The 144,179-nt window shown below is 37.9% G+C and overlaps 3 protein-coding genes across 7 annotated transcripts in view; 2 read left to right on the top strand and 1 right to left on the bottom strand.

Annotated features, from left to right (window-relative positions):
- Nucleotides 1–47,154: 47,154 nt before the first annotated feature.
- On the bottom strand, nucleotides 47,155–57,484 carry LOC128640168 (cytochrome c oxidase assembly protein COX15 homolog). The gene is made up of 9 exons (XM_053692538.1): nucleotides 57,113–57,484; nucleotides 55,683–55,873; nucleotides 55,331–55,453; nucleotides 52,367–52,553; nucleotides 51,641–51,808; nucleotides 51,451–51,532; nucleotides 49,807–49,961; nucleotides 49,120–49,233; nucleotides 47,155–47,458 (listed from the first exon to the last, which is right to left on the bottom strand). Exons 1-9 carry the CDS (start codon nucleotides 57,185–57,187, stop codon nucleotides 47,327–47,329), a joined length of 1,227 nt encoding a protein of 408 aa, XP_053548513.1. The 5' UTR covers nucleotides 57,188–57,484; the 3' UTR covers nucleotides 47,155–47,326.
- Nucleotides 57,485–57,805: 321 nt separating this feature from the next.
- On the top strand, nucleotides 57,806–115,834 carry CUTC (cutC copper transporter). Of its 5 annotated transcripts, none has more exons than XM_053692533.1 (9): nucleotides 57,806–57,908; nucleotides 58,993–59,069; nucleotides 59,145–59,204; nucleotides 77,165–77,374; nucleotides 82,626–82,661; nucleotides 104,347–104,480; nucleotides 107,966–107,993; nucleotides 111,116–111,221; nucleotides 115,104–115,834. In XM_053692533.1, exons 2-9 carry the CDS (start codon nucleotides 58,997–58,999, stop codon nucleotides 115,213–115,215), a joined length of 759 nt encoding a protein of 252 aa, XP_053548508.1. In that variant the 5' UTR covers nucleotides 57,806–57,908; nucleotides 58,993–58,996; the 3' UTR covers nucleotides 115,216–115,834. The 5 variants fall into 5 exon arrangements, with proteins under 5 accessions (XP_053548508.1, XP_053548509.1, XP_053548511.1 ...); XM_053692534.1 differs by having other exon boundaries at nucleotides 57,846–57,917; XM_053692536.1 differs by having other exon boundaries at nucleotides 57,873–57,917; nucleotides 58,997–59,069.
- Nucleotides 115,835–139,824: 23,990 nt separating this feature from the next.
- Nucleotides 139,825–144,179, top strand: part of ABCC2 (ATP binding cassette subfamily C member 2) — a 102,123-nt gene continuing 97,768 nt past the window's right edge. Inside the window, exons 1-2 of the mRNA XM_053692532.1 lie at nucleotides 139,825–140,032; nucleotides 141,814–141,987. Coding sequence (XP_053548507.1) covers nucleotides 139,988–140,032; nucleotides 141,814–141,987 — 219 coding nt within the window. The 5' untranslated portion in view covers nucleotides 139,825–139,987. The remainder of the gene's footprint in view (nucleotides 140,033–141,813; nucleotides 141,988–144,179) is intronic.

The raw sequence follows: 144,179 nt of genomic DNA, 5'->3' as shown, positions 1-144,179 counted from the left end.
ACTAGACAATGCTGCATGGGGGAGGGGCATGTGTACACTCACTTATTCTTCCCACTGACACCTTTCTACAAAGCACTGTTTCCTTACAAACTTCAGTTAGTTGATCTTAGAGCCACAGCAGAAAGAGCAGGGCTAAGGGGACCATCAGACTGGATGCTGTCTGCCCAAGGCTGCATGGATACAGACGAGTCACACAGCCTCAAGACTAAAGAGAGCTGCACAGATGCTCAAATCCTCACGTGCCTGCCACTCCAGCTTTCTGCTGCATGCGCCTATAGTGAGCCCTACCCAGAAACAATCACCACCACCAGAGCAGTTATCTGGTAACAGTGGTAACCCCAGCAGGACCTTTTCTGATGCAGTTGGATTGACTGGATGCCTAGTTAGGGCTTAGCATCCAGTGCTGCACAGTGCACATCTAAAACAGCACATGGAACTAGCTTGGAATGTCACATGATATCGGCACGGTCTGGCACAGTTTCTCACAAATAAATATAAGCAGAGAACTTTTGACTGTGACAATATTAGGACTGACTGTGTGTATGTTCCATGTCACATGATATCAGCAGTCTGGTATGAACTAAAAAAAAAAATTTTTTTTTATTTTTGTTTTAGGACTCTTGGGCCCCTCAACAAAGACTGGGCCCAGGGCAACTGCCCCTTTTGCCCTGTGTTAAAGACGGTCCTGGCTGCCAGGTGAAAAGTATTCAACAGGACAGTCCAGTATTTTAGCAGGCTGTCCAGTAAAATATGTACAACATTCTGGACACTTAAAGGGACAGTCTACCATAGAATTATTATTGTTTTAAAAGATAGATAATCCCTTTATTACCCATTCCCCAGTTTTGCATAACCAACACAGTTATATTAATGTACTTTTTACCTTTGTGATTACCTTGTATCTAAGAACCTTCTTCCAGCCCCCTGATCACATGACTGTGACTGTTTATTATCTATTTTCTTAAATTTAGCATTGTTTTGTGCTAAATCTTAAATAACCCCCTGTGCCTGAACACAGTGTTATCTATATGGCCCACGTGCATTTTCTGTCTCTTTGTGTTGAAAAGAGATTTAAAAAGCATGTGATAAGAGGCAGCCCTCAAAGGCTTAGAAATTAGCATATGAGCCTACCTATGTTTAGTTTAAACTACGAATACCAAGAGAAAAAAGCAAATTTGATGATAAAAGTAAATTGGAAAGTTGATTAAAATTAAAAGTCCTATCTGAATAATGAGAGTTTAATTTATACTTGACTGTCCATTTAAGTATCCCTTTAAATGTCCAGTATTTTTAAAGACCCCAGTCAGCTAAATGTAAAGGGCCTTCTAGGCCTTTATGCATTAGAAATATGGCTCAAAAAGAAGTTACACTTTGCATTTTCTATTATATGTGTTACAGGCAGGGCCAGCCTTAGGCACCTTGTTCCGGCACCTTGTGCGGGCTACTCCTGTGGTGCCCCCCCTAGTATTTAATAAATGTAGTATGCCAACATTTGCGCCAAAGTATAGATAAACAAAATACCATATAACATAGAGCTTAAATTAATATCACATGATAACATAGGGATCAACTGAATCAGGGGTCAAGTTGAGCGAGAACGCATGGGAACAGAGTTCCTGCACTATTTTTGCAGGAGGAACTAAATTCCCTCTGGACAGAGAACAAAAATGCTTCAGTAAACACTGCTGTTGGTGGTAAAAGGAGCTAGAGCACAGTCTGGTTAGAGAGATAGTGAGATCCTCTAGTAATGGGCAGTAACACTTCCTATAATACACTAAATACAAGCCTGTCAGTGGTCCTGCTGTGAGTAACCCATGGTGCTTACATTTATGTGTGGCTTGCTCTGGGGTTATTTAGTTCCCCTCAGCAGAAATAGGACTATTGCACCTTAAGGGGGTGAGACCCTGTGACAGTGTAGGATTCTCAGGCAACGTTTCAACCCTTCATTGGGTTTAATTTATATACAGTATATATATATATATATATATATATATATATATATATATATATATATATATATATATATATATATATATATATATATATATATATATATTAAACATGTAAAATGGGAAAAACCTTTGTCCTTAAGGGGTTAAATACAAAAGATATCTAATTGATTTTTCCTGTTATTTAATTACATAATTTAACATTATATTTTTCTACAATTATAGAACTTTAAAACTAACTTTATGTGAAATATTGGGACAGCACATTTCTTAGAATTTTCATCTTTCAACCTGTTGAATTCAATATTGCAGAGCCCAAGTGACTTCCCAGATTGTGTATCCAAACGGCTAGATTACGAGTTTTGCGTTATGAGGGGTGCGGTAATAACTTGCACGTTATTGTCAACGCTCACTTACCTACAGCGCTGGTATTACAGGTTTTCAGAAACCCGGCATTAAAAGGCAAGAAGTGAGCATAGAGCAAAATTGAGCTCCATACCGCACTCCATTGAAGACCCACATTCAACTACTCCAGTGTCACTACACTTTAAGAAAGAACACCATTCTGATACTTCCTTATTGGCGTTTCAATGTATCCAATTCATTCCCAGACACCCAAGAGGTGGCAATAGAGAAGAAATTCTCAAGAAAAGGGAAGTTTTTTGGATTTTCCAATTGGAAACTGTAGTGCCAAAAGGTTTAAATTCAGAATGGGACATAAAATTATTTGTTAAATAAATTTATTGCTACTTGTTATTTTATGTATATAAAAAATTCTTCTAAAATGTATTTTGCATGTTAGATATATCTTTATTACCTTCATTATCTTGTCATAAATAATGTTTACACTAAGCACATTCCATTCTCCATATATACCTATATAATGAGCAGAACACAGGTGCATGTATATTTCTGCAAAAAGGTTCCTTAACATGATTGGCTGTGAGAAAACAGGGTGTTGATTTTCAGGTGTATTTAAGTTTAGCCATTAAGTCATTATTCAGCAGGCTGTCATTGATGAAGTTGATTAAGTATTCCTATACGAAACATGTTTGACATTTAGCCTGTACATTCATGTTATAAAAGACTATTTTTCTTTTACCTTAACGTCTGGCTGCTGTCCTTGGATACCTTGGATATCTTGTTTGCTGTTTGCCCTTTTCTTGTTGCTGTGGTCCTTTGGAGAGTAGGAGACCGGGTGCCTTCCTGTGCCTGTTGTTTGGTGGTTTGTGTTGTGGAGCGTCGGATGGAGCGCTCGTGAGTGGCACCGGTGGATGACGTCATCAATGGAGGACTGTGTACAGAGAGCAGAGGGATACAAGCGTGCTGCAGCTAATAGCGTGAAGATGGCTGAATAGACGGTGCAAACATCCTGCTGGTGAGCGAGGTATCCTGAGCACTGCCGGTTCTGTGGTTTGATCACCCTAACATGAACCCTGAGTCTAAACACCCCTAATCTTACACTTATTAACCCCTAATCTGCCGCCCCCGACATCGCCTACACCTACATTATACTTATTAACCCCTAATCTGCCGTCCCCAACGTCGCCGCCACTATATTAAATTTATTAACCCCTAAACCTAAGTCTAACCCTAACACACCCTAACTTAAATATAATTAAAATAAATGTAAATAAAACCTACTATTAATAACTAAATAATTCCTATTTAAAACTAAATACTTACCTGTAAAATAAACCATAAGCTAGCTACAATAGCTACAATATAACTAATAGTTACATTGTATCTAGCTTAGGTTTTCTTTTTATTTCACAGGCAAGTCTGTATTTATTTTAACTAGGTAGAATAGTTATTAAATAGTTATTAACTATTTAATAACTACCTAGCTAAAATAAATACAAATTTACCTGTAAAATAAAATCTAACCTAAGTTTCACTAACACATAACACTACATAACAATTAAATAAATTACCTAAATTAAATACAATTAACTAAATTAAATACAATTACCTAAATTACAAAAAATAAAAAACAATAGAATAAGCCATTAGAATGCAAGCTCAATCCTATTGGCTGATTTGATCAGCTAATAGGATTGAAGTTCAATCCTATTGGCTGATTGCATCAGCCAATATGATTTTTTCAAACTTAATTCTGATTGGCTGATAGAATTCTATCAGCCAATCAGAATCTAAGGGACGCAATCTTGGATGACATCATTTAAAGGAACCTTCATTCGCCGTTAGTCGTCGGAAAGAAGAGGATGCTCCGCGTCGGATGTCTTAACCCCTTAACGACTGACGACGTGCAGGGTACGTCCTCTAAAAAATGTCAGTTAACGACCAAGGACGTACCCTGCACGTCCTCAGTCTGGAAAGCAGCTGGAAGCGATCCTGCTCGCTTCCAGCTGCTTTCCGGTTATTGCAGTGATGCCTCGACATCGAGGCATCCTGCAATAACACTTTCTGGCCATCCGATGCAGAGAGAGCCACTCTGTGGCCCTCTCTGCACCGGACATCGATGGCCGGTATCGTTGGTGGGTGGGAGCCGACTTGGGAGGCGGGTGGGCGGCCATCGGTGATCTCTGTAAGGTTGAGGGGGGCGGGATCGGGGGCGGAGCTTTCGGGGGCGCGCACGGGCGCGCGCGTGTGCACGGGGGGTGGCGGGCGGGCGCGTGCACGGGGCGGGAGCGGGTGGGAACCGCTACACTACAGAAAAAGTTAGGAGTAAAAGTGTAATTAAAAATTAAATAAACATTTTTTAAAAAAAGCATCTAAGCGATCTGGAAGGGTGGGGGGTTGGTATTGGGGGGGGAAGCTACACTACAGAAAAGGGACATTTTTTTTTAATAAAAAAACATATTTTCACTAAAATGGGTACTGGCAGACAGCTGCCAGTACCCAAGATGGCGCACATTAAGTCAGAGGGGGAGGGTTAGAGAGCTGTTGGGTGGGGGATCAGTGAGGTTGGGGGCTAAGGGGGATCCTACACAGAAGCATATGTAAATATGCTAAAAAAAATGCACAAAAAAGCCCAAATTTTCCTTTTATTTTAGTACTGGCAGAGTTTCTGCCAGTACTTAAGATGGCGGGGACATTTGTGGGGTAGGGGAGGGAAGAGAGATGTTTGGGAGGGATCAGGGGGTCTGATGTTTCAGGTGGGAGGCTGATCTCTACACTAAAGCTAAAATTAACCCTGCAAGCTCCCTACAAGCTACCTAATTAACCCCTTCACTGCTAGCCATAATACACGTGTGATGCGCAGCGCCATTTAGCAGCATTCTAATTACCAAAAAGCAACGCCAAAGTCATATATGTCTGCTATTTCTAAACAAAGGGGATCCCAGAGAAGCATTTACAACCATTTGTGCCATAATTGCACAAGCTGTTTGTAAATGATTTCAGTGAGAAACCTAAAATTGTGAAAAACTTAACGTTTTTTTTAATTTGATCGCATTTGGCGGTGAAATGGTGGCATGAAATATACCAAAATGGGCCTAGATCAATACTTGGGGTTGTCTACTACACTACACTAAAGCTAAAAATACCCCAAAAAGCTCCTTACATGCTCCCTAATTAACCCCTTCACTGCTGGGCATAATACAGGTGTGGTGCGCAGTGGCATTTAGCGGCCTTCTAATTACCAAAAAGCAATGCCAAAGCCATATATGTCTGCTATTTCTGAACAAAGGGGATCCCAGAGAAGAATTTACAACCATTTATGCCATAATTGCACAAGCAGTTTGTAAATAATTTCAGTGAGAAACTGAAAGTTTGTGAAAAAAATTGTGAAAAAGTGAACGATTTTTTGTATTTGATCGCAGATTCGCATTTGGCGGTGAAATGGTGGCATGAAATATACCAAAATGGGCCTAGATCAATACTTTGGGATGTCTTCTAAAAAAAAAATATATATATGTCAATGGATATTCAGGGATTCCTGAAAGATATCAGTGTCCCAATGTAACTAGCGCTAATTTTGAAAAAAAAATGGTTTGAAAATAGCAAAGTGCTACTTGTATTTATGGCCCTATAAGTTACAAAAAAAGCAAAGAAGATGTAAACATTGGGTATTTCTAAACTCAGGACAAAATCTAGAAACTATTTAGCATGGGTGTTTTTGGTGGTTGTAGATATGTAACAGATTTTGGGGTTCAAAGTTAGAAAAAGTGTGTTTTTTTCCATTTTTCCTCATATTTTATAAATTTTTTTATAGTAAATGATAAGATATGATAAAAATAATGGTATTTTTAGAAAGTCCATTTAATGGCGAGAAAAACGGTATATAATATGTGTGGGTACAGTAAATGAGTAAGAGGAAAATTTCAGCTAAACACAAACACCGCAGAAATGTAAAAATAGCCTTGGTCCCAAACGGACAGAAAATGGAAAAGTGCTCTGGTCACTAAGGGGTTAAAGATGGACCTGCTCTTCGCTGGATGGATGAAGATAGAAGATGCTGTCTGGATGAAGACTTCTGCCCGTCTGGAGGAACACTTGTCCCGGCTTGGATCAAGACTTCTCCCGGCTGCGTTGAGGATGGATGTCCGGTCTTCAAAACTGTAAGTGGATCTTCGGGGGTTAGTGTTAGGTTTTTTTTAAGGGTTTATTGGGTGGGTTTTATTTTTAGGTTAGGGTTTGGGCCGCAATAAAGCTAAATGCCCTTTTAACGGTAATGCCCATGCAAATGCCCTTTTCAGGGCAATGGGGAGCTTAGTTTTTTTAGTTAGGGTTTTATTTGGGGGGTTGGTTGTGTGGGTGGTGGGTTTTACTGTTGGGGGGTTGGTTGTAATTTTTTCTCAGGTAAAAGAGCTGATTTCTTTGGGGCAATGTCCTGCAAAAGGCCCTTTTAAGGGCTATTGGTAGTTTAGTTTAGGCTAGGGTTTTTTTTATTGGGGGGGGGGGCTTTTTTTATTTTGATAGGGCTATTAGATTAGGTGTAATTAGTTTAATTATCTTGTAATTAGTTTTTTATTTTTTGTAATTTAGTGTTTGTTTGTTTTTGTAATTTAGGTAATTGTATTTAATTTAGTTAATTGTATTTAATTTAGGTAATTTATTTAATTGTAGAGTAGTGTTAGGTGTTAGTGTAACTTAGGTTAGGTTTTATTTTACAGGTAAATTTATATTTATTTTAGCTAGGTAGTTATTAAATAGTTAATAACTATTTAATAACTATTCTACCTAGTTAAAATAAATACAAACTTGCCTGTGAAATAAAAATAAAACCTAAGCTAGATACAATGTAACTATTAGTTATATTGTAGCTAGCTTATGGTTTATTTTGCAGGTAAGTATTTCTTTTAAATAGGAATTATTTAGTTATTAATAGTAGGTTTTATTTAGATTTATTTTAATTATATTTAAGTTAGGGGGTGTTAGGGTTAGGGTTAGACTTAGATTTAGGGGTTAATAAATGTAATATAGTGGCGGCGACGTTGGGGGCAGCAGATTAGGGGTTAATAAATGTAGGTAGGTGGTGGCGATGTTAGGGACAGCAGATTAGGGGTTAATAATATTTAACTAATGTTTGCAAGGCGGGATTGCGGCAGTTTAGGGGTTAATATGTTTATTATAGTGACGGCCATGTCGGGAGCGGCAGATTAGGGGTTAATAATTTTATTTTAGTGTTTGCGGTGCGGGAGGACCTCGGTTTAGGGGTTAATAGGTAGTTTATGGGTGTTAGTGTACTTTTTAGCACTTTAGTTATGAGTTTTATGCTACAGCTTTGTAGTGTAAAACTCATAACTACTAACTTAAGAATGCATTACGAATCTTGCGGGATAGGATGTACCGCTCACTTTTTGACCTAAAAAAAAAAAGCTTGTAATACCGGCGCTATGGAAGTCCCATTGAAAATAGACTATATTCAAATTGCGTAAGTTGATTTGCGGTAAGGCCAAAAAAGTATGCGGGACAATTGAACCTACAAGACTTGTAATAGCAGCGGTAGTAAAAATGAGGCTTAACGCTGCTTTTTAACTCATAACGCAAGACTCGTAATCTAGCCGATAGTTTGTTACCAATAAAGTTCTGATTTTGTTTTTACTAGTGCTTTTTGTAACTACGGAAATGTAGCCTTTATATTAAATAGGAGCAGGTGCTCTCAATAAAGAGAATTCTTAACCCCGCTCATATTTCTTTGATTTTCTCTGTGTCTGGGCAGTCAGCCATAGCTCTAGTTTCAAACTTCTTGGCTTTGACGGAGGGAGAGAGGGTTGATGTTTGTGAAAATGTGGAAATAGATTTGAATGTCAGATCTTCAAGCTTTCATGCGATTTGCTGGTAAAGCTCCTGAGATGTTTAGATAACCTCAGTATCTAAACAAATCAGAACATTTTTAAAGCTAATTCAGATGGAAAACGTACACTTTTACAGATGGATATGTTTTTCCACCAATTAACTACAGCTTCCTTCTCCCATACTTCTGTATCACTACAGACATACATTCTGTTAAGAATGACTTCAGGCAAAGTAGATTTAATGTAAGACTGTCAACCAGGGCAAGTCCTGGATGAAAATAAGCTCCATGCCTTAGATTTCTTTTAGGGTACATAATGCATGCGTGTTGTTGAGTAGGTTCCAGACTTTCTATCAACTTTTGCTGGAGCAGCATAGCAACAGCTTATTTCTGCAGTTCTGTATGAGTGACTTGCTTTTTAATTAGTTCATAATCACACCACTATCTTTATTATGTCAACTTTCAGCATTAGTGCCACCCAAGATACATTATAATCCTATTCAACATCAAGTGTAGAAGCAAATCAGTGAGACATCTACAAGAAATATGGCCATTTATCATGAGTAAAAGCAGAATTAATAATACATGTATGTTGCCATATATGTGACATTTCACCAGACATGTAAGTATATTTGTACACCCCAGACAGGTGTATTTTCTCAAATTGCTACTCAAAAACAACACAGACTTGGCTCGGCCATACAAATATTCACCTAATCACACTACAAAAGTTCTCCAGATGTTTACTACAGAATTCCATTTAGCAATATTACAAACAGCCAAGACAGTGGCACAAAAAGAAGAAATATCTACATTGTTTTGTGGCACCGATTCTTTATTCTCACAACCCTAACTATAGAATTAAAGTATACAAAGTCACAATTTTTCTATACTTACATTTTTGTTTTCTCTTAAGAAAAAAACTAAATAAATGAGAAATTACACATAAATACACCAGCATTTGTATGGTTTTCACCCTAATATACATGCTTTTACATGATCTTCAATCGTGGTTAGCATTGCTTTTTCTTATAAAATAGAATAAATTAATTACTTATAATGAGTAAAAACAAATAAAACTCTGCTTCCCTTAACTCTCTGAAAAGTGTGATACATGCAGTGCATATGAGAGCTAAACCAAAATTGAACCTTTAGTCTTACAGACTACAGGGACTGTTCTCCCTTACAATTTAGCCAGATAATATATGCAGCTTTATACTCATATCTGAAACATAGAGTTTTCCCAATGCTTTATATTTACACTAAGCATAGATCTGATTTGTTATGTTGGTCATAGCCCTATTCCATGCTACAGATATTCCAGGAGTGACTTCTATAATTTGCTTCAGATACTACGGACATATTATAGTCATACGACAATAGCTAAAAATTCTCTCATACATCCTGTTTCCTGTAAAAGCAACATACTCCACTCCACTAATCACACACAAGACCATTCTCTTCATACTTAAAGCCTATTTTAACTCTATAGGTAGTAAAACACAATTTTATATGATCCCATTAAGACCATAATCATACTAAAAAAGTATTCCCCGCCATGCTGCCTGGATTAACCACCCCCCTCCAAATTACAGTATCCAAGTACTTTTAGATTTTTCTCAGATGCATAAAGCGTGGTTTCCCTTGAAACAACCACAATTAATCTCATATTTCTCTTAGTTTATATATATAATAATTGACAAATGTCCATTTTACCTTTCTTGTTTTTGTTGGTTGAAACATATTACTCAAGTGATGTTACTGTTGGATAATGTATTCATAGAGATCTATTTTCTTATGATGTAATAATGATGATTGATCTCTGCAATGTTTCTGATCATATGTTCAGTTGTTTCTCATATCAATGTACACATTTGTTTGATTTATACAAAAACCTCCCTTGGGATGCTTAAAAGGACATTCCAGCCACATTTTTTCTTTTATGATTTAGAAAGAGAATGCAATTTTAAACATCTTTCTAATTTACTTATATTATCTAATTTGTTTAATTCTCTTGATATTCTTTGATGAAAAGCATATCTAGATATGCTCACTAGCTGCTGATTGGTTGCTGCACATAGAAGCCTTGTGTGATTGGCTCACCAAGTGCATTGCTTTTTCTTCAACTAAGGATATTTAAAAATTGAAGCAAAATAAATAATGGAAGTAAATTGTAATGTTGTTTAAATTTCTATTCTCTATCTGAATCATGAAAGAAAGATTTTGGGTTTAGTGGCCCTTTAAGCTTGCATAGGTCCACGAGTGGCCTTTTACAGCTATGGAGGTACATATATGTATTTCTTTAAAATGAGGTTTCATTCTTAATGTTCAGTAGTATTATAGATGATGGTGCTACCTGGGTTACATTGTATTTGCATACAACAACAAAACAATTATTGATGTACTCAATGTATAAGTTATTGAACATGTGAATAATGTTGTATTTGTTTTTGTGAATAACCTGCCACGCCGCACCGCTCTAGCCGTTGCTAGGGGTGCGGCGTCTACTACCCTGCTCGTTGCCAGGGGCTGTGTCGGGTCCGGATGCGTGCAGAGCTGACGTCATCGCCGCACGCTCCTCTCTCTCAGTTGCTGGTCTGGATTCCTGTTGCGCAAATCCTGCGCCTATGTAAGTCTCTCAGTAACGATCTATCACTGCCCAAGTATAGATGTTAATTTGTGTGCTCCTGGGTGTGATAGATCGTTACTACAGTATTGCCTTAATGTGTTTGAACCTTGCCTGTCTGACTACTCTGCCTGTTATACCCCTGAATTGCTGGATTGATATACTGCTGCTGAACTCTGCCTGTCTGACTACTCTGCCTGTTTAAGCCCTAAATTGCTGGACTGATATACTGCTGCTGAACCCTGCCTGTCTGACTACTCTGCCTTCTTAACCCCTAAATTGCTTGACTGATATACTGCTGCTGAACCCTGCCTGTCTGACTACTCTGCCTGTTTAACCCCTAATTTTCTGGATTGATATACTGCTGCTGAACCCTGCCTGTCTGACTACTCTGCTTATTAACCCTTGCTGTTCTGGATTGCCTCTTTGTTGCCAAACCCTGCCTACCTGACCATTCTAGTGGTTTGTCCTTGGACTGCTTTACTGTTGCCAAATCCTGCCTGTCTGACCATTCTAGTGATTTGCCTTGGACTGCTCTGCTGTTGCCTCTGGGGACTGTCCTACCTGTGGTGAGTGCCGCCCTCCTCACCTTACTAACTTTCTCTGCTCTGGGATATTCCCTATCATTCCGTCTCAATGCCGGGATAACAAGACTACTGGCAGAGTTCGGTCTGATAGAGTAGTATCCCCTGAGCATTACTTAACCTCAATAAAAACATTAAATAAAAAAACAAAAACGAAAAAAAAACATCTAAATAGCTGATTTCTAAGTATTAATAGAGCTGTTTTTCAAGTTCTCAGTATACTGTATATACTGTAATTAAGCCTTCTTTACTAGGTGTGTAACAGTATGATGAGCTTGTTTTTTATGTCATATATGAAAATGTGAAGATTTTAAAGTTTACATTTATGCAGTCTGGGTTACATTTTCTAAGGGAGGCTTTTCTGTTTATCTGAGTAGTGGTCCTATTATAGATGGCTAGACCATTATGGCACTGACAAATGAGGAAGGAAGGCAACTTGGGAAATGGAGGCCCACACTGAAATAAGCATGGCAATAACTGCTAGGGGTTTTCGGGTGATTCACTTGCTGTTATCATTAACAGATATTCTTTGTGTCCTCATATATAAATATACAAACAGATTTATTGCAGATATGTGCAGAACATCTGATCATTTCATAGTTTTAGGAAGGAACCCTTTTAATATGTCAAGGGCACTTGTAAATCAGGCAAAATCTTGAATCTCATGATATACGGAAGCCTTATTATTCTATAGTAGTTCTGCTTGCATACAAACCCAGTACAAAAAGAGTGGTGTCTTGCATGGGAATAATATATTGTAATACTACAAATGCAAAGTGTTTTTAACTATAGGCAGGTTGTTTCGCCCTCGTTGGGGCTCTTCAGTATGATGTAGGTGCTATGTTATTGGACTCAAGCATTGATTTTAGGTTTACGGCTATATGCCAGTTTTGCTGATGATTACATTAATTTTTGTAACCACACTTTCAAAGTGTGAAATTAATGCTTGAGAAGAACAGCAGCACCAACCATAGACAGCCTGTTTGGCCCATTTGGGGCTCATCCCTCCATTGTATTAATCTTAGCAAAAAAACAAATATACTTATCCGTGCAAAATTGCAACACTTATAATTCAAAATCCATTTCAATATAATGGGCAGCCCTATAGCAAAGGGTGGAATGCTTGAGGACATCAGCATCAACCATAATGACTTGAGTGAGAAAGAGTCCCAAAGTAGCAAAACAGGCTGCCTATGGTTGATGCTGTGTTATTTAAGCCTCATGTATTTCACAGTTTGCTACACTACTGGTTTAAACTGACAGGAACATAAGGGGTACCATATTAACAATGCATTTTGAATTAGAAATACACTCTGTGGGATAATTTGTATATTCTATCCATTGTATATTTATTCCTTGCTGAACTAATTAAATGGAGGGTTTATCTCACTCTATTAACAACAATACATTTATTTGGTGTACAATGGGTCACTGTTCCAAGGAGCTTACAATCTAGTGTTTAAGGAGAACTTACCTCTGGCTACTTACAGTTGAGAGAAATAAAAGAAATCCCTGATGTAAGACTGCACTCAGCATATGACATAACACTAGTCCCTCTGAAACCTTCAATGTTCCAGCCACTGTCATAGAGTATTCCAATCTTCGTTATACTGCTTGCCAGATATGAATCAGTCTATGCACATCTTGTAAGGATTTTTCATCCAATGCAAGAACATAGGTGCATGACACACTGTACCTTATAACGCAGCATTTTTTTTAGTTTCTTATATAAAGTATAAAATAAAGGACTATCCCATGACATATCAAATCTTATGCTTCACTAGGACTCTGCTTCAAAAATCCAACAGGAGTATTTGTCCCACGGTGACTGTAGACATTCAAGTTTAGTGTACACATACACAGACATGGTAGTCCTTGTTACAGGGTGCTGCAGTTCTCAGATAAAATTGTAAACCAGCTGCAAGGTGCTTATAACCTAGTAGTATTAATGGTTTCCCTACGTCAAGGCATTGCATTGAGGATATAAGTGCAAACATATTAATCATATTGTATTCTCTTCGCCAAGATCCTTAACATTATGACATTATACAGATATGTGCAGTAAGAGTAGATTTAAGCCATTCAATTTGATTTAATATCAGTTTATTAAAGTTATAGCAGTGTAAGTGCCATTATGCTTTACTATTTGTGTTATGATTCAAGTTCTAGTGTCACAGAGATTATTTGTATATCATATCAATAAACCTTGAGAAAAGTACATAAAGCTTTAAACATGCAGAACCAAATTAAAGCTAAAGATTTTTATGAAATGGGAAAGTACAGGAAAAGCAACAGAAATCTGAGAAATGATCTGACCTCACTGTACATGTCTCTTGGAGCAGGATCTGTATTTACAATCTAGTGTGGTCATGAGATGTTTTGCTCAAAGAGCTTACAAACTTGTTAATCTTAGAATATCTTACCTTAGTTACTTACAGTTTAGTAATATAAAAATCCTTGAAGGACATTTGACATTAGCTCGTATACTGCTGCCCAGATGCGCATCAGTCTGATCTGAATTTATTTCAGATCGTCAGTTGTCCTTTCTTCATCCGGGTCAAAGTAGAACAAACAGCTGCATCAGATGCTGCACCTTACAGTACAGTGTTAAATGAGGGTCTCAGCACCAGTGAGTTTGCAGTGTGAGGACATCTGTCATCAGTGCATATACTGCTGGCCAGATGCTCATCGCCAGTGAGTTTGCAGTGTATAAATGGCAGACCCATGCTATGGGGTTTATATTCAAGGCCTTTACTAGAAGTCCTTGCTTTAGAGCATTTGCAGACTAATAATGCAGTAATTCTTACCATACCTAAAACTGGTTTAAAGCCTTTACTGCCAGCTGCAAGTCTTATAAAGATATGTAGAGGAAGCACAGAAAGGCATTGGTGTGTTCTACAGTTATGGCTATAATACTTATAATGCTATAATATGTTTAAAATTATTATTTAAAAAAATTAAATATTTATTAAATTATATGTATTTTTAAATAAAGGTGTAAAGATAATATTGATCATTAGTATGTACAGTTTGTATGCTATGTTTTGTCTCAGAGTACTGGTTCCCATAGGAAGCTACAAAGTTTAACCTATTACTTCTGTCATTTATCGGTATTATTTAACAATGTATATAAATGTGATTTAGTATTATTCAGTTACTGAGTTGGGATGATCATGGTAACACTACCTGTGGTAATTGGTGTTCATACCTGCAGCTCCCACCGGATGCCATTTGCATTGTGTTAGAGGCAGTCACTGTTCTTCATACCAGCACATATACAGAGCTGTGGTTGTAAAGCACTGGTACTGTAATGTGCTAACTGTGAAATAAAGATATTAGATAACTAATATTTACATGTCAGTGATTTCTAAAGCTCAGCAGGAACAGTCTGGCAACTCTAGTAAAGTGAGCAGCAGTTATGAGGAAGGTGGCTTTGTGTTGTCAGTTGGTTTTGTGACATAACTGCCGCATCACATAAGCCACTCCCATAAGGCTGTCACTATGACAACCAGGCATCACATTATACCATGTCAGTTTTGCCTTTAGTTATGTTATTAGTGTAGCTTTAACATAAGATGTTTAATTATGCATAATAAAACAACTTTGTAATATACTCACTATTTATTTTGCCTCTTTTCATGTAATTTAGCTTTGAAAATTTTACATTGAGTTGGAACTGCATCCTGCTGACTTTTCAGAGCTAACTCTGCATCAAATCTTTTCCTAATTGGCTTTAATATGTAACAACTGCAAAACAATTAACTTTATTGCTGAAGTTCAATCCGAGCATCTGAATGGGGAAGAAAGGGGATTTAAGTGAACATGGCATGGTTGTTGGTGCCAGACAGGCTGGTCTGAGTATTTATAACAACTGCTGAGGCTAAAATTCACACAGGCTCACCAAAATTGGACAATAGAAGATTGGAAAAACGTTGCCTGGTCTGATGAGTCTCGATTTCTGCTGCAGCATTCAGATGGTAGGGTCAGAATTTAGTGTAAACAACATAAAAGCATAGATCCATCTTGCCTTGTATCAACATTCAGGCTGGTGGTGGTGGTGTAATGGTGTGGGGGATATTTTCTTGGCACACTTTGGGCCCCTTAGCACTAATTGAGCATCGTTTAAATGCCACGGTCTACCTGAGTATTGTTGCTTACCATGTCCATCCCTTTATGACTACAGTGTACGCATCTTCTAATGGCTACTTCCTGCAGGATAATGCACCATGTCACAAAGCTCAAATTATCTCAAACTGGTTTCTTGAACATGACAATAAGTTCACTGTACTCCACTGGCCTCCACAGTCACCAGATCTTAATCCAATAGAGCACCTTTGGATATGGTGGAACAGGAGATTTGCATCATCAACGTGTAGTCAACAAATCTGCAGCAACTGCCTGATGCGATCATGTCAATATGAACTGAAATCGCTAAGGAATGTTTCCAACACCTTGTTGAATTTATGTCACTAAGAATTAAAGCAGTTCTGAAGGCAAAAGGGGTCCAAAACGGTACTAGCAAGGTTTACCTAATAAAGTGGCCGGTGAGTGTATATGTCTATATATCTATGTATAGGTATTTAAGTGTTTATATGTCTGTAAATACGTATATACACATATAAATATATTTATATATATATATACAGTATATAGCCAAAAATATTGGCACCCCTGCATTTCTGTCAGATAATACTCCACTTCACCAAGAATATTGTTGCAATTACAAATGTTTAGGTATTTTCATGTTTATTTATTTTGTTTATATTGGTATGACACAAAAAAGTGAAGAAAATAAAGCCAAATCTGACACATTCCACGCAAAACTCCAAAAATAGACTGGACAAAATTATTGGCACCTTCTCAAAATTGTAAGAAATAAATGCATCCAAGTTTGTGATGCTCCTGTAATTTGTCATTAAACTCACTTGTATCAATTAACAGGTGCTGACAATATATAAATCACACCGGCAATCAGTTAAAATGCCACACTGTGCATGGAGAAGAGAAAGAGCAGCAAAGAATTATCTAAGGATTTGAGAACAAAAATTGTGGAAAAGCATGGACAATCTTAAAGGGGCAGTCAACACCAGAATTTTTGTTGTTTGAAAAGAAATATAATCCCTTTATTACCCATTCCCCAGTTTTGCATAACCAACACTATTATATAAATATACTTTTTACTGCTGTGATTACCTTGTATCTAAGCTGCTGCAAACTGCGCCCTTATTTCTGTTCTTTTGACAGACTTGCATTTTAGCCAATCAGTGCTCACTCCAGGGTAACTTCACGTGCATGATATCTATATGAAACACATGAACTAATGCCTTCTAGTGGTCAAAATGCATTCAGATTAGAGGCAGTCTTTAATGTCTAAGAAATTAGCATATGAACCTCCTAGATTTAGCTTTCAACTAAGAATACCAAGAGAACAAAGCACAATTGGTGATAAAAGTAAATTGGAAAGTTGTTTAAAATTACATTCCCTATTTAAATCATTAAAAAAAATTTGACTTGACTGTCCCTTTAAGGTTACAAGTCAATCTCCAGAGATCTTAATGTTCCTGTGTCCACTGTGCGCAACATTGTCAAGAAGTTTACAGCCCATAGCACTGTAGCTAATCTCCATGGAATGTGGACGAAAGTGAAAATTGATCAAAGATTTCAATAAAGGATTGTTCGAATGGTGGATAAAGAACCTTGATCAACTTCCAGACAAATTCAAGCTGACCTTCATGTGTCAGCTCGCACTATACGTTGCCATCTGAATGAAAAGGCACGCTATGGTAGGAGACCAAGAGAACCTCATTGCTGACACAGAAACATAAAAAAGCCAGATTGCAGTTTGCCAAAACTTACCTGAGGAAGCCAAAATCCTTTTGGGAGAATGTGCTGTAGACAGATGAAACAAAATTACAGCTTTGTGGTAAAGCTTGTCATTCTACTGTTTTCAGAAAAAGAAATGAGGCTTTTAAAGAAAAGAATACAGTCCCTACAATCAAACATGGTGGAGGTTCACTGATGTTTTGGGGTTGCTTTGCTGCTTCAGGCACTGAATGTCTTGACTGTGTGCATGTTATTATGAAATCTGAAGACTACCAAAGAATTCTGTGGTACAATGTAGGGCCCAGTGCAGGGGCGTATTACCACCTAGGCAGACAAGGCACGGGCCTAGGGCGGCACTTTTTGGAGCCTCTGTAGGAGTCTGATATATATATATTTAGCACGCAAAGTTACTGCGGTATTTAGGGACTTCCCTCTCAAGCAGCTGCAAACAGGAGCTTAGATTTATAAATACCGGGCCCTGGTGAGGACTGCAGTTTGATTGGCAGCCGCTCTGTCCACAGACCTTCCTCACAGAACTACCAGAGGTGGGTGGAGTATGACAGCTGGTGCCATATTGTGGGAGATGAAGGAAATGTAATGTAACCTCTTTGCTGCACACTGTTGATAGGCTGGAAGAATTAGCTCTGCATTAGTGTAGTGAGAGAGGTTAAGCTTTAGGGCTTTTTCATATTGGCGTGTAGCTATCACCTTCCATGTGATAAATCAATTATAAGATACAGCTATCACCTGTACTGCTGCTGAACCCTGCCTGTCTGACTACTCTGCCTTTTAACCCCTAATTTGCTGGATTGATATACTGCTGCTGAACCCTGTCTGTCTGACTACTCTGCTTATTAACCCTTGCTGTTCTGGATTGCCTCTTTGTTGTTGAACCCTGCCTGCCTGACCATTCTAGTGGTTTGTCCTTGGACTGCTTTACTGTTGCCAAATACTGCCTGTCTGACCATTCTAGTGATTTGCCTTGGACTGCTCTGCCGTTGCCTCTGGGGACTGTCCTGCCTGTGGTGAGTGCCGCCCTCCTCATCTTACTAACTTTCTCTGCTCTGGGATATTCCCTATCATTCGTTCTCGATGCTGGGATAACAAGACCTACTGGCCGAGTTCAGTCTGATAGAGGAGTATCCCATGAGCATTACTTAACCTCAATAAAAACATTCAATAAAAAAAAAAAAACATCTAAATAGCTGATTTCTAAGTATTAATAGAGCTGTTTTTCAAGTTCTCACTATACTGTAATTAAGCCTTCTTTACTAGGTGTGTAACAGTATGATGAGCTTGTTCTTTATGTCATATATGAAAATGTGAAGATTTTAAAGTTTACATTTATTCAGTGTGGGTTACATTTTCTAAGGGAGGCTTTTCTGTTTATCCGAGTAGTGGTCCTATTATAGATGGCTATACCATTATGGCACTGACAAATGAGGAAGGTAGGCAACTTGGGACATGGAGGCCTGCACTGAAATAAGCATGGCCATAACTGCTAGGGGTTTTTGGGTGATCCACTTGCTGCTATCATTAAAATATATTCTTTGTGTCCTCATATACATTATAAATATGCAAACATATTTATTGCAGATATGTGCAGAACATCTGATCATTTCCTTACATAGCAAACTTTAACTCTTTATATGAATGATGCACTTGCAACTTCTAAATGTAGACTGGCACTTTATTTGATTACATAACAAGGTGGCTCCTGTAGATTTGCACACAGTAATATGGATAGATACACATATGTAGTCCTTTATAATGAATGGTTGCTTCACTCCTTATATTAGCAGTCCTGTACACTGTGTATGCAGCACTATAGTAATCTCAGTATCAAGTAATATGCAAGATGACAAGGGAACTACCTGACCAGCTGTATAAAGTCTGTTCTGTAGCCAGTAATCCAGAGTAATTTATAACTGTATAACTGCAATATACTTATAACTGTAATGTGTAACAGAGTTCTTACTCTTCCTGACTGGCTGATGCTGTATCCTGCTGCAGTGATCTGTAGCTGACATTACACTTATTAGTAGCAGCACTTGTCAGAACCTGAGGTTCAGTCCTTGTTACTTGTACTTTATAACTGCATCACAAACTGTCACAAGATGGCTTCTCTGAACTGTTCTGATTCTAAACACAGCCCACTTGATGACATCATCTTTGTATGGAAACCTCATTGTACCATCTAACCAAACCAGGAAGTAAGCACAACACTACAAAGGGCACTTGGAATTCAAGCAAAATCTCGATTCTTATGATATATGGAAGCCTTATTATACTATAGTAGTTCTGCTTACATACAAACCCAGTACAAAAAAGAGTGGTGTCTTGCATGGGAATAATATATTGTAATACTACAAATGTAAAGTGTTTTTAACTATAGGCAGGTTGTTTCGCCCTTGTTGGGGCTCTTCAGTATGATGTAGGTGCTATGTTATTGGACTCAAGCATTGATTTTAGGTTTACGGCTATATGCCAGTTTTGCTGATGATTACATTCATTTTTGTAACCACACTTACAAATTGTAAAATGAATGCTTGAGCAGAACAGCAGCACCAACCATAGACAGCCTGTTTGGTCCGTTTGGGGCTCATCCCTCCATTGTATTAATCTTAGCAAAAAACAAATATACTTATCTGTGCAAAATTGCAACACTTATAATTCAAAATCCATTTCAATATAATGGGCAGCCCTATAGCAAAGGGTGGAATGCTCGAGGACATCAGCATCAACCATAATGACTTGAGTGAGAAAGAGTCCCAAAGTAGCGAAACAGGCTGCCTATGGTTGATGCTGTGTTATTTAAGCCTCATGTATTTCACAGTTTGCTACACTACTGGTTTAAACTGACAGGAGCATAAGGGGTACCATATTAAAAATGCATTTTGAAATTAGTAATACACTCTGTTGGATAATTTGTATATTCTATCCATTGTATATGTATTCCTTGCTGAACTAATTAAATGGAGGGTTTATCTCACTCTATTAACAACAGTACATTTATTTGGTGTACAATGGGTCACTGTTCCAATGAGCTTACAATCTAGTGTTTCAGTGCTTTGCTCAAAAAGCTTACAATCTTGTATTTAAGGAGAACTTACCTCTGGCTACTTACAGTTGAGAGAAATAAAAGAAATCCGTGATGTAAGACTGCACTCAGCATATGGCATAACACTAGTCCCTCTGAAACCTTCAATCTTCCAGCCACTGCCTTAGAGTATTCCAGTCTTAGTTATACTGCTTGCCAGATATGAATCAGTCTATGCACATCTTGTAAGGATTTTTCATCCAATGCAAGAACATAGGTGCATGACACACTGTACCTTATAACGCAGCATTTTTTTTAGATTCTTATATAAAGTATAAAATAAAGGACTATCCCATGACATATCAAATCTTATGCTTCACTAGGAATCTGCTTCAAAAATCCAACAGGAGTATTTGTCCCACGGTGACTGTAGACATTCAAGTTTAGTGTACACATACACAGACATGGTAGTCCTTGTACCAGGGTGCTGCAGTTCTCAGATAAAATTGTAAACCAGCTGCAAGGTGCTTATAACCTAGTAGTATTTATGGTGTCCCTACGTCAAGGCATTGCATTGAGGATATAAGTGCAAACATATTAATCATATTGTATTCTCTTCACCAAGATCCTTAACATTATTACATTATACAGATATGTGCAGTGAGAGTAGATTTAAGCCATTCAATTTGATTTAATATCAGTTTATATAATTTAAGTTATAGCAGTGTAAGTGTCATTATGCTTTACTATTTGTGTTATGATTCAAGTTCTAGTGTCACAGAGATGATTTGTATATCATATCAATAAACCTTGAGAAAATTACATAAAGCTTTAAACATGCAGAACCAAATAAAGCTAAAGATTTTTATGAAATGGGAAAGTACAGGAAAAGCAACAGAAATCTGAGAAATGATCTGACCTCACTGCACATGTCTCTTGGAGCAGGATCTGTATTTACAATCTTGTGTGGTCATGAGATGTTTTGCTCAAAGAGCTTACAAACTTGTTAATCTTAGAATATCTTACCTTAGTTACTTACAGTTTAGTAATATAAAAATCCTTGAAGGACATTTGACATTAGCTTGTATACTGCAGGCCAGATGCGCATCAGTCTGAACTGAATTTATTGCAGATCGCCAGTTGTCTTTTTTTCATCCGGGTCAAAGTAGAACAAACCGCTGCATCAGATGCTGCACCTTACAGTACAGTGTTAAATGAGGGTCTCAGCACCAGTGAGTTTGCAGTGTGAGGACATCTGTCATCAGCGCATATACTGCTGGCCAGATGCTCATCGCCAGTGAGTTTGCAGCGTATAAATGGCAGACCCATGCTATGGGGTTTACTAGAAGTCCTTGCTTTAGAGCATTTGCAGACTAATAATGCAGTAATTCTTACCATACTTAAAACTGGTTTAAAGCCTTTACTGCCAGCTGCAGGTCTTATAAAAATATGTAGAGGAAGCACAGAAAGGCATTGGTGTGTTCTACAGTTATGGCTATAATACTTTTAATGCTATATTATGTTTAAAAGAATTATTTTAAAAATAAAAATATTTATTAAATTATATGTATTTTTAAATGAAGGTGTGAAGATAATATTGATCATTATTATGTACGGTTTGTATGCTATGTTTTGTCTCAGAGTACTGGTGCCCATAGGAAGCTACAAAGGTTAAAGGGACACTGAACCCACTTTTTTTTTTCTTTCTTGATTCAGATAGAGCATGCAATTTTAAGCTACTTTCTAATTTACTCCTTTTATCAATTTTTCTTCATTCTCTTGCTATCTTTATTTGAAAAAGAAGGCATCTAACCTTTTTTTTTTTGGTTCGGACCTCTGGACAGCATTTTTGATTGGTGGATGAATTTATCCACTAATCAGCAAGGGCAACCCAGGTTGTTCACCAAAAATGGGCCAGCATCTAAACTTACATTCTTGTATTTCAAATAAAGATACCAAAAGAATGAAGAAAATTTGATAATAATAGGAGTAAATTAGAAAGTTGCTTAAAATGTCATGCTCTATCTGAATCACAAAAGAAAAAAATTGGGTTCAGTGTCCCTTTAAGCTATTACTTCTGACATTTTTCTGTATTATTTAACAATGTATATAAATGTGATTTAGTATTATTCAGTTACTAAGTTGGTGTGATCATGGTAACACTACCTGTAGTAATTGGTGTTCATACCTGCAGCTCCCACCGGATGCCATTTGCATTGTGTTGGAGCTAGTCACTGTTCTTCATACTAGCAGATATACAGAGCTGTGGTTGTACTTTACTGTAATGTGCTTTATTAGATAACTAATATAGCCAGTGATTACTCAAGCTCAGCAGGATCAGTCTGGCAACTCTAGTAAAGTGAGCAGCAGTTATGAGGGTGGTGGCTTTGTGTTGTCAGTTGGTTTTGTGACATAACTGCTGCATCACATAAGCCACTCTACTAAGGCTGTCACCGTGACAACCAGGCATCACATTATACATTGACAGTCCATTTAGCCTTTAGTTATGTTACTGTTCTTCATACAAGCACATATACAGAGCTGTGGTTGTAAAGCACTAGTACTGTAATGTGCTGTGAAATAAAGATATTAGATACCTAATATTTACATATCAATGATTACTGAAGCTCAGCGGGATCAGTCTGGCAACTCTAGTAATTTGAGCAGCAGTTATGAGGGTGGTGGCTTTGTGTTGTCAGTTGGTTTTGTGACATAACTGCTGCATCACATTCCCATAAAGCTGTCACTATGACAACCAGGCATCATATTATACCAGGCCAGTTTTGCCTTTAGTTATGTTATTAGTGTAGCTTTAACATAAGATGTTTAATTATGCATAATAAAACAACTTTGTAATATACTCATTATTTATTTTGCCTCTTTTCATGTAATTTAGCTCTGAAAATGTTACATTGAGTTGGAACTGTATCCTGCTGACTTTTCAGAGCTAACTCTGCATCAAATCTTTTCCTAATTGGTTTTAATATGTAACAACTGCAAAACAATTAACTTTATTGCTGAAGTTCAATCCGAGCATCTGAATGGGGAAGAAAGGTGATTTAAGTGACTTTGAACATGACATGGTTGTTGGTGCCAGACGGGCTGGTCTGAGTATTTAAAAAACTTCTGAGGCTACAATTTGCACAGGCTCAACAAAATTGGACAATAGAAGATTGTAAAAAACGTTGCCTGGTCTGATGAGTCTCGATTTCATAGATCCATCATGCCTTGTATCAACGTTCAGGCTGGTGGTGGTTTAATGGTGTGAGGGATATTTTCTTGGCACACTTTGGGCCCCTTAGCACCAATTGAGCATCATTTAAATGCCACGGTCTACCTGAGTATTGTTGCTTACCATGTCCATCCCTTTATGACTACAGTGTACCCATCTTCTGATGGCTACTTCCTGCAGGATAATGCACCATGTCACAAAGCTCAAACTGGTTTCTTGAACATGACAATAAGTTCACTGTACTCCACTGGCCTCCACAGTCACCAGATCTCAATCCAATAGAGCACCTTTGGGATATGGTGGAACGGGAGATTCGCATCATGGACATGCAGTCAACAAATCTGCAGCAACTGCCTGATGCTATCATGTCAATATGGACTGAAATCGCTAAGGAATGTTTCCAACACCTTTTTAAATCTATGCCACTAAGAATTAAGGCAGTTCTGAAGGCAAAAGGGGTCCAACCCGGTACTAGCAAGGTTTACCTAATAAAGTGGCCGGTGAGTGTATATGTCTATATATCTATGTATATGTATTTAAGTGTTTATATGTCTAAATACAGAAGTACCCACATATATATACTGTATATATATATATATATATATATATATATATGTATGAATCTAAAAATTTCAAGTTTTTTCTAAGTGTATTTTTGATAAAAGATATACACCAAATGTGAAGTTGCAAATGTTAGTATGTATTATATTTCAAATATGAAGTCTTTTGCTCTAATTAGTTATATTCAACAATATATTTTTTTGACACAGGTCCCCACTCATAAGGGGTTAATAGAATACAGGTGCCTGCAATTATTTTAATTCTTTACCTTTAAATAGTACTAGTAGGTGTGGACACAAACTATGCCAGTGAACAAGAGCTAAGATTTGGCCCGAAACATGTTTGGCTTTTTTAGTCCTGAACATCTTGTTGCAGGCCTTTGATTGTTGTTTTTTCATGTTTAAACTTTTAACTTTTTTGACAAATAAAATTTGAACTTATTTTTTAATCTATTTTTCAAGTCCTCTTTCTGGAGTAGCGGGATAACAGAGTGTGTTTACTAAATATATATATATATATATATATATATATATATATATATATATATATATATATATGTGTATACAAGAGTAGATACAGCGCCTATATATCCATTTAAAATATGGGTGGTATATGGGAATATGAATGAGAACTAGAGCTAATTATTAGAAAAATAATAGCAATTAAAAGAATATTAAAAAAAAGATAGATTTTTAGAATCAATTATACTTGAAGAATGATGAATAGATTATGAAACAGTGTTCATATGAGTCTTTAGACAATATATAGTCCGTAGTAAATCTTCATAAGCAGTTGATATCAGTAAATAGATGGTATGTAATACCCTTACCAGATATTACCTCAATCTGATGAGGTAAGTATGCCGCACTGGGGGTATATACAGATGGTAGAATCTTCTCCTTGTATTTAGATGTGGTGCCTCTTGGGTTTTCGTAAGCCTCCTGGAGTATGCAGGGATATGTTTCTGGTTGTAGATAAATCCCTTGTACTTCCTTTGTGTTGGTAGTTAGCCTCTTGGAGTACCTTTTCTGTCTTGGTATACAATTGCAAGTCTTTTATCACTGGATCATTCAAGTATATTTCACTCCAGTACTTCACCACAATGACACAAATCTCCTTTGTGTCATTGTGGTGAAGAAAAGTACTGGAGTGAAATATACTTGAATGATCCAGTGATAAAAGACTTGCAATTGTATACCAAGACAGAAAAGGTACTCCAAGAGGCTAACTACCAACACAAAGGAAGTACAAGGGATTTATCTACAACCAGAAACATATCCCTGCATACTCCAGGAGGCTTACGAAAACCCAAGAGGCACCACATCTAAATACAAGGAGAAGATTCTACCATCTGTATATACCCCCAGTGCGGCATACTTACCTCATCAGATTGAGGTAATATCTGGTAAGGGTATTACATACCATCTATTTACTGATATCAACTGCTTATGAAGATTTACTACGGACTATATATTGTCTAAAGACTCATATGAACACTGTTTCATAATCTATTCATCATTCTTCAAGTATAATTGATTCTAAAAATCTATCTTTTTTTTAATATTCTTTTAATTGCTATTATTTTTCTAATAATTAGCTCTAGTTCTCATTCATATTCCCATATACCACCCATATTTTAAATGGATATATAGGCGCTGTATCTACTCTTGTATACACATTTTTCACTTACTGACTGGGACTTCACATCTCAACCAGTACTTGTCTTATATAGCTGCCACTATACCATACACAATACAGACTAGCGCCAACTATAGAGTGCCACTTGTGTCTACCCAGTATACTGAGTGAACACATTTTACTTTCTTCTCTCTCTCTATATATATATATATATATATATATATATATATATATATATATATATATATATATATATATATATATACACACAGTCATAGCCAAAAACACCACTTCACCAAGAATATTGTTTCAATTACAAATGTTTAGGCATTCACGTGTTTATTTATTTTGTTTGCATTGTTATGACACAAAAAAAGTGAAGAAAATAAAGCCAAATCTGGACTGGACAAAATTATTGGAACCTTCCCAAAATTGTAAGAAATAATTGCATTCCAAGTTTGTGATGCTCCTGTAATTTGTCATTAAACTCACTTGTATCAATTAACAGGTGCTGACAATATAGAAATCACACCGGCAACCAGTTAAAATGCCACACTGTGCATGGGGAAGAAAAAGAGCAGCAAAAAAGTTTCTAAGGATTTGAGAACAAAAATTGTGGAAAAGCATGGACAATCTTAAAGGGACAGTCAACACCAGAATTTTTGTTGTTTAAAAATAAAGATAATCCCTTTATTACCCATTCCCCAGTTTTGCATAACCAACACTGTTATAGAAATACACTTTCTCCAACATTGGTGTGTCCGGTCCACGGCGTTATCCATTACTTGTGGGAATATTCTCTTCCCCAACAGGAAATGGCAAAGAGCACAGCAAAAGCTGTCCATATAGCCCCTCCTCAGGGTCCGCCCCCCCCCCAGTCATTCTCTTTGCCGCTCTGAACAAGTAGCATCTCCACGGAGATGGTGAAGAGTATGTGGTGTTTAACTTAAGTTAGCTAATTCCTTTATTTTAGACGCCGCTTTGCAGTTAGCGAGATTAGCGGCGAAAAATTCAGGGTTTGCAATTGTGGCGCGTAGAGCGCTCTGGCTAAAGTCTTGGTCGGCAGATGTTTCTTCCAAGACAAAATTGCTTAATATCCCTTTCAAAGGTAAGACCCTTTTTGGGCCAGAATTGAAAGAAATTATTTCAGACATCACTGGGGGAAAGGGCCATGCCCTCCCACAAGATAGGCCTTTCAAGGCTAAGAATAAGTCCAATTTTCGTTCCTTTCGCAATTTCAGGAACGGACCGGCTTTCAACTCTGCAGCCTCTAGACAAGAGGGTAACGCTTCCCAGACTAAACCAGCTTGGAAACCAATGCAAGGCTGGAACAAGGGTAAACAGGCCAAGAAGCCTGCTGCTGCTACCAAGACAGCATGAAGGGGTAGCCCCCGATCCGGGACCAGATCTAGTAGGGGGCAGACTCTCTCTCTTTGCTCAGGCTTGGGCAAGAGATGTTCAGGATCCCTGGGCACTAGAAATAGTCTCTCAGGGTTATCTTCTAGAATTCAAGGAACTACCCCCAAGGGGAAGGTTCCACATGTCTCACTTATCTTCAAACCAAATAAAGAGACAGGCATTCTTACATTGTGTAGAAGACCTGTTAAAGATGGGAGTGATACACCCAGTTCCAGCTGTGGAACAAGGTCAGGGGTTTTACTCAAACCTGTTTGTAGTTCCCAAAAAAGAGGGAACTTTCAGACCAATTCTGGATTTAAAAATTCTAAACAAATTTCTCAGAGTTCCATCGTTCAAAATGGAAACCATTCGAACAATTTTACCTACAATCCAGGAGGGTCAATATAGGACTACCGTGGATTTAAAGGATGCGTATCTACATATTCCTATCCACAAAGATCATCATCAGTTCCTAAGGTTCGCCTTTCTGGACAAACATTATCAGTTTGTGGCTCTCCCATTTGGGCTAGCCACTGCTCCCAGAATTTTCACAAAGGTGCTTGGGTCCCTTCTGGCGGTTCTAAGACCAAGGGGCATTGCAGTGGCACCTTATCTGGATGACATTCTAATTCAAGCGTCGTCTCTTTCCAAGGCAAAGGCTCATACAGACATTGTTCTAGACTTTCTCAGATCTCACAGGTGGAAGGTGAACGTAGAAAAGAGTTCCCTGTCTCCGTCGACAAGAGTTCCCTTTTTGGGAACAATAATAGATTCTTTAGAAATGAAGATCTTCCTGACAGAAGTCAGAAAGTCAAAGCTTCTAAACGCTTGTCAAGTTCTTCACTCTATTCTGCAGCCTTCCATAGCTCAGTGCATGGAAGTAGTAGGGTTGATGGTTGCAGCAATGGACATAGTTCCTTTTGCTCGAATTCATCTAAGACCATTACAACTGTGCATGCTCAATTAGTGGAATGGGGACTATGCAGACTTGTCTCCAAAGATTCAAGTAGACCAGATGACCAGAGACTCACTCCGTTGGTGGTTGTCCCAGGATCACCTGTCTCAGGGAATGAGTTTCCGCAGACCAGAGTGGGTCATTGTCACGACCGACGCCAGTCTATTAGGCTGGGGCGCGGTCTGGGATTCCCTGAAAGCTCAGGGTCTATGGTCTCGGGAAGAGTCTCTTCTCCCGATAAACATCCTGGAACTGAGAGCGATATTCAATGCTCTCCGGACTTGGCCTCAACTAGCGAAGGCCGGATTCATAAGATTCCAGTCAGACAATATGACGACTGTAGCTTACATCAACCATCAGGGGGGAACAAGGAGTTCCTTGGCGATGATATCCAAAATCATCAAATGGGCGGAGGATCACTCCTGCCACCTATCTGCAATTCACATCCCAGGAGTAGACAACTGGGAGGCGGATTATCTGAGTCGTCAGACTTTCCATCCGGGGGAGTGGGAACTCCACCCGGAGGTTTTTGCCCAGTTAACTCAATTATGGGGCATTCCAGACATGGATCTGATGGCGTCCCCTCAGAACTTCAAGGTTCCTTGCTACGGGACCAGATCCAGGGATCCCAAGGCGACTCTAGTGGATGCATTAGTGGCGCCTTGGTCGTTCAACCTAGCTTATGTGTTTCCACCGTTCCCTCTCCTTCCCAGGCTTGTAGCCAGGATCAAACAGGAGAAGGCCTCGGTGATTCGGATAGCTCCTGCGTGGCCGCGCAGGACTTGGTATGCAGACCTGGTGAATATGTCATCGGCTCCACCATGGAAGCTACCTTTGAGACAGGATTTTCTAGTACAAGGTCCATTCGAACATCCAAATCTAGTTTCTCTGCAGCTGACTGCTTGGAAATTGAACGTTTGATTTTATCCAAGCGTGGGTTTTCAGATTCAGTGATAGATACTCTGGTCCAAGCCAGAAAACCTGTAACTAGAAAGATTTACCATAAAATAGGGAAAAAATATATCTGTTGGTGTGAATCCAAGGGATTCTCCTGGAGTAGGATTAAAATTCCTAAAATCCTCTCCTTTCTCCAAGAAGGTTTGGATAAGGGATTGTCAGCGAGTTCTCTAAAAGGACAGATTTCTGCTTTATCTGTCTTGTTACACAAACGACTGGCAGCTGTGCCAGATGTACAAGCTTTTGTACAGGCTTTGGTCAGAATCAAGCCTGTTTACAGACCTTTGACTCCTCCTTGGAGTCTAAATTTAGTTCTTTCAGTTCTTCAAGGGGTTCCGTTTGAACCCTTACATTCCATAGATATCAAGTTACTATCTTGGAAAGTTCAGTTTTTGGTTGCTATTTCTTCTGCAAGAAGAGTTTCTGAATTATCTGCTTTGCAGTGTAATCCACCCTATCTGGTGTTCCATTCAGATAAGGTCGTTTTGCGTACTAAGCCTGGTTTTCTTCCGAAGGTTGTTTCCAACAGGAATATTAACCAGGAAATAGTTGTTCCTTCTCTCTGTCCGAATCCAGTTTCAAAGAAGGAACGTTTGTTACACAATTTAGATGTAGTTCGTGCTTTAAAGTTCTATTTAGAAGCAACTAAGGATTTTAGACAAACCTCATCTTTGTTTGTCGTTTACTCTGGTAAGAGGAGAGGACAAAAAGCTACGGCTACCTCTCTTTCTTTCTGGCTGAAAAGCATTATCCGATTGGCTTATGAGACTGCCGGACGGCAGCCTCCTGAACGAGTCACAGCTCACTCCACTAGAGCTGTGGCTTCCACATGGGCCTTCAAGAACGAGGCTTCTGTTGATCAGATATGTAAGGCAGTGACTTGGTCTTCTCTGCACACTTTTGCCAAATTTTACAAATTTTATACTTTTGCTTCTTTGGAGGCTGTTTTTGGGAGAAAGGTTTTGCAAGCCGTGGTGCCTTCCGTTTAGGTAACCTGATTTGCTCCCTCCCTTCATCCGTGTCCTAAAGCTTTGGTATTGGTTCCCACAAGTAATGGATGACGCCGTGGACCGGACACACCAATGTTGGAGAAAACAGAATTTATGCTTACCTGATAAATTACTTTCTCCAAAAGGGCGACTTCCGGGGCGGAGCTTAAGGAACACGGCAGCGTGGACGTTGTCGGAGCTACCTGAGCTAACTCTCCAACACCGCGGCGCCCATAGCCCTTGTTTGGCAGCTAACACCAAACTGGGCGTGCAAGCCAGCATCTGTAGTTGGCGGGCGCTGGAAGCCAGATCTTAGGCGTTGGGCCGACTTCGCCAAGGCCAGCTGCTTGGGGCACCAGGAGCCCGGGTGTAAAGAAGGACTGCTGCATCCAAAGGGGGTGCCGTCACTAACTCTACACACTATCGCAAGGAGTGCCAAGACAGGAGCACCGGAGCAGAGCACGAGGGTTCAGAAGTGCACGCTGTGCAGGTCCCTGACAACAAGGAGATGACAGCCTACAACAGCGGAATATCAGAGGCGGCATCATCTGAAAACCCGCCGAGACACCCCCCTTAGCAACCGCAAGTATCTGCTTTATTTGGATCTTATGTGTTATGCTTGATTACATTTTGGGTATAGCCACATTGTCAGCTTTAATAGACTGAGGAGCAAAGAAGTGGAATAAGCAAGGCCAGAATCCACTAACCTTAAATATCCATGATAGTAGTGGTAGCCTTTGCTTAAAAAACGTGGCCCAGCTGTATATATCTCTAAGGGGGGTGCGGGTCTGTTAAAGCCCTCTCAAAAGGATCTGTTGTAGTGGGCAGTTGGTGGATCAACCCATGGACCATTTTATGTGCTAAGCTGTTTTTGGGGAAAAAAAAAAAAATAGTCCCTGTTAGGTGGCGAGTACAGAGCTGGGAAGTCTGCTCACTTTATAGGTGATCCCCACCTAGAATACAGGGTCTGTGTACAAGACAGTACATAAAGTTGTTAAGGAGCCTCAAAAAGCCTAAAATGAAGGAAGTTTGATGTGAAGGAAGAAGAAGATATTCCTACAAAAGGGGGAAAAAGGGAGACTTTGCTGGACATAAATTATTGTGTGGTGATCATAACAGGCTTTGCAGTCCTCTTTTCCCTCTGTTAAACCTTATCTCTCTACTTTTTTGTACCCTTTCAGGGGGTTCTGCGTTTGCTCTCCATGAGGTATTGGAGCATATAAATGTGATGCAAAGTTGAAATATGTGTATAGCAGGTGCAGGTGTAAGTGCCTGAAAACAATATCTAAAGCTGGCTAATTAAGTAAGAGAAAGCTTTATTAGAGCAATCATTACAAATGTCATGTAAGGACTCATGAATATAGCTTAATAGAGAGGCTGCCGATGATAAACAGTGTGTATTTATCTTGAGAGCTGTTAAATAAGTAATAGTTTTTGAGATCAAGCTAATTTACTTGCAGTGGTTTAAAAGGAGGTAGAACATATCAAGTGTTGAGACTATGAGTCAGATAATGGTACAAGCGAGTGAGGGTCTGTAATCTAAGATTTTGGTTAGTAGGGGCAAGGCAAAGTTCTATTAAAGGTCACTTCCCCTTGATCTAGAGATTTCACAGGCACGCGTTTATTAAAAATTAAAAAAAAAAAAAATAATCATTCACCTTTTTTTGTTTTTTTTCCCTTTATTTTTTTCTTTTTTGAGTATTTTTTGCACTAGGAATAATATTTGAGAATTATTTTTTTCACAGAGAACACAATATAAGGTGTGTTGATCCTGTCCACAGGTTACACTCTCGTTAGGAGAGAGGAAATTATTATCCATAGCGGATACTTTTGCACAGATACTACTATTACACGCATCTTTCACTATATATGGAAAAATTTATTAAAACTAGATCACCAGCCATGCCTCCCAAAACCAAAGATAAAAAAATATTAAGTAAAAGTAGCGAACAGGTTGCAGAAATTAACCTAGACGAGTCACATTTGAATATGACAGACTCACACTCACTTATGCAACAAATCTCAGATTTAATATTACCTCAGTTTAACAATATAAAACAAGAAATAGCCATGCTATCTACTGAAATCAGACAATATGCAAACAGACTAAATGAAGCAGAATTAAGGATCTCTAATGTAGAAGACCAGGTATATAATGCAGAGCAAACACTATCTGTTCATAACAAACAATTGCTTGCCATGCAGAATAAAATAGAAGACCTAGAAGACAGAGCCCGAAGGAATAATATCAAGATAGTGGGGCTGCCTGAGTCAAGCGAATTTAAAGATCTGATCACTTTTGGGTCTCAAACTCTACCACAATATTTAGGCATACCTGTGGAAGAACTCCCAATTAAAATAGAGAGAGCACATAGAATAGGTATTAAGAGATCAGAGCAAGATCATATTAAAGGGAGGCCTATCATGATTAAAGTACTAAATTTCCAGGACAAGGTCACCCTACTAAGACAATACCGTAAACACCACGAATTCATGATATCTAATAACCGTATCTATCTTTTCCAAGATTTCTCAGCAGAGACTAGTAGTAAAAGAAGTGAGATGGCTCCCTTTTGTACCAAGTTGATTGAAGCTAAATGGTCAGCGCGAATGATTTATCCAGCTAAAATACTTGTGGAAATCAATGGTACAATGAGGACCCTTCTGACAACTACTGAGGCTAAAGATTTCTGTCTAGAACAGGGCTTGTGATAGGGGCACATACCAGATTAGTGATAGAATCACCAGGGCAAGATGTTGACTAAGCAAGCTATATTTTGTGCTGTTCGTAGTTTCTGTTTTAAGATATTGAAACATTATGTGGATTTTATTTTCGGCAATGTTTTGTGGACTTTTTATCGGAGGGAGGGTCTGGTGTGCCGGGGGGAGGGGGAGGGCGAGCTAAATGAGATGGGTGATGTGAGGTCTTTAATTGAGTTAAGGTCAAAATAGGATTTTGGAAAAAATTAATTTTATATCTTGGAATGTAGGTGGTATTTCATCGCCCATAAAAAGGAAGCTAATATTAAAGCAATTAGGACAGTTTAGGCCGAGTGTGGCGATGGTACAAGAGACGCACTTAAAACCATCCGAAGCGGAGAAATTAAAAAGTAAGTGGGTGGGGCAGGTAGTAGCTACACCGTATTGCGGCAGGAAAAAAGGGGTAGCGATTCTATTTAATAAGAATTGTGAATATAAAATATTAGCACAAGAGATAGACATACAGGCAAGATATATAATCATAGACACCCAAATCAATAACTTAAATGTAGTTCTATGTAACGTATATGGTCCAAATAAGATTGACGATGAGTTTTGGGTGGGGCTGAGCAAGAAATTAATGAAATATATAGGGAAGAACATCATTATAGGGGGGGATTTTAATTTGACACCGGTACCTTTAGTAGATAGACTTAAGTGTAGTCTAACTAGGAACATCAAAAAGGAAGGGAGTCTTCTGAAAAATTCATGAAAGGGCTGAGGGTGCTGGATGTCTGGAGAGATCAAAACCCCGATGCACGTGAATTTACATGTGTATCAAAAACATTTAAGACCCTCTCAAGAATCGATTTTTTTTTAAGCTCTGAAAATATGTTGGGTTTGAATCTGAAAGCGGATATTAAGGATATATGTATTTCAGATCATGCCATTATAACCTTAGAAATTCAGAACGTAATATCAGCAGGGGGTGGTAATGGTAGAATTAGATTCCCTAGTCACCTATCGTACAATATACATTTCAAGAATTATATTTTAGAAAAATGGAAGGAATATAAATTTTTTAACAGTAGTTATACTGGCAAATGGGAGATATATTGGGAAACAGCTAAAGCATATATTAGAGGGAGTGTAAAAGCATACCTGTGTAAATGGAAAAAGAAAAATAGGGAACGAGAATGCCAACTTAATAATCAACTCAAGAACACATATAGAGCCTACATAAGCAATGTTAATCCACAGACTTGGCTGAAGTATCAAAATAGTAAACAAGAAAAAGATATATTCACAAAACAAATGGTTATACAACAAGAGGAAAAAGATAGAGCTAGATACAGAGGAGTCTATGGAAGATCCGCTAAATATATAGCTAGATTAAGTAAAATGCAGAGACAAAGGAACTATATATCAGCTATCAAAGTAGGGACAGCTAAGGCAAATACGACAAAGGAAGTGAAGCAGTTAATGTTTAAATATTATGAAGAGCTTTATACGAAGTCTGTAGTGGATTCTCAGCAGAAAACAGAGTTTTGGGAACAACTAGAAACTAGGAAACTTGAAGAGGCCGACAGAGAGGGGCTAAATCTACCAATAACAGAAGAAGAGGTAATTCAGACTATTAGGCAGATGAAAAGTAACAAAGCACCGGGACCTGATATGCTCCCGGCCGAATTTTACAAAATGCTAAGTAGTGAAATCACACCTACGCTTACTAACTTATATAATAGCTATTTCCTAAAAAGGGAAATGTACTCTAAGTATTTTGCGGCTTCCTCTATTACGTTAATTTTAAAAAAAGGCAGAGCCCCAGAAGATCCAGGATCCTACAGACCGATATCACTGTTAAACAGTGACTATAAGATACTAACCACTATCATAGCGAATAGACTTAAAAAAATACTACATAAAATAATTCACATAGACCAGGTAGGCTTTATGACGGGACGCAACCCAGCCAGAAATATCCGTAAAGTTCTCGTTACACTAGATCAGTGTTGTCAAGACACGAAGCAAAATCTCAATAAAGACTGCCCAGACTTAGCGGTGTTAGCAATAGATGCGGAAAAAGCATTTGATGCTATAACCTGGGACCATCTTTTTACAGTATTGGGGAAGTTTGGAGTGCAAGGGAATATTGAGTCCTTTATAAAACTTTTATATAGAGAACCGACATCTAACTTAATAATTAACGGTGAAACTACTCCAGACATTGTGCTTAAAAAAGGTACAAGACAAGGTTGTCCCTTGTCTCCCATGTTGTTCAATCTATCAATAGAGCCATTAGCTATTAGGCTAAGAAAAGAGTTAGAAGGCATTAAAATTCACCAGCAGAAGATCGTTCTTTCTTTATTTGCGGATGACTTACTACTGTTTCTTTCGAATACTACCAATAGCATTAAAAAACTTCTGGACATCATAAAGCAATTTAGTGCATTTTCGGGCTATAAAGTCAATGTAGATAAATCGGAGATTATGTGGTTATATGGATCAAGCCAGAAGTGTAAAGACTGTCCATTCAGGGTAGTTGAACAGATTAAATATTTAGGCCTAACTATTACTAGGAATCCGAAGCAATGGTATGGCAAAAACATTACACCATGTCTGGATAAATGTATAGCAGATTGCAAAAGATGGTGTAACTTACCTATTAATATCTCTGCCAGAGTTATGTTAATTAAAACAATAATTTTCCCTCGAATATTGTATCTTCTGCAGAATTTACCTATTATAATAACACAGAAAGACTGCATTAGTTTTAATAGGATGTGTAATAGGTTTATATGGGCAGGAGGGAAAGTAAGATGCGCTGCAGAAACAACAACTCTTCCCCTCAAAGCTGGGGGGCTGACACTTCCAAATCTCCAAGCTTATAATATAGCCGCATTGGCAAAATATGCGATAGATTGGATTATTGAGGGAAACTATGTTTCCTATGGTCCGCTAGAAGCAGAGATATGCGCTCCCTATACGCTGAAAGCACTTCTGCATTGTGAACCCAAAAATCTCCCAAAAAAGATTAGGCAGCGGTTAACGTTTAACAACATTATAATAGCCTGACATAAACTGGGTAAAGGAGTAGGAATAAACATGTATAAGTCAAGGTACCTATCGATACTAGGGAATCCGAAATTCCAAGCAGGATGTAGCGAAAGTGGAGTCTTTCATAGATGGCGCAGGAAGGGCATTTTTAATTTGATACAAATTGAGGAGAATACAACACATATAGTTAAATCATTTGATGAATTAAAAGATGAATTTCAGCTAAAGAATACAGATTTCTTTGCATATCTGCAAGTCAGGCACTTTCATAATAAGTTACAGGCTAAATATGGGAATGACTGGTCATTAGGAGGATTAGATAAAATTATTACAGTATTTGCACAAAAGAAATATGCGATCAGCATGATCTATAATTTCCAAATGAACTATAAAATAGAAATACATTTACAGACGTTGAAAGATAAAGGGAGGAAAGTACATGCTATAGTGTCAAGGGAGGAGTTAGCAGATAGTCTCAACACTGTCCTAAGGACAACCAAGGTTACTACTTGGAGAGAGTCACATTTTAAAGTAATCAATCAACTATATGTCACACATAGTAAAATAGCAAGATGGTACAAGAATATGGATAGGGCTTGTTATAAATGCGGCGCTAAAGAAGCTGACTTAGAACATTGTTTGTTTGTCTGCCCAAAAATTCGGCAGTTTTGGTATAAAGTACAATTTTGGTTGAATAGGTGGTTAGACCAGAAACTCCAAATAAATAATAAAATGGTGCTCTTTTTATATCAGGGTACAGATTGGCACGAAAACCCCAGTCTTATTAACACTGCAATCCTCCTAGGCAGATCACTGATTTTGGGTAATTGGAAAACCTTAAAATCACCAAGTATTTCACAGTTGGTAAGAGGGATGAAGAATCAGATGATCTTGGAACAATATGATATCTATCCAGATGTAAATAAAGATATAAAAAGGTTTTTTCCACAAATGGCTAAACATAATAGAAACTGAGTCAGTGGGTGTACAACTTCAAATTATTAAACCTCTAATTAAGTCAAAAATAGTTAGATCCATGATTGCCAGGGAGGAATTGCCAAGCGCCTGGAGTGCTCTGCTGTAGGTGGTAGCATTGAACCTCAGTGAGGGTGCTCGCCCCCCCCCCGCGCACCAGAAACTAGTCTGACCCACTCCTATGGGAGTCCACACTTGTGCTATATGTGGGGTTTTGTTGTGTTTTTTGTTTGTTCGTTTTTGTTTTTTTCTTATTTCTCTCCCCATGCCGCCCTCCCTAACTCTTATTCTTTGATGTATCATAGGTATATGGCGCCTGGGCTTGCTTCTCCTTTTCCTTTTTTCTTTTCTTTTTTTTTTTTTTTTTTTTCTCTCTTTTTTTTATGTTAGGTGTTTGTACCCTTTGAGGTTATGTATGAAACAAAGGGGGACGGCAGAAAATTCTGTACAATTATGTATAATTATGGTTTTGATGTGGGGGGCAAGAAAGTTTATGTTATTGCAAGAAGAACTGTATTTGTGTTGACAAAATGTGATTGACCCTTCAAACATATATATCTGTATAATAATTTATAAAACAATAAAAAGATTTAAAAAAAAATAAAAAATTACTTTCTCCAACGGTGTGTCCGGTCCACGGCCCGCCCTGGTTTTTTAATCAGGTTTGAAAAATTTCTTTCTCTATACACTACAGTCACCACGGCACCCTATAGTTTCTCCTTTTTTTCTCCTAACCGTCAGTCGAATGACTGGGGGGGCGGAGCCTGAGGAGGGGCTATATGGACAGCTTTTGCTGTGCTCTTTGCCATTTCCTGTTGGGGAAGAGAATATTCCCACAAGTAATGGATGACGCCGTGGACCGGACACACCGTTGGAGAAAGTAATTTATCAGGTAAGCTTTTTACTGCTGTGATTACCTTGTATCTAAGCTTCTGCAAACTGCCCCCTTATTTCAGTTTTTTTGACAGACTTGCATTTTAGCCAATCAGTGCTCACTCCGGGGTAACTTCACGTGCATGAGTTCAATGTTATCTATAGGAAACACATGAACTAATGCCCTCTAGTGGTCAAAATGCATTCAGATTAGAGGCAGTCTTCAAGGTCTAAGAAATTAGCATAGGAACCTCCTAGATTTAGCTTTCAACTAAGAATACCAAGAGAACAAAGAAAAATTGGTAATAAAAGTAAATTGGAAAGTTGCTTAAAATTACATTCCCTTTTTAAATCATGAACTTTTTTTGGACTTGACTATCCCTTTAAGGTTACAAGTCTATCTCCAGAGATCTTAATGTTCCTGTGTCCACTGTGTGCAACATTGTCAAGAAGTTTACAGCCCATAGCACTGTAGCTAATCTCCATGGATGTGGACGAAAGAGAAAAATTGATCAAAGATTGCAACAAAGGATTGTTCAACTTCCAGACAAATTCAAGCTGACCTTCAGGCACATGTGTCAGCTCGCACTATACGTCGCCATCTGAATGAAAAGGCACGCTATGGTAGGAGACCAGGAGAACCTTACTGCTGACACAGAAACATAAAAAAGCCAGATTGCAGTTTGCCAAAACTTACCTGAGGAAGTCAAAATCTTTTTGGGATAATGTGCTGTGGACAGATGAAACAAAATTACAGCTTTTTGGTAAAGCCCGTCATTCTACTGTTTTCAGAAAAAGAAATGAGGCTTTTAAAGAAAAGAATACAGTCCCTACAATCAAACATGGTGGAGGTTCACTGATGTTTTGGTGTTGCTTTGCTGCTTCAGGCACTAAATGTTTTGACTGTGTGCAAGGTATTATGAAATCTGAAGACTACCAAAGAATTATGTGATGCAATGTAGGGCCCAGTGTCAAAAAGTTGGGTCTCTGTCAGAGGTCATGGGTCTCAGAGCAGGACAATGACTCAAAGCACACGTCAAAAATTACCCAGAAATGGTTTAATACAAAGCACTTGAGAGTACTGAACTGGCCAGCAATGAGTTCAGATCTCAATCCCATAGAACACCTGTAGTGAGATCTCAAAACAGCAGTCGGGAAAAGGAACCCATCCAATCGGAGAGACCTGGAGCATTTGGCAAAAGAAGAGTGGTCTAAAAAAAGAGAGGAATAAGAAACTCATTGATGGTTACAGGAAGCGATTGATTTCAATTATTTTTTCCAAGGGTTGTGCTTCCAAATATTAACTTGAGGGTGCCAATAATGTTGTCCTGTCCATTTTTGGAGTTCCGGGTGGAATGTGTCAGATTTGGCTTTTTTTTCTCCACTTTTTTGTGTCATACTAATAGAAACAAAAGAAATAACATGAGAATGCCTAAACATTTGTAATTGCAACAATTTTCTGGGTGAAGTGGTGCATTAACTGACAGAAATGCAGGGGTGTCAACATTTTTGGACATGACTGTATATATACATAGATACATATTCATATTTAAGCATGTGTATGTATGTATCTATATGTTAAAGCTCTTTGCTTTACTTTGATCTGACACCAGATATTTGTGATCAAAAGTGCAATATAAAATATCTAAATATCTGATTTCTAAGTATTAATAGGGCTGTTTTTCAAGTTCTCAGTATACTGTAATCAAGCCTCCGTTACTAGGCGTGTTACAGTATGATGAGCTTATTTTTTTTTACGTCATATATGAAAATGTGAAGATTTTGACGTTATTACATTCATGCAGTGTGGGTTACATTTTCTAAGGGAGGCTTGTCTGCTTATAAAAGTAGTGGTCCTATTATAGATGGCTAGACCATTATGGCACTGACAAATGAGGCAAGTAGGCAACTTGGGAAATGGAGGCCTGCACTGAAATAAGCATTGACATAACTGCTAGGGGTTTTCGGGTGATCCAGTTGCTGCTATCATTAACAGATATTCTTTGTGTCCTCATATATAAATATACAAACATATTTATTGCAGATATGTGCAGAACATCTGGCCATTTAATAGTTTTAGGTAGGAACCATTTTAATATGTCAAGGGCACTTGGAAATCAGGCACAATCTTTAATCTTATGATATATGGAAGCCTTATTATTCTTTAGTAGTTCTGCTTGCATACAAACCCAGTACTAAAAGAGTGGTGTCTTGCATGGGAATAATATATTGTAATACTACAAATGTAAAGTGTTTTTTCACTATAGACAGGTTGTTTCACCCTTGTTGGGGCTCTTCAGTATGATGTAGGTGCTATGTTATTGGACTCAAGCATTGATTTTAGGTTTACGGCTATATGCCAGTTTTGCTGATTATTACATTAATTTTCGTAACCACACTTACAAAGTGTGAAGTTAATGCTTGAGCAGAACAGCAGCACCAACCATAGACAGCCTGTTTGACCCATTTGGGGCTCATCCCTCCATTGTATTAATCTTAGCAAAAAACAAATATACTTATCTGTGCAAAATTGCAACACTTATAATTCAAAATCCATTTCAATATAACAGGCAGCCCTATAGCAAAGGGTGGAAAACTTGAGGACATCAGCTTCAACCATAATGACGAGTGAGAAAGAGTCCCAAAGTAGCGAAACAGGCTGCCTATGGTTGATGCTGTGTTATTTAAGCCTCATGTATTTCACAGTTTGCTACACTACTGGTTTAAAATGACAGGAGCATAAAAGGTGTCCTATTAAAAATGCATTTTGAATTAGCAATACACTGTGTGGGATAATTTGTATAGTCTATCTATTGTATATTTATTCCTTGTTGAACTAATTAAATGGAGGGTTTTTCTCACTTTATTAACAACAATACATTTATTTGGTGTACAATGGGAGTCCCTGCTCTAAAGGATTTCCTGCATGTAAGTGCAGACCTTGTTCCAATGAGCTTACAATCTAGTGTTTCAGTGCTTTGCTCAAAGAGCTTGCAATCTTGTATTTTAGGAGCACTTACCTCTGGCTACTTACAGTGTAGAGAAATAAAAGAAATCTCTGATGTAAGACTGCAATCAGCATGTGACATAACATTAGTCCCTCTGAAATATTCACAACCATCCCATGATATATCAAAGCTTGGGCTTCACTATGACTCTGCTTCAAAAATCCTATAGTAGTACGTGTCCCACGGTGACTGTAAACATTGAAGTTTAGTGTCACAGATATGGTAGTCCTTGTTCCAGGGTGCTGCAGTTCTCAGATAAAATTGTAAACCAGCTGCAAGGTGCTTATAACATAGTAGTATTATTGGTGTCCATACGTCAAGGCATTGCATTGAGGATATAAGTGCAAACATATTTATCATATCATTGTATTCTCTTCGCCAAGATCCTTGACATTATACAGATATGTGCAGTGAGAGTGGATTTAAGCCATTTAATTTGATTTATTATCAGTTTATTAAAGTTATAGCAGTGCAAGTGTAATTATGCTTTATTGTTAGTGTTATGATTCAAGTTCTAGTGTCACAAAGATGATTTATATCTTATATCAATAAACCTTGAAAAGTACAGAAAGCTTTAAACATATAAAACCAAATTAAAGCTAAAGATTTTTATGAAATGGAAAAATACAGGAAAAGCGCAGCAGAAATGTGAGAAATTATCTGACCTCACTGCACATGTATATAGGCTATTGGAGCAGGATCTGTATTTACAATCTAGTGTGGTAATGAGATGTCTTACTCAAAGAGCTTACAAATTGTTAATCTCAGAAAATCTTACCTTAGATACTTACAGTTTAGTAATATAAAAATCCTTAAAGGACATCTGCCATCAGCACATATACTGAAGGCCGGATGCACATCAGTCTGATCTGAATTTATTTCAGATTGCCAGTTGTCTTTTCTTCATCTGGGTCAATGCAGAAAAAACATCTGCATCAAATGCTGCACCTTACAGTAAAGTCTTTAATGTGGGTCCCAGCACCAGTGAGTTTGTAGCACGAGGACATCTGCCATCAGTGCGTATACTGCTGGCCAGATGCACATCAGTCTGATCTGAATTTATTTCAAATCGCCAGTTGTCTTTTCTTCATCCGGGTCAAGCAGAACAGCTGCATCAGATGCTGCACCTTACAGTACAGTGTTTAAAGTGGGTCCCAGCACCAGTGAGTTTGTAGCACGCGGACATCTGCCATCAGCGCGTATACTGCTAGCCAAATGCGCATCAGTCTGATCTGAATTATTTTCAGATCGCCAGTTGTCTTTTCTTCATCCGGGTCAAGCAGAACAAACAGCTGCATCAGATGCTGCACCTTACAGTACAGTGTTTAATGAGGGTCCCAGCACCAGTGAGTTTGCAGCGTGGGGACATCTGCCATCAGCGCTTATAATGCTGGCCTGATGCGCATCACTCTGATCTGAATTTATTTCAGATCGCCAGTTGCCTTTTCTTTATCTGGGTCAAGCAGAACAGCTTCATCAGATGCTGCACCTTACAGTAGTGTTTAATGAGGGTCCCAGCGTATAAATTGCAGATCCATGCCGGGGGGTTTATAGTCTAGGCCTTTATTAGAAGTCCTTGATGCAGTAATTCTTACCATCCATAAAGCTGGTTTAAACCTTTACTGCCAGCTGCAAGTCTTATAAAGATATGTAGAAGAAGCACAGAAAGGCATTGATGTGTCCTACAGTTGTGGCTATAATACTTTTAATGCTATAATATGTTTAAAATAATTATTTTAAAAATTAAAATATTTATTAAACTATATGTATTTTTAAATAAAGGTGTGAAGATAATATTGATCATTATTATGTACGGTTTGTGTGCTATGTTTTGTCTCAGAGTACTGGTGCCCATAGGAAGCTACAAAGTTTAAGCTATTACTTCTGTCATTTATCAGTATTATTTTACAATGTATATAAATGTGATTTAGTATTATTCAGTTACTGAGTTGGGATGATCATGGTAACACTACCTGTAGTAATTGGTGTTCATACCTGCAGTTCTGACCAGATGCCATTTGCATTGTGTTGGAGCTAGTCACTGTTCTTCATACCAGCAGATATACAGAGCTGTGGTTGTACTGTACTGTAATGTGCTTTATTAGATAACTAATATAGTCAGTGATTACTCAAGTTCAGCAGGAACATCTGGCAACTCTAGTAAAGTGAGCAGCAGTTATGAGGGTGGTGGCTTTGTGTTGTCAGTTGGTTTTGTGACATAACTGCTGCATCACATAAGCCACTCTACTAAGGCTGTCACCATGACAGCCAGGCATCACATTATACATTGACAGTCCATTTAGCCTTTAGTTATGCTATTAGTGTAGCTTTAAAGGGACAGTCTACACCAGAATTGTTATTGTTTTAAAAGATAGATAATCCCTTGTTTACCCATTCCCTAGTTTTGCATAACCAACACAGTTATATTTATATATTTTTTACCTCTGTGATTATCTTGTATCTAAGCCTTTGCAGACTGCCCCTTTATTTCAGTTCTTTTGACAGATTTGCAGTATTTTTTGCTTAAGACCCAAGTATATGAGAAAATAAAAGTTCTTTTAAACTACTGGTGGCTGGAACAATTCTTTGTTTGTTTGCAGTTTAGCCAATCAGTGATGGCTCCCAGGTAACGTCACGTGCACGAGCACAGTGTTATCTATATGAAAAACATGAACTAACACCCTCTAGTGGTGAAAAACCTGTTAAAATGCATTCTTAAGAGGTGGCCTTCAAGGTCTAAGAAATTAGCATATGAACCTCCTAGGTTAAGTTTTCAACTAAGAATACCAAGAGAACAAAGACAAATTGATGATAAAAAGTAAATTGGAAAATTGTTTAAAATTACATGCCCTATCTGAATCATGAAAGTTTTTTTTGGACTAGACTGTCCCTTTAACATAAGATGTTGAATTATGCATAATAAAACAACTTTGTAATATACGCATTTATTTTGTCCCTTTTCATGAAATTTAGCTCTGAACATTTTACGTTTAGTTGGAACTGCATCCTGTTGACTTTTCAAAGCCAACTCTGCATCAAATATTTTCCTAATTGGCTTTAATAGATAACTGCAATACAATTCACTTTATACTAACTTAAAGGGACAGTCAACACCAGAATTTTTGTTGTTTAAAAAGATAGATAATCCCTTTATTACCCATTCCCCAGTTTTGCAAAACCAACACTGTTACATTAATACATTTTTACTGCTGTGACTATCTTGTATCTAAGCATCTCCTGACCGCCCCTAATCACATGACTTTTAGTCATCTATTGACTTGCAGTTTAGCCAATTAGTGCAGTCTGCCACAACCCACGGGCATGATTACAATGTTATCTATATGGTTTACCTGAACTACTCTCCCCTGTTGTGAAAAGCAAATTCAAAAGCATGTGATTAGAGGCGGCCTTCAAGGGCTTAGAAATTATCATATGAGCCTTCCTAGGTTTGCTCTCAACTAGAATACCAAGAGAACAAAGCAAAATTGTTGATAAAAGTAAATTGGAAAGTTGTTTAAAATTACATGACCTATTTGAAAAATAAAATGGCAATGATTAGCCTTGTTGTCTGCTGACTCAAACTTATTTGGCTTGCAGTTTTTCTTTTGAAAACCAATTGCAGTAAACAGGATTTTATTTTGTTAAACAACTGTTTACACTTGGGGGATATGTTTTTCTGTAGGACAGTAACAGAAATGTCTTGTAATTACAAGGTGTTAACTACTGTCCCTTTAAGTTTGAACAAAACCCATTATAAATCCCGTTTCCACTGCTTTTATGTAGAGAACAGATTATTAAAATGACATGAACTGCTTTAGTCCGGTAATATCTACAGAGCTATGGCTGAGTCTCAGGATCATGTCATGTGATTACCTCTGGGGCTACCAGCCTTACTAATTAGCATACGTAAATGTGCAGTGTAGCTAAGAAACTACAGGTGCTAGGTCTGTCATTATTTAATAGTAGAGTCCCCACATTTAGAAGCCTTTATATCTGTGTCAATTTGATATTAATTATAGTTGATCTGAACCATACAAATAGGGTGTCCCGTATTTTAGCAGGCTGTCCAGTGCAATCTGTACAAAAATACTGGACACTTAAAGACCCCTGTCAGCTAAATGTAAAGGGCCTTCTAGGCCTTTATGCATTAGAAATATGATTCAAAAAAGTTACACTGTGCATTTTCTATTATATGTGTTACAGGCAACCATGGGGGTGTTCAATCATTGCTGGGTGTTTACTTCTGGCAGCCAAGGGGGTCACATCACTACTACGTACATGTGTTACTGGCAACCAAGGGGTGAAAAATATATGCGATGGCATCAAGGGTGGGACCTAAGGTTGAGCTTTAGTGGGGACATTGCGTGAACCCAGTTACATCCCGTGTCCAGGCACAGCTTGACTCTCATGAGATTTCATAGTAAACTTCCTTTAAACTTAATAGGGAAATAACATAAGAGTGCACAAGGCTCAACCCCTTAGCTGTCCCGGGACAGACATACTGATTTGCTGCTTAGAAGTCCTTTACAATGGGATGTGGCTACTGAGGAACTTTTGAGGTAAAATAGCTTTCTTTTTTACATAGAGATGTTCAGGTGATATTTTCTAGTCAGCTTTTTACAGCTATGCTGTATCACTTTCAAGTGTTTCAACATTTGGGTATTATGGTCCTTTAAGGTACCCCATATTTAAATGTGTACCTTGAATTCAATCCTCAGTGTGCAACAGTGATTGTACGAAAGGATCTCCACGCTCCATGGCTCTGCGGTCACCAGTCTTTAGTTCCGCGGTCCGCTCCATGCCGGCTTGTTCCTGGAAGATAGACTATATCGCCGCTTGGAAAAAGACTTCACCGCCGGACTTCAGGAATCGTGAGTAACTATCTGGGGTTTAGACTTAGGCTTTTTTTTTTTTTAGATTAGGGATTTAATGGGCCTTTGAAAAAAGAGCTGAATGCCCTTTTTGGGGGGTTTGGTGGGTGGGGGGTTTTACTGTTAGAGGGGGGCCTTAGTATTGTTTAAGGTAAAAGAGTTGTTTAAGTTTTAGGCCCTTTTAAAGGGCTATTGGTAGTTTAGCATTAGGTTAGTGGGTGTTTTTATTTTGGGGAGACTTATTTTCATAGGGATTAGGTTTAATTTTTTTATTTTTGATAATTTGGTTTATTATTTTATGTAATGTTAGAATTTTTTATTTTTTGTAATCTTAGATTTAATTTTATTTTTAAGTAATGTTCGATTTTTTATTTTAATTGTTTGTAAATTAGTATTTTTTTAATTTAGGTAATTGGGGTTAATTTAGGGGCTGTTAGGTTAGGGGGTTTAGTAATTTAGTTATTTTTGTTGGGGTTAGGTGGATTAGGGGTTAATAGATTTATTAGGTTTGTTGCGATGTGGGTTAATGGCGGGTTGGGAGTTAATAGGTTAAGTTTATTGCGTTGGTGGGGGTGGCAGTTTAGGGGTTAATAGATACTTTGGGGATATGGGTGAATGGCAGATTTGGGGTTAATAGTTTATCAAGGTATATTGCACTGTGGGGTTATGACGGTTTAGGGGTTAATCACTATTAGGTATATAGCGTTGGGGGGTTGGCGGATTAGGGGTTAATAGGTTAGATGTTTTGCGATGTGCGGGTTGGCAGATTAGGGGTCAATTTAGTTTATTCGTTATTGCGGTGGGGGTTGGCGGTTAACAGGTAGATAGATATTGCGTATGCATTAGGTGTTAGTTACTATTTTCAGGGGGTTATGGTGCTCACATACTCAGCGCAAGTCCTGCTGCGCCTGCCTATGTGCGGCGAGGTGAAAATGGAGTAAAATGTCTCAATTTTCGCTGCGTAAGTCCTTGTGCTGAATATGTGATACCGTTTTGCGACGCGGTTCTATGTTAGCTTATGGGAGTAAAAATTGCGGACGGCGGGTGAAATATAAGCGCCGCGCTGTATATGCGATACCAAAACCACGTAAAAAAAACGGCGTCGCCGGCTTTTGCGGGCGATGCTGCATATGCTATCTTGCCTAGAGGGAGATGCATGAAGTATTAAGTGTCATTAGAACAAGAAGATATGAAAAGCACTTTCTGTCACACTAATGATATCTATGTTTAGACCACTTTAATATGGAACACAGTTGGGATAAAGTGTTTTTTGTTCTTTTCTTAATTAGTTGTTATAAACCAAGACACAAGCCTACTTCATTCTAATGTTATAAAATTTGTGTTGAAGCATTATAGATTTGTAAGTCACACTCTAGTGGTAGATTTTGACTTCTACACAGTGATACATATCACAATGTTGTTGACTTGTAAAAACTGTTTACCTATTTACTAGCCAAATGATATACAAGTTGAAGAGAAAGAAAACACTTTTAGATTGTAGTACAATCAGTTCCATATAACAGTATATAGAGGGGGTACTTACTACATGTTCAATAATGTTTATACTTTAGCACACAGCAAGTCACAAATAGCCATTTATCTTCATTGTAGTCTGTTCAATATATAGGTTATTGCTAAATGTATTAACAGCATTTTAAAATAACAGTCACTCAAATCATTCAACCACTCTATAAATAAAAAACAATTTACAAAACAAAAGTTACATAATTACTTTACTTAATATATATTTTCAAGTCAAAATGTACAAATTTATATACAGCATTATTATTTTTTGTTGCTACACAATTGTAGAAAATGTGCATTGTTGTAACAAAGGCCAATATATTCAAAAGATGGAGAGAAAAAAGGTTTTAAAATTTTCAGTATACTATTTAGGAACGCGTCTTAATTCATTCATTAGCCATATTGCCATACTAAGGAGAGCCAGCGACCCAGACTGGTGTGTTGCTGCTAATGGAGTTGGAACATATAAGAGAAGTGTACTTATGCCCAGAGTGACCTACAAGGAAACACAAAATAAATTCAGAAAAAATAACCAACACGTATAAGTTACAAGTTTGTAATACGGAAGATTTCCTACATTTTACACTTGCGCCAAGTTTGTACTCTGAAAATGTGATCTACTGGTCCATATAGATAAAGTGATTCAATTTAAAGAGACATTAAACACTTTCAGATGGTAAAATAAAAATGATAAACTGTAAATATAAAAGTAAAACCTCTGCAATATAAATTTCATTATTTATTTTCTCCCCTTTTCCTGTAATTCCATTCTGAAATTGTGAGTTTTTTAGTCCCTGTTAGAAATGGAAGTGCAGAACACTTATATTCCATAAGCCATTGGTTGCACACTCTAGTGACCTATTTAAAACTGTCCCTAATTGGCCACAGCAGAGAAGGTAACCCAAGTTACAACATGGCAGCTCCCATTGCTTTGTAGACACTAAAACTTTACACTTATTTTGTCAATATTTAAACAACTAATAAAACTTTAAAAAATACATCTACGTGTTATTCTAAGACTAATCTTTTCTTTTACTGCATCATTCAATCTAGCATTTATTTAGTGTTTAATGTCCCTTTAATATTGCTCTTAAAAAAAAGGCATGCACCCCAAGTTTTCTCATTTATGATTTAGAATTTTAAACAACTTTTCAATTTAAAGGGAAAGGAAACCCCAAAATTTGCTTTCATGATTTGGATAGAACATACAATTTTAAACAACTTTCCAGTTTGCTTCTATTATCCATTTTGCCTCATTCTCTTGTTATACTTTGCTGAAGGAACTGCATTGCACCACTGGCAGATAGCTGAACACATCTACTTAGCCAATCAAAAGAGACAACTGTGTGCAGGCACCAATCATCAGTTAGCTCCCACTAGTGTAGGATATGTGCATATTCTTTTTCAACAAGGGATACCAAGAGAACAAAGCACATTTCAAAATAGAAGTGAATTTAAAAGGGACTTAAAATTAGATGATCCTTTTGAATCATTCATGTTTAATTTTGACTTTCCTAGCTCTTTAATTCTATTATCAATTTAGCTTTATCCTCTTGATATCCTTTATTGAATAAGCAGCAATGCACTACTGGGAGCTAGGTGAACACAATAGTAAACCAATGACTGGCATATATGTGTGCACCCACCAATCAGCATACCTGTTGGCTGTGACCTGCTGGAGTTCTAGCCGGGCAACTGAACTGCTCGGGCTATAATTTTCTTATTTACAAAAATTATATTGAAAATGAAAAAATTATGCTTTAAAAAAAAACAAAAAAAAAAAAAACATAAAACCCCCCCAAAAATTCCAATTTACTTCTATTATCAAATCTTTGTTTTCTTGCTATCCTTTGTTGAAAAGCAGGGACATGTCTGCAGCATTATATGGCAGCAGTTTTGTAACAATCTTATACAATAGCAAGAGCACTAGCAGCACTATTTCCTGTCACGTAGTGCTTCAAGCATGTGCACGCTACTTACCTAGATATCTCTTCAACAAAAAATAGCATGAGAACTAAGCAAATTTTATAATTGAAGTTAACCGTAAACTTTTTTTTAAAAATAGTTTGCTCTGTCTGAATAATGAAGGAGAACATTTGGGTTTCATGACCTATTAATTAAAATAAAAAAAAACACACTGGTGTAGCCATAAAATACCTGTAAATAAGCAACAGTAATCAGGGAAGTTAGTGCCAGCTTTGTTCTGCGAGGAAGTGGAATCCTTTGTGAAAAATAATACAGCCCAGTGATGGCGGCTACAGAGCTGATCCCCTGAAACATAAAAAAAACACACAAATTTGACAATGATCTTTTTTCTCCTTCAAAGGAACACTCAGGTCGAATTAAATTTTCATGATTCAGATACAGCATGTAATTTTAAACAACTTTACAATTTACTTCCATTAAAATAAAAATGTGCAGTCTTTTTATATTTATACTTTTTCAGTCAGCAGCTCCCACTGAGCATGTGCAAGAATTAACAGACTATACATATATGCATTTGTGATTGGCTGATTGCTATCACATGGTACATACATAACATTAAAATGTGTTAGAAAAGAATCTACTACTCATTTGAAATTCAGAGTTAATGCTATTGTATTGTCTTGTAATCTTGCATTTGTTTATTATGCAAATCTACTGTGTTTACTGGTCCTTCTTATTGCATATGTTCTATATTTATACAGTAAAGTCTAGATTAAAATTGTATTCTTTATTTTAACTAATCCATTTTATCCAGGTTCAATTAAAGAGCTGAAGTACTTTACTATGGTTTCTTTCTCTCTCTCTTATTTTTTAATTTTTTTAAGAGAAAATTGTACTGAAAATTCAAAAGGTGCTTACTAAGATCCTGTGATCAAACTGCACTGTTGTGGGATTTTCAAAAAAGTTCTGCAATGCTGGGGAAAAAGCCAGAATATCATCTGGAATCCAACGATCCCCCATTTTAGGAAAAGAGTTGTAAACAAGTCCAGCGTCTAATCCTGCAACAAAGGCACCTGTGGTGTTGGGACATATGAAAAAAATATTTCCTTAGCTAAAGCTGTTACTAATATATAAACACGATACATCGATATACACATACAATATATAAACTTACAGGTTGGTTAAAGGGACGTTATAGTACATAAGTTACATCTTCCAATTTGGTGGAGGATGTAATTAAAGGGATACTAAGCCCAAATTTTTTCTTTCACGATTCAAATAAAACAAGCAATTTTAAGCAACTTTCTAATTTACTCCTATTATCAATTTTTCTTTGTTCTCTTGCTATCTTTATTAAAAAAGCAGGAATGCAAAGTTTAGGAGCCGGACCACTTTAGGTTCAGCACCCTGGATAGCACTTGCTTGTTAGGGGCTACATTTAGAAACGAATAAGCAAGTGTAACCCAGGTTAAGAAGCAAAATTAGCCAGCTCCTAAGCTTTACATTCCTGCTTTTTTAAATAAAGATAGCAAGACCACAACAAAAAATGTATTATAGGAGTAAAATTAGAAAGTTGCTTAAAACTGCATGCTCTATCTGAATCATGAAATAAAATTTGGGTTTAGTATCCCTTTAAAGCACTATTAACCCAGATGGGTCATATGAATACCATGACTGATAGGGCCACCGGCTGTATCTACTTGGGACTAGCAGTTCTCTGAAGCTACCAAGTGGTATTTTAACTATGTGCTTAACCATTTAGCAGGGATTAAACACATAGCACTGCAAGGTTGCTAGTAATAAAATTACATGCTGTAATGATTTAGAGCACATCATTTTTTAACTATAATTTCATAATTTCTCAAAACTCCATGCAGTGTGTTGTATAATAGGCATAAATGGGATTTGATCAAATATTATTTTAAAGAAGAAACAGGCACACTAAAGTATATATAATATTCGGCACTCCTTAGGTAAAAAGTATTCAAGTTTATTCCAATGCTTAAAATTAAAAAGCAGACAAAAAATGTCAACAGCAGAGGCTCCGCTAATTGACAGATACACACAGTGAATGAGGAAGATAAGAAATAAAAATATGAGTTTTATTTGGTTCTGCATGAACTATTTTGCTTTTGTAGCAATTCTTCTGTAACTGTCCACAACAGAGAAGATAAGCAGGTGTATTTTACCTCCCCCTCATAGTGATACTGTAAAAAAACACATTTACAAACATCTAGAGAAATCATCAGCTTATTTTACCGGTGCATTATAGTGTAAAGTAAGTATAACCTCCTTACATAAAACAGATTAGTGAACTCCCTTTAATGAGATACATAGTTCCCAAAGTAAAAATTGCCTTTAAAAGAATACACGAAGGGGCTTGTAATAATGACAAGTTATCTTATAGAATCTCAACAGACCAGAGAGCTTTACAGGATAAGGGTCAACATGATACAGGGGAGTGGAATGAGGCCCTAGGAATATGTATCTACGGGTTCGGGAAATGTACGTTTGCCACTGACTGGTGATTTACACTGTGAAATCTGTAATGAGATGAATTACCAGAAAGAGCTGTAAGGAAAACAAGGCCGGTTGTCCAGTGTGTGAATCTCCTTAGCTTCAACAGTTGACTGGTTTCTGTTAACTGAACAATAACAAAGAAATGACAGATAAAATATGAAATATATGTAGGTTAGATTTTGGGCAATTCTTGATTCAAAATACACATCCCATAATAATGTATTTTATTTACCGTGTGTTTTGGAAGAAGAAGAGATAAGCCTGTCCAAAGACTTGCACAATACAGAACAAGTGCAGACCCTAAATGTGCAGCCAGACGGTATTGGCTGACACGGGGAACATCGTACGAGTCTGGTTTTTCCTCCAATCCACTTTTTACCATGTACCAACCCAAAAGACCCTACGAAAAGAAACAGTCAACACGTGTAAATAGTAGACACTTTCTAATGGACAAGGTATTTAAAAAAAAAAAAAAAATGACAACAGAAATTACCCAAATGACTCTGATCAAAAGTTTACATACCCTGGTGATTTTGGCCTGATAACATGCGCACAAGTTGACACAAAGGGGTTTGAATGGATATTAAAGGTAACCATCCTCACCTGTGATCTGTTTGCTTGTAATTAGTGTGTGTGTATAAAAGGTCAATGAGTTTCTGGACTCCTGACAGACCCTTGCATCTTTCATCCAGTGCTGCACTGAAGATTCTGAATTCTGAGTCATGGGGAAAGCAAAAGAATTGTCAAAGGATTTGCGGGAAAAGGTAGTTGAACTATAAAACAGGAAAGGGATATAAAAAGATATCCAAGGAAATAAGAATGCAAATCAGAAGTGTTCAAACTCTAATAAAGAAGTGGAAAATGAGGCCAAAATCACCAGGGTATGTAAACTTTTGATCAGGGTCATTTGGGCCTTGAAAATAAAAAAATATAACAGAGAAATGCATTTATTTTTTACCTGAAAGCAAACAAAGCCACAAAGGCCAAGAACGCGGCCTTTCATTCCTCGATTAAACCAGCCTTTCCTCCAAAAGTAGATAGCCGGAAGAATGTAAGCGAGTCCCACTGCCCGTCCCCACATGCGATGGGAATACTCCATGTACCAGATGAATTTAAACTCGTTGACAGTCATGTCATGATTCAAGCTAAAAAAGATGAAGTTTAAAAAACAAAAAAAAACACAGTTTATAAAATGCATAAACAATATCATGAATATTTATTTTCAATGTAATGCAAATTCTCAGGACAATTATATCCACGTACCAAGCCCCATTTCTTAAAGGAAGCAGTGTGTGAGATTATATATATATATATATATATATATATATATATATATATATATATATATATATATATATATATATATATATATACATATATACAGTGGATATAAAGTCTACACACCCCTGTTAAAATGTCAGGTTTCTGTGATGTAAAACAAATTAGACAAAGATAAATCATTTCAGAACTTTTTCCACCTTTAATGTGACCTATAAACTACACAACTCAATTGAAAAACAAACTGAAATCTTTAACCTTTTAACGCCGTTATGCCGTTCTATTCCGTCATATTTACACTGGGCTTTAAAGCCGTTATGACGGAATAGAACGTCATATCAAACGGCTGTCCTGAAGCCTTCTGCGCTTCAAGGACTTGATCGCGGTCTGGAGGGCGTTCCTAGGGTTGTAGGGACGCCCCCCAGATGCGATCCAATAATTGAAATCTCGCGATCGTATGCACGATCGCGTAGTTTCAATTTGTCTACATCGGAACAGGTGTTCCGATGTAGACACTTTAACCCTGTCACGAAAGGGTTAAGGTGGAGGGAAGTAAACAAAACAAAAAACTAAAATAATGTGGTTGCATAAGTGTACACACCCTCTTATAACTGGGGATGTATCTGTTCAGAATTAAGCAATCACATACAAAATCATGTTAAATAGGAGTCAGTACACACCTGCCATCATTTAAAGAGCCTCTGATTAACCCCAAATAAAGTTCAGCTGCTCTAGTTGGTCTTCACTGAAATTTTCTTAGTCGCATCCCACAGCAAAGGCCATGCTCCACAGAGAGCTTCCAAAGCATCAGAGGGATCTCACTGTTAAAAGGTATCAGTCAGGAGAAGGGTACAAAAGAATTTCCAAGGCATTAGATATACCATGGAACACAGTGAAGACAGTCATCAAGTAAAGAAAATATGGTGCAACAGTGACATTACCAAGAACTGGATGTCCCTCCAAAATTGATGTAAAGACGAGAAGAAAACTGGTCTGGGAGGCTACCAAGACGCCTACAACAACATTAAAGGAGCTGCAGGAATATCTGGCAAGTACTGGCTGTGTAATACATGTGACAACAATCTCCCGTATTCTTCATATGTTTGGGCTTTGGGGTAGACGGCAAGATGGAAGCCTTTTCTTACGAAGAAAAACATCCAAGCCCAGCTAAATTTAGCAAAAACACATCTGAAGTCTCCCAAAAGCATGTGAGAAAATGTGTTATGGTCTGATGAAACCAAGGTTGAACTTTTTGGCAATAATTCCAAAAGATATGTTTGGCGCAAAAAAACACTGCATATCACCAAAAGAACACAATACCCACAGTGAAGCATGGTGGTGGTAGCATCATGCTTTAGGTCTGTTTTTCTTCAGCTGGAACTGAGGCCTTATTCAAGGTAGAGGGAATTATGAACAGTTCCAAATACCAGTCAATATTGGCACAAAACCTCCAGGCTTCTGCTAGAAAGCTGAACATGAAGAGGAACTTCATCAACGACCCAAAGAATACATCCAAATCAACAAAGGAATGGCTTCACCAGAAGAAGATTAAAGTTTTGGAATGGCCCAGCCAGAGCCCAGACCTGAATCCAATTGAAAATCTGTGGGGTGATCTGAAGAGGGCTGTGCACAGATGTCCTCGCAATCTGACAGATTTTGAGTGTTTTTGCAAAGAAGAGTGGGCAAATCTTGCCAAGTCAAGATGTGCCATGTTGATAGACTCAAACCCAAAAAGACTGAGTGCTGTAATGAAATCAAAAGGTGGACCAACAAAGTATTAGCTTGCAGTGACTTAGTTACGTTGGCTGGGTCGCCACTACGTACACAAATGTAACTGAACAGATGATATTTGCTATGCGATTCATTGTGGGCGTTTTTATTCTCATACTGCGGCAGATCGGCATTGTGGTCGATAAAAGAAACCTATTGTGCGATAATATATTTGCACATTAGGCATGATTCTTACTCTGTTGGCCTTTTTTGATAGTATATGCCCCAAATGGATGTTCTGATGAATGGGGGCGTGGTTGCCCTACTGTGACAGCTTGTAAGTAACCTATCGAGGATCTGGGCGTCACCTGACTACCCTATCTAACGAGAGGAGAGTAGTTTGATTACATTGACGGCTGACATTAGCCTATCATGAACGTGGGCGGCGTTTGTTGTTTTTAACATATGTTTAGGAGTATGACAGCACACGGACCTTTTTTGTTATTAGCGGCGATCGGTCACTGTTGAGGGACAGTTCTTATGTTCGTTGATGTGGTGGGGCACACGTAATATGTTTTATAGTTCTACACAGTAGATATGACATTGTTGATAAGTGGATTACACATTTTCACATTTTTTGCACACGGCTATCCACAATTGGTAGCTTTGAATGGGGAGGGGTTTACAGGCCTATATATGCTTGCCTTTTTTATGTGCTGTTTGTCAGAAGAAGGGACGCTGTTGGTCCCGAAACGTCACTGTTCATTAAAAGATTTGTATATATATATACACACACACATACACACACACACACACAGAGAAATGCACTCACAGGAACGAACAACTATTTCAATAACATTTTTGCTTACATATATTAAAAAAAAAAAAAAAAAGTACAGTATGTAATTATATTGCTTTCTACATACAATCTTACATTTTAAACTCAGGATACTGCTGATATTTATGAAATTCTGCTTCCCATTCGTCTTGAGTACTGGGTGGCTTCATTTCTTTAATTAAATGCCAATCTACCATTGAAAGCCCAGATTCTGTTAACCTATAAAATATCAGAGAAAAGAAAATACACTTTATGAACATTATTTAATGAAGATCAGCAAAATCATGTTTTGAAAATGCTACCATGTTGTGATCATGTGATAACTGTACTAAAACATTAGATAAGGCAGCAAATTATATTTTCACATTACAAAAGTTCTAAGGTAAGTTGTATTTTTCAGTCATTTTAAAAAAGAAAATAATAATTGTATCAGTATCTAACTTCTTACCTGGTTACTCCACCTAAGATGACTGCACCAGCAACCATACCACTGCATACTAGAAGCCACCGCCCCATGACACGCTCTGCCATAGAATTGGGTAAAGATTTGACAGCAGCTCTGGATGGAGTAGCCATTTCTGACACTGTAGTGCTTTTCCATCTCTTCTGGATAAAATTTCTCCATTGTGGACCATTTTGCTAGAAAAATAAATAAAACTGACAATATTACATCTATATCAAACTGCACTTAATTTAAAACAATAGATTATTTTTTTATTTTTTTTTATTTTAACAAGACAAAGTGTAATAATTTAGAAAATTAATAAAGTTGTGTTAGTTTTAAATATATATTTTTTACAGTTCTCCTTGAAGGCCTGTTATGACTGTTTAACTATGTAATTGTTCAATATATGTAATTGTTCAATATATGACTTATTGCATTGTAAGCATGACTTATTGCATTGTAAGGAATGATGCCTGATATCAGAAATGATTCAAACTGGAGATCTGGAAGAATAGATAGAGGTAGGAGTAACAAGTCAGAGCCCCACTAAAAGAAAACTATTATATATACAAAGAAACTTTAAAGCAAAAGTTTACTGTATTTTAAAGGGAAAAAAAATGTAATCTGCCTTTAACAATACTAAATATGTTTTCCGATTTAATTTAGTCGAAATTAAACTGTCATGATTCAGATAGGGCATGCAATTTTAAACAACTTCTCCAATTTACTTTTATCATCAAATTTGCTTAGCTCTCTTCGTATTCTTTGTGAAAAGCTAAACCTAGGTAGGCTCATATGCTAATTTCTAAGCTGTTGAACCACCTTATCTCAGTGCATTTTTACCATTTTTGACAGACACTGCTAGTTCATGTGTGTAATATAGACAACATTGTGCTCACTCACTTGGAGTTATTTAAGAGTCAGCACTGATTGACTAAAATGCTAATCTGTCAAAATAGCTGAAATAAGGGGGCAGTCTGCAGAGGCTTAGATACAGAGGTGAAAAGTATATTAATATAACTGTGTTGGTTATGCAAAACAGGAGAATGGGTAATAAAGGGATTATCTATATTTTTAAACACTTAAAATGCTGCAGTAGATTGTCCCTTTAAGAGGGTAGCTATAGTATTATTTTGGTGTTATTTATCCCAATAATGAGAAGTTTGAAAAACAAATATAAGATGTATTGCAGAAATCTACAGATTAATAAAACGAACACAGAATAGTTATTAAAATAAATTATTATTAGTGGTATTAATATTTATCCTGAAAATAAAGTCAATGCATTAGATAACCACGCAAATCAAACTAAAGGAAGTGACAGGAAATACACTGACATTTCGGGAATACTAAAATATAAATGTATTCAGTGCTAAGGATACCAGTATGTATTACTCTACATAATGCATATACAAAAATCTAATGCAGATTACCGGGCCCGAGTGCACAAAGCGCAGTGTCTGTACTCTACTGAGTGCCAGACCGGAGCGGAGAGTTAGGAGCAGCATCCTCCAATGTAAAACCGATCTATCAAAGCTCTGTCACATCAACTAGAACCTAGGTTACATCACAAGCACCGAGGGGCGTGGAATGACTGAGTACTTCCGCTGTAAGCGAGGTCAGGGGTATACTAACTAGTTTTAACCAGAGATACAACAAGCTACAACATCATTCACAGTAACGACACTGCTATTACACGACAGCAGACGTATGCAGCCAGCCATAAAGGAAGATGCATGTAAATGATTTAGTGAAATACCGGGTAACCAAGTGTCATTCACGGGCGCAGCCATGTTTATTACGTAACGAAGGAGACGCGCAATCTAATTACGTCACGTGACGGAATAAGGCGTGGCTCTGTTGAATGGGTAAATACGTAACATGAAGTCTGGATAGCTATAGTACACATATAAACAAGATGGCTACACCTCTGTGGCTTCAAAACAAGTGTGACGCCTTTTCAGTAGGCGGCAATGTTGTTAGACAACCAATAATGTCAGCGCACAATAAAATATGGGCCAATCACAAGTAGAGCCAGAAAATACGGGACTCACATATAAGGTGTCGTAATCAATTTGCCAATAGTGAGGTGGGTCTCTGGCAGTGCGCTTATGGTGACCAATCGCAAGCGGCGCTGTCAGATACAGCAACTAATCACGGGAGCGGGCGTCCTCCCGTTGTGTACTGTAATCTCAGGGAGGGAGTGGGGGATGGTGGTGATCCAGGGAGGTAAACAGTGTATGTTGCTGGGCTAAGCTGCATGTGAACAAGCAGGCTGTGGGTGACCCCTCTACCCCCTGACAAATCACGTCACGTCTTTCCTTTTGCACATTTATATTTGTTGATATAAATGTATCCTGCCAGTTACTGTGTCACCCCCTGTGCCATGTTATCCTTATGCACCCCACAATGCCAGAAAGGCCTGTTAAACACCACAGGAAACCATTCTAAACCAATTAGCATTTGCAGTAATAACCATTTCTATGTAAAGTGCTTTAATATCCTATAGCACCCAGTAATTAGGTGCACTTACATAATACATACACTGATACAGGAGGAAAGAATCTACAGATGGAAGTCTGTGCCATGGTTCTCACTGGTAGATAAATTGCAGTCTATCATTTTAACAATTTAGAAGGGGGGGGGGGGGCTTTATACCTGCTAAATGAATCCTCAACCCTTTACCATGAGTTGCTGCTTAACAGGAAGTCACAAAAATAAATGTTATATTTTCTGTATTACTTATACATACATACAAACTTGTGCTTAAAAAGTAAAGTAAGTTTAGAATAAAATTAAGTTATGATTTAGAAGTATTGTGATATAATCTGACTCAATATAGAGTCATCAAGTTTACATTTAGTTTGTAAAACAATCCTTATACATATATTATTTATATTGTAAACTTGACTAAACATATTGTGTATAGCCAATCAGTTGACATCTGTACTCACATCCCTCAGAAGTGTTTACATAAATGAGCATTTTTTACTAAATGAGAACTGGATTAAAAAATAGACACATGACTTTCACAGTTATCTTGGCCATATGTGGATTTTTAATCAATATTTATAAACATAACTTTTTTTTATTACATAATAAAAAATATTGCACTTTGATCACACAAAACAAGTTTGGTTTTTATCTTAAATGGGTTGTACTATTCAAATTGCTTCAATAATTTATCTGTATGCCTTTAGATGAGATTATTCTAGCTATATCTGGTTATGTACCATAGTGTGCAACTTCTAACAAAGTACATAATACAGAAACCATTTACTACAGGATTAATGATATTGTCTTGTTTATGTAGAAAGATGGCAGATCAAGGCTTTCTTATGGAAGTTTGTGTTGATTCTGTTGAGTCTGCAGTAAATGCTGAAAGGGGAGGTAAGGTATTATGCAATATTTGTGTTTTTTAGTACTCTTGACTGTTTGTACATATGTTTGTTTGTTTTGTTCTAGGTGCAGGCCGAATTGAACTCTGTGCTAGTCTTCTGGAAGGTGGAATCACACCAAGTATTGGTATGTGGGGGGCAATAATGTTCTCTTTAAATTGCAGTGATCTATGTAAAAGGACATTGTACTCTCTAACTGACTACCATTCACAAGAAAGAGCAGCATTTTAACATGCTGTTTTGTATTTTATTTTTTTTCCTGGAGAAATTTTTTTTAAGTAAATTGAATTGATAAATCAGTCACTTTGTTTTTACTTCTTAATAATGCTTATTGGCTAATAGATACAATGAGCATTTTGTACCTAACTGATTATGCTGTATTTGTCAACGTTTTTGTGTTGTGTATAATTGCCTTACTCCAGTGCATGCTGCTGAGGGACCAAAGCTAACATTGGATTTGGGAATTAGAAGGGCGATAATAACAGCTGTGCATCATAGTTTTGAAAGTGGATTTCTTGATGCGCTCAGGCAAAAGGGTCAATGGCTCATTTGGTGTGTTCTCAAAACTAACCTACCAAACTTTATCTATCTATCTATCTATCTATCTATCTATCTATATATCTATGTAGATTGTATTAGCCGTATATGTCCAGTAGTTGAACATCAAAACAACAAGAATATTTCAGTATGCAGTAATACCTTTTTTATTGGACTAACATTACATAGAAAAAGACAAGCATTCGAAATGTCTCTCTTCCTTAGGTCTGAAGCAATACTTACCAATATATACATATAAAGTAGACAACCCAAGATATTGATCTAGGCCCATTTTTTTTAATTTTTGTTTTTATTTCATGCCAGCAGTTGGCCAAAAGATATGTGCCAAATACTATCATTAAAATAATATATACACTTTTTTACAAACACGGAGTTTCCTACTTGAAATTATTTACACACAACCTGTGCAATCAGATAGCAATTGGTCCTAGAATCTTCTTTATGATCTCCTTTGTTCAAAAATACTATACATGTATGGATTTGTCATTATTTTCGGTAATCATAATGCCTCTGCTTTATCGTTCTGAAAGAGGATTTCTTTTTACATTCAAGCAGTGGGTTCATGGCTCATTATGGGATTCGATTTATCAAGCCCTTCTCACTCCTTTGATTGCAGGTTCGTACAAGCGAACCTGCAGTCAGGATTTATTAAGCATAGATCATCAGACCGCTGCTTTCCTGCCCTGTCCTCCACCTCTTAGGTGGAGAATTTCAATCTCCCCGGTCTTTTCCGACCGGGGAGATTGACAGCTCCTGCTTGCGTGTGATTGGCTGTGCGCAGACAAGGTGCAGGGTTGCATGCGAGTGCAAAGGAGCGCTTGTGTGCAATGGTAAATGCAGGCAGCGGATTGCTGCCCGCCAGAGGCATAGGTACACCCCTGTCCTCCAGTGTATGATAAATAGAGCTCTTAATATGGCATAACTGGACACATTTTCAAAATTGAATATAAGCCTGTATATATAAAATAGACAACTAAAGGAATTGACCAAGGTAATTTATTAGCATTTCTTACAACCACTGGGCCAATAAATATTTATTAAGTACAATCACCGGTAAACAAAATGATCTGGCTGCTTTAAGATTATTTCAGACTTCAAGTCCCCAGTATAAAAGATAAGGAAATAAGCCTGGCACCCTGCTTTTGTGAATTTGATAGTTTATAACAGTGGATAATGTTTTATTTGCTAGTTGGTGAAGCTTATTTCCAGGACAAACAGAATATTCATTTAACCTATGGTGAGAGAGAAGTGAACCAGAGAACTTCTGGGTAAGATATGCAAATGTTTGCTTTAGTGTGAGATATTATATATATATATATATATATATATATATATATATATATATATATATATATATATATATATATATAATCATTTACGTATCTTATTCAGAGTTGTTTGGATCAGTTTAATCTTACCATAAGTGAAAATAATATTGTTTGCCCTTCACAAAGCAGCAATTCAAACCTGTCTTCTGCTGTTGTAAATTGTGAAGTTTACAAACAGCTGGATGACATGGTAATCCTGTTGGCCTTTTGGTTGGGCACCTTTTGATAGTCTAAGAGGAGCCAATGACAGCTTTTATTTAAAGTAACAGAACCCTTGGAGGATGGAGGTAACTCCTTTAGGGTGGAGTTTCTTTAACCTTTTTTGAGATCTCAAGCTTAAAGGGACATATAACATTTGCAGCAATAATTTTGATCAAACATAACTGCAGATATGTATTTATTTATTACTTTAAATCACCTTTCATAAAAAGGTGCTATTGGAAAATAGTTTCTGTGTTTTATTGGCAGTTGCTTTTTTTAATAAAAAAGCTGGTCAAAGTGGCTGCTAGGAAACAACTTGCCCAGTAGAGGGCCTCACTGAGAAGGTCATGTGACAGGATGCACAGGGAAAAGTTTAAACACAACAGCTCCCTATTCATCCTGCAGGCAATGACTTGGCAGGGAATTCCAAAGGTACTTGCTTAGAGTGACAGCAGAGAAAAACAGCAGAAAACACTCGAGCCTTTATAAACGTCATAAGGTCTTTTGGGCAAAGTATATCATGACCTAAATAAATGTCCAAATGAATGAAGGGGTTAAATTACTAAGTGTTGCTGTATCCTGAACTAACATACAAACCAATTGCTGTCCCCACCTATTGCCAACCGTGTTCTGCTCGGCAACTCTCCTTAACGAGGCTTTACCTATGTGTTTAACTGCTTCACTGGTATTAAACACATGGTAACATTGAGTCCTTCATGCAAAATGACAAATTAGAGAATGTAATTTTTGCATTAGAATGTCCCATTAAGGATTGAAATCTGGGTTTTGATATAGCTATTGGCCAGTAAGGAAAAATGAAGTGCTTTATTACAGCATATGTTGCTTAAAGGGACAGTCTACACCTTAGTCATCTTAAAGTCTTACCTTAGATTAAGCTGCAAATAGCCTCCTGCACCATTTCTATATAATGCAGCAGGAACAGTAAAAAAGTTATTTTAAAATGAATATTGTTTCTGGTCAGTTTGACGTGGCTGGCAAGCTCCGCCCACTGATGACATCATGATCTGGGCTGCATCTATGCACTCTGCTGAATAGCATTGACAATCTATTGCATCCAACTAGTGAGCCTTTTGTGATTGGATGCCATATGCAGCCCAGAAGATGATGTCATCAGTGGGCTGAGCTTGGCAGCCATTTCAAAGTGGCCAGAAACAATATTCATTTTAAAATAACTTTTTTACCATTCCTGCTGCATGATATAGAAAATGTGCAGGAGGCTATTTGCAGCTTAATCTAAGGTAATACTTTAAGATGACCAATGTGTAGACTGTCCCTTTAACAATTTTTTTGCATGTAGAATATAGGAATATATAAAGTTAACATATCCTAAATTAGTATGACAGCACTACCTGCTCACAAAATCTCAGCTACATAAAATAGTTTCACTTTGTGCAGCCTGTCAATTAGCTGGAAACTGTAACTTTATATTTTCTTTTTAGTTAAAATATATATAACATTGTAAAATATGACTAGAGAAAAGCTATGCCTGCAGTGTTATGCTTTATAGAAATAACATGTGAATGATTCATTCTAATAATAAAAAAACACACTTTCTCCAAAATCTTACTAAAAGGGACAGTAGTCAAAAGTTTCATGATTCAGCTAGGGCATGCAATTTTAAACAACTTTCTAAATTACTTTTATAATCAAATTTGCTTTGTTCTCTTGGTATTCTTTGTTGAAAGCTAAACATAGGTAGGCTCATATGCTAATTTCTAAGTCGTCGAAGACCGCCTCTTATCTCAGTGCATTTTGAGAGTTTTTCACAGCTAGACAGCGCTAGTTCACGTGTGCCATATAGAGAACATTGTACTCACTCTTAAGGAGTTATATATAAGTCAACACTGATTGGCTAACATGCAAGTCTGTCAAAAGCACTGAGATAAGGAGGCAGTCTGCAGAAGCTTAGATACAAGGTAATCACAGAGGTAAAAAGTATATTAATATAACAGTGTTGGTTATGCAAAACTGGGGAATGGGTAATAAAGGAATTATCTATCTTTTTAAACAATAACAATTCTGGAGTAGACTGTCCCTTTAAATATACCAGAGTACTGACACCTGCATGTTTGGGAAAAGTAAGATGCTGAATATCACCCACACCATACTACAGAAGAAAATACATGTACCAAGAAAAGCAAAGTTATCAGTTTGTGTAATTTTCTTTGTGTTGTTTATAGTTTATATACAAGTGTAATCAGGCTTAGGGGCCTATCTATCAAGCGTATGGAGCTTGAGGGCCCGTGTTTTTGGCGAGCCTTCAGAAACACCAGTTATGAAGCAGCGGTCTTTAGACCTGTCCGCCTACTCTGAGGAGGCGGACAGACATCGCCGCAATTCAACCCAATCGAATACAATCGGGTTGATTGAAATCCCCTGCTAGCGGCTGATTGGCCGCGAATCTGCAGGGGGCGGCATTGCACCAGCAGTTCACAAGAGCTGCTGGTGCAATGCTGAATGCAGAGAGCAATTGCTCTCCGCATTCAGCGAGGTCTGTCGGACATGATCCCCAAAGTCGGATCATGTCCGACAGACCTTTCATAAATAGGCCCCTAAGTCACTGGTAAACCCAATTAAGGGATATGAAAAAGTGCTCCTGCAGTAAAAAAAAAAAAAAAAAAGTTAAATCAAAGTAAACATAAAAAAGACAGACTGTATTAAAAACAGCAAACTTACTTGAAGCTACCATTATAAAACTTTAGTTCTACTGTCACATGATGTTTGCAACAAAAGTCCTCTACTGAGCATGGGCAAGACATTGACTGGGGATAGTGCAGGTGTCTCCTAGCAACCACTGCAAAGGCAAAATCTTTGTGTAGAGACAACAGCCCCTTTGTTGGGCTGTAACAGGCAGTAACTGATCTTGCACAAATTAAGTTTAAAAAAAAAGAAAGAAAATGTAAAATCCTTTTAAAATGTTGTATAATAAATATTTAAATTATTTCTATTAAGTATAACCAACTGTTTAATGTTTTGTTTATTACAAAAATGAAACGGACTGTTTTTATATATTTTTAAATACAACAGTCCACCACAAGGACATTATGCTGTGTGCAGATAGACTGGTGGCAGCTGCATTTACCAAGGAAACAACAGAACACTGAAACAATAATTAAACATCCCTCATCAGAAAACATTTGTTAAATCCTACCATGTTTGAAAGGGACATTAAACACTTTGAGTGGTAATATAAAATGATAAATAGTATATATATATATATATATATGTATATATATATATAAAAAAACTCTGCAATATACTTTCATTATTTATTTTGTTCCCCTTTCTTGTAATTCTGTTCTGAAATTGTGAGCATTTCAGTTCCTTTTAGAAATGGAAATGCAGAACACTGTAGTATTCCATACAGTCATTGGCTGCACACTCTAGTGACCTATTTATAACTGTCCCTAATTGGCCACAGCAGAGAAGGTAACCTAAGTTACAACATGGCAGCTCCCATAGTTTTTTTTTTTTTTTTAAATATTTTATTTATAACCAATAAAGGGTACAGTAGTACAAGTTGTATCATCAGCCCACCTCGCAGGGTGAGTGAAAAGGCAGAGATGACATTACATTGAATTAGGATAGCATACGTTGGCATACATGTAGAAGTACAGAACACAGTTAAAATCATGGCTTTAAGTTTTCAATAGATTGCTGAGTGTTCTAAGAAATATGTGTTAGTACCACAATATTGGGGTTTTAATATTAAACTACACCTAAAATACAAACACAAAATAAAAACAAACAAACATGTAATAATCAGTCCTATCCATAAACTAAATCAGGATAGCTGCAAGCTTTAGGGTTAACATTGTATTGGGATGTATTGCTGCCTGAGCACTATACTAAGATAGTAAAAATCAGAGTGGCATGTAATAGGGGTGTACCCCATTCAGCTGTTTAGCTTATCATACAGTCCATATCAATGTCAACACAGTAATAAACAGTGTGGCATTAATCCTGTAAGGTACTAGAAGACAGACAAAAAAAAAAGATGAAGTAGTAAACAAACTTGTATAACGAATGCCGTTGTAAGGTACTAGAAGACAGACAAAAAAAAAGATGAAGTAGTAAACAAACTTGTATAACGAACGCCGTTGTTGAAATAGTTAACCCCGTCTGAAAAGTAAACTAATCCATTTAGGTTCTTGGACATCAAAATATAATTGTACAATTTCTATATCCTAGGGTGGGGGGAGGTCTGTATTATATTTTGTGATTGCCTCCTATAATAGTTACATTCTTGCAGTGAGCCAATTGCAATATAAGTTTTGTGAGTGGCCCTAGCCAGGGAATCTGAGCTAGAAGCTATTAATAAATTAACTATCCATAGGGGGAAGGGGCCCATCCCCCGGTCGTGATAGTAGTAGTAGTATATGAGACTAGGGCATATATTTAGTGTCAGAACAGGAAGAGAGGCAAGAAAAGGGATGAGCACACAAAACTAGCTAAAGAAATCTCAGAACTAGATCTCCTACACAAGAAATCTCCAGGTGATACCCAAACACTTGAAAATTTGAATATCAAAAGAAACCAATTTAACAAGGCACTGCAAATTGTTACCCAACAACATTTATTGTCTTTCAATCAGACTTTTTACCGGGAAGGCAATAAATCAGGTCGCTGGTTGGCTAGAGCCCTTAAAAAACAACAACGGTCCACATATATTCACTCAATTAAAAACGCAGCAGGCAAGAACACAGAGGACACGCTAACTATAGCGTCTGAATTTAAGACATTCTACCACAAACTATATAATTTGTTTCCCAATAGAGACGCCAATTCACACTCTCAAAAATGCCACCAATACTTGAATCAAGTAGACTTGCCACAGGTGAAACCTGAACAAAAGGAGGCTCTAGACCAGCCCATATCTACTAAAGAGGTATTAGATGATTAGATGCTATAAAGCTTTTAAAACTTAATAAAGCGCCTGGACCAGATGGCTTTTCAGGCCTTTATTATAAAACATTTGCAAAGCATCTCGCACCTCATTTAACTAATCTTTTTAATTCCATATCAGACACCTCTCCTTTCCCAGACTCCATGCTCCAAGCCCATATTACGGTCTTGGAAAAACCAGGGAAGATCCCAGATAAACCGGCCAACTTTCGCCCGATATCCCTACTTAACATTGATTTAAAAGTATATGCCAAAATCCTAGCCTCTCGTATAAATAAACTACTACCTCAACTAATACATAAGGATCAGGCTGGCTTCGTGCCAAACAGGGAGGCCAAGGATAATACTGTTAAAATTCTTAACCTAATCGAACATGTTTCGAAAGCAGAATCCCCTACCATATTCCTTTCAACAGATGCAGAAAAGGCATTTGACAGACTAGACTGGACATACTTAGACATGACATTACGACGGTTTGACTTCCCTATCCCTTTCATACAGAGAATCTTGGCTTTATATACTAATCCGACAGCTCAGGTAAGAGTAAATGGCTCTCTCTCAGACATGTTCGAAATTAGAAACGGATCTAGACAGGGATGCCCACTATCCCCACTACTATTTATCCTATCCCTAGAACCGCTAGCTATCAAGATTAGGGCAAATCCCAATATACAGGGCATTAACATAGGAGATAGGTCTCACAAGTTAGCAATATTTACGGATGATCTGTTATTAACTTTATCGGATCCTTTAAACTTCATAATAAACGTCATGCAAGAGTTCTCCGTATTCTGGGAAGTCTCCAATTTTCTAGTAAATATGTTAAAGTCAGAATTTTTACCGGTCAATGTCCCTTCGCGAACTCTAGAATCCATTGGATCCCAATGCCCTCTGAAAATCCAACCAAAATGTTTAAAATATTTGGGTATATACCTAACATCTGAATTACAACATACACGTAAACTCAATTATGGGGAATTGATCAACGAGTTTCACTCCTTGACTTCCTCTTGGTCACTAAAGAATATTTCTTGGCTAGGACGCATTCAGGCGGCTAAAATGGTTTTATTACCCAAAGCTCTGTATTTGTTACAAAAAGTCCCCATACAAAATACATCAAAAGACATAGATGTTATGCAAAAGATTATGAATGACAATGTGTGGGGGCGAAGACCACCACGTATCAACAAAGTTACAATATACAAGGCGCTAGACAGGGGAGGTTTGGGGGTACCCCACCTCAATTCATATAAATTAGCAATATCACTGCAGAGAATCACAGAATGGTGCAGATTCAATGTAACAAATTCCAAAGGTTGGGTGCAGATAGAAAATTTCCTGGCAGATGTAGAAAACTTGGGCAGTTGTTGCTGGGATCTCTCAGCCATTAAACACACGGCTATCTCTCAACTCTCAATTACAAATGAGACCTGGAAAGACTGGCAACACATACTAAAAACATATAAAAGAATATCCACAAAACATTCCCCACTCACAAAATTATTATTAAACCAAGAATTCCCACCAGGCCTTGAAGAATACATTCATACTGAACGTACGTTCGCCTCCCAAATTCCCATCTTTACAATTATAGCGAAAGGCAAGGTAAAAACAAAACTACAACTAAACGATCGGGAAATCCAATTTTTTTCCTCATGGTTTAGATACCATCAAACCAGACACTTTATTTATTCACATAGATGCAAATCGGATTTCACACGTTCCCCAACACAATTTGAACAGGCTTGTGTATATGGCAGGAAATTCCAGAAGTCAATCTCCACTTTGTACAAAATAGTCTTAGATAACAGATTTCCCAATCTTCCAACATACACAAAAAGCTGGGATAGGGAATTGGGTGTAAATACACCGCCTAAAGAATGGTACAACAGATTTCGAAATTTATCAAAATCAGCTCACTCCTCGAGAGCTAAAAAAACAAATATTGAAATATTTATGAGGTGGTACTTAACACCCGCAAAAATTAACTATATATTTAAAAAATGCTCTAACATTTGCTGGAGGTGCGGGGGTCAAATAGGCAATATGAGCCATATCTGATAGGAATGTGATCCAATAAATGTTTTTTAGAGGAAAATTTATGCGGAAATTAACACAGCCTTACACACACAAATAACTCCCAGCCCGGAGGTAATTTTCCTATCTAAAACACCACAAATTTCATGTAGGATTAGGAGGCAGCTGTCCCTAATAATGATTAATGTGGCTAAACAAATTATCCCTAGGCATTGGAAGACATCCAACATTCCTGGAAGGGTCTAGTGGACTCTGACCTTATCCTTGAAAGATTTTACTTCCTTCGAGGGGGTAGGATAGATCTATACGAAGACATGTTGTTCCTCTGGGATTCATATTAGTATAGCATTAGGGAATAAGTAATAATCTACGTAGGGATTCTTGATTTTAAAACAGTACTAGGTTCCACATATCAATGCATAATCTGGAATGGTAGAATATTTCTGAGGAAACCAAAAAGAGTTGAAATGGTAAATTTGAGTAATCACGGTCCTTGTTTATGTTCATAAGTTACTTGACAGAGTTATCTAGATATTATATCTATATGTATTTGTCATGTGAATGTACTCTTGACTCACACTGGGAAACTTCAGTTGAAGATTACGTGTTGTTAAAAATATGGCTTTACTAAGAAATTTTTCTCATGCGGTCTGTGAATGGGAAGTTAGGTTACAACTATAATTTGAACATTATGTACTCAAATGAGAGATAGTTAAAGGGACAGTACACTGTAAAATTGTTTTTCCATTAATGTATATTAAATGACTTGTTATACCAACTGCAGAGTATAAAATATTTGAGAAATTCCATTTTCATGCTTATTTGTGTATATGAAGTAGCTGATTTTGTGCTTTGAAACCACAGCCTATTACAATGGGTTGAACTTAAAGGTGATATCAGATCTCATTATGTTCTAAGTTTGTGTAAACAGACTTGTTTCCTTATCTTTTATTTGGCTGGAACACCAAAGCTCAATACATAGAGAGAACAATGGAAAATGATCATTTTATTACTTAACTATCCTGCATCCCACTGAGAGTGTAATCTCTTCTGCTGGCTGTGTATACTTAGGCTATTCAATAGCCTATACTCCAGTATTAATTTGTTAAGTGTAGGTGGCGATACCACAGGCTAAATCAGCTATTTCAAATGCTGAAATAGGAGTAAAGGAGCTACTTGTAACCAATTTAATACACTCTAGCAGGTTAAAAGGATCATTGGGAATAATTTAAAGGGGAGACATTTTTTGGGTGAACTGTCCCTTTAACCTAATACATTAGCACATATGTATTGATTTATACCTCCAGGACTGCCTTTATAAGATCTACTAACTTAGCCGCTATTTATCATACTGTTGTTATCACAAGCAGAGACAAACAAAATTGTACTTAAGTTGATCTTGTATTCTTTTGTGTTTATGATTTTGTTTTTGTTTGAAATTTTGAAAATAAAAAATATTATATATATATAAAAAAAAAAAGAACAGGAAGAGAGGCAACCATTCAAAATTAGAATGGAAGATATCAGACAATTCCACTATTATATTCCTACGACTAATAGTATATTCTAGGTACTCAGGGCTATAAGAGAATAAACGTTGGCTGTCTGCTTATACACTAGTTATTGAGAATTGATTTAGGGGGGGAATTTGACCAGGTACTGAGAGCAATTGTAGTTGGTGTGTGTTACAAAATATGCCCACGTTCTATAGATACTATAAAAGATAAAACAGACTAAAACGACACATGTGGCCAACAGGGCCAAAAATAAGAACCAATATAAAGCAGTGACTATACTGCAGTGGATTTGCAGGCTGGCTTTCGATCAGTTACTATAATACGAATCCACCTTGTTTCACAGGGCAGTGCATTTAAGGTTCATTGCAGATATGTTAGTCCTCGCAAGCACAGTTGTGATCACAAAAAAGAAGCCTCACAAAATTTCAGTTGACATTGCGCATCATAGATGCAGTTCCAGTTGCGGGTATTATTCAAAGTTCAGATCGTTCTAACTCAAAAGCCACAAGAGTCAACCAGAGCAGGATCTAAAGGCGCTACCCCACTCCCTCCTTGGCGAAAGCAAGCAGTCCATAGTATAAATTTGACGGCCATCTTAGCTGTGACTCTTGAAGGGTACGCTCATCTGCGCTACATTCATGGATGCTGGATGTTAACAGGCATATCTCGCCGGTACATTTGGCCATCCCAAACAATGTGCTTGAAAAAGGCATCTTTGAGATAGGAATTACATGCAGCAGAGTATCAGTGGGGCATTCTTCAATCGCAGAGGCCAGCTGCGTAGTATGCTTAGAGGCGAATTTTCGTAGCGGGGCAGACACTAGCAGTGTCCCAATGCCATGTTTTCTTACATACCACGTAGGAGTAGGATTCTCCAATGGAGTGAAGTTCCCGGTAGTTCTTTCAGGGCCGCACGCCATTGCGGCAAATGAGCACAGTGGGGACAGAACTTCTCTGTCTTGATATACCGGTAGGTGATAGACTGGATCTAAGATAGGAGCGGGTGAGTCGTCCGTGATGATAGATCCGTGAGGGTGAGAGCAGAGTGAGTTATTCAGATTGCATGCTGGAGAGGAGGTTCGCATATTTGCCGGCTCACTGTTTATAAGATAAGGCCTCACCGTGGCTTGTACCTCCTCCTGCAGTCTTCCATAACTCATAAGTAGGCGAACTAATGAGGGCAGGAAAACTGCAAGTATCTGCACAGCCATATTACGCTCTGATTCCATTGCCCTAAAGTTGCGGGCAATACAGGCAAAGTCCCTTGTGGGTTCTTTTTCAGTCAAATGGCTTCCGGGGGAGAAAAGATTGGTTTGTTTCGATCTGCTTGAGGTTCCCGGACAGCTTCTCTGTCAAGGGAGATGCAGATGGCATAGACTGATGGCAATATAGTATTTGTTAGACGAATATTTCTTCTGAGCATCAGAAGCTCACAGCCATCTTCTAGGGCCGACCACCGGAAGTCCGGCAGCTCCCATAGTTTTATAGACATTAAAACTTTACAGTTATTTTGTCAATATTTAAACAGCTAATGAAACTTTAAAAATACATCTACATGTTATTCTTAGACTAATCTTTTCTTTGAATGCATCATTCCGTCTAGCATTTATTTAGTGTTTAATGTCCCTTTAAATAAACTAGAATATCTATTTATTTGATGTAGCATTTGCCCCGTAGGTAATATAACCACTTATGTTTTGTGCAGTTATTACATTATAATTTAACAAATAGTGCTTTTTAGGTAAGTGTAATGTTCCTCCACTGTTGTAAAGTTTTTTTGTTTGTTTTTTATCTTTAGCTTTGCATAACCAAATCTTCACACCCTAAATAGACATATATATGCAGCAACCAATCAGCAGCTAGCTCCCAGCTAATGAGTCTGTCTAGATATGCTTTTCAACAAAAGATACCAAGTGAATAAAGCACATTTTATTAATAGATGTGAAATCAAATGTGCAAATTGAATTGGTCTATCTGAATCTTGAAAGAACATTTTGGGTTTCATGTCCTTTTAAGGATTTTCCAGAAAATTCCGGTTTGAATACTTTTGTGGGGAGCCAGTTTGATTGGAGAGGTAAAGCCCACCCAGTGACTTATCCATTTATAAAGACACAAGTAAAAGTGGTCCTGGTTTGGTTGGTAGCGTTTGTAGTTTTCTGTATTTGGTTAAAAAAGTCTCTTCTAGCTTTAATACCATTCATAACTGGTCAACTAGATGATTCTTAGTTACAAAGGAGTTTTCAACAGATGTTGAATTACAGCCAATTGGGGAAGAATTAGAAGGTATTTAGTATTATTGGATCAAAGCTTCAGAACACAGATCTATTAAAGTGTTACATTTTCTTTTGAGACAAACATACTCTTGTGAGACATTCCAAAGATAGGAAATCTGTGAATCTGTGTCACCAATTAAAAAAAATTCAGATATCATCAAGGAAGCAATGCGAAGACTGAGATTAATCGGCCGTGCAATATATATGCATCCAAAACAGGAGATTAGACACAAACACATTTTGAATTTTTATGTTTCCATATATTATAGCTTCTGTGTAAGGGATTTTGCAATATAAAAATTCCTATATGGCTTCTGTTTTTTAAGTAGATATAAAACAAATTACACAAAGCTGAGTTTGACGGGATACCACCATTAAAAGATAGAGAAAATTGTAACAATAAATATCTTGATAAAATGAGCAGCCTTTGGCAGCTCAAGTTACTTTTTTAAGACATTTATAAATTAACTTCAATTTTCAAATGTGCTTTGTTCTCTTGGTATCACTTGTTGAAAAAGAATATGCACTTATACTATACCAGTGGGAACTAGCTGCTGATTGGTGTCGACCCACATTTGTCTCTTGTGATTGGCTAACTAGTGTATTCAGCTAACTGCCAGTATTGTAATACTGTTCCTTCAGCAAAGGATAACAAGATAATGAAACAAATTTGATAACAGAAGTAAATTGGAAAGTTGTTTAAAATTGTATGTTCTATCCAAATCATGAAAGCAAATTTTTGGATTTCCTGTCCCTTAAAGGGCCATAATACCCAAATGTTTAAACACTTGAAAGTGATGCAGCATAGCTGTAAAAAGCTGACTAGAAAATATCACCTGAACATCTCTATGTAAAAAAGAAAGATATTTTACCTCAAAAGTTCCTCAGTAGCCACCTCCCATTGTAAAGGACTTCTAAGCAGCATATCAGTATGTCTGTCCCGGGACGTTATGACTTTTTCGCGCGTGTTATGGTCTTTTCGCAATCAATTTCCATTGCGCAGCTATTACAAGTTTTGAAAAATCGCAATTGCGCACGAGCATTTGCCTTTTATGCAACAATCCTTTCCGCGCTTGAAGAGCAGTATTTTACAGCTTAGCGCAATATAAAAGCTTCACAAAACACTTCAAAAATACATTACAAAGTACAGTTACACTCATATTATTAACACTGTTTAATACAAATTATTTAAAAAAAATATTGCACACAAAAGTTATAAGGGCTCAAAGATACGAGATCTCAGGTGTTAGAAAGAAAAAAAAAACCTGAGGCAGGGATTTTACATTGACATACATACACATACATACAGAAAAATGGATTTATAAGTATAGACATATGTTTAAAGGGACATAATACCCAAATGTTTAAACACTTGAAAGTGATGCAGCATAGCTGTAAAAAGCTGACTAGAAAATATCACCTGAACATCTCTATGTAAAAAAGAAAGATATTTTACCTCAAAAGTTCCTCAGTAGCCACCTCCCATTGTAAAGGACTTCTAAGCAGCATATCAGTATGTCTGTCCCGGGACAACTGAAAGGATGAGCTTCGTGCACTCTCATATTATTTCACCAATCAGGTAAAGGAAGCTTACTATGAAATCTCATGAGAGTTAAATCAAATCTCATGAGATCACAGTAAGAGTTCATGACCTCAGCACTGCTGATGCTGATTGGCTGCTGTTCATTTCTTCATTTTTTTTATTTTTTTACCTGCAGCTGGGAGCAGCTGAGTGTAACTTTTTACACAGAACTTACTCTGGTGAGCTGAGGAAATTGTGAGGTAAAATATCTTCCTTTTTTACATAGAGATGCTCAGGTGATATTTTCCTGTCAGCTTTTTACAGTTATACTGCATCAGTTTCAAGTGATTTAGCATATGAGTATTATGTCCCTTTAAAGAATGCTTAACTTAGCAATAATCAACATCTGTCGCTTGCCAACACTCTTTAAGGACAGTTTGAACTTCTAGCTGAAGCTTGGTTCTTATGACCCTTACCTTTCCTGCTGATCATTTCTGCCTATCTATTCATGTTATTCATTACTAACTGTGTATTAAGCTGTTCATAACTGACTGTGCATCCTGTTGGCAACTCATACTTGTGTTCCTGCTGGCCTTTACCTCTGCATTCTATTGACTACTGTTTTCTGATTACCTGTTGGTCTCTACTGCTCATGTGTCTTCTGGTCACTACTGTTTGTGCCTCCTACAAGCCACAATTGTATTCTGCTAGCCAGCACCTAGGTATCGTGCTGGTGGTTACTGTCTGCTTTCCTGCTGATCACTGCTGCCTGCTTTCCTGCTGATCACTGCTGCCTGCTTTCCTGCTGATCACTGCTGCCTGCTTTCCTGCTGATCACTGCTGCCTGCTTTCCTGCTGACCACTGCTGCCTGCTTTCCTGCTGACCAATGCTGCCTGCTTTCCTGCTGATCAATGCTGCCTGCTTTCCTGCTGATCAATGCTGCCTGCTTTCCTGCTGATCTCTGCTGCCTGCTTTCCTGCTGATCACTGTTGCCTGTTTTCCTCCTGATCACTGCTGCCTGCTTTCCTGCTGATCACTGCTGCCCACTTTCCTGCTGATCACGGCTGCCTGCTTTCCTGCTGATTATAAAGATGAAGGTACTCCTCACAAGATAAAAAGTTCAGTCTTTATTATGACACAGATCAGACATAGAAAAACATGACGTTTTGGGGCCAATACCCCTTAATCATGTGATAAAAAGCACACATAACACACCTGTTTAAATAGGCTGCTAGACTAGGTATTTAACCCTTACAATCTAAACATTGAAGTTAAGCATCTTAACAAATATCGCCCTCTTCAGGACATGTGTGGAATGATGCTGTATAAAAACAGATACGAAGCCCCAAGGATATGGAGATGTTCAATAACACCTGTTTTTGCACAAAATTAATGAAAAAGTTCCAAAAAAAGAAAACGAAACAGATACACAAACTAACAATGCTAGATGAGTGACAATGTTGAATAAGTAACAATGCTAGAGGGTAGTTCATAGATGACAATAAAACAATTATACTTTTGTTGCAAATTAAAATAAATCTCATTATCAAAACCAAAATACTCATTACACCAACATTAGTGTATAAAGCAGGTTATATCCAAAAGAAAAAAAATAACAGAGGACTAAGTCAGTAGAAAACTAACCAATTGATTTCCCTATTTAACCCCTTCGGTTCCAGGGTATCTAATTTGAGATCCAAATGTCTCACATTGTTTAAGCAACAGGTCCCCGTTGCCACCCTGTCTGGGCATCTTAATATGATCAATAACCTGGAAACGAAGTTGACTGATTTGGTGCCCTGCTAATAAAAATGATTGGCCACAGGAGCTGTAATGACTTTACATCTTATATTGCTTATATGCTCCGTAATGCGGTCCCCAACCCGTCTAGTGGACTCGCCCACATAGGCCCGCCCACAGGGACACTTAATCAAATAAACAACATAGCTGCTGTTACAAGTATAGTAGTCCTTGTACTTAAATTTTTGACCAGTGTGGGGATGTACAAAATATGGGCTTTTAATTATGGAGCTACAGTTAACGCACCCCAAACATGGAAAACATCCCAAGTTTTTCTTGGTTATGTAGCCCTGTTGGGGAGTCTTACCAGGTCCGATGTCAGCCTTAATAAGTTCATCCTGCAAGCTCTTGCTGCGCTTGTATGCTGGCATTGGATATTGGCCAAACTCCTCAATATTAGAGTTGCAACTCCGAAGAATATCCCAATGTTTACGTGTAATTCTGGTTATCTGATGACTTTGTCTACAGAATTGGGAAACAAAAGTTAACCTTTTTTTGTTAATCTTTGGTGGTCTAACTTTTAACAAAGAGTCCCTTTCTATAATAGATACAGATGTAATAGTATCAGAAATAAGTTCTTTGGGATAACCCCTTTGTAAAAATTTGTCACCCATTTCATATAACCATGTCATTGATTTATCATGATCGTCAACAATACGTCTCACCCTGAGCATCTGGCTACGTGGTAGTGATTTAACCAAAGAGGGATGATGGGCACTCGTACCGCTGATCACTGCTGCCTGCTTTCCTGCTGATCACGGCTGCCTGCTTTCCTGCTGATCACGGCTGCCTGCTTTCCTGCTGATCACGGCTGCCTATTTTCCTGCTGATCACAGCTGCCTGCATAACCTGCTGGCCATTTCTGGCTATTTGCACTTTTTCTGCTGGGTATCTGCAGACCTATTTCCTTACTCTGCCCTACTGGCTCAACTTTCAAGACCTCATTACCCGTGTCCACACATTATTTTTCTCACTGATTGCCTATTGGGGCTTTACTCCAAGGCTCAGATTAAGCCTTTCTCTCTTTAGCTTTTGTGTTCTTCTTACCTTTTCCCAGCACATTATGTAGGTTCTCTCAGAACTGTTTCTTAGTATCACATATGAGTATGTTATAAATGTGTATACTTTATTTTGAGAAAGTTGTTTAAATGATCTGAAGTTGTCTTGTATCTGAGCCATCTTCTCAGACATGCTTGGGTTTAGACGCTCTTTGGTTTGACACATACCTATATGTTTTTAGATATATTTGGAGTTGCTAGTTATCACTATATAAAACTGCATGCCTGCAGTTTATACAACACCTTATAAAAGTGCAAAATGAAAATAATCTAATATGTTAGAGCATTTTATTATTGCATTATTGTTTGCATATACCATTATTTAACCCCTGCAAAGGTCAGCTGCAGAGCAGCAATGCACTACTGGGAACTAGCTGAACACATCTGTTGAGTCAATGACAAGAGGCATATGAGTGTAACTATCAACCAACTAGCTCCTAGTAGTTCATTGCTGCTGCTGCTTAGGATGTGTACATATTCTTTTCAACAAATGATACCATGAGAACAAAGTAGATTTAATAATAGAAGTGAATTAAGTGTCTTAAAATGATGAGCTTTATCAGAATCATGTACATTTAACTGTAACTTTCCTTTCCCTTTAATTGTCTGTAGGTAAATAGATTGTGCCTCCCTGCAAAGGAACTTCCATAATAGTTTATGAACAAGATAAACATGAGCTCAGTAAGCAGAAAAGACTTAAATCTGAGTTACAGGACGCATACTTACTATATATAATTTCTGAAGAACATAGACTAAACCACTAGTGAACTGATGGGGCTTATAAATCTTGTAGACGTAGCTAATTCTTGTCCATTCCAAACATAATAAATAATATACAGCACTTCTTATTTATTCTCCTTTATTAGGTCTTCTGCAGGTAGTAAAACAATATGTCCAGATTCCTATATTTGTGATGATCCGGCCACGGGGTGGGGATTTCCTGTACTCAGACCGTGAGGTGGAAGTAATGAAGGCCGATATACGACTTGCTAAGTTACATGGGGCAGATGGATTAGTGTTTGGGGCCCTGACGGAGGATGGTCGGATTGATGCTGAACTATGCATGGATCTACTTGGTGAGATTTTATTGTTGTTTGTACCAAACTGTTTGTGAATATCAGAGGTGATAAAAATTGTTAAAGCTATGCAGGGCCGTCTTTAATATTGACTGGGCAAAAAAAATTCTTGACCCCCCCCCCCACCGCATGCAATTTCGCTCTCCACCTCAACATCCCAAAAAACAACTAAATCAATTTATTTTATAATTGTTTTCAAAAATTTTAGCCCAGCAGTGGATCATCACTGCTAGGCTAATCATTTAAAAAAAAAAATGAAATAAATTGCAATATGTGAAACTGGACCTAAGCAGTATTAATAAGTAAATAAATATATAAATTCCTCCACTGTGGATTCATTTAATATTCTTTTGAATGTGATTCTGGTGTGAGTTTAGCTGGTTAAAGAGATTTAGGGCAGCCAACAGGAGCAAAGCAAGTTAAAGACTGAGGAGGAAGCATGGAGGTGCAGACAAATATAAGTTTACTGACTGAAACAGCAGAACTACTATGGGAAGCTGTAAAATCTGAGACAGAGAGAAAACAAAAACTATAAAGCTAAACCTTACATTAATGTGTGAAGTATCAGCATGACACTATACATCAGCCACAGCAGCACATGTCACTTCTTTGCTAGGAACAAGTTCCCTCTCACCCTGCACTAGACAATGCTGCATGGGGGGGGGCGTGTGTGCACTCACTTATTCTTCCCACTGACACCTTTCTACAAAGCACTGTTCCCCTAACAAACTTCAGTTAGTTGATCTTAGGGCCACAACAGAAAGAGCAGGGCTAAGAGGACCAGCAGACTGGATGCTGTCTGTCCATGGCTGCATGGATACAGTGAGAGATGAGTCATACAGCCTCAAGACTGAAGAGAGCAGTGTATGCAGCTGCACAGATGCTCAAATCCTCATGTGCCTGCCGCTCCAGCTTTCTGCTGCATGCACCTACAGTCAGCCCTACCCAGAAACAATCCCCACCACCAGAGCAGTTACCTGGTAACAGTGGTAACCCCAGTAGGACCTTTTCTGATGCAGTGGGAATGGATGGATACCGAGTTAGGGCTTTGCATTCAGTGCTGCACAGTGCACATCTAAAACAGCACATGGCAATAGCTTGGCATGTCACATGACACCGGCACGGTCTGGCACAGTTTTAAAAAAAATATATATAAGCAGAGTAATTTTTGATTGTGACAGTATTATGACTGAATGTGTGTGTTCCCCATGTCACATCAGCAGTCTGGTATGAACCATAAAAAAACATTTTTTAAATTTTTTTTTTTAGGACTCTTGGGCCCCTCAACAGAGACTGGGCCCTGGGCAGCTGCCCCTTTTGCCCTGTGTTAAAGACGGCCCTGAAGCTATGTAGTCTCCTATATAATTTAATGAATAGATATGTGTGTGTGTTCGGGATTGATGGCATTGTTTACATTAGCATTTAAAAAATCTTGAGAGCCATAGCGCCTAAAATTCTGGCTCATAAGTTTTTTGTTTTTTTTTTAAATCCCTGTATAAAATTTGAGTAAAGAGGGAGAGATATCAGGAGTGGAAAGAAAGATTTGAGTGTCACCAGCATATATGGTACTAGAAGCCAAAGGAGGATATATGTTTTCCAAGGGAGGATGTACAGAGAGTAAAAGCAAGGGACACAAGACAGAACCTTGTGGTACTTTAACTGAGAGAGGCAAAGGTTCAGAGGATATGTTGTTAAAGGAAACTGTAAATGAGCCGATTGAGGGATATGAAACAAACCAGGAGAGGGCTGTGTCTCGGATGCCAGATGAATGGAGGATTTGTATGAGGAGAGGATGGTCAGCTGTGTCAAAAGCAGCATATAGATCCATAAGAATTAGTAAGGAGTAGTGTCCCTTTGCTTTAGCCGATGGCAGATCATTTGTTACTTTAGAGAGTTTTGTTAGTAGAAGGGGTGAGTAGGAGGGCTACGTTTGAGGAATGTGAGGGAGAGATGTCTGATTTTTTTAATTGTGTCAATTTTATTTTTGAAGTGATCAGCAATAATCTGAGCAGTGAGCTTGTTAGTGGGCGGAGGTGCAGACGGACGTAGAAGGGAATTAAAGGCTGAGAACAGTCTTCTGGGGTGGGATGCATGAGATGACACGAGGGAGGAAAATAGATTTGTTGGGCCAGGCTGAGGGCAGAGTTGTATGACCTGAGTATGAATTTATAATGCAGGTAATCAGCACAGGTGCGTGATTACTTCCACTGATGTTCAGCAGTCTGTGAACATTGCTGAAGATAGTGGGTCTGTTCTGTTGTCGCCACAGTTGTCGTCGAGTGCATGATGCACGGCGAACAAGAGCTTTGTCAAGTGTTGATTTTAGTGCCAAATTATACTGTAAGGCTGCAAAGTCTGGGCAAGATAGGGATAAAATGTTGGAGAGTAGAGGTTTCAGTTGAGTCTGTGAGATCTAAGTCATTTAAATTAAGGAAGCAGTTTTTTGGGGGGCTTGAGAGGATGCTGCAGGTAGAGTAAGAGAGAACATTGGTAGATTGTGGTTCAGAGAAAGGAAAATGGTAGTTGGAGAAGTTAGAACTGGCACAGAGATTGGTAAAGACCAGGTCAATTAAGTTGCTTTCTCAGTGGGTTGGAGATGTTGTCCACTGGAACAGACCAAAATATGTGGTAAGAGATAGAAGTTAGAGGCAGCAGACATGTTAGAATTGTCAGTGGATATGTTCATGCCCCTAAGATGAGAGAAGGGGCATTACAAGAAAGGAAGTTTGGGAGCCAGGCTTTTAAAGTGGTCTTGAAATTGTGATGCTGGGCCAGGAGGGTACACAGAAATCTACAGGGGAGAAGAGGCGGGTAGCATAAACTTCAAAAGATGAGAAAGAAAGGGAAGGGGGTGAAGGAATGCAGTGGAAGGTACAGTATGGAGACATAAGAATGTGTGTGTGTGTATATATATATATATATATATATATATATACATACACACACTCACCGGTCACTTTATGAGATACGCCTGTTCAATTGCTTGGTAACACAAATTGCTAATCGGCCAATCACATGGCAGCAACTAAATGCATTTAGGCACCTAGACGTGGTGAAGACGACTTGCTGAAGTTCAAACCCAGCATCAGAATGGGATAGAAAGGGGATTTAAGTGACTTTGAACATGGCATTGTTCTTGGTGCCAGATGGGCTGGTCTGAGTATTTAAAAAACTGCTGATCTACTGGGATTTTCACGCACAACCATCTATAGGGTTTGAAGAGAATGGTCCGAAAAAGAGAAAACATCCAGTGAGCGGCAGTTGTGTTGACGACAATGCCTTGTTGATGTTAGAGGTCAGAGGAGAATGGGCAGACTGATTCGAGATGATAGAAAGTCAACAGTAAATGATATAACCACTCTGTGTCAACCAAGGTATGCAGAATACCATCTATCCTTGAAGCAGATGGGCTACAGCTGCAGAAGACCACACCGGGTGCCACTCCTGTCAGCTAAGAACAGGAAACTGAGGCTACAATTTGCACAGGCTCACCAAAATTGGACAATAGAAGATTGGAAAAACTTTACCTGGTCTGATGAGTCTCGATTTCAGCTGCGAAATTCAGATGGTAGGGTCAGAATTTGGTATAAACAACATAAAAGCATGGATCCATCCTGCCTTGTATCAACAGTTCAGGTTGGTAATGGTGGTGTAATAGTGTGGGGGATATTTTCTTGGCACACTTTGGGCCCCTTAGTACCAATTGAGCATAGTTTAAACACCACGGCCTACCTGAGTATTGTTGCTGACCATGTCTATCCCTTTATGACTACAGTGTATCCATCTTCTGATGGCTACTTCCAGCAGGATAATGCACCATGTCACAAAGCTCAAATCATCTCAATCTGTTTTGAACATGACAATGAGTTCACTGTACTCCAATGGCCTCCACAGTCACCAGATCTCAATCAAATAGAGCACCTTTGGGATATGGTGGAACGGGATATTTGCATCATGGATATGTAGCAGAAAAATCTGCAGCAACTGAGTTATGCTATCATGTCAATATGGATCAAAATCTCTGAGGACTGTTTGCAACACCTTGTTGAATCTATGTCACAAAGAATTAGGGCAGTTCTGAAGGCAAAAGGGAATCCAACCCGGTACTACCGAGGTGTACCTAATAAAGTGGCTGGTGAGTGTATATATATTTATATATATATGTGTGTGTGTGTGTGTGTGTGTGTGTGTGTATATATATATATATATATATATATATATATGTTATGCTATATGGGAATTTGTTTCTGAAATGGGATATTCGAAGAGCAAATTGAACATTGTATAGATTATGTGTGTATATATAATAAGGTGTTTGGGGGTGGTTCATTTAAAATCTATGTGACAGGAAGCGATGCCTGAAAGATTGTGTGTCACACTGATATCCTTTTAAACGGATATTAAACAGTGCTCCTTTGGGCCTCTGGGTATGAGCAAATCTGACCCTGTTATCTAGTCCAGTGTTCTTCAACCAGTGTGCCGTGGCACACTAGTGTGCCGTGAGAGATCCTCAGGTGTGCCGCGGCAGACTGACAACAGTGCGGGGGTGTCTCTCTTAAAATTTTGAAATATTGGGAAGTATGTGACAGGCTCATAAGGCTTCATTTACAACCATGACATTGACATTCATTCACAGAAAATCATTATGATTGTTTGTGAATGAATGTCAATATGTCATGTATAGTTTGTAGTAGGCATGGCAGGACAGCACAGTACAGTGTGTGTATATATACTGTATATATATCCTGTATTAGGCTACAATGTGTGATTTTGTAAAATTTTGGGATGGTGGTGTGCCGCAGGATTTTTTAATGTAAAAAAGTGTGCCACGGCAAAAAAAAGGTTGCAAATCACTGATCTAGTCTATTCAATAGCCTAGAGGGTTTTTGTCATCATGCTAAGATAAAACTTTCGCAGAGGCCTACTCTCCTCCTCCTTGTAGGAACTCTGACAGGATGTAAAAGACACTGCACAAATTTAGTGTAAAAATAAACAAAAGGTAAAATCTATTTAAATAGATGAATAATACATATTGTTATGCTTTCTATTAAGTATAAGCAACTGCCTATTGCTTTATTTAATGCAATAATGAAACTGACTGTTTAACGTCCCTTTAAATTGGACACACAAAACTGATCTGACAAAAGTTGTGTTTGTTGGAGAACATATTTATTAAAACTGTATATGTTTTGTGTTTAGCCATAGACTTGTTATCAATAGATTCTTTTTTCTTTTTTTTTACTTTATGTAGCAGTATCCCGACCCCTTCCAGTCACTTTCCATAGAGGTAAGTTTTATCATGTGAGGACAAACCTTGAGATATGTACAGCATCTATGTATATTTGCGGTTGGCATACAAGAATGAGATACAATGATATGTGCAGTAATTTTAGGGGGAAAAAACAATGTATTTCAATACTATCAATAAATATAAAACACAAATATGTTTTAAAATCATGTGAACCCAAAGCTAAATAAATATGATTGGGTTATCTCTTTAAATAATCTGGTTTCATTGAAGCCAAAGTTAAAAACAATCATTTTGTTTTAATTTGGCGTCTTTAAATTACATTGGGCAAGATTACAAGTCACACATCACATCAGTTGCGAAAACACCACAAACAGCCACATCACGTATGCTTTCACGTATTCCCCATAGAAGTCAAAGGAGAAGAAAAATAGAAAAAAAAAACACACAAAACCCTAATATGTTACGCAAAGCCCTTTACGTATTCTCCTTAAAAAGTGTACAAGAAAATGCGATTTTTTTTAATGTTGCAAAAATGTTTTTGTAAAGGAATATGTTCTATTTATTTATAAATAAATATTTATCTATATATGTGATGATTTTTGGACTGATATATCTATTTATAGCGAGATATGTATATGTATATATATATATATGTCTATATATCTCAAGATCTATATGCAAATATCTCTTTAAAAATCCATCTGAGTCATTCTCTTGCACCTAACTAATAGATAGGACGTGTGAGAGGACTGTGGTTGTTAAACTTAGTTTTTATTTCTTCAATCAAAAGTTTGTTATTTTAAACAGCACCGGAGTGTGTTGTTTTTTCTCAGGCAGCATTAGAAGAAGAATCTACCTGAGTTTGTGTATGATCTTAGCGGTCGTAACTAAGATCCATTTGCTGTTCTCGGCCATTCTGAGGAGTGAGGTAACTTCAGAACAGGGGACAGCAGGCAGGGTTCACCTGCAAGGAGGTATGTTGCAGTATATTATTTTCTAAGGAATGGAATTGACTGAGAAATTACTGCTAATACCGATGTAATGTAAGTGCAGCCTTAAATGCAGTAGTAGCGACTGGTATCAGGCTGATATGTATGTATGTTTACACTGAGGTATTTCTGGGGAATGGAACTTCACTAAGAAAATACTGTATACATTTAAGTTATATTTGAGCCCCCACTGCAGTGAAAGCGACTAGCAGCAGGCTTATTAATAACATTTCATAATTTTATTTTTAAAACGTTTACTGGCATGTTAATCGTTTTTTCCTGAGGTACTTGGTGATAAAACTTTATGGGCATGATTTTTACCACATGGCTGTCGTTTGTGTATGAATAAAATCAGTTTACTGAGCTTCCCCACTGTTGTAATATGAGTGGGAGGGGCCTATTTTAGCGCTTTATTGCGCAGTAAAAATTCAGTCACAGTCTTCCTATTTCTTCCTCCATGATCCAGGATGTCTCTACAGAGCCCAGGGGTCTCCAAAACTAGTTTTGAGGGAGGTAATCACTCACAGCAGACCTGTGAGACTGTGTTTTGACTGTGATAAAAAAGTTTATTTTAAATTGTTATCCGTTTTTGGGTACTAAGGGGTTAATCATCCATTTGCTAGTGGGTGCAATCCTTTGCTAACTTAATGCATTTACTGTGAAAATTTGGTTGCTATAACTAATTTGGTTCATTGTTATTTCAACTGTGACAGTTTTTTGTGCTTCTTAAAGGCACAGTAACGTTTTTTATATTGCTTGTAAAGTTATTTGAAAAGTATTTTCCAAGCTTGCTAGTCTCATTGCTAGTTTGTTTAAACATGTCTGACACAGATGAATCTCTTTGTGCAATATGTTTAAAGGCCAATGTGGAGCCCAATAGAAATTTGTGTACTAATTGCATTGATGCTACTTTAAATAAAAGCCAATCTGTACATGTAAAGAAAATTTCACCAGACAACGAGGGGGAAGTTATGCCGACTAACTCTCCTCACGTGTCAGTACCTTCGTCTCCCGCTCAGGAGGTGCGTGATATTGTGGCGCCAAGTACATCAGGGCGGCCCATACAAATCACTTTGCAAGACATGGCTAATGTTATGACTGAAGTACTATCTAAATTGCCAGAATTTAGGGGTAAACGCGATCACTCTGGGGTAAGAACAGAGTGCGCTGATAATAATAGAGCCATGTCTGATACTGCGTCACAATTTGCAGAACATGAGGACGGAGAGCTTCATTCTGTGGGTGACGGATCTGATCCAAGTAAACTGGACTCAGACATTTCAAATTTTAAATTTAAGCTTGAGAACCTCCGTGTATTACTAGGGGAGGTATTAGCGGCTCTGAATGATTGTAACACGGTTGCAATTCCAGAGAAAATATGTAGGCTGGATAAATATTTTGCGGTACCGACGTGTACTGACGTTTTTCCTATACCTAAAAGGCTTACAGAAATTGTTAACAAGGAGTGGGATAGACCCGGTGTGCCGTTTTCACCCCCTCCTATATTTAGAAAAATGTTTCCAATAGACGCTACCACACGGGACTTATGGCAGACGGTCCCTAAGGTGGAGGGAGCAGTTTCTACTCTGGCTAAGCGCACCACTATCCCGGTGGAGGATAGCTGTGCTTTTTCAGATCCAATGGATAAAAAGTTAGAGGGTTACCTTAAGAAAATGTTTGTTCAACAAGGTTTTATATTACAACCCCTTGCATGCATTGCGCCTGTCACGGCTGCAGCGGCATTCTGGTTTGAGTCTCTGGAAGAGACCATTAGCTCAGCTCCATTGGATGAGATTATAGACAAGCTTAAAGTCCTTAAGCTAGCTAATTCATTTATTTCTGATGCCGTAGTACACTTAACTAAGCTTACGGCTAAGAACTCCGGATTCGCCATTCAAGCGCGCAGAGCGCTGTGGCTTAAATCCTGGTCAGCCGATGTGACTTCTAAATCTAAATTGCTTAACATACCTTTCAAAGGGCAGACATTATTCGGGCCCGGTTTGAAAGAAATTATCGCTGACATTACGGGAGGTAAGGGCCATGCCCTGCCTCAAGACAGAGCCAAACCAAGGACTAAACAGTCTAATTTTCGTGCCTTTCGTAACTTCAAGGCAGGAGCAGCATCAACTTCCTCCGCTCCAAAACAAGAGGGAACTGTTGCTCGCTACAGACAGGGCTGGAAACCTAACCAGTCCTGGAACAAGGGCAAGCAGGCCAGAAAGCCTGCTGCTGCCCCTAAGACAGCATGAAGTGAGGGCCCCCGATTCGGAAACGGATCTAGTGGGGGGCAGACTTTCTCTCTTCGCCCAGGCGTGGGCAAGAGATGTCCAGGATCCCTGGGCGTTAGAGATCATATCTCAGGGATATCTTCTGGACTTCAAAGCTTCTCCTCCAAAAGGGAGATTTCATCTTTCAAGGTTGTCAGCAAACCAGATAAAGAAAGAGGCGTTTCTACGCTGTGTACAAGACCTTTTACTAATAGGAGTGATCCATCCAGTTCCGCGGTCGGAACACGGACAAGGGTTTTACTCAAATCTGTTTGTGGTTCCCAAAAAAGAGGGAACCTTCAGACCAATCTTGGACTTAAAGATCCTAAACAAATTCCTAAGAGTTCCATCGTTCAAAATGGAAACTATTCGGACAATCTTACCTATGATCCAAAAGGGTCAGTACATGACCACTGTGGATTTAAAGGATGCCTACCTTCACATACCGATTCACAAGGATCATTATCGGTATCTAAGGTTTGCCTTCCTAAACAGGCATTACCAGTTTGTAGCTCTTCCCTTCGGGTTAGCTACGGCTCCAAGAATCTTTACAAAGGTTCTGGGCTCTCTTCTGGCGGTACTAAGACCGCGAGGAATATCGGTAGCTCCGTACCTAGACGACATTCTGATACAGGCGTCAAGTTTCCAGACTGCCAAGTCTCATACAGAGTTAGTTCTGGCATTTCTAAGGTCGCATGGGTGGAAGGTGAACGTAGAAAAGAGTTCTCTATTGCCACTCACAAGAGTTCCCTTCTTGGGGACTCTTATAGATTCTGCAGAAATGAAAATTTACCTGACAGAGGACAGGTTAACAAAACTTCTAAATGCTTGCCGTGTCCTTCATTCCATTCAACACCCGTCAGTGGCTCAATGCATGGAGGTAATCGGCTTAATGGTAGCGGCAATGGACATAGTACCTTTTGCACGCCTGCATCTCAGACCACTGCAATTGTGCATGCTAAGTCAGTGGAATGGGGATTACTCAGATTTGTCCCCTATGCTAAATCTGGATCAAGAGACCAGAGATTCTCTTCTATGGTGGCTTTCTCGGCCACATCTGTCCAGGGGGATGCCCTTCAGCAGGCCAGATTGGACGATTGTAACAACAGACGCCAGCCTGCTAGGTTGGGGCGCTGTCTGGAATTCCCTGAAGGCTCAGGGACCATGGTCTCAGGAGGAGAGACTCCTTCCAATAAACATTCTGGAATTAAGAGCAGTTTTCAATGCCCTTCTGGCTTGGCCTCAGTTAGCAACTCTGAGGTTCATCAGGTTTCAGTCGGACAACATCACGACTGTGGCTTACATCAACCATCAGGGAGGGACAAGGAGTTCCCTAGCGATGATGGAAGTCTCAAAGATAATTCGCTGGGCAGAGTCTCACTCTTGCCACCTGTCAGCGATCCACATCCCAGGCGTGGAGAACTGGGAGGCGGATTTCCTAAGTCGCCAGACTTTTCATCCGGGGGAGTGGGAACTTCATCCGGAGGTATTTGCCCAACTGCTTCAGCATTGGGGCAAACCAGATCTGGATCTCATGGCGTCTCGCCAGAACGCCAAGCTCCCTTGTTACGGATCCAGGTCCAGGGACCCGGGAGCGGTACTGATAGATGCTCTGACAGCACCTTGGGTTTTCAACATGGCTTATGTGTTTCCACCCTTCCCGATGCTTCCTCGATTGATTGCCAGGATCAAACAGGAGAGAGCATCGATAATTCTAATAGCGCCTGCGTGGCCACGCAGGACCTGGTATGCAGATCTAGTGGACATGTCGTCCTGTCCACCTTGGTCTCTACCTCTGAGACAGGACCTTCTGATTCAGGGTCCTTTCAAACATCCAAATCTAATTTCTCTGAGGCTGACTGCATGGAGATTGAACGCTTGATTCTATCAAAGCGGGGATTCTCGGAGTCAGTGATTGATACCTTAATACAGGCTAGGAAACCTGTTACCAGGAAAATTGACCATAAAATATGGTGTAAATACTTACATTGGTGTGAATCCAAGAGTTACTCATGGAGTAAGGTTAGGATTCCTAGGATATTGTCTTTTCTACAAGAAGGTTTAGAAAAGGGTTTATCTGCTAGTTCGTTAAAGGGACAGATCTCAGCTCTGTCTATCCTTTTACACAAACGTCTGTCAGAAGTTCCAGACGTTCAGGCTTTTTGTCAGGCTTTGGCCAGGATTAAGCCTGTGTTTAAGACTGTTGCTCCACCGTGGAGCTTAAACCTAGTTCTTAACGTTCTGCAGGGTGTTCCGTTTGAACCCCTTCATTCCATTGATATCAAGCTGTTATCTTGGAAAGTTCTGTTTTTAATGGATATTTCCTCGGCTCGAAGAGTCTCTGAGCTATCGGCCTTACATTGTGATTCTCCTTATCTGATTTTTCATTCAGACAAGGTAGTTCTGCGTACTAAACCTGGGTTCTTACCTAAGGTAGTCACTAACAGGAATATCAATCAAGAGATTGTTGTTCCATCATTGTGCCCTAACCCTTCTTCAAAGAAGGAACGACTTCTGCACAATCTGGATGTCGTCCGTGCCCTGAAATTTTATTTACAGGCAACTAAAGATTTTCGCCAAACTTCTTCCCTGTTTGTCGTTTATTCTGGACAGAGGAGAGGTCAAAAAGCTTCGGCTACCTCTCTCTCTTTCTGGCTTCGTAGCATAATACGTTTAGCCTATGAGACTGCTGGACAGCAGCCTCCTGAAAGAATTACAGCTCATTCTACTAGAGCTGTGGCTTCCACTTGGGCCTTTAAAAATGAGGCCTCTGTTGAACAGATTTGCAAGGCTGCAACTTGGTCTTCGCTTCACACTTTTTCGAAATTTTACAAATTTGACACTTTTGCTTCTTCGGAGGCTGTTTTTGGGAGAAAGGTTCTACAGGCAGTGGTTCCTTCCGTGTAAAGAGCCTGCCTGTCCCTCCCGTCATCCGTGTACTTTTAGCTTTGGTATTGGTATCCCATAAGTAATGGATGACCCGTGGACTGACTACACTTAACAGGAGAAAACATAATTTATGCTTACCTGATAAATTCCTTTCTCCTGTAGTGTAGTCAGTCCACGGCCCGCCCTGTTTTTACAGCAGGTCTAAATTTTAAATTAAACTCCAGTCACCACTGCACCCTATAGTTTCTCCTTTCTCGTTTGGTTTCGGTCGAATGACTGGGTATGACGTAGAGGGGAGGAGCTATATAGCAGCTCTGCTTGGGTGATCCTCTTGCACTTCCTGTTAGGGAGGAGATATAATCCCATAAGTAATGGATGACCCGTGGACTGACTACACTACAGGAGAAAGGAATTTATCAGGTAAGCATAAATTAAGTTTTTACCTCACAATCTCCTCAACTCAGCAGAGTAAGTTCTGTGTAAAAAGTTATACTTAGCTGCAGGTAGAAAAAAAAAAATGAACTGCAGCCAATCAGCATCAGCAGTGCTGAGGTCATGAACTCTTACTGTGATCTCATAAGATTTCACTTAACTCTCATGAGATTTCATTGTAAATTTCCTTACACTGAATAGGGAAATAACATGAGAGTGCACAAGGCTCAATCCTTCAGCTGTCCCAGGACAGACATACTAATTTGCTGCTTAGAAATCCTTTACAATGGGATGTGGCTACTGAGAAACTTTTGAGGTAAAATATCTTTCTTTTTTACATAGAGATGTTCAGGTTATATTTTCTAGTCAGCTTTTTACAGCTATGCTGCATCACTTTCAAGTGTTTAAACATTTGGGTATTATGTCCCTTTAAACATATGTTTATACTTATAAATCCATTTTTCTGTATGTATGTGTATGTATGTCAATGTAAAATCCCTGCCTTAGCTTTTTTTTTTTTTTCTAACACCTGAGATCTCGTATCTTTGAGCCCTTATAACTTTTGTGTTAAATTTTTTTTTAAATAATTTGTATTAAACAGTGTTAATAATAAGAGTGTGCCTGTACTTTGTAATGTATTTTTGAAGTGTTTCGTGAAGCTTTTATATTGCGCAAAGCTGTAAACTACTGCTCTTCGAGCGCGGAAAGGATTGTTGCGTAAAAGGCCAATGCTTGTGCGCAATTGCGATTTTTCAAAATTTGTAATAGCTGCACAATGGAAATTGATTGCGAAAAAGTCATAACGCGCCACTTGTAATGTTGCCCATAGTGTGGGGGCTATGCTTTTCTGTATTTTTAAAGGGACATGAAACTCAAAATTTTTCTTTCATGAATTAGGTAGAACATACCATTTTAAACAACTTTCCAGTTTACTTCTATTATCAAATTAGTTTCATTCTCTTGGTATCATTTGTTGAAGGAACAGCACTTCTGCTTTATAACTAAACACATGGGTGAGCCAATGACAATCAGTATAAATATGCAGCCACCAATTAACAGCTAAAACATAGGTTCTTTCCTGCACCTGAGCTCACCTAGATAAACCTTTCAGCAAAGGATAACAAAAGAAGGAAGCAAATTAAATAATAGAAGTAAATTGGAAAGTTGTTTAAAACTGTATTCTCTGTCTAAATCGTGAATGTGTAATTATGATTTTACTGTCTCTTTAAACATAAGTAAACTCATTCAGTTTTAAAATTCTCTACTATTTGTGCCCCATAGTTTTAGTAGAAAACAATTTCAGAGATTACTTTAATTTTGTATATAACATGATTTTTTTTCTTTCAGTGACAGATAAATTGGGTTTATTGGTTCTGTAACATTTATGATTATTTTATCAGACCCATTTCTATTAATTCCATATAGGAGCAACATAGTTCAAATATATCCTGTATAAAGCAAGAAATATATTACCAATGGGGGATATTAAAGCACTGAAAAGAACAAATATTTAAACAATATTCTGCATGATTTACATGAACAATATCAGCATGCTGCAGTACAAATGTGTCATATCAAACACACAATAACTTGAAAGAGGAGCTGATTAGCTGAGTGAAATGTAACTTATCGATCAAACATGTCAAGTTTTCTGATATCTTCAAATATTTATTGCAGATATTATGCATTTTATATTGATGTCCATATTGTAGAATCCTGTCTCACTTGAACAGCTATCTGTATTTAACTATTGTGCTGGTTTTATCTGGCCCAAATAACTGAGTCATTGTGACATCTGCACATTTTGTGCATATTTTTTTCCGTAAGAGGAATGATCTTAAACCAACAGACAGACTGCTCAGTTACACTTATATAAGGCATCCCCTGCTGAATTTAGATGATGAAATAAATGATATATAATATAACTATTATATATAATATTAGCCAGAGAGAGTGTGTGTTGAGGTTTGCTTAGAAAACATTCGCCTAGATTACGAGTTTTGCGTTAGAGGCTGTGCGGTGCTAACGAGCAGTTTATGCTCACCGCTCACAGACAACGCTGGTATTATGGGTTTTCACAAACCCGGCGTTAGCCGCAAAATTTAGCTCCAGATCTCACCTCAATACCAGCGCTGCTTACGTTAGCGGTGAGCTGGTAAAACTTGCTTGTGCACGATTTCCCCATAGGAATCCATGGGGGAGAGCCGGCTAAAAAAAAACCTAACACCGGCACAAAAGCAGCGTAAAGCTCCCAACGCAGCCCCATTGATTCCTATGGGGAAACATATTTTATGTCTACACCTAACACCCTAACATGAACTCCGAGTCTAAACACCCCTAATATTACACTTATTAACCCCTAATCTGCCGCCCCCGACATCGACGACACCTACATTATATTATTAACCCCTAATCTGCCGCCCCCTATGTCGCCGCAATTTAACTACATTTATTAACCCCTAATCTGCCGCCCCAACGTTGCCGCCACTATAATAAAGTTATTAACCCCTAACCCTAACACCCCTTAAAGGGATACTAACCCCACATTTTTTCTTTCATGATTTAGATAGAGCATGCAATTTTAAGCAACTTTCTAATTTACTCCTATTATCAATTTTTCGTTGTTCTCTTGCTATCTTGATTTGAAAAAGCAGTAATAAAAGTTAGGAGCCGGCCCATTTTTAGTTCAGCACCTTGGTAGAGCTTGCTAATTGGTTTGCTACATTTAGCCACAAATCAGCAAGTGCTACCCAGGTGCTGAACAAAAAATGGTCCGGCTCTAAAGCTTACAGTACTGCTTTTTCAGATCAAGATAGCATGAGAACAAAGAAAAATTGATAATAGGAGTAAATTAGAAAGGTGCTTAAAATCTCATGCTCTATCTGAATCATGAAAGAAAAAAATTGGGTTTAGTATCCCTTTAACTTAAATATAATTAAAATAAATCTAAATAAAATTACTACAATTAACTAAATAATTCCTATTTAAAACTACATACTTACCTATAAAATAAACCCTAAGCTAGCTACAATATAACTAATAGTTACATTATAGCTAGCTTGGGGTTTATTTTTATTTTACAGGCAACTTTGTATTTATTTTAACTAGGTACAATAGTTTTTAAATAGTTATTAACTATTTAATAACTACCTAGTTAAAATAAAGACAAATTTACCTGTAAAATAAAACCCAACCTAAGTTACAATTACACCTAACACTACACTATCATTAAATTAATTACCTAAATTAAATACAATTAATTATAATTAAATACAAGTATCTAAAGTACGGACCCCCCCCCCCCCCACTAAATTACAGAAAATAGTAAAGAAATTACAAGATTTTTAAACTAATTACACCTACTCTAATCCCCCTAACAAAATAAAAAAGCCCCCCAAAATAAAAAATAGCCCTACCCTACACTAAATTACAAATAGCCCTTAAAAGGGCCTTTTGTGGGGCATTGCCCCAAAGTAATCAACTCTTTTACCTGTAAAAAAAAAAAGTACAAATACCCCCCAACATTAAAACCCACCACCCACAAAACCAACCCTACTCTAAAACCCACCCAATCCCCCCTTAAAAAAACCTAACACTAACCCCTTGAAGATCACCCTACCGTGAGAAGTCTTCACCCAACCGGGCAGAAGTCCTCAACGAATCCAGCAGAAGTGGTCCTCCAGACGGGCAGAAGTCTTCATCCAACCGGGCAGAAGTGGTCCTCCAGACGGGCAGAAGTCTTCATCCAGACGGCATCTTCTATCTTCATCCATCCAGCGCCGAGCGGGTCCATCTTCAAGACATCCGACGTGGAGCATCCTCTTCTGTCCACGGCCGACGACTGAATGAAGGTTCCTTTAAATGACGTCATCCAAGATGGCGTCCCTTCAATTCCGATTGGCTGATAGAATTCTATCAGCCAATCGGAATTAAGGTAGAAAAAATCCTATTGGCTGATGCAATCAGCCAATAGGATTGAACTGGCATTCTATTGGCTGATTGGAACAGCCAATAGAATGCTAGCTCAATTCTATTGGCTGATTGGATCAGCCAATAGGATTGAAGTTCAATCCTATTGGCTGATTGCATCAGCCAATAGGATTTTTTCTACCTTAATTCCGATTGACTGATAGAATTCTATCAGCCAATCGGAATTGAAGGGACGCCATCTTGGATGACGTCATTTAAAGGAGCCTTCATTAAGTCGTTGGCCGTGGACAGAAGAGGATGCTCCTCGTCGGATGTCTTGAAGATGGACCTGTTCCACGCCGGATGGATGAAGATTGAAGATGCCGTATGGATGAAGATTTCTGCCCATCTGGAGGACCACTTCTGCCCAGTTGGATGAAGACTTCTGCCTGTCTGGAGGAATACTTCTGCCGGATTCGTTGAGGACTTCTGCCCGGTTGGGTGAAGACTACTCACGATAGGGTGATCTTCAAGGGGTTAGTGTTAGGGTTTTTTTTAAGGGGGGATTGGGTGGGTTTTAGAGTAGGGTTGGATGTGTGGGTAGTGGGTTTTAATGTTGGGGGGTATTTGTACTTTTTGTCTTACAGGTAAAAGTGCTGATTACTTTGGGGCAATGCCCCGCAAAAGGCCCTTTTAAGGACTATTTGTAATTTAGTGTATGGTAGGGCTTTTTTTATTTTGGGAGGCTTTTTTATTTTGTTAGGGGGATTAGAGTAGGTGTAATTAGTTTAAAAATCTTGTAATTTCTTTATTATGTTCTGTAATTTTGTGTTTGTTTTTTTCATACTTTAGATAATTTTATTTAATTGTAATTAATTGTATTTAATTTAGGTAATTAATTTAATTATAGTGTAGTGTTAGGTGTAATTGTAACTTAGGTTAGGTTTTATTTTACAGGTAAATTTGTCTTTATTTTAACTAGGTAGTTATTAAATAGTTAATAACTATTTAATAACTATTGTACCTAGTTAAAATAAATACAAAGTTGCCTGTAAAATAAAAATAAACCCTAAGCTAGCTACAATGTAACTATTAGTTATATTGTAGCTAGCTTATGGTTTATTTTATAGGTAAGTATTTAGTTTTAAATAGGAATTATTTAGTTAATGATAGGAATTTTATTTAGATTTATTTAAATTATATTTAAGTTAGGGGGTGTTAGGGTTAGGGTTAGACTTAGGTTTAGGGGTTAATAACTTTATTATAGTGGATTTGCGATATTTCCGAGTCTGGCCAAAAAAGTGAGCGGTGAGCCTGTACCTGCAAGACTCATAATACCAGCAGGCGTTAAAAAGCAGCGTTAGGTCCTCTTAACGCTGCTTTTTAACCATAATGCACAACTCGTAATCTAGGCCATTGTTTTTCAGGTGTTTGTAACTTTGGATTGTGGGAACCAATTTGTTTGCACTGGAAATGCTGAATGTTTTAAGATAATTGTTTTAAGTTGATTTTTGTTAATTATTAAAGTTACATGGCACTCAAAATGTTTAGTTCATAATTCAAAATAGAGTTTACAATGATAAACAACTTTCTAATTTAAATATTTTATCCACTTTGCTTCATTCTCTTGCTATCCTTTGGTGAAAGAGCGGCTTTGCACTACTAGGAGCTAGCTAACACATTGGGTGAGCTAATAAGAATAGGCAAATATGTGAAGCCACCATTCAACAGTTAGCTCCCAGTAGTGCATTGCTGCTTCTGAGCCTACCTAGGTATGCTTTTCAACAAAGGATAAGAGAAGTAAACTGGAAAGTTGTTTTAACATTGTATGGTCTACCTGAATCATGAAAAAAAAAAGTTGAATTTCAGGTCCCTTTAAGTATTAAAAACAAGGTACTTTTTAATTTTGCTTAAATGGGAAGTAAAGTCAAAATTAAACTTTTATGTTTCAGAGCATGCAATTTTAAACAACTTTCCAATTTACTTCTGTTATCAAATTTGTATTGTTTTATTGTTATCCTTTGTTGAAGAGCATACCTTTGTAGGCTCAGGAGCAGCAATGCACTGCTCTGATGTAGCTGCTGATAAGTGGCTTTACACCATGCCTCTTGTCATTGACTCACCATACGTGTTACGCTAGTGCATTTTTACTCCTAAGCCTACTCTTAACCAAATGATTCATAGAAAACTACGCAAATTTGATATTAGAAGCTAGAAAGTTGCTTAAAATGTAAAGCTCTATGTAAACCTAAAAGTGACTTAAAGGGATATGAAACCCAAATTTTATTTCAGGTAGAGAATGCATGCAATTTTAAGCAACTTTCTAATTTATCCCTATTATCAATTTTTCTTCGTTTTCTTGTTATCTTTATTTTGAAAAGCAGTAATGTAAGCTTAGGAGCGGGCCCATTTTTGGTTCAGCACCTGGCTAAATGTGTGTGTGTATATGTATATATTATATATATATATATATATATATATATATATATATATATATATATATATATATATATATACATATACATATATATATATATATATATATACACACACACACACACACGCAGTACTGTGCAAAAGTCCTAGGCCACCATTAGATTTGTTGTTTTAGCAACTGTATAATGACCATATAGAATTATTTCTCAGTCTCTTTATTAGAATACAACTAGAAAATACAGAATATTTGTATGCAGTATTAGAAAACAGAAACAAATCAGAAAAACAGATTCTATAGGCTAAAAACAAGTATTGTGTGACCTCCCCTTACACTTGTGAAATAGCAGGAACCTGGCTCTTGTAAACCTAAATGGAATGGAACCCTAATTAATGTAATTGCTAACACCTGTATTTGTCCTACTATTTCATATCAAAATGACTGCTGTGAAAAAGGTCTATTACACCAGGTGTGTGCAAGACATGCTTGAGCATTAAATACACATGTGGTATGAGTTTAATTAATTGGAAGCTTACTAATAAGACCAACTTTCAATCACATCATTCCATTCAAAATGCCAAAGATCACAGAATTTGACAGACATAAAATCATACTTTCTTCTGTTATGTGTGATCAGTCCACGGGTCATCATTACTTCTGGGATATTATCTGCTCCCCTACAGGAAGTGCAAGAGGATTCACCCAGCAGAGTTGCTATATAGCTCCTCCCCTCTACGTCACCTCCAGTCATTCTCTTGCACCCAAAGACTAGATAGGAGGTGTGAGAGGACTATGGTGATTATACTTAGTTTTTAGAACTTCAATCAAAAGTTTGTTATTTTACAATAGCACCGGAGCGTGTTATTACCCCTCTGGCAGAGTTTGAAGAAGAATCTACCAGAGTTTTTCTTATGATTTTAACCGGAGTAGTTAAGATCATATTGCTGTTTCTCGGCCATCTGAGGGAGGTAAAAACTTCAGATCAGGGGACAGCGGGCAGTTGAATCTGCATTGAGGTATGTAGCAGTTTTTATTTTCTGAATGGAATTGATGAAAAAATCCTGCCATACCGTTATAATGAACATGTATGTATACTCTACACTTTAGTATTCTGGGGATGGTATTTCACCGGAATTACTCTGTAAAAGTACATTAAACCTTTTTATTAGGTATTTTTCATGTTAAACGTTTTTGCTGGAATGTAGAATCGTTTGCATTAATGAGGTACTGAGTGAATAAGTATTTGGGCATTATTTTTCCACTTGGCAGTTTGCTTGTGTTAATTATGACAGTTTCGTTTCTCTCTCACTGCTGTGTGTGAGAGGGAGGGGCCGTTTTTTGGCGCTCTTTGCTACGCATCAAAAATTTCCAGTCAGTTTTTCTGCATGATCCGGTTCATCTCTAACAGAACTCAGGGGTCTTCAAACTTCTTTGAAGGGAAGTAGATTCTCTCAGCAGAGCTGTGAGACTTATATAGTGACTGTGATTTAAAACGTTGCTCTGTAATTTTTATGTTTAAAATTTAATTAGTGTTATTTTACTAATGGGAACAAACCTTTGCTAAAAAGTTGTGTTGTTTGTTAAGAGTGATGCTATAACTGTTTTTTCAGTTCATTATTTCATCTGTCATTTAATCGTTTAGTGCTTCTTGAGGCACAGTACGTTTTATTAAATAACATTGTAACCGAGTTGCATGTTTATTGCCAGTGTGTTAAACATGTCTGATTCAGAGGAAGATACCTGTGTCATTTGTTCCAATGCCAAGGTGGAGCCCAATAGAAATTTATGTACTAACTGTATTGATGCTACCTTAAATAAAAGCCAATCTGTACAAATTGAACAAATTTCACCAAATAGCGAGGGGAGAGTTATGCCGACTAACTCGCCTCACGTGTCAGTACCTGCATCTCCCGCCCGGGAGGTGCGTGATATTATGGCGCCTAGTACATCTGGGCAGCCATTACAGATAACATTACAAGATATGGCTACTGTTATGACCGAAGTTTTGGCTAAATTACCAGAACTAAGAGGCAAGCGTGATCACTCTGGGGTGAGAACAGAGTGCGCTGATAATTCTAGGGCCATGTCTGATACTGCGTCACAGCTTGCAGAGCATGAGGACGGAGAGCTTCATTCTGTGGGTGACGGTTCTGATCCAAACAGATTGGATTCAGATATTTCAAATTTTAAATTTAAATTGGAAAACCTCCGTGTATTACTAGGGGAGGTCTTAGCAGCTCTCAACGATTGTAACGCTGTTGCAATACCAGAGAAAATGTGTAGGTTGGATAAATACTTTGCGGTACCGGCGAGTACTGACGTTTTTCCTATACCTAAGAGATTAACTGAAATTGTTACTAAGGAGTGGGATAGACCCGGTGTGCCGTTCTCACCCCCTCCAATATTTAGAAAGATGTTTCCAATAGACGCCACCACACGGGACTTATGGCAAACGGTCCCTAAGGTGGAGGGAGCAGTTTCTACTTTAGCTAAGCGTACCACTATCCCGGTGGAGGATAGCTGTGCCTTTTCAGATCCTATGGATAAAAAATTAGAGGGTTACCTTAAGAAAATGTTTGTTCAACAAGGTTTTATATTACAACCCCTTGCATGCATCGCGCCGATCACGGCTGCGGCAGCATTTTGGATTGAGTCTCTGGAAGAGAACCTTAGTTCAGCTACGCTGGACGACATTACGGACAGGCTTAAAGTCCTTAAACTAGCTAATTCATTCATTTCGGAGGCCGTAGTACATTTAACCAAACTTACGGCTAAGAATTCAGGATTCGCCATTCAGGCACGCAGGGCGCTGTGGCTAAAATCCTGGTTGGCTGATGTAACTTCTAAGTCCAAATTACTTAATATACCTTTCAAGGGGCAAACTTTATTTGGGCCCGGTTTGAAAGAAATTATTGCTGACATTACAGGAGGTAAGGGCCACGCTCTACCTCAAGACAAAGCCAAAGCTAAGGCTAGACAGTCTAATTTTCGTCCCTTTCGGAATTTCAAAGCAGGAGCAGCGCCAACTTCCACTGCACCAAAACAGGGAGGAGCTGTTGCTCGTTACAGACAAGGCTGGAAGCCTAACCAGTCCTGGAACAAGGGCAAGCAGACCAGTAAACCTGCTGCTGCCCCAAAGACAGCATGAACCGAGGGCCCCCGATCCGGGACCGGATCTAGTGGGGGGCAGACTCTCTCTCTTCGCCCAGGCTTGGGCAAGAGATGTCCAGGATCCCTGGGCGCTAGAGATCATATCTCAGGGATACCTTCTAGACTTCAAATTCTCTCCCCCAAGAGGGAGATTTCATCTGTCAAGGTTGTCAACAAACCAAATAAAGAAGGACGCGTTTCTACGCTGTGTACAAGATCTATTATTAATGGGAGTGATCCATCCGGTTCCGCGGTCGGAACAAGGACAAGGGTTTTACTCAAACCTGTTTGTGGTTCCCAAAAAAGAGGGAACTTTCAGGCCAATCTTGGATTTAAAGATCCTAAACAAATTCCTAAGAGTTCCATCGTTCAAAATGGAAACTATTCGGACAATCTTACCCATGATCCAAGAGGGTCAGTACATGACCACAGTGGATTTAAAGGATGCTTACCTTCACATACCGATTCACAAGGATCATTACCGGTATCTAAGGTTTGCCTTCTTAAACAGGCATTACCAGTTTGTAGCCCTTCCATTCGGATTGGCTACGGCTCCAAGAATCTTTACAAAGGTTCTGGGTGCCCTTCTGGCGGTACTAAGACCGCAAGGAATTTCGGTAGCTCCGTACCTAGACGACATTCTGATACAAGCTTCAAGCTTTCAAACTGCCAAGTCTCATACAGAGTTAGTTCTGGCATTTCTAAGGTCGCATGGATGGAAAGTGAACGAAAAGAAGAGTTCTCTCTTTCCTCTCACAAGAGTTCCATTCTTGGGGACTCTTATAGATTCTGTAGAAATGAAGATTTATCTGACAGAAGACAGATTAACAAAGCTTCTGAATGCATGCCGTGTCCTTCATTCCATTCAACTCCCGTCAGTAGCTCAATGCATGGAGGTGATCGGCTTAATGGTAGCAGCAATGGACATAGTTCCCTTTGCACGCCTACATCTCAGACCGCTGCAATTGTGCATGCTGAGTCAGTGGAATGGGGATTACTCAGATTTGTCCCCCACTCTGAATCTGGATCAAGAGACCAGAAACTCTCTTCTATGGTGGCTTTCTCGGCCACATCTGTCCAGGGGGATGCCGTTCAGCAGGCCGGACTGGACAATTGTAACAACAGACGCCAGCCTTCTAGGTTGGGGCGCTGTCTGGAATTCTCTGAAGGCTCAGGGACAATGGAGTCAGGAGGAAAGTCTCCTGCCAATAAACATTCTGGAATTGAGAGCAGTTCTCAATGCCCTTCTAGCTTGGCCCCAGTTAAAGACTCGGGGGTTCATCAGGTTTCAGTCGGACAACATCACGACTGTAGCTTACATCAACCATCAAGGAGGGACAAGAAGCTCCCTAGCAATGATAGAAGTATCAAAGATAATTCGCTGGGCAGAGTCTCACTCTTGCCACCTGTCAGCGATCCACATCCCGGGAGTGGAGAACTGGGAGGCGGATTTCTTGAGTCGCCAGACTCTTCATCCGGGGGAGTGGGAACTTCATCCGGAGGTCTTTGCCCAAATACTTCAACGTTGGGGCAAACCAGAGATAGATCTCATGGCGTCTCGCCAGAACGCCAAACTTCCTCGCTACGGATCCAGATCCAGGGATCCGGGAGCGGTTCTGATAGATGCTTTGACAGCACCTTGGAACTTCAGGATGGCTTATGTGTTTCCACCCTTCCCACTGCTTCCTCGATTGATTGCCAAAATCAAACAGGAGAGAGCATCAGTGATTCTAATAGCGCCTGCATGGCCGCGCAGGACTTGGTATGCAGATCTAGTGGACATGTCATCCTGTCCGCCTTGGTCTCTACCTCTAAGACAGGACCTTCTGATTCAGGGTCCATTCAAACATCAAAGTCTAACTTCTCTGAAGCTGACTGCTTGGAAATTGAACGCTTGATTTTATCAAAACGTGGTTTTTCTGGGTCGGTTATTGATACCCTGATACAGGCTAGGAAGCCTGTTACCAGAAAGATTTACCATAAAATATGGCGTAAATACCTATACTGGTGTGAATCCAAAGATTACTCCTGGAGTAAGGTTAGGATTCCTAGGATATTGTCTTTTCTACAAGAAGGTTTAGAAAAGGGTTTATCGGCTAGCTCTTTAAAGGGACAGATCTCAGCTCTGTCCATCTTGTTACACAGGCGTCTGTCAGAAAATTCAGACATCCAGGCCTTTTGTCAGGCTTTAGCTAGGATCAAGCCTGTGTTTAAAGCTGTTGCTCCGCCATGGAGTTTAAACTTAGTTCTTAGCGTTTTACAGGGTGTTCCGTTTGAACCCCTTCATTCCATTGATATAAAATTGTTATCTTGGAAAGTTCTCTTTTTAATGGCTATTTCCTCGGCTCGAAGAGTCTCTGAGTTATCAGCCCTACATTGTGATTCTCCTTATCTGATTTTTCACTCAGACAAGGTAGTTCTGCGTACTAAACCTGGGTTCTTACCTAAGGTAGTCACTAACAGGAATATCAATCAAGAGATTGTTGTTCCATCCTTGTGCCCAAATCCTTCTTCAAAGAAGGAACGTCTTCTACACAATCTGGATGTAGTTCGTGCCCTCAAGTTCTATTTGCAGGCAACTAAAGATTTTCGCCAAACTTCTTCCCTGTTTGTCGTTTATTCTGGACAGAGGAGAGGTCAAAAAGCTTCTGCTACCTCTCTCTCTTTTTGGCTTCGTAGCATAATACGTTTAGCCTATGAGACTGCTGGACAGCAGCCTCCTGAAAGAATTACAGCTCATTCCACTAGAGCTGTGGCTTCCACTTGGGCCTTTAAGAATGAGGCCTCTGTTGAACAGATTTGCAAGGCTGCAACTTGGTCTTCGCTTCATACTTTTTCCAAATTTTACAAATTTGACACTTTTGCTTCTTCGGAGGCTATTTTTGGGAGAAAGGTTCTTCAGGCAGTGGTTCCTTCTGTATAATGAGCCTGCCTATCCCTCCCGTCATCCGTGTACTTTTGCTTTGGTATTGGTATCCCAGAAGTAATGATGACCCGTGGACTGATCACACATAACAGAAGAAAACATAATTTATGCTTACCTGATAAATTCCTTTATTCTGTTGTGTGATCAGTCCACGGCCCGCCCTGTTTTTTAAGGCAGGTACATATTTTTTAAATTATAATTCAGTCACCACTACACCCTTGGTTTCTCCTTTCTCGTTGGTCTTTGGTCGAATGACTGGAGGTGACGTAGAGGGGAGGAGCTATATAGCAACTCTGCTGGGTGAATCCTCTTGCACTTCCTGTAGGGGAGCAGATAATATCCCAGAAGTAATGATGACCCGTGGACTGATCACACAACAGAAGAAAGGAATTTATCAGGTAAGCATAAATTATGTTTTTACATCAGCAAGCCCACTTTAAAAGGGAAATCAGCAAACAAACTGGATACTTAAGATGTGGTATTCAAGCTGTTATAAAGACATTTGAAGAATCAGGAAAGATCAAGAACAAAAAAGGACTGGAAGACCAAGAAAACTTTCAAAATCTGATGAGTCCAGTCCAGCAAGGACCTAGCCCAGCATCTGACAGCTTAATCGTGATGCCAAGTTGACCCTTCTACAGTCTGAAAAAGCTTGATCACAAATGGTCTTTGTGGAAGGATAACAGCCAAAAAAACACTTTTTCGGAAGGGGAACAGGGTGAAAAGGCTAAGATATGCTAAAGCTCACAAAGATTAAATGAAGATCAATTGAAAAAAATATTATGGAGTGACAAATCAAAGTTTGAAATTTTTGGGTCCAATTGTTGACAATATGTGAGAAGAGTTGGAGAGCAACAGAAGAATGAGCGCTTGTGGCCTTCAGTGAAACATGGTGGAGGTTCTGTCCTGGTTTGGGGCTGAATTTCTGCTATTGGTGTTGGTGATATTGTCAGAATTGATGGGATCATGAATACTGAAAAGTACAGACAGGTTTTAATTCATCAGGCAATTCCTTCTGGAAAGCGTCTGATTGGTAATGGTTTTATTTTTCAGCATAATAACTATCCCAAGCAATCCTATTTGGAGAGAAAACAGCTGATAAAACACTGACAGTCATGGACTGACCTCCAGACTTGAATATTATAGAGGAGGTATAGGATCACCTGGAGAGAGAAATAAATAAAAGACAACCTAAATCTAAAGAAGAACTCTGGGAAGTGCTGAAAGAAGCTTGGTATAATATACAAGAAGATTACTTCAGAAAACCTTAGGACAGTCTCCCCAAAAGAGTTCAAAGATGTGTGTAGTGCTAAGAAAGGTCACACTAAATACTGACCTTTGCCTGAAGAAGCCATTTTGTTCTGAAAATTGTGTTTTTTGTATATTTTGTGTACATATTTCCTGTATTTTCTGTTTGTATCTTAATAAAGAGACCGAGAAAAAAATATGGATGGTCATTAAAACTTTGCTAGTGAAACAAACCATTAAATGGCGACGGTTTGTAACATTTATTTTGTTCTGGCACTGGATTTTTTAGGAAAAATGACAAAACAAGTATTTGTGCAAAAACAGAAATTTGTATGTTGCACTTTTTTTCTAATAAATCTGGCAAACAGAATGGCTCAAACTGTGGCCATTTTTGTTATGTGTTTCACTGGCAAATCACACATTTCACATTTGTGCACGTCTTATATCTGGCACTTTTATATATTTCACATTCTACAACACATCAAGTAGAAAAATGCTTTTCTTGCTAGTTGCAGATCGCATAGCTTATCTTAGGGTTACAGAGCACTTTTATAAGCATATTTATTTATTTAGTTCATTGAAGTCCAATTAAAGTATAGTTACAAAAGGACAAAAAAAAAACAACAAAAAACAAGTGCCCTGTGCTTTCTAAAACAATCTTTTTTTTTTATATAATTCATAGACTGTCTATAGCGACTGTGTAAACTTCTTCTTCCATAGAAGTCATAGGACACTTGCGCGCTAAACCCAACAGGAGTTATGAAAATGTCAAATTCCAATGTTCTTCACATACAGAACAATGTACTTTTATCTGTTCCTATAGATATAGGTATAGATATGTATTTACTTATCTATATAACAGAAAAAGAAGCAGTCTGCCATGAACGAACAGCTCAGTGGCTTGTTCTATGGCACAGTTGCCACCTGGGAGCAGCTTCACAGAGGAATACTTTCCTGAAGTATATCAGTCTGAACCCGCCTTAACAAGGACAGTCCAGCCCCGAAATACCAGGCAATTCTCCTCTAAATAATAGAAATGGCAACCCCAGACGATAGTTTATACCTTCTGTGAGCATTGCCAGTGAGGTGCAGCCAAATCCCTCTAAGCACATTGGGCAAGGAGTTCATGTCTAATTTCCCCCATAACCCTTAGGGAGACTTTCCCCAGAGAATATGCATTTTGTGCATTGGGTTTCACGATTTAGATTTAACGTGGTTATAGCATGTCAGCTTCCTTATGTCACTATAGGCAGTGCTCATGTTTCAAGAAAACAAGTAAGTTGTTTGCTGTTTCTTTTTATGTTTCCTTTGATTTAACATATTTTGTTTAGTAAAGGAGCACTGTTTCATATCCCTTTAAACTACATGTAGTTCTAAGCCAATATGGTGTACAGCTACTCACAGCTAGTATCATTCTGTGTAGAAGATAAAATGACTTAATTATTGTGCAATGTGTTCTCACTCTGTTACATTGCAGCATTTGACATGGTTTATGATCCTTTGCTTGCCATGGAGACTCTGATTTCCCTGGGATTTGAGAGAGTACTGACAAGTGGATGTGACAGTTCTGCGTTGGAAGGGCTGCCTTTAATTAAGAGACTTGTGGAACAGGTAACGCCTCTCCTACAGCAAAAATGTAATCAAAGGGAGAGTAAAGGAAAAATATAACGTCTGTGATTCAGATAGAGCCTACAATTTTAAACAACCTTCTAGTTTACTTCTATTAACAAACTTACTTTGTTTCTCTCATTCTCTGTATTCTTTGTTGATGACTAAACCTAGGTAGGGTCATAGGAACTCATGAGCACGCATGTGTCTTTAGCAATCTATACAGTCCAGCAATATCCAGCACAAACACCAATGGTAAGATCCCCAAGGAGTTACTACAAAACTCCAATAAGGTAATAACAGAAACAAAAAGTAGGAAGCTCACCAAAATGCCAAAGTAGATTCTTTTATTCTTGGAAAAGCAGAGTCAAACAGCTGTTTGACTCTGCTTTTCCAAGAATAAAAGAATCTACTTTGGCATTTTGGTGAGCTTCCTACTTTTTGTTTCTGTCTTTAGCAATCTATGACAGCAGTGTTTGCAACAAATTATAACTGCTTCAAATATTGCTAAAAAGAAAAGACACGTGCACGCTCCTAAGCTGCTATGAACTTACCTTGGTTTACTCTTCGAAAAAAAAGTTCCAGTATGAAAAAAGGAAATTTGATAATACAAGTACATTGAAAAGTAGTTGAAAATGTAATTCTCTATCTGAATCATGATTTTTTTTATTTTTACTTTACTGCCCCTTTAACACTCTCATGCATGCCACCTGCTTGTAGAACATTCAGACCATTATAGAGAGGTACAATTTAAATCTTTGTTGTCCATATAACCTGTAGGGATTAAAGTGACAGTCTACACTAAAAACAGACTTACTGGATTGGAATCCTTGGCCTTCAATTGCTCCGTTGTACATTTTCCTAAAGAACATTCATTGTAACCGTGCAGTAAAAATTGATCAAGTTTGTCATTGTTGGCCATTTGAAATGACCGCCAGTCTCCTCCTATTATTGACATAAAAACATAGATATTGACGACAGATAAGAGCCATAGGCCCAGCAAGTCTGCCCGATATTACCTAACAGTATAAACTTATCTAGTTCGTAAGATAGCCCTATGCTTGTCTCAGGCATTTTTAAAGTCCCCCACAGTGTTTGTCATTACTACCTCTTGAGGAAATGTATTCCATAAATCAATCACTCTTTCTGTAAAGAAGTGCTTCCTCAAATTACTCCTGAATCTACTACCCTTTAGCTTGAGATCATGACCCCTTGTTGAGTTTTCCATTTTATGTAAAATACCCACAGCCTCAGTTTTACTAAGCCCTTTAACATACTTGAAAGTTGCTATCATATCACCTCTTTCCCTTCTCTCCTCTAAGCTATACATATTTAGGTCATTGAGCCTATCCTGGTAAGTTTTATTTTTTAGACCATGTACCATTTTGGTAGCCCTCCTTTGCACAGATTCAAGTTTGTTAATATCCTTCTGAAGATATGGTCTCCAGAACTGCACACAATACTCAAGATGAGGCCTAACTAATGATCTATAAAGTGGCATAAGAACCTTACTATTTCTGCTGCAAATACCTCTACCAATACATCCAAGCATTCTGCTAGCCTTACTCACTGCATTACTACATTGTTTACTAAGTTTTAAATCATCTGAAATAATAATTCCTCAGTCAGTAAAGTGTCATTGAGTCTGTAATTAACTTTTGGATTTTTCTTCCCTAAATGCATTATTTTACACTTTGATGTGTTAAACTTCATCATCAAGTTCTAAGGGGTGGCGATAGCGAATTCTCAGTTCATGGAGAAATATGCGCATTGTGTGCAAATGTAGTCACTTGGCCATCAGCTCTACATGGTCCAGTGGTGCGCTATCTTATACAGTAATTGCAGGGGACATAATAAAGAAACGGGAGCTGTTGGATAAATTATTTGCAGTGACAATAACGGTCTATTGAAGCCTTACATTTTCTAGAACAGGGGTTAGCAACCTTGGGCCCCCAGATGATTTGGAACTACATTTCCCATGATGCTCAGATAGCCTAAAGGGTTTCTCAGCATCATGGGAAATGTAGTTCCAAATCATCTGGGGGCCCAAGGTTGCAGACCCCTGTTCTAGAACGAGCCCTGATATTAATTATGTGGTACATGGTCTGCTGTAAAATGAGATCCTTTACAGAGTTCTTGGCCGAGTGACTACATTTGTACACAATGTGCATGTGCAAATGCTCCGTGAACTGTCGTGAATGGCATGCTGCAAATTCGCTAGTGTTACCCCTTAGGACTTGATGATATCATTAATAGGAGGAGTTTAGTGGCCATTTCAAAAAGGCCAGCAATGACAAACATCAAATGCTCCTTAGTAAAAGGTACAACAGGGTGTAATCGGAGGTCAAGGATTTCAATCCAGTAAGTCTAAAGTGTAGACTGTCACTTTAAATTTTCCTTTACCTTTATCCTCTAAACTCATGACTGATGTTCTTTTGAAACCCTTGTGTCACCTCTATTTTCATATGCCCATGACACCCCAAGGACTCCATAAATACACTACAGGGATTTAAAAATAAAGAAGAAAATACTGAAAACTAAGAAGCAATCATGCTAATTATTATTAAGTGTATCACTAAAATGGTTTAGGTTTGACAATATATCCTTAAAGCAGTGTTTCTCAACTCCAGTCCTCAGGACCCTTAACAGGCCAGATTTTCATTATATCTTAACTAGAGCACAGGTGAAATACTAATCTGATGGGTGAGAGCAGGTTAGTAACCATGGTTACTGATCAGCTGATTATTTCACCTGTTCTCAACTTAAGATATAATGAATATCTGGCCTATTACGGGTCATGAGGACTGGAGTTGAGAAACCCTGCTAAATGGATAATAAATTTTTACACTCTTTAAAAGGACAGTAAACACCTTGTACATATAATATTGTATGCCGTCTTGCAATAAACTAAAATACTAGGAGAGTTTAAAAATGTTTGGAATGCATTATCACCTTGTTTGCTACAACTTTTTTTCAGTAGCCAAACTCCACCCACCCCCTGCCTTATTTGGGGCAGCCAATATGGGCTTGTTACTGGAGTAGAAACAGCTGCCATTATGTTAGAAAGCTCTCCGTTGGCTTGCAGTTCTTATCCCATCATCTCTGCTGAAGCCAGTTGGGGACAGATATATGATGGTTATGCTTGTGAAACGTGCCGTGTGCTCTCTCCATTCTCAGAGTTGGAAAACTCTTAACTTTCAGACCTAAATTACAGGGAAAGGATGCAAAATAATAACAATAACAGCTTTTTACTACACAAAATCAAACAGTTTATATTACAATCTCAGTGTTTACTGTCCCTTTAAAACATGAATTGCCTTTTTTTTTGTAGATAAACTTTTAAAGCCAGCTGCCCAGCATATGTGCCTTCTGTTTAAATATTGTGTACACAAATAATCACAAACAGTAATCTCCTACCTGTACAGTGCACACATGCTCTGATTTTACTTTTATTTGGGTAAACAACCTGTAGTATTTTTATTTTTCAGGCAAAAGGAAGAATCATTATAATGGCAGGTAAATATGGTAAAATCACTAATACATAGCTAGTTTTCCTATCCTTTTATGGATCCGCCATAAGAAATGGTTCGACAACAACATCTTTGGTTATGTAACAATTGTTTTATTATTTAGTTCATCTTAATCAGAGATGGGAAAATTCAGCCGGAAAAAAATGAACCGTTAGGATAGAGTGCGCAATTAAAGGGACAGTCTAGTATAAATTAAACTTTCATTATTCAGATAGGACTTTTAATTTTAATCAACTTTCAAATTTGCTTTTTTCTCTTGGTATTCTTAGTTTAAACTAAACATAGGTAGGCTCATAGGCTGATTTCTAAGCCTTTGAGGGCTGCCTCTTATCACATGCTTTTTAAATCTCTTTTCAACACAAAGAGACAGAAAGTACACGTGGGCCATATAGATAACACTGTGTTCAGGCACAGGGGGTTATTTAAGATTTAGCACAAAACAATGCTAAATTTAAGACAATAGATAATAAACAGTCACAGTCATGTGATCAGGGGGCTGGAAGAAGGTTCCTAGATACAAGGTAATCACAGTGGTAAAAAGTATATTAATATAACTGTGTTGGTTATGCAAAACTGGGGAATGGGTAATAAAGGGATTATCTATCTTTTAAAACAATAACAATTCTATGGTAGACCGTCCCTTTAAGTAAAAACGGCATTTTATTTCTATCATCACATTTACATCTTTTTCTATTTACAGAATTTTTTGTCCTTTGAAGAAACTTATGCTATCTTCGAGCATGAGACTTAAAGGGGCACAAAAGTAAAAAAATGAAAGGACAACTAAGTACAGTAGAATTGAATAACTGTCAAATACACATTAAAAAGACAATGCAATAGCACTTAAATGAGCAGTAGAAGTTAATTAATTTTCTCCTCCCCTGTATCATGTGACAGCCATTAGCCAATCATGAAATGGATTTTTGTATATATGGCCAGATTACGATAGAGCGCGAGATAAACAATATTGCTGGACCACGCTACCATTAGCGTGCGACTTGAATATTACAAGTCCATGGTAAAGCATGTTAACGTCACTCGAGTGCAACCTATATTTTCAATGGATATCTCAGCCATGCACTTGTATTACAAGTTGAAAGTTATAGTTCGTGCTAGAGCGCAAGTGGAAACTGCCCTAGAATATTTAAAGCTACTTGCAACCAGAAGTAAACCATAATGGTTAAAAAAAATGGCAGAAAACACATAAAAACACATTAAAATAAAGTATTACACTCATATATACTGTACACTTTTTAGAATATATATATATTATATACATTTGAATAAATATATTTTAAAGAGATATGGTATAGGGCAAAGTGTTTGACTAGAAAGGTCTCCTATGTACAGTATATACAGTATATATGTCTAAATATGTGTATGTGAATATACATGTGTATGTGTAAATATGTATATGAATAAAGGTTGAGGGATAAATAGTATGGCAGTTCACTGTTCCATAGATGCACACACTCGGTGCCCTGTTGAAACGCTAACACACACTCCCCATCAATTCATTCAAGGGTGTTTTTTGTGCTTACCTCACTCCAGACTTCCGATTATCCTGTTTGCAGTGCGGAGAGGCTCCACAATCCAGGGTCCATGACACGTTCGCCTGGATACAAAGTCAGGGTATAAAGAAACCATTGACTCCTCTTCAAAATGTAAAAACAACATCTTTATTGTTCAAATCTTAAAAACCTTTGGAAGCTCCAGAGTAATAACACATAGCAGGCGCAGCACTATGGCTAATTATAGTCAATTATGCATGTTCTACCATATTTATCACGCTTTTTGTGAAACTGCTTTATGACATGTCAAGCACTGTCCTTTGTATCAAATTGGCTGAGATGAGACTTAACATAGTGGGCGTTTTTGTTTTAATTGCTATTTTTATACAGCCAATTAGAATTATGCATGTGTTTTAAAACCAATTGCAAGGCACAACACTGATAGGCTATGACTATGGCTAACCAGCCAAACGCGTAAGCCCTAGTGCTGCGCCTGCTATGTGTTATTACTCTGGAGCTTCCAAAGGTTTTTAATATTTGAACAATAAAGTTGTCGTTTTTTTACATTTTGAAGAGGAGTCGATCGTTTCTTTATACCCTAAATATGTATATGCACAACCACATATACATACATACATACACCTATAAACACATTTATACACTTATATAGACATATATATATATATATATATATATATAACACACACTTTTGAGCCCTTTCCAGTCAAATACCTTAAAACATGCTATATCATTCATTATCATTTGTAATGATATTTGAATAGAAATACTTTACATCCCAATGTCCTTTATATATATATACAATTTATTGTTTTAAATAAAAAGAACACATTCTTCTATGTGAAGAACATTTGAATGCAATGTATTTATAACTCACTTTGGGTTTTGCACTGTTGGTCTAACGCAGTATTGGGTTAGTGCACTAGCGATAACTGTTAGTTTTTTAACAGCGTACCTCATAGAAGTCTATGGGGAGAAGAACTTAGAACCGTTGCGCTACCTGAAGTCCTGAAGTTAGCTCGCCTCGTACTTTTGCTTGCATACTTGTAATACACGTGCTAGCCAGGCTGAGATAATTTTTTACTTTGAGCACAATTAGCGCGTGAGCAAAAAAGCTATTTAGCACACCACTTGTAATTTGGCCCATACTGTGCACTTTTGCACATGCTGAGTTGGAGCTGGCGCCTCAGAAAGTGTGGCTATAAAAAGAATGCGCATGTTTACATAATGGTATTTATTTTTTAAATTGCATGCTTTATCTGAATCAAGGAAGTTTATTTTTTACTTTAGTGTCCCTTTAAGCTATAATTATTCAGTTAGAACATGCAATTTTAAACAACTTTTCTTGCCCTATTTGAATAAGGAAAGTTTCATTTTGAATTTCCTGTTCATTTTAACACTATATGACTGTTCCAATCCATCAGGAAGAGTCTCCATTTGAATGAATGGTTGTTATGTACCACTGGCTTCTGTCCGGCTCTTGTTTTCCTTGTACCCATGTGTTATTATACAGATGTTTCTGCATGTTTATCTATAAGAAGATATACTGTGCTAGTAATCTAGTTTTATCTCACTACAGGTGGGGGCATCACAGAGAGGAACATTCAGAGAATACTGGAGGGTGCAGGAGTGCAAGAGTTCCACTGCTCAGCACGTTCAAACAAGGACTCCGCAATGAAGTACAGGTAGATAACATGCTTAACTTTACTGCACAATTCCACTCGCTTAACTTAATTGCACAATGCCGCTCGCTTAATTTTATTGCATAATGCCGCTCGCTTAATTTTATTGCATAATGCCACTCGCTTAACTTTATTGCACAGTGCCACTTGCTTAACTATATTGTACATTGCCACTCGCTTAACTTTATTGTACATTGCCACTCGCTTAACTTTATTACACAGTGCCACTCGCTTAACTTTATTACACAGTGCCACTCGCTTAACTTTATTGCACAAAGCTGCTTGCTTAACTTTATTGCACATTGCCGCTCGCTTACCTTTATTGCACAGTGCCGCTCGCTTAAAGTGATGGTAAATCCTAGCATTTTTTAAACACTAGGATTTACCAGTGCAACAAATAAAGGGGGCTTTCAGTCATGAAGTATAAAATACTTCATGCTGAAAGTTCCTTTATTTGTCTGAAGCGTTCGCCATGCTGAGCACCTCAGGCAACCCACGGCAGAACGCTATTTTATCACTGAGGTAATTTTTTGGGCCAATAGCGTGCCAGCCATACAGCATAATGCCAACTGGTCCGCTATGAGGGGGAAAACTCACCTCACTGAAAAATGGCACTTAACTTTACTGCACAGTGCCACTCACTTAACTTTACTGCGCTATTTCACTCCGACTATTTTACATTTCCTACAGACCAGTTGTCTTTATATTTTCTACAGACCAATTGTCTTTACATTTCCTACAGACCAATTGTCTTTATATTTTCTGCAGACCAATTGTCTTTACATTTTCTACAGACCAATTGTCTTTACAATTCCTACAGACCAATTGTCTTTACAATTCCTACAGACCAATTGTCTTTACATTTTCTACAGACCAATTGTCTTTACATTTTCTACAGACCAATTGTCTTTACATTTACTACAGACCAATTGTCTTTACATTTACTACAGACCAATTGTCTTTACATTTCCTACAGACCAATTGTCTTTACATTTACTACAGACCAATTGTCTTTACATTTTCTACAGACCAATTGTCTTTACATTTACTACAGACCAATTGTCTTTACATTTCCTTCAGACCAATTGCCTTTACTTTTCCTACAGACCAATTGCCTTTACTTTTCCTACAGACCAATTGCCTTTACATTTACTACAGACCAATTGTCTTTACATTTCCTTCAGACCAATTGCCTTTACTTTTCCTACAGACCAATTGTCTTTACATTTCCTACAGACCAATTGTCTTTACATTTTCTACAGACCAATTGTCTTTACATTTACTACAGACCAATTGTCTTTACATTTCCTTCAGACCAATTGCCTTTACTTTTCCTACAGACCAATTGTCTTTACATTTCCTACAGACCAATTGTCTTTACATTTTCTACAGACCAATTGTCTTTACATTTACTACAGACCAATTGTCTTTACATTTTCTACAGACCAATTGTCTTTACATTTCCTACAGACCAATTGTCTTTACATTTTCTACAGACCAATTGTCTTTACATTTACTACAGACCAATTGTCTCTACATTTTCTACAGACCAATTGTCTTTACATTTTCTACAGACCAATTGTCTTTACATTTTCTACAGACCAATTGTCTTTACATTTCCTACAGACCAATTGTCTTTACATTTTCTACAGACCAATTGTCTTTACATTTACTACAGACCAATTGTCTTTACATTTTCTACAGACCAATTGTCTTTACATTTCCTACAGACCAATTGTCTTTACATTTCCTACAGACCAATTGTCTTTACATTTACTACAGACCAATTGTCTTTACATTTTCTACAGACCAATTGTCTTTACATTTTCTACAGACCAATTGTCTTTACATTTACTACAGACCAATTGTCTTTACATTTCCTTCAGACCAATTGTCTTTACATTTCCTTCAGACCAATTGTCTTTACATTTCCTTCAGACCAATTGTCTTTACATTTCCTACAGACCAATTGTCTTTACATTTCCTACAGACCAATTGTCTTTACATTTCCTACAGACCAATTGTCTTTACATTTCCTTCAGACCAATTGTCTTTACATTTCCTACAGACCAATTGTCTTTACATTTCCTACAGACCAATTGTCTTTACATTTCATACAGACCAATTGTCTTTACATTTCCTACAGACCAATTGTCTTTACATTTCATACAGACCAATTGTCTTTACATTTCCTACAGACCAATTGTCTTTACATTTCCTACAGACCAATTGTCTTTACATTTCCTACAGACCAATTGTCTTTACATTTCCTACAGACCAATTGTCTTTACATTTCCTACAGACCAATTGTCTTTACATTTCCTACAGACCAATTGTCTTTACATTTCCTACAGACCAATCTTTGTCAGTCAGGGTTTCACAGCCTCAGTTAAAGATGTCAGACAGAATTAGTGCTTTGCGTGAAATCCATATTATTTATGATGTACAAACTCTGCTAATTCAAAGACCGTAAGTGTCATGTTGTATAGCCTCTAGTTTCATTAGGGCATTAGGGTGCACTGCCCCGTTATAGGTGTTGAGGTTGACTGAGTGTGTCAGTATATTTGTTGTACTGAGCTGGAATGTGCCTCTATAACCAGCACCTGTATTACATACTACACATTTGTTCTCATTATTTGATATTACAGAAAATTCATTAAGGGACCTTATTTGGAAAATATGAAATCTGGCTAAAGGGCATTTAATTCTCTCTTGAGCTGCATGCAGCCCCAGGTCGTTTTGGAATTTAGGAAAACCCATGAGTTATACACCCTGTCTAGTACTACATACTGTATATGTACTTCACCGTAGTTACATTTTTAGTTCATGGTAGTACATTATTAGATACCTCACTTGTATCAGTCCTAAATATAATAAACCAGATATGTTTGTATGTCTTATCCTCACATTTTTAAAAGGATAGATTCATGAAAGTTCTCTATTCCCTGGCTGTGAAGTTTCAGGTCTCTGCCTTGTCAACTATTATTAGAATCATATGGGCTCAGAAGTCTCTGGTCAGACAAGTCGTTCAGATAGTGGTTCATATTTAGCCCAGGAGTAAGTCTGGGAGCCTCCATATTGCTTAATACTAAAATCTGCTGTTCTCCTTATGTGCTTTTCCATCAAGAAAATGGTGTCCAAGTTTTATGCCTCCTAAGACATCTGTCTTACCTGATTTTATCATGATAGAACACTTTTGAACGGGAAATGGTTTTACAACTCGAATGTGGTTGGCTGTTTTTATATTCATCTCATTAGAACAAACGATTGGAGGCAGAGTAAGAGGCTACCTGTCAATGCTCGACCACTTTGCAAAGCATATGTATATATCCCAGGACATGGCTATGATTATCCAGTATTTTGTTTGTTTGCGTCATCAAGTAATGAAGACATAAATTCTACAGTAGATTCACTCTGATTCTATAAAGGCAGTCTCCACTTTTTGGTTAGATAAAGCAGTTGTCTTTTATGATGATCTTTGCAAGGTAGTTATTAAAACCTTTTTCAATCACTATAAAATAGTTATATACTTCTACTGAAGTCAAGCTTGTCAGAAACAATCTGCAAATCTTTTCAGTTTAAACACCTTTTATTAGTGTATCTTCAGTACATGGTTTATAGAAACAGCAACATTTCAGGCTTTAACAATTCATAAGCATGAATAAGGGCAATTGTTAAAGCCCAAAACGTTGCAGTTTCTATACACCATGTACTGAAGATTCACTAATAAAGGTCTTTTAATTGAGCAGCTGGAGGATTGTTGTTTTTATATATATATATATATATATATATAAGTATTTGGTTGGGTCAGCCACCTCCGTACTGCAAACACTTCAAGGTCCTGTTTTACATGTTATTCTGATTTACTGTATTTTTCATTGACAGAAACAACTCTGTATCCATGGGAGCATCACTTCCTACCTCAGAATATTCCATTAAAGTTGCAGATGTAACAAAAGTCAGGACCTTAAATGCCATGGCAAAGAATTTAATGTAAACTGGCAGCCCCTTTCATAAGCGTGAGATGTACGAGGCAGGTGGTGCTGTGGCAGAGTAACATAAAAGGTGCTTATACCTGCATTTCTGTACCAGCGTGTGTCTATGGAGAAGAAGAAGAAGAAACTTGTTTGGGATGTTACTGCATGATTTAATTTGGATTTCTTTAGGATGACAGAAGTGTGCAAGGATAGCGCAAAACATATACGCAGACAACAATGCTCCAAAGTCTTTGTTTCTGCTGCCAAAGCCTCGTTGTACGACTAAAACAGATCATCAACACAACAATTTACAGCTGATTTACTCATTAAGATAGACTCTTACATTTCCTGTATTTATTTTTTTAATTTGCATAATCTACTGCACAGTTTCAGGGAATCTTTTGAATTATTGGTGTACACAGAAATCTTTACCCAGCTTTTGTTTACAAATACGACTATTTTTATTTGCTTCTGTTTCAGATCAGTATGTTTTATTATACAGTGAATATACGTGATAATATTATTTCAGTCAAAAAATCCTGTTCTACTTTTGTTTCTAAAAAATTACACTTTTATCTGGTATAAAAATGGTGAAAATATCAAAATATTTTTAACCCAGATTAAATGAATAAGCATCTTTTTGATTTGTGGGTTTGTTTTTATTTTTGTCATATGGTGCAAATTCTTTACAATATACAAAGTATTTTTAAATTAACTTTTTCAAACTTCTAAAACATCCGTATCATTCATTAGGAGATTTTGTTTGACGTTCAGTAACACTGCTAAAGGGGATGAGATGCAGGGAACCTCAGGCTTACTGGATGTATTAGATCATAGTTGATGCCCTATACAAGAGGAAAATCTCTAGTTTAAAGAGATAGTATATACCAATTGTCATTTAAAGGGACAGTCTAGTCCAAAATAAACTTTCATGATTCAGATAGGGCATGTAATTTTAAACAACTTTCCAATATACTTGTATCACCAATTTGTTCTCTTGGTATTCTTTGTTGAAAGCTAAAGCTAGAAGGTTCATATGCTAATTTCTAAGCCCTTGAAGGCTGCCTCTTCTCTCAGGGCATTTTGACAGTTTTCACTACTAGAGGGTGTTAGTTCATGTGTGTCATATAGATAACACTGTGCTCACGTAGGTTGAGTTACAGTGAGCCAGCACTGATTATCTAAAATGCAAGTCTGTCAAAAGAACTGAAATAAGGGGGCTTAGATACAAGATAACCACAGAGGTAAAAAGTGTATTTATATAACTGTTGGTTATGCAAAACTAGGGAATGGGTAATAAAGATAGATTATCTATTTTTTAAAACAATAACAATTCTGGTGTAGGCTGTCCCTTTAACTGCAAGTCATAAACACTACTATAAAGAATAATATGCACAGATACTGATCTAAAAATCCAGTATAAAACCATTTAAAAACTTACTTAGAAGCTCCCAGTTTAGCTATGTTTAAAGGGACATCAAACAAGTTGGGATAGAGACATAATAATATAATATGTACTTTAATTACTTTACCTGCAAATTTATACTGCAGTGCCTCGTCATTAACCCTTTCTTTTTAGTTTCTGAATTGTACAGCTCAAACTCCCCCCACACATTTCTTTCTATGGCTGTAGCTAGAGCAATGTTATATAAAAATAAGCAAAACTTTAACTTTTTTTTTTAAAAGCTGTATAGGCTATATAAATGCATCATCTACAAAACATTAATGCAAAGAAAAATCTAGTGTATAATGTCCCTTTAAAGGGGCTGCACAGGTTTGGGAGAAACCTGTCTACTATTCTTTTCATATACTAACAGGTGGGGGGGGTCTTGATGTGGTGGGTGTGTACACCTTTGCAGTTTCTGAAAACCTTGATAATAATATAGTTTACTGTCATTCCTTTTATCATTGGTTACATTATTTAAACTTTGTTGTGCTGCTTATGGAGCTTTCTATAATCTAATTCTGCCAATTAAAAATCGCTGTTCAGGCTCCAAAGCTGTACAGTATCCTGTTATAGGGCTAGATTATGAGTGGCGCTCTAACAGTTGCACGCGAGCGAGTTGAAAGTTAACATGATCGATTGAGCGCAATTGAAGTTGACACCCGTTGAATTAGCGCGGCCTCAGAGCTCTGGTTAATTGTTTCGCAAAACAAAAAAGTCTCAAATAACACATCAATAATACACTACAAAGTACAGTTACACTCATAATAACACCAATCTAATCTAATAAAAAATAATATTTTAAAAATGTATTGCACAAAAAAGTTATAATGGCTCAAAGATATGAGGTCTCAGGTGTTAAAAAAAAAACTACAGAATGGGCTTCTGATGTACCCTGAGGACCAACAGCTGGGTAAGAACAGTGAAGTGGGATCTGTATTTTGGTAAGTACCCAAGTTTCTTACACAGCCCGCAGGCTACCAGCAAGTACAACAAGTCAGTACTTTAGGCCAGACACAGCAACAGAGGGCATACTAAACAACCCTGACATACCCCTTTTCTGTGTGACTTCATTGTGCACATGATGGGGTTTACGTTTTACTTTTTAAGTTTAAGTATATAGTCTTTAGTAAAATCTCTCTGTAAAGTGCTTATGGCATTTGTGTATGTATTTGGACATTTGGGGAAGTGTTTCCTGTGGGGAGCTAATTTATTTGTAATGGCTCCTTTAAATGTCCCTGCTCTAATGGTGACCTCCTTCATTGGCGCTTAATTTGTTCTCAAACTTCACTGGAGCACAAAGGAAACATCCGTGTCCTGCGGTGAGTGGAGACAGAGTGCCCTACTTTCTTTTTTTATGGAAGGAGTTAAGCATTTTCCTGCAAGAAGGGAGCTTTTGGCATTCTCTAAGCCTTATCTCTTCACTGCGATGCAGGCATCGGTCTGTTACCGGATCGTCTGTGGTACTGGAGCGGGGGTGGGCACCCAAAAATATTAATTTAGGTGCATCTCAGATTCCATTATAATTTCTTTCATGTAATTAGCAAGAGTCCATGAGCTAGTGACGTATGGGATATACATTCCTACCAGGAGGGGCAAAGTTTCCCAAACCTTAAAATGCCTATAAATACACCCCTCACCACACCCACAATTCAGTTTTACAAACTTTGCCTCCCGTGGAGGTGGTGAAGTAAGTTTGTGCTTAAGATTCTTCATTGATATGCGCTTCGCAACAGGTTGAAGCCCGGTTTTCCTCTCAGAGTGCAGTGAATGTCAGAGGGATGTGAAGAGAGTATTGCCTATTTGAATACAATGGTCTACCTCTAGGGGATCTATTTCATAGGTTCTCTGTTATCGTAGAGATTTCTTCTCCTACCTCCCTTTTCAGATCGACGATATACTCTTATATACCATTACCTCTACTGATTCTCGTTTCAGTACTGGTTTGGCTATCTACTACATGTAGAGGAGTGTCCTGGGGTAAGTAAGTCTTATTTTTTGTGACACTCTGCGCTATGGTTGGGCACTTTATATGTAAAGTTCTAAATATATGTCTATAAACTTATATTTGCCTTGATTCAGGATAATCAGTATTCCTTTTCAATACAGACTGTCAGTTTCATTATTGGGATAATGCATTTAATTATTTTTTCTTACCTTGAAAAATTTAATTTGGCCATTTTTTCCTGCATGCTGTTAGGCTCGCGGGGGCAGAAAATGTTTTTTTTTGGCGCTAAAACATTTTTTAATTTCCGGCGACGTAATTTCGCCGGAAGCTGTATTCTGTTACGCATGCGTATTCAGACATTTTTTTGTGCCAAAAAAATGTGGGCGTCTTTTTTACTCACTTTATTTAACCATTTTCTTTTCATGGCTTCTGGTTTCTAGAAGCTTATTTTTTTGCATTCTTTTCCATTCCTGAAACTGTCATTTAAGGAATTTGATAATTTTGCTTTATATGTTGTTTTTTCTATTACATATTGCAAGATGTCTCATCCTGACCCTGAATCAAAATCCACTAATGGACAGACGCTGCCTGATGCTGGTTCTACCAAAGTTAAGTGCATATGTTGTAAACTTGTGGTAACTGTTCCTCCAGCTGTAGTTTGTGAAAGCTGTCATGATAAACTTTCCAATGCAGATTGTGTTTCCATTAGTAATAATCCTTTACCTGTTGTTGTTCCTTCAACATCTATTGTTCAGGATGTTCCTGTTAATGTAAAAGAATTTGTTTCTAATTCTATTAGGAAGGCTCTGTGTGTTATTCCTCCTTCCAGTAAACGTAAAAGGTCTTTCAAATCTCACATTTCAGATGAATTTTTGGGTGACCGCCATCATTCGGACTTATCTGTTTCTGATGAGGTTTTTTCCGGTTCAGAAGATTCTACCTCAGATATTGATACTGATAAATCTTCATATATATTTAAGATGGAGTTTATTTGTTCATTGCTTAAAGAGGTTTTGATTGCTTTAGATATGGAGGAGTCCAGTCCTCTTGATACTAAAACTGCTAAAACGTTTAAATTCGGTTTATAAACCTCATGTGTTAATTCCGGAAGTTTTTGCCAACCTTGGACACTTCCATTAAGACCAGACCTTCTATCTCAAGGCCCATTTTTCCATCAGGATCTCAAATCATTAAATTTGAAGGTATGGAGATTGAACGCTTGATCCTCAGTCATAGAGGTTTCTCTGACTCAGTGATTAACACTATGTTACAGGCTGGTAAATCCGTCTCTAGAGAGATTTATTATCGAGTTTGGAAGACTTACATCTCTTGGTGTTCTTCTCATAAATTTTCCTGGCATTCTTTCAGAATTCCTAGAATTTTACAATTTCTTCAGGATGGTTTGGATAAAGGTTTGTCTGCAAGTTCTTTGAAGGGACAAATCTCTGCTCTTTCTGTTCTTTTTCACAGAAAGATTGCTAATCTTCCTGATATTCATTGTTTTGTACAGGCTTTGTCTCGTATCAAACCTGTCATTAAGTCGATATCTCCTTCTTGGAGTCTTAATTTGGTTTTGAAAGCTTTGCAGGCTCCTCCGTTTGAGCCTATGCATTCTCTAGACATTAAATTACTTTCCTGGAAAGTATTGTTCCTTTTGGCTATCTCTTCTGCTAGAAGAGTTTCTGAGTTATCTGCTCTTTCTTGTGAATCTCCTTTTCTGATTTTTCATCAGGATAAGGCGGTGTTACGGACTTCTTTTCAATTTTTACCTAAGGTTGTGAATTCTAACAACATTAGTAGAGAAATTGTTGTTCCTTCATTATGTCCTAATCCTAAGAATTCTAAGGAAAGATCGTTACATTCTTTGGATGTAGTTAGAGCTTTGAAATACTATGTTGAAGCTATTAAAGATTTTAGGAAGACTTCCAGTCTATTTGTTATATTTTCTGGTTCCAAGAAAGGTCAGAAGGCTTCCGCCATTTCTTTGGCGTCTTGGTTAAAGTCTTTGATTCATCATGCCTATGTGGAGTCGGGTAAGTCCCCGCCTCAAAGGATTACGGCTCATTCTACTAGGTCAGTTTCTACTTCCTGGGCTTTTAGGAATGAAGCTTCTGTTGATCAGATTTGCAAAGCAGCGACTTGGTCTTCTTTGCATACTTTTACTAAATTCTACCATTTTGATGTGTTTTCTTCTTCTGAAGCAGTTTTTGGTAGAAAAGTACTTCAGGCAGCTGTTTCTGTTTGATTCGTCTGCTTATAATTTCAGTTTTTTTCATTATAAGATTAAAACTTTTTTGATTTGGGTTGTTGATTGTTTTTTCAGAGGAATTGGCTGTCTTTATTTTATCCCTCCCTCTCTAGGGACTCTTGCGTGGAAGTTCCACATCTTGGGTATCTGCTATCCCATACGTCACTAGCTCATGGACTAATTACATGAAAGAAAACATAATTTATGTAAGAACTTACCTGATAAATTCATTTCTTTCATATTAGCAAGAGTCCATGAGACCCACCCTTTTTTTGTGGTGGTTATGATTTTTTTTTTGTATAAAGCACAATTATTCCAATTCCTTATTTTTTGATGCTTTCGCTCCTTTCTTATCACCCCACTTCTTGGCTATTCGTTAAACTGAATTGCGGGGGTGGTGAGGGGTGTATTTATAGGCATTTTAAGGTTTGGGAAACTTTGCCCCTCCTGGTAGAAATGTATATCCCATACGTCACTAGCTAATATGAAAGAAATGAATTTATCAGGTAAGTTCTTACATAAATTATGTTTTTTGGGCATTACTTTACATACATACATACACACATTTTATTCCCACTTTTAGAGGGTGTAATATACCTGTGTTTTAGGGTACTTACACAAAACACGCTTTCTTGGGGCATAATATGCCACACCATTCATAGGCCTAGATTTAGAGTTCGGCGGTAGCCGTCAAAACCAGCGTTAGAGGCTCCTAACGCTGGTTTTGGCCGCCCGCTGGTATTTGGAGTCAGTGATTAAAGGGTCTAACGCTCACTTTACAGCCGCGACTTTTCCATACCGCAGATCCCCCTACGCCATTTGCGTAGCCTATCTTTTCAATGGGATCTTTCTAACGCTGGTATTTAGAGTCGTTTCTGCAGTGAGCGTTAGAGCTCTAACGACAAGATTCCAGCCGCCTGAAAATAGCAGGAGTTAAGAGCTTTCTGGCTAACGCCGGTTTATAAAGCTCTTAACTACTGTACCCTAAAGTACACTAACACCCATAAACTACCTATGTACCCCTAAACCGAGGTCCCCCCACATCGCCGCCACTCGATTAAAATTTTTAACCCCTAATCTTCCGACCGCCACCTACGTTATACTTATGTACCCCTAATCTGCTGCCCCTAACCCTGCCGACCCCTATATTACATTTATTAACCCCTAATCTGCCCCCCACAACATCGCCGCCAGCTACTTAAAATAATTAACCCCTAATCTTCCGACCGCAAAGCGCCGCTACCTACGTTATCCCTATGTACCCCTAATCTGCTACCCCTAACACCGCCGACCCCTATATTATATTTATTATCCCCTAATCTGCCCCCCTCAACGTCGCCGACACCTGCCTACACTTATTAACCCCTAATCTGCCGAGCGGACCGCACCGCTACTATAATAAAGTTATTAACCCCTAACCCGCCTCACTAACCCTATCATAAATAGTATTAACCCCTAATCTGCCCTCCCTAACATCGCCGACAACTACCTTCAATTATTAACCCCTAATCTTCCGATCGGAGCTCACCGCTATTATAATAAATGTATTAACCCCTAAAGCTAAGTCTAACACTAACACCCCCCCTAACTTAAATATAATTTTAATCTAACGAAATAAATTAACTCTTATTAAATAAATTAATCCTATTTAAAGCTAAATACTTACCTGTAAAATAAACCCTAATATAGCTACAATATAAATTATAATTATATTTTAGCTATTTTAGGATTAATATTTATTTTACAGGCAACTTGGTATTTATTTTAACCAGGTACAATAGCTATTAAATAGTTAATACCTATTTAATAGTTACCTAGTTAAAATAAATACAAAATTACCTGTAAAATAAATCCTAACCTAAGATATAATTAAACCTAACACTACCCTATCAATAAAATAATTAAATAAACTACCTACAATTACCTACAATTAACCTAACACTACACTATCAATAAATAAATTAAACACAATTGCTACAAATAAATACAATTAAATAAACTAGCTAAAGTACAAAAAATAAAAAAGAACTAAGTTACAGAAAATAAAAAAATATTTACAAACATAAGAAAAATATTACAACAATTTTAAACTAATTACACCTACTCTAAGCCCCCTAATAAAATAACAAAGCCCCCCAAAATAAATAATTCCCTACCCTATTCTAAATTTAAAAAGTTACAAGCTCTTTTACCTTACCAGCCCTGAACAGGGCCCTTTGCGGGGCATGCCCCAAGAAGTTCAGCTCTTTTGCCTGTAAAAGAAAACATACAATACCCCCCCCCCAACATTACAACCCACCACCCACATACCCCTAATCTAACCCAAACCACCCTTAAATAAACCTAACACTAAGCCCCTGAAGATCTTCCTACCTTGTCTTCACCATACCAGGTTCACCGATCCGTCCTGGCTCCGATATCTTCATCCAACCCAAGCGGGGGCTAGACATCCACTGAAGAAGTCCAGAAGAGGGTCCAAAGTCTTCCTCCTATCCGGCAAGAAGAGGACATCCGGACCGGCAAACATCTTCTCCAAGCGGCATCTTCTATCTTCTTCCATCCGGTGCGGAGCGGGTCCATCTTGAAGCAGGCGACGCGGATCCATCCTCTTCTTCCGATGTCTCCCGACGAATGACGGTTCCTTTAAGGGACGTCATCCAAGATGGCGTCCCTCGAATTCCGATTGGCTGATAGGATTCTATCAGCCAATCGGAATTAAGGTAGGAATTTTCTGATTGGCTGATGGAATCAGCCAATCAGAATCTAGTTCAATCCGATTGGCCGATCCAATCAGCCAATCAGATTGAGCTCGCATTCTATTGGCTGATCGGAACAGCCAATAGAATGCGAGCTCAATCTGATTGGCTGATTGGATCAGCCAATCGGATTGAACTTGATTCTGATTGGCTGATTCCATCAGCCAATCAGAAAATTCCTACCTTAATTCCGATTGGCTGATAGAATCCTATCAGCCAATCGGAATTCGAGGGACGCCATCTTGGATGACGTCCCTTAAAGGAACCGTCATTCGTCGGGAGACATCGGAAGAAGAGGATGGATCCGCGTCGCCTGCTTCAAGATGGACCCGCTCCGCACCGGATGGAAGAAGATAGAAGATGCCGCTTGGAGAAGATGTTTGCCGGTCCGGATGTCCTCTTCTTGCCGGATAGGAGGAAGACTTTGGACCCTCTTCTGGACTTCTTCAGTGGATGTCTAGCCCCCGCTTGGGTTGGATGAAGATATCGGAGCCAGGACGGATCGGTGAACCTGGTATGGTGAAGACAAGGTAGGAAGATCTTCAGGGGCTTAGTGTTAGGTTTATTTAAGGGTGGTTTGGGTTAGATTAGGGGTATGTGGGTGGTGGGTTGTAATGTTGGGGGGGGGTATTGTATGTTTTCTTTTACAGGCAAAAGAGCTGAACTTCTTGGGGCATGCCCCGCAAAGGGCCCTGTTCAGGGCTGGTAAGGTAAAAGAGCTTGTAACTTTTTAAATTTAGAATAGGGTAGGGAATTATTTATTTTGGGGGGCTTTGTTATTTTATTAGGGGGCTTAGAGTAGGTGTAATTAGTTTAAAATTGTTGTAATATTTTTCTTATGTTTGTAAATATTTTTTTATTTTCTGTAACTTAGTTCTTTTTTTATTTTTTGTACTTTAGCTAGTTTATTTAATTGTATTTATTTGTAGCAATTGTGTTTAATTTATTTATTGATAGTGTAGTGTTAGGTTAATTGTAGGTAATTGTAGGTAGTTTATTTAATTATTTTATTGATAGGGTAGTGTTAGGTTTAATTATATCTTAGGTTAGGATTTATTTTACATGTAATTTTGTATTTATTTTAACTAGGTAACTATTAAATAGGTATTAACTATTTAATAGCTATTGTACCTGGTTAAAATAAATACCAAGTTGCCTGTAAAATAAATATTAATCCTAAAATAGCTAAAATATAATTATAATTTATATTGTAGCTATATTAGGGTTTATTTTACAGGTAAGTATTTAGCTTTAAATAGGATTAATTTATTTAATAAGAGTTAATTTATTTCGTTATATGTAAATTATATTTAAGTTAGGGGGGTGTTAGTGTTAGGGTTAGACTTAGCTTTAGGGGTTAATACATTTATTAGAATAGCGGTGAGCTCCGATCGGAAGATTAGGGGTTAATAATTGAAGGTAGGTGTCGGCGATGTTAGGGAGGGCAGATTAGGGGTTAATACTATTTATGATAAGGTTAGTGAGACGGATTAGGGGTTAATAACTTTATTATAGTAGCGCTCAGGTCCGCTCGGCAGATTAGGGGTTAATAAGTGTAGGCAGGTGTCGGCGACGTTGTGGGGGGCAGATTAGGGGTTAATAAATATAACATAGGGGTCGGCGATGTTAGGGCAGCAGATTAGGGGTACATAGGGATAACGTAGGTTGCGGCGGTTTACGGAGCGGAAGATTAGGGGTTAAAACTGTAATGCAGGGGTCAGCGATAGCGGGGGCGGCAGATTAGGGGTTAATAAGTGTAAGGTTAGGGGTGTTTAGACTCGGGGTACATGTTAGGGTGTTAGGTGCAGACGTAGGAAGTGTTTCCCCATAGGAAACAATGGGGCTGCGTTAGGAGCTGAACGCTGCTTTTTTGCAGGTGTTAGGTTTTTTTTCAGCTCAAACAGCCCCATTGTTTCCTATGGGAGAATCGTGCACGAGCACGTTTTTGAGGCCGGCCGCGTCCGTAAGCAACTCTGGTATCGAGAGTTGCATTTGCGGTAAAAATGCCCTACGCTCCTTTTTTGGAGCCTAACGCAGCATTTGTTTTAACTCTCGATACCAGAGTTAAATTTATGGTGCGGCCAGAAAAAAGCCTGCGGAGCGTTAACAGCCCTTTTACCGCCGAACTCTAAATCTAGGCCATAGTGTTTGCACAATTTCTGTAATTTTCTGCTGTGTCTCAAAATACTTTATTTCTTTTTTACTTTGTATTTAATTTCCTATGATGGAGTAGACTGGAGTTGTGTCCACTGGGGTTAACCTTTTAGAGGTTAAAGCCACAGATTTTGTTTTTCCAACAGACAAGTTCATGCTTTGCAAATTGGTTACAGTATGGCCTCCTGCTCAGCTATGCAGTACTTGTTTAAAAGTATTGTAAACTTTGGCTATTGAATCCACATTATTTATAATAATTCATAAAAGAGGGGCACTTACATTCTGCAAGGGTGTCGTCTTTTCCAACCTGCTGTCACAATCACGTGTGTTGCAGGAGCAACCTCTCTTTGGTGTGTTGGTGTGTTTCTTTAGCTAAATATAAAAATACAGCCATAGCAGTCCCCGCTAGACAGGCTCTTTGGTTAAAATCGTGGTCTGCTGACACTGTATCAAAGTCTGGATTGCTTTGGCTTTCAAAGGAAAGGCCTTGTTTGGATGGTTTAAGGGTGGCAAGGGTTCGTTTTTTCCCCAGGATAAAAATTCTTGAGCCAAGGTCAAATCAGGCAATCATTTTCTGTTCCTTTTGCCAGTTCAGGAATCAGAAATCTTCCTCTACACAAAAGTCAGAATCCAAATGTAAACCGAATACAGTTTGGAATAAGCAGAATAAGAAGGCCACTACCAATGCGAAATCTGCATACATCTCTGGTAGGGGCAGATAAAGTCTTAAGGGTTATGGAAATAATTTCTGAGGGTTACAGGATCGGTGTTCCGTTGAGATAACCTTGAGAGAGGTTTATTCCTCCACTGGGACAGGATTTTATTCCAATCTTTTATTGTCTAAAAGAAAGAAAGAACCTTCAGACCAATTCTGGTTCTGAAGACCCATTTATGAGGGTACCTTCTTTTTCAAGATGGAGACTATCAGAACCATTCTACCTTTAGTGTTCCAGGGTCAGTATATGACAACTGTAGTAATACCTATTTATTTATACATTTCTATTCACAAGGAACACCCCCTTTTCTTTTATTTTGCCTTTTTTTGAAAATCATCAGTTTGTAGCTTTTTTTTTTGGCCTGGCTAGAACTACAATAAGTTGTCAGAGCGAATGGAATACCAGGGACACCATACCTGGACGATATTTTGGTTCAAGCTCCATCTTTACCTTTAGCGGTCATGGCTGGAAGGTAAATGTGAACAAAACTTCATTATCCCCTTCCACAGGAGTATCCTTTCTGGAAGTAATTATAGATTTTGTATCTATTAGGCTGTTTCTCACAGATCAATGCAAGCTGAATTTGCAATCAGCTTGCCATGCATTACAGTCCCTATATCAAGCTACGGTGTATGGAGGTCTTGGGTCAGATAGTAGCAACAACAGATGCCATTACGTTTGCAAGATTTCACCTGTGTCCACTACAGCTAGGCATACTATGTCAGTGGAATTGAGATCACACCAACATGTCTCAATTAATCCAGTTGGATCAGACAATCTATTTATTGGTGGAGATTCCCATTCCGATATGTCAGGGGACGATGTTTATACGTCTGTCTTGAAAAACAATTACCACGGATGCCAGTTTGTCAGGTTGGGGGGTGTTTTGGTCTCCTCAGGTGGCGAGATTACCAATAAATGTCTTGGAACTCTGTGCAATCTTTCTCTTCAGGCTTCGCCTCTTCTTTCATTGGTTCCTTTCATTCGGCCAAAATCAAGGAAGTACCCACAGTTCTAAAGCGATGAAAGAGGTCTCTGGTATCTTGAGTTGGACAGTCTCTCATCAGTGCACTATTTCAGCAATTCACATTTCTGGAGTCAACAACGGGGGGGGGGTGGACTATTTGATTTGTCAGACCTTACATTTGGGGGAATGGTCCCTCAGTCAGAGGATTTTCCAACAGTTGGTACATCACTGGGGTCTTCCAGATATAGTTTTAATGGTGTCTTGCCTGAACCACAAATTTCCCAGGTATGGGAGTTGAGGGATCCCCAGGTGGAACTGATAAATGCACTAGCAGTGCCTTGGTCTTATCAGCTTTTTCCACCAATTGTACTTTTGCGAAAGTTAATTGCCCGGATCAAGCAGGAGCAAATCTCGGCAATATTAATAGCTCCCATTTGGCCACGGAGGACATGGTATGCAAAGCTTGTCTAAATGTCCAGTGCTTCTCTATGGCATCTTCCTCATTTGCCAGACCTAACCTCTCAGGGTCCATTCTTTTATCAAAATCCTTAATCCCTAAGATTAACTGCTTGGAGATTGAACGTTTAGTTCTTTCTCAAAGAGGTTTTTTTTCCGACTCTGTCACAGAGATTGTGTTTCAGGCTCGAAAGCCTGTTACCAGGAAGATATACCACAAAGTGTGGAGGGTGTATTTATCTTCATGTTCTTATATGGGTTATTCTTGGCATTCTGTTCAAATTCTTTGTATCTTACAATATCTTCAGGATGTCTTAAACAAGGGCTTATCTGCCAACACTCTAAAGGGCCATATTTCATCCCTTTCAGTTTTATTATATAGGAAACTTGCTCACCTTCCTGATATGCAGGCCTTAATTAGAATCAGACCGGTCATCAAGCCTATTTCCCCTACATGGAGTTTAAATTTGGTTCTCATGGTTCTACAATATTTGCCCTTTGTACTAATATATAATCTGGATATTCAGTTGTTATCTTGGACGGTTTTATTTTTAATAGACATCTCCTCAGCTAGGAGAAAATCGGAATTGTAAGCTCTATCTTGGGAACAACCATATTTGGTATTTCACCAGGATAAGGCTGTTTTAGGAACTTTGTCTGTTCTTCTACCAAAGGTGGTTTCCCCAGAAAACATTAATCAGGAGATTGTGGTGCCTTCTTTATATGGGCTTTCAGGAATGAGGCTTCAGCAGAACATATTTACAAGGCCGCAACTTGGTCATCTTTGCATACTTTCACAAAATGTTTGGGATGTGTTTGCTTCAGCGTAAACAGCTTTTGGTAGGAAGGCCCTTCAGGCGGTGGTTCCTGGTAAATAGGTGCCTGCCTTTCTTTATTTTTCCCGTCCATTTTCCTTGTGGACTCCACAGCTTGGGTATTGGTTCCCAATAGTAAGGAATCATGGACTCTCACCACCTAAAGAATGAAAACATAATTTATTCTTACCTGATATATTCCTTTCTTTTTTGGTGGTGAGAGTCCATGAACCCACCCAATGTGTCTTAGTGGTGGTGATTCTAGTTTGCACCTCTTTACCCTACTGACTTTCATACTTCTTCCTCCTATTCTTGGTTATACAAAATACTGAGAGGATCAGGGAAATAGGAGAGATATTAAAGCACTGGTGTAGGATGTCTTTGCCTCCTCCTTGGGTCCAGGGGATTAATTCCCAACAGTAAGGAATCGTGGACTCTCACCACCAAGAAAGAAAGGAATTAATCAGGTAAGAATAAATTATGTTTTTAGCTCGACTGAAATGTATAGTTTGGACTGATTTGAACATGTTGTGTTAAAAACCAGCCTGCTTGGTATATATGCTCAATAAAATTAAAATTTTCCTACTTGAGTTAGCCTATGAGATTTTAGCTTTTCATGCTAATAAAAATCTTATGTTAAAAAGGCATTGTAGAAATTTGAGTGGTTGCCACAATGGGTGGTGCTGAAGTAGTTGGTAGGATTAAGGGTACCATGGTATGTGGTCACTGATGGTATAAGTCACTTGAAGCAGGTGCTTAGGGTAGGAGAGTTATCATGTGCAGTGTGGTACTTGAAGACATCTCTTGAGGCTAATGTTGGTGTTTGGATGGAATTAGACAATAATGTAATATCCATATTAAACCAATACAACATTCCTATAGATTGCAAAGTGCTCATATTCAGTGCTATCCCAAGGTCCGTAGAGTATTTTATCAACTTCAGTACTTAAAAATGTATGTCTTAAAATAAAAATTATACATTGAGAAGGCAAAGCATTGAAAGATTTGCTTATACACGAACCAACAGATTAGAATGTTATAATATCTTTTACTTCAAACCAAAAATGCTTTTCAGTTTAGATTAAGGGATGGATAAATGTGAATCTAAACTTGTGTTTGTTATATTTTACTCAATATGGAAAAAGTAGTGACACCTGTAAATGAAGTTAACTATTGGTCACAGTCTAGACCCAATATTTATTCTTTATTACTTATTGTTACATGCCAGACAAGCATCTTGCAACGGGTTCCACATCTATAAACTTGTAAGAAGTACATGAAACTTTTAAATAATCATCATCTGTTAGCAGCTGTAAATGGTCGCCAAGGTCCACCCACAGTTTTGTTCTTGTCCAGTTAGCTGTTTTCTTGTATGACAGTTTAGCAGTGCATGTTTAATATTTTTCAGTTAGGTATTTCACATGCACAAATCAGCATGTGCGAGACGAGTAGGAAAACTTATTTAAGAGTCAATAGTGATTGGAAAAACGTAACATACTGTACCGAAATATACATATAATAGATGGGTGGGTCTTGGCGACCATTTTTGGCTCCTAACAAACGATAAATATTTAAATGTTTCATGTAATTCTTACAAGCTTATAGATGTGGGACCAATTGCAGGATGCTTCTCTGCTATGTAACAATAAGTCATTAAATTTATGTATTCGGTCTAGACTATCCCTTTAAGTTATATTCTTTGTAATGGTTATCTGCTTTTTATAACTTTCTGTGCCGATAGAAGCTCTTTGAGAAGCTACGAGTGGAGTCAGTTGTGTTTCCCTATAATAATTAACAGTAAACTTGAACGTGAATACACTGACTATCTCTGAACATTGGACCTGCTGCTCAGTATTTATAGTGCAGGTGAGGGGAGTTTACCTTCAGCAAATGGCATCAACCAGGTCAAATGTCACCTTAATCTACTCAAACTAAGTATGACTTTGCTTTTTTTTTGCTATTTCATTATTTCATTTTCACCGTAAGTGGCACTTTTTTTATTTATTAACATGAAATGGTACTTAGATCTGTTCTACCACCTCCCCCATGCTGTGCACCAGACTGCACATAGAACACAAGGCCTGCGATATATTCATACAAATACTGCAGGAAGACAGATGGTATTGTGGGATTGTGTTCTAATAAGTATAATTTACATGTACCTTTTTTTCTTGAGACAGCTTTCTGTGCCTAATAAATTATCATGACGCAACATTTATACAGTGGTGTATTTTGTTTTTGTGCTGCTTTAGGCACTGGGTAATTTGCTTCAAGAAATCCTCCAAACCCAACTATAATGGGGGCCAGTGACACAGGGAGGGGCCACGCACCCCTAGTAGACAAGCAGGGATCATTGATTTGTAATACAATGAATAAATAAAAATGCAGACTATAGAAGCAGGTAGACATTCCACAGAAACACCCCTCAAAATTTGCACCTTCTCAATATCCTGCTGCTCTGTTCCAAAATACACCACTGCATTTCAGTGTATATTCACCATTTCCTGAGTAGATTTGGCATCAGAAAAGGTAAATTTAAATAAATTGTTTAATCCGGTTTTAAGAGAACACTCTCAACATTTAAAGACCCATATGTAGCAAAAAAAAAAAACAACAATAGTTGAATTGCTCTTTTACCATTGACAGAATATATCATGTAGGATCCAGAACTCATGACCCCACAACATTCTACACATAAAAGGGGCATCAAGTGTAAACTATGATATCCCCCCCCCCCTCAAGTGTAAATTATGATATCTTACGTTGTTTAGGCAATATTTACATGTTATAATACAGCTTATACATGTAGTTTTATATTTTTAATACATATTAAAATCAGATAGAAAGTGCAGCGCTGTAATCATAAAGTAACAGTTGGTGTTTTAATCAAATAGAGATTATTATTTCCATTTTAGAACACAAACTTCAAGCCAAAGACACAGACAGAGACAATTGTGATTTAATGGTGGGGAAAATTGACATTTTTAGTAATTTGATTTTTAAAAAAACTACTAATGGAATAATTCTAGATTTTGAAATTCTGGATTTTGTGGATTTGTACCTGTATAATCCTCCATTCATACAACTGTACCCACTATTAGAATTAATGTTTAAAATGCTGCAGACCACTTCATAGAAAGAAATAGCTTTTATCCACCTTTCATTTCACAACTTTTACCCTTTACTCCCAAATTCTTCAATATGTTTCTATTACTGTAATCCCAAATTCCCAATCCTAACTCATATTTCAAAAGCATGTCTTGCTGGTACATATCCGGAACCTTTCAAGATTCACATTCATCCTGAATAAGCCATCTGCTTGGTTATAACTCAAACTAAGTATGACTTTGCATTTTCTTTTTACTATTTCATTATTATCCTGCAGTTCTTCAGGATACCTATAGTATGGGATATCAGACTGTCTCCTATCTTTAAAGGGACGGTATACACCAATTTACATATAACTGCATGTAATAGACACTAGTCTCCCAGTTTAGCACTGTTGATGAGGTACTCTGGGACACCCACTGAAAGGGACTGGGTAAACAAAAAGAGCAGACACTCCCCACCTCCCCCCTTCCCTGCATATGAAAAGACAGATACCATAAACAGGAGCCTGCAGGAGTTTGTAAACGTGTGTATACATATGGCACTGTGGGGCTTGGTTAGGAGTCTGAAAATCAGCACAATGTTCTTAAAAATAAGCAAAACTATACATTTTTACAAAAACACTACCAGATGGATCATCTACAAAACATTTATGCAAAGAAAAATCTAGTGTACAATGTCCCTTTAAAAGCTTTACTCATTGTTACCATTTTAAAGTTTCTCATCGCCATACCTCACAAACATAAACTTATATTATGCTTTTCTTACTGTCTACAAAGCATTCTGCAGGCTCACACAAGAAACCCCTACACATTTTTCCTAATGAAACCCTAAATCTCTAGATTGTAATCTATTTGGAACAGGGTCTTCTTTTCATAACCGTTTTTATTGCTATATCTAATATCTGGATAATTATACATCATTTGAATGTACTGCATACCACCATAAACATGTACTTAGCACTACAGGATATTGTGGTGCTATACAAATAAATATGATATGTCCTAACCTCTATGTGTATGTGTGTTATATATTGAGACAGCTCAGCATGCTAAAGCACTGTGGCTGAGCTCTATAGCAACCCGAGGGTTGTAGGTTCGATCCCCGGCAAGGTCCACTCAGCCTTTCATCTTTCTGAGGTTGTTAAATTGAGCAGCGCCTTGAGACCCGTACGGGTGATTAGCCGTGCTTTGCAGGTACCCAATACATACATGTTTGTGTAAATGTATACTGGGCTTCTTTGCATCTACAGGTATGTAAATATATAAGTGAACATTTACAACAATGAATAAACATTTAACTTAGAACTGAATTCCCTATAAAATGTTAAGTTATGTATAGTGAAAAAAACATAGCAATTTACCTTAATTACTTATTTTGGACTAGATTATGAGTGGAGCGCAAATTAACATTTCTGCTTGAGTGTTAATCGCGCTAGAAGTAAGATTTTTGTGCTCGTCGGGTTGCACTCGTATTATGAGTTGAAAGTAAACTGTTTTCTAGAACATTAGAATGTGAAATATTTACAGTAAATACATAGGGGCATATGTATCAAGCTCCGATCGGAGCTTGATGCCCTGTGTTTCTGGCGAGCCTGCAGGCTCGCCAGAAACAGCAGTTATGAAGCAGCGGTCACAAAGACCTCTGCTCCATAACCTTTCCGTCTGCTCTGAGCAGGCGGACAGACATCGCCGGAAATCAACCCGATCGAGTACGATCGGGTTCATCGACACCCCCCTGCTGGCGGCCGATTGGCCGCGAGTCTGCAGGGGGCGGCGTTGCACCAGCAGCTCTTGTGAGCTGCTGGTGCAATGCTTAATACGGCGAGCGTATTGCTCGCCGTATTCAGCGAGGTCTGGCGGACCTGATCCGCAGTGTCGGATCAGGTCCGCCAGACCTTAATAACTAGAGGCCAATGTTTAAACCTTTATTAAATATGAATATTGCATAAATATGCTTTAACATGTTTTCATCTACTTAACAGCAAAGGGTTCCACTGCACTTCTATACATGTCTATATATGTAAAAGAGGGGAATTTTTAGTGGATGGAACAAATTGCAAAAATATAATTTATCGAGTGTTGATACAGTATAGGATTCCTCAAATACTAGAGCTCAAATTCAATTTTGAGAGACAATATTAAATTTACTTGTGGTGCAGACCCATAAAATAATTATGAAAATAGGTATAAGAAAGAAAAGTGACACATAATAGTGGCACTTGCAAAAGACTGGGAATTCAGCACTCTTTTAATAAATACAAGACACTCGTAATTGATACAATATCAAAAGTAATGGATATATTATGCACAAACCGGAACCAGAACCCTGGCAGGAAATGTAAAAAACCCCACAAAATAACTTTTCATACATAATATAAAAAACTAGAACAATATCTAGATTATAAAGAAGGACCGGCCCTTGTGACTAACCAGACTGGATGGAGAGCTAGCTATACATCATTAGCGGTAACTGCCGTAAGTAGTGAAAAGGAAGGCTGTTCTGAATAGGTAATCAGACCATTGTCGGTTTTAGTGATAAACTGAATTACCCATGCTAAGAGAACAGTCACTGCCTGGACACGACATAAAGAAAATTAGGCACCTATCATGTGTGTGAAAGCGTCACAAAAAGTATATAACGTAAAATGCACAATATTGCTAAACAGTATATGAAAACCGCTACTTAAAATGACAATGTTACAATGCAAGTACATCTAGCAAAGGAATTTAGGTATAATCCAGTTGTCATATATGAACACTGACAACTTATTAGATAGTTCATTCAGAGGCAGTTCATTATGGATAAAGTTCCAAAATCTTTTAGAACTGTCATAAAGCAGAGGTTGTAAAAGAATCAAGGTAAAGCCAGTACATTTGGGTATGCGGCAGGGTTTTAGACAGTTAGTTGCCAACAGAGCACAGTGAATCAAAGGTAAGGATGTTTATGACAGCAGTGGAGAAGCAAGCAGTTAGTACGGCAGCCGGACCAGGCACAGCTGATGGCGTTAAAGCAAGTTGTGATAGTAGCAATGCAATGGGGTCAGAGGTACAGGAGGGTACAATGATTTAGGTATTAGAGTACCCCTCTGTCAACTGCACCTTTATTGCAGACTTCAGTGGTATCGTCAAAACCACCCGTACCAGGACTTTGTGATCCGGTTATCATGTATGCTTACCTCTTCTTAATCTGCCACCTTGTATCTTTCTTGTTATCCACTGGATCCGCAAGGCATCTGTCATAGCCGCATATGTAGATACAAAAACAGCCTTGAAGGTGTATCCTCTTTTCAAAGTTGTGCCGCTCCGCTATCCAAACAAGCATGGAGATCACATGGGTCAGTCAGCCAATTGCCGACGCGCGTTTCACCCCCTTGTCATCAAGAGAGACGGGGCTTCCTCAGGACAACCTCAGGGCAATGTCTATATATGTGTACTTATATATTTATGTGTTACTGTTTATATGTGTATATATGTCTGTAAATACATATAAACACATATAAATACTTAAGTACATATGTGCGCATGCGCATGTGCACATGCATGCGCGAAACGCATCAGGTGATCTTTGGGTTACTTAACCTGTACCTGGCAACTTTGTTGAAATAAAACTTTACCAAGCCTTGAAGCCTCCAGTCTCCGACTTCTCCTTTTTGGAATATTGTGTATTATATATATATTTTTATATATATATATATATATATATATATATATATATATATATATATATATATATATATATATATATATACATCTTTAGAAATGTATATGTATGTTTTTACCCCTGCAATTTAAAGGGACACAAATCAATACCCAAATGTTGAATCACTTGATAGTGATGCAGCATATTTGTAAAAAGCTGACTAGAAAATATCAACTGGTTATCTCTATGTAAAAAAGGAAGATATTTTATCTATACATTTCCTCAGTAGCCACATCCCATTGTAAAATGCCACATCCCATTGTAAAATGACTTTGTGTATACTGTCCCTTTAAGCAGCCAATCAGGATGCTAATCCCGTCTGGCATGTGCAGACACAATCATGTTAATTCACCCCTCAGTTTAAATGAACAGTCTAGTCAAAATTTAACTATCGTGATTCAGATAGGGCATGCAATTTTAAACAGCTTTCCAATTTATTTTAATTATCAAATTTTTCTTTGTTCTCTTGGTATTCTTTGTTGATAGCTAAACCTAGGTAGGCTTATATGCAAATGTATAAGCCCTAAGGCCACCTCTTATCTTAGTGCATTTTCACAGGTTTTCCACTTCTAGACAGTGCTAGTTCATGTGTCCCATATGGATAACATTGTGCTTTCTCTTGCGGATTTGCTTCTGAGTCAGGACTGATTGGCTAAAATGCGAGTCTGTCAAAAGAACTGAGATAAGTGGGCAGTCTACAGAGGCTTAGATACAAGGTAATCACAGAGGTAAAACGTCTATTAATATAACAGTGTTAGTTATGCAAAACTGGGGAATAAAGGAATTATCTATATGTCTACTTGAAAAGACAAGTATTGTACAAATAGGTCTGTAATGTGTTTAGCAGGGAACAAGCAATGTAATGGGTTTACAAACAATACAAGTTCTCGGAACAAATAAATCCTGGTGCCAGTAAAAAAGCTAATGCTGCTTCTATAATTATTACAAAACAATATAAACAAGCCTGGTGAGAGTCATTTTGCAAAGCAATATATCAGCAATGTATACGGTATGTCAAGCTTTAAATAACATTTGTGCAGTCATTACTGATAACCTCTGTGATAACCACATTTGATTCATCATTCGCCAACATGTACAAAATCAGCAGTTTCTTACGTAAACAGACAAAAAAGGACACACATTTAAAGAGACAGTTCACCCAAAACTTGTCTCCCCTTTAAATTGTTCCCAATGATTCATTTTACCTACTGGAGTGTTTTAAATTGTTTGCAAGTAGCTCCTTTACCCATAATTTGGCATTTGAAATAGCTGATTTAGCTTGTGGTTTCCCAACCTATACTGAAAGATTCTATACTGGAGTATATTCTATAGAATAGCCTAAGTGAACACAGCCAGCAAAAGAGATTACACTCTCAGTGGGGGGCATGATAGCTAAGTAATTAAATGATAATTTTGCATTGTTCTCTCTAAGTATTGAGCTTTGGTTTTCTAGACAAATATAAGATAAGGAAGCAAGTGTGTGTACACAAAGTGATAACATAATGAGATCTGATATTATTATTATTATTATTATTATTATTATTATCGGTTATTTGTAGAGCGCCAACAGATTCTGCAGCGCTAATATATTACCTGAAGCTCAACCCATTGTAATAGGCTGTGGTTTAAAAGCACAAAACCAGCTAATTCATATACACAAATAATCCTGTAAATGCAATTTCTTATACATTTTATACTCTGCAGCTGGTATAACAAGTAATTGAAAACACATTAATATAAAAACTATTTTACAGTGTACTGTCCCTTTAAGTTCTGGAGGAGGGGGTTACGTTTCCCCACTTACAACAGTTGCACGTCTCTATGTAAAGCATATAGAGTGTCACAGTTTTCTCTCTTATGTTACATTAAAAAAAAAACTAAAATTGTGACACATTCTCTGCATTCAGAGTAAGTGCAAGAGAAAGTTGCTCGTATACTTTATCTGTTTACATTTGAACTATGAATGTGAGGACATCTAGATATGCCTTTATCAAGAAGAGGAGCTAATCACTCTTGTTACTGGAGCAGACAAAACCAGCCACTGTCATTTTGTTAGCAATATTGTTTTTGTTTTGCAGTCCGTTATCTTATTATCGCCAATAAGGGACAGATATCTTGCAAGGTAGTCTGCAGAGTGAACTTCTCAGAACTGGAAACCCCCCATTTTATTCAGACTTAAATGACAGTCTACTATAGAATTGTTATTGTTTTAAAAAGATAGATAGTCCCTTTATTACCCATTCCCCAGTTTTGCATAATCAACACAGTTATATTAATATACTTTTTACCAGTGGTCGTTCTAGACAAATTTTACTGGGGGGGGGGGGGGCAAGGTGGGGCCAGTGTTTAATCAGAGGGGCACATTAAAAAAACAGAAACAAATGATATTTAAACATTAAATACTTTAATTTTGCTTTACATTAAAATCATACCAACATTTATTTTGTACATAAAGAGTGCATCAATTGAAACAATGAGGTAGGGTCATCAAAAATTAGAAATTAAATACTGTAGGACAATGCTGCAAAAGGTGGGCATGGACCCCTGAAAAAAATATTACCACAGATAATATTTAACTGATGATGAGCCACTGAAATGTCATCAAAAACAATGTAATTTCCCCACACCTTATAACCTTCTGACATGAAACTATGGAGGCCTTCAGCATTAAATGTTGCTGGTAATCAGCATTTGACATAAGGGCCAAACATAAGATCAATTTTTTTTTTACGAACAAAACTCCACATCAGCTATTGGCGCATACGTCTCATTTCGCAAGTAACCATCCCTCCCTACTTAACATGGTCACGGGCAGATACTGTTGATAACTTTACTAAATAAAAGTATTATTTATCGAAATGCAACAGTCAAGACTGATAAAGTTACGTGGTTAACGTTACAAAATTGTGTAGAACTAGCTAGGATACTGACATGTGGCTATTTGCTTCTGCTTCGATGAGTTTGCTTAGATATTTAAACATAGCGAGACCAGACATTTACAAACTTGATTTTCTTATCGGAGTGAGGATTAGGAACAACAGTAACACGGTTACATGCAACAAATCACTTTACGAGATTAAATTGTTTTGCTTACCTTCGCCTATTGCAAAAAAGACATTAGTAGCGCCTCTCTTGACTTCAATACTTGTTGCTGCCATTCTCATTCTCATCTCGCATCCGGCAAGACAGTGTTTGGATGTGTCGCTCTAATTAATCCCTGTAGAACGCTGAGTCACATTACATTAGTTCTGCTTTTGGCGCTAGCGCATAAAATCGCAATGACTTGTTTACTAAATTATTTCATTTTCATTGTATTATTCAGTCAGCTCAGAGGGGGCCACAGGGGGGGCAGGGACATTTTTACAGGGGCACTGGCCCCTGTAGGCCCCCGTGTAGAACCGCCACTGTTTTTTACCTCTGTGATTACCTTGTTTCTAAGCATATTCTGACAGCCCCCTGACCACATAACTTTTTATTTATTATCTATTGACTTGCATTTTAGTCAATTAGTGCTGTGTTGTGCTGACTCTTAAATAACTCCACGGGCGTGAACACAATGGTATCTATATGGCTCACATGAACTAGAAGTCTCCTGTTGTGAAAAGCTAATATAAAAGCATGTGATAAGAGGCTGTCTGTAGTGGCTTAGAAATTGGCAGAAATTTAGAGGTTAAATGTTATAAAGTATATTAATATAACAACGTTGGTTGTGCAAAGCTGGGGAATGGGTAGTAAAGGCATTATTTATCTTTTTAAACAATAACAATTTTAGTGTTGACTGTCCCTTTAAATTATAGGAAAATGCGGCAACCCCTTAATGTTATTATTTAGTTTACATTTTTTAGAATACATTTAAGAAAATGTTTGCATGCATAATAAAAAATTCATTGTACATAAAAAATAAAAACTTTTCATACATATAAAAGTGCAGTAAATAAACATGTTACAATTTTTTTTGCATGTAAATGGTTATGTTTAAATTGATAATCAAATGATCAGTAAATGCAAGTATAACTGATAGTCAGGTATCAATTGCACTGGCACGAAAAAGGAAATTACTCTAACTATAAATAACCGCTTTATTTAATATCCTCTTAACAAGTACAAAATACAAATACTTTAATGTTCCTAATATTCAAATAAAGTGAACACTACCTACAATATTATAAACAGCTAATAATTGCATAAACAACTTCAGGACTTTTCAGGACTTAATCAGAGATGTTATGAAAGAAGAACATTGGTTAAAAAGTAACCGAGCCATAGTCCAATAGGTTAGTGTCAATCAGAGTGTAGATGTATTCCAGAGGAAAACTGAATATCGTAGGCGAGGGGCGACTTTTAACCTGCTTAATCACTGGGTGATATCATTGTTGCTGACAAAAACTATAATAAATATGTAACAAGGTTTATTCCAAAGCACAGTATTGTGACAGAGAAACACAGAGGACAGCTGTGCTCCCCACCAAAGACTAAACATGTCTAATTCTGCCCTCGATGAATTTTGTGGTTCTACTTTCTGGGTAAGTTTGTTTCTTTATGTTTATAGTTCACTTTTTTTTTTTATTTGTGTTAGAAATCTTAAACAAGTAACAGAAGATACATGGGGGATTTTGTTTTGATATTTTATTAACCACATCTGTCTGTAAGAACTAAAAAATATTGTTCAAGCCAATGTTTTTTATACATAATTTTTAAACAGAAAATGTAAGTTAACAAAGCACAATAACTGTGTCTATAAATATACATTTGAAATTCTTTAGATTGAATTAATATACTGTGTGTTTTTTTAACAAGTATCTGGACTAAAAAAATTAAATATTAAATGTTTATTGTTAAGAACTTTAAATAACTTTACTACTGTATTATAGTACAAATGTAATGAGGAATTTAGTTTGCATGCATAGTCTACATTTTCTAAGGTTAGTACGTTGTAGTGAAGGATATCAATTCAAATCTTATATTCATTTATGAAGGGAATATATTATTGTATAAACTATATAGTCTTTGCACACATAAGAGAATTATCTTCACTATAAAGGTTTAATTTTAGAGATGAGAAGTAAGTTTGTTATATCTGAAGCTTCTATTTGGATCAGGGCTATTGAGAGCACGTGTATTGTAGAATTTCACCAAAAATGGAGATTATTTTCTTCACAAGCATAAAGATAACGAACACAAACTCTCTAATAATCACTAAGAAATTATAAAACAGTTTAAATTGTAGAGGTCTGTGGTTTTACACATTTTTTTTACTACTCTCTAGATCTACTACTGTACATGGAATGATACATTTGGTTTGGATACCTAGTCTACATTTACTAAAGTGTAGAACTTTTCTGTAGTGAACAAAATCTCTCCAAATTGTTTATTAATTTATGGAGGAAATACTTCAGTGTACCAACTCTAAAGATGGGCATAAATTGGAGATGTTTTCCCCTGTGAAGAAAATTATTAATTTTAGAGACTGTAACCAAATTCAGTATTTATCAAGCTAAATAATATAGAGATTCCATCCTATACAAGCACAGAAATAACTTTTAGAAACTCACCAATAATCACTATCTTCTACAGAGTGTGGAACTTTGAATTCTATAAATGTTTCCTACATCAATGTTTACCAAAGGTTCCCTTAAACAGTTTGTTTTAAAAAAAAAAAAAAAAGTTGATTAAAATAGAATAAAAAGCAGTGAATTTTTGATAGAATTGACTTCCTAATATCAATTACATGGTCAAACACATATTATATTTGGAAGATTACCCTTTTTGTTGCTATAAAAATCAGTACAAATCATAGAGGTTTTTTTCTAACTACCTGCAAGTAAAATATACGTAATGTTTAATGTTCATGTAATAATTCAGATGTTTATCTTTATCTAACATTCTCTTAATAGCATTAAACATAGTAAAAATGCTAATATATATATATATATAGTTGTTTAGTAAAAGCTGTATACATTGATATTGAAACTCAGAAGGAATTAAAATCTATTCAAAGTTTATGCCTATGAGCTCACTGGCTTGTAAGGAAAACTCACACTATTGGTGAGAAGACACGTCAGAGAAGCACATTAATAAAACACAAAATTCATCACAGATAATTTTGAAAAAAAAATCTTTATCTAAATAACCTTCTTTTAGATGCAACAGAAAAAAAATGACTTAAATGTCCCTTCAACTTTTTCCAAGTCAAAAATGTGTAAAATGCAAACTCTTATATACAATAAACTGATCACCCATAATGTATTATTTTAAAAGCCAAGTAAACAGATCCACTGATGTCTGTAATGTTTTTGTCCTGCAGAATTCCTCACTCCTGGAACGGTCAGATCCGGATCTAACAATTTGCTTTGAACAGACTGTGCTAGTCTGGATTCCACTTCTTTTCTTTTGGATATTTGTCCCCTGGCAGCTCCGTCACTTGTGCAAACCCCAGACTGCAAAATCACCTCTTACCACACTCTATCTGATTAAGCAAGTAAGAAAGTGTGCACTCAAATACCTAATTACATCATTGTTCATCTGAATATTTCTTGGGTTCTCATAGGACCTCTCACTTAGCCTTTCCAGCCAGATACCCAATATCATATTCTACAGCTTATTGCAATACACTAATATGTCCAGGCTTCACACAGAATCCCCCCCCCCCCCAGAACAAAACAGAAAACATCTGGTAGTAAATATTATCGATTTATTATTTTGAGATGAAAGTGCCACCTAAACAGAAGTTGCTGCCGCCCTCTGCTCATTCCGTGTTTTAAATAAAATAAAAGTGCTCAACAGAAGCTGCTGCTGCTGCACTCTTATCTCATTTAAACCACTGAATGTATATATATTGCAGCAGCTTCTGTTGAGCACTTTTATTTTATTTAAACCACTAAATGTATAAAGTGCTCAACAGAAGCTACTGCTGCACTCTACGCATTACGTGGTTTAGTGAGATAAAGTGCTCAACAGAAGCAGCTGCTGCACTCTGTACATTTGGTGGTTTAAATGAGATAAAAGTGCTCAACAGAAGATGCTGCTGCACTCTACACATTACGTAGTTTAAATGAGATTAAAGTGCTCAACAGAAGATGCTGCTGCACTCTACGCATTACATGGTTTCAATGAGATTAAAGTGCTCAACAGAAGCAGCTGCTGCACTCTGTACATTTGGTGGTTTAAATGAGATAAAAGTGCTCAACAGAAGATGCTGCTGCACTCTACACATTACGTAGTTTAAATGAGATTAAAGTGCTCAACAGAAGATGCTGCTGCACTGTACGCATTACGTAGTTTAAATGAGATTAAAGTGCTCAACAGAAGATGCTGCTGCACTCTGTACATTTGGTGGTTTAAATGAGATAAAAGTGCTCAACAGAAGCTACTGCTGCACTCTACACATTACATGGTTTAGTGAGATAAAGTGCTCAACAGAAGCAGCTGCTGCACTCTGTACATTTGGTGGTTTAAATGAGATAAAAGTGCTCAACAGAAGATGCTGCTGCACTCTACGCATTACGTAGTTTAAATGAGATTAAAGTGATCAACAGAAGATGCTGCTGCACTCTACGCATTACGTAGTTTAAATGAGATTAAAGTGATCAACAGAAGATGCTGCTGCACTCTACGCATTATGTGGTTTGAATGAGATTAAAGTGCTCAACAGAAGCAGCTGCTGCACTCTATAAATTTGGTGGTTTAAATGAGATAAAAGTGCTCAACAGAAGATGCTGCTGCACTCTACGCATTACGTAGTTTAAATGAGATTAAAGTGATCAACAGAAGATGCTGCTGCACTCTACGCATTATGTGGTTTGAATGAGATTAAAGTGCTCAACAGAAGCAGCTGCTGCACTCTATAAATTACGTGGTTTAAATGAGATTAAATTGCTCAACAGCAGATGCTGCTGCTTTCTATGCATTACGTGGTTTAAATGAGATTAAATTGCTCAACAGAGGGGGGGCGGAGCCAACTAGCAAGGAGAGCAGACATATGTTCATGGAGCTCTCTTACTATATCTAACTTAAGATGATTCTAAATCCACTCTTTATGTGATCTAAATTTATGGACTATGTAGAAGGCAAGGATAATCGTGCCTGGTTACCGATTTGCAAACAAATCCTGAATTGATGACATACTACGCTATTCTAGGGCATCAAGGCTTGAGGCCTGGCATTGGCGACGGCCTGGTTGAGGTGTAATCCCTCCGGGAGTTCTTGAAGACCCCTCACTTCACTCCTAACAAAATGGACCTGGAGACCGCACTAAATAAGTTTGAAGATCGCTGTTGCGAGATCCTGGAGGATCATTTCTCAGAGATGAGTGTTTTACTCGCACAGCTATGTATGCAGTTCTCTGTCTCGCAAAGGAGACAAGATGGCGGCGATAAACGACGACTAGCTAACATTGACGGTATCCAGTCCCTAAGAGATCCGGAGCTAACTGTTCCTCTGCAAGCCGCAACTACTCTGACCGCAACAATCAAGCAGCTCAGCAACGTGAGGTGTGAGACACTACAGGACACTTTAAAAGAACTGCGGCCTGAGATTAATCCTCCGGTGGCTATACCGGCTGAGGATATGAAGCTGAGTACTCACCTAGCAGACCGCAAGGGAGCGACGTCACATAGGCTGCTCTGGGCAGCAGAGCTGGACATGTCGTTTACGCAACGGTCAGAAGACAGG

The sequence above is a fragment of the Bombina bombina genome, chromosome 9, assembly GCF_027579735.1.
Source record: "Bombina bombina isolate aBomBom1 chromosome 9, aBomBom1.pri, whole genome shotgun sequence".
NCBI lineage: Eukaryota > Metazoa > Chordata > Amphibia > Anura > Bombinatoridae > Bombina > Bombina bombina.
This window is presented reverse-complemented; position numbering and strand designations above follow the sequence as displayed.

Coding starts and splice junctions, on each gene's coding strand:
- LOC128640168 (XM_053692538.1), bottom strand. CDS start 57,187: ATGCTGCTCCTAACTCTCCGCTCCGGTCTGGCACTCAGTAGAGTACAG. Junction 49,962..51,450: donor TTTCCTTACAGCTCTTTCTG/GTAATTCATCTC, acceptor CCAACACCACAG/GTGCCTTTGTTGCAGGATTA. Junction 49,234..49,806: donor AGTTTGATCACAGGATCTTA/GTAAGCACCTTT, acceptor TTTATGTTTCAG/GGGATCAGCTCTGTAGCCGC.
- CUTC (XM_053692533.1), top strand. CDS start 58,997: ATGGCAGATCAAGGCTTTCTTATGGAAGTTTGTGTTGATTCTGTTGAG. Junction 59,205..77,164: donor TGGAATCACACCAAGTATTG/GTATGTGGGGGG, acceptor CTCCTTTATTAG/GTCTTCTGCAGGTAGTAAAA. Junction 104,481..107,965: donor TTAAGAGACTTGTGGAACAG/GTAACGCCTCTC, acceptor TTTATTTTTCAG/GCAAAAGGAAGAATCATTAT.